A 124,318-nucleotide genomic window follows, 5' to 3' on the forward strand; every position below is an offset into this window, starting at 1 on the left:
AGGCAATTTAAAATGTTGAATTTAAGTGTCTAAATTTATGTGGATTTCAATAAGTTATAATGCATTCTTATATTATATTTTGTCAAAATTCATATAAATGCAAATCCAAGTCTTAAGATCTGAGTATCTGACGAACAAATATAGGGTTAGTTTTTTTCTACATACTCAAATTTATTCTAGTTCAAACTAGAGGTATGCTCTTATGCATTTAGTCCATTGTATTGGTGGCCATTAATAATCATATCTATAACTATTTGGCCATTTATCTTGTAACCTCGGTTTTCCTTCGCCATAAGTGAGAGCTATCAATAAATTTGGATTTTTCTTAAAAAATAAAAATAAAAAGAACATATTTTATCTAAACAAGATCACTTACTGCATGTTTGGATAGACTTTGGATTTAGATAAAAGATAATATAAAATTTTATTGAAATTTGTCTAAATTCACTCAAATCAAAATGTAAGATTCGAAATTCATGCTCCCAAATGCAATTGTAGATGTACTTGCGACCTCATGAACTATGATAACAAAGTCTCTATTTGATTAGTGATTCCTACTTTATTTGGATTTGTTAGAGAGCAATCTCATTGACATATCTAATAATAATAAATAAATAAAATAAAGCTTATAGGTGTTTCAAGTTTTAGTTTTTTATTTTCATTTTTGTATAATGAAGAAACATATTATAAAAATGCATTTGTTTACATTATCAATTTTCTGCTACTGTTGATAGTTTTTGGCTACTTATGAAAAAAATGAAAACTAGATTTTGTGATTTTCAATTATTTTGCAATCTGTTATCAAAATATTTTAATATCTAAAATTAACTATTTTAATTAATCATTATATTTTCCATTCTTTTGAATTGAAATCAAATATAAAATTTATATGAATTTAAAATATAATTAAAACAAAAAATAAATATTAAATAGTCATTTATAAAATATTTTTACTATAATTCAATTCTCATATACAATAAGATTTTTTTTAAAGTGAATAATAATTAATTGAAATAGTTATAATAATTTTATTTTTATTATTGTATTTTTAATTTATACTACTTGTATTATTTTAATCATATTTTGTAACTATTATTTAATTTAAGAATAAAAATGAGCATTTGTTTAATTAAGTTTTCAATTTGTTTTAGTTTTAAAAATATTGATCAGACATGTCGTTGGTTATTAGTTATTAGTTTTTGTTTTTAATTTTTAGTTCTTTTTTATTTTCAATTTCATAATTATTTAAAATTATACCAAATAGTCCCTAAGTTAGTAATGTGCATGTGATGTATTTTGGCATGTGTAATCATTTTTTGGGAAATATTAAGTTTCATTAAAACCAAACGGGAAATTTACAAATACAAAATCCAAGAAAATATAACATCACTAATTTACCATGTATCTTCTAGTCTCAACAATAACCTTATTAATCAATCCATTTAGAGTCTCCTAAAAGCAACATCATTCCTAAGTTTCCACACACAATAGACAATGGCTGCCCATATTTTGTTGACCTTCAGCCTCAAACATCCATGCAAGCCAACAATCCATTTTAGGATATCCTCCCACTTATGGCCACCAGTAGTAAAGATGACGCCTTCCAAAGAACTCTCCCAGATAATCCTCCTGACCTTAGATTCAAAGAATAGATGGTTTCTAGACTCCATGTGGTCTTTATATAAAACACAATTGACATTAGTTATGTTACCCCAAGGAAGGAAAATATCCTTAGTTGAGAGTCTGTTCAATGTTGCTAGCCAAAAATAAAAGAGTGCCTCGGCTAGACTAGACAAAATTACTCCAACCCACTATCTGATTCCTTAGCCTAACAGCTTCCCAAGCTAATCTGAAACAAAATTTGTCATTTGAAACCCCTTCCTAACTTAGTTTAACGGTAGCACTATTTAAGGGGTAACAACTAACCTTATAAATCAAGTTGCCGCAGCAGAGGCCCAATCTCCTTGGCCAGTTCCAAGAGGACCTAGCGATAAAATGTTATAGGGTAGTGTAACACTAGATCCCCAGTGCATATTGTAGTTGACTATCATAATGTTCAATTAACGGGCTACAAAAATGCCAATTATCAAATAGTCTGAATAGAGTTACATGCATTGTTAAGATTATTTTAATTTCAACCATGTTAATATTGAAAATTTAGAGGTTTATCAACAAGAACGCATAGCAAATATTGAATGAATATCTAAAAGTTTGCCATTCACTTTTAAAAAGACATGGAAAGTGATGAATATCAAAAATTTGCACATATTTGTAGTTAAAAACTTTTTCCCGTGCAATATATCTGCTTTAGCAAAATAATTTAAAATTTTTTAGGATTGGAAAAACACTCCATGTGCGATTGTCTATACCAATATTCGTAATTTTCTTTAATTAAACAATAATTCTTCTATTGGTTTATAAAGCAACAAGCTAAGTAATTAAGTTGCTTCATTCCTATATCACCATTCTTTTCATCTTTCTTTTATAGCCTAAATAGAGAGGAAGAAAACCATGAAAAATTTGGCTAGCTGTTTAAGTTTCATCTTCTTTCTTGTTATCTCATGCTTTCTTCCTCAAAGTCATAGTAAGAGGCAAGGCGAAGCACTTTACCATCTTCAAAAGCTTAAGTTGCCTGAGAATTCTAGTATCAATATTAGCGATTTTAAATCAATTAAACATATCACGGAGAATGTTAAAGATCCTATGCAATGTGGATTAAAGGCAAGTGATACAATTTTCCAATTGCCAGGGCAACCGTGTGTGAGTTTAACTCAATATGGCGGCCACGTTACAGTCAATGTAACAACTGAGAGCGCGCTGTTTTATTATTTTGTTGAAGCAGAGCCTTCTGAAAATTCTGCGCCTCTACTTTTGTGGCTCAATGGAGGTAAATATTTAATTTACTATGTGTTTGATTCTTTTTTATCCTAGATTTTTGTTCATATATGGTAGGACCCTATGAGCAACCAGAAAAATTAAGACACTAGAAATTTACATGGTTCGGTCAAGATCGACCTATGTCCACGGAGCATACCACAATTCACTTAAAAAACTGCTGAAAGGAAATACAATTCTCTCAGCTTCTCTTTTCCTCAGACCCTCTTCTTCCTCTCTTTTCTTCTCTGTGTTTTCATCTCTCCATAGCTCCTCTATTTATAGGTAGCTTGAAATCAATTACAATAAATTACATTAAATCAAAATTGAGAGGTTACATCCATCAAAATTAAATGGCCAGCGGATAACATCTCTAGCTTGCAAACTCGTCTCCAGCTCAGCTCACGCGTCTCTAGCTCCAGCACAACAATCTCCCACCTGAAGATGGAAACGTCTCCTCAACCAATATCAGTATATGAATAAATGATACGCTCAAAATATGTCTTTAGGCATGAAGACCAACTAAATTTGAACACAACTTCAGCTTCTCTGTAGTCACCACCTTAGTTAACATATCTGTTGGATTTCTGCTACCTTGGATTTTTTTCAAGTGTCAATATGCTGTCCTCTATCAGAGATCTGATGAAGTGATACTGCAATCCAATATGCTTAGTTCTGGAATGAAATGCAGAATTCTTTGCCAGATGTATCGCACTTTGACTGTCACTGTACAAAACATTCCTTTCCTGCTTTAACCCAAACTCCATTAACAAACTTTGAAGCCAAATCATCTCTTTACTAGCTTCCGTCATTGCTACATACTTAGCTTCTATAGTGGATAGAACAACAATTTTTTGTATCTGTGACATCCAACTAATAGTTGTTGTGCCAACAATGAATATATATCTGGTGGTACTTCTACGATGATCAATTTCACCTACAAAATCAGCATCTACAAATCCTTGAATTTTCAAATTGCTTTTGCCGAAACATATGCATTTATCAATAGTGCCACGTAGATATCTCAAAATCCACTTCATTGCTTCCCAGTGTGTCTTCCCTAGATTTGACATATATCTACTGACAGCTCCCACTGCTTGACCAATATTTGGTCTGGCACCAACCATAACATACATTAGACTTCCAACAGCTGAGGCATATGATACCTTAGCCATGAAGTCTTTTTCTTCATCTGTCTGAGTGACTGATCTTTAGAGAGACGGAAGTGACTTGCCAATGGTGTATTTACAACTTTGGCGCTACTCATGTTGAACCTTTGTAAAACACGGCTGATGTACTCTAACTGAGATAGCTGCAATGTACCTTGTTGCTTATCTTTAGAGATCCGCATCCCAAGAATCTGCTTTGCAAGACCCAAGTCTTTCATATCAAATTCCTCTGACAATTGCTGCTTCAATTTTCTGATCTCTTCTATATCTGATCCAGCAACTAGCATATCATGAACATATAATAATAGGATAATATAGCTAGTACGATGCCTTTTGAAGTAGCAACAGTGGTCGGCATTGCATTTTTGAAAATTGTTCCTCTGCATACAGCTGTCAAATTTCTTATACCACTGCCCAAGAGCTTGTTTGAGACCATACAAACACTTCTTCAATTTACATACAAGATTCTCTTTATCTTTAACTGAGAAACATTCTGACTGTTGCATAGAAATTTCCACATCAAGGTCACTGTGAAGAAATGTCGTCTTCACATCAAACTGTTCAAGATGTAAACCCTCCGAGGCAACAATACACAAAATAGATGTGATGGTTGTTAGCTTGACAACTTTTGCAAAAATATCAGTGTAGTCAATTCCTTCATTCTGTTTGAAATCTTTGACTACTAACCAAGTTTTATTCCTTTTGGATCCATCATACTCTTTTTTGATCCTGTACACCCATTTGTTGTGAAGAGCCTTCTTACCATTAGGCAACTTAGCTAGTTCCCTTATTTTGTTGGAGTTAAAAGATTTCATCTCGTCTTTCATTGCAAGCTCCCACTTGCTCAAATCTCCTTCCTGACATGCTTCAACATAGCATTCAGGTTCTCCTCCATTTGTAAGAAGTAAATGATTTACAAACCTCCTATTTGGTACGTGCTGCCAAGAATATCTCTTAAACTCTAGTGCTGTAGTAGGAGGTGGTGGTGCAACAATCTGCTCCACAAATTCCTCTGCCTAAGGATTCTCCGTATTTTGCTGAGGATTCTCAGTGTTCCGCTAACGTGTCCTTACACCTTCTAAAACATCATCTACATCTACAAAGGTTGTTTCAGACTCTGTAGATTCTGTTGTGTGTCTATCTTTGTACATTACCTTTTCATCAAAAATCACATCTCTGCTTCTGATCACCTTTTTTTTTTTCATCATCCCAAATGCGATACCCATATTCATCTCCACCATAACCGATGAAAGTGCATTTCTGAGATTTTGGATCTAGCTTATTCCTAACATGATCATTGATATGTACATATGCAACACAACCAAAAACTTTCAAATGTGAAAGTCTTACCTCTTTATTACTCTATACTTCTTCTAGTAGATTATAGTCCAATGGTACTGATGGATTCCTGTTAATCAAATAAACTGTTGTGTTGACTTCTTCTGCCCAAAACATCTTTGGTAAGCCTGACTGCATACGCATGCTTCTGACTTTTTCTGTCAACGTTCTATTCATCTACTCGTCTACGCCATTGTGTTAAGGCATATGTGGCACAGTTCTTTCCATTCTGATACCATGCTCATAGCAGAATTTCTTGAACTTGGTGTCAACATACTCACCACCGTTATCTGTTCTTAGCTTCTTGATTTTTAAACCAGTTTCGTTTTCTACCATTGCTTTCCAAATTTCAAAAGCATAAAAAACATCAGATTTATATTTTAGGAAGTAAACCTATACCTTCCGTGAATGATCATCGATAAATGTTACGAAGTAATGCTTCCCACCTATGGATGAAATGGTTGTTGGTCCCCATACATCTGAATGAACTAGCTCAAGTCTCTTCTTCTTTGGGGTACTGATGTTTGTCTAGAAATTGACCCCCTTCTGTTTCCCAAATATGCAATCCTCACATGTGTCAATCTTTGCTGACTGTAAATCACTCAACTTACCCTTTGAGTGCATCATCCTGAGTCCCTTCTCACTCGGATGTCCGAGTCGTTGATGCCATATGTTGCTATCATCATTTCCTGTAGCAACTGTAATTAACATGCATGCATTAGGAGTTACATAAAGAGCACCACTTTTCTTACCTCGTGCAATCGTCCGTGCACCCTTCAAAATCTTCCATTCATCACTAATGAAAGTTGTGTTATATCCTTCATCTGCCAGTTGACCGAATGAGATCAAATTCTTCCTCAGGTCTGGAATATATCTGACATCTCTCAAATTCTATACTAACTAATTCATATTGATCTTCACTGTCCCCTTGCTAGCAATGTCGCAAGATTAATCATTGCCAAGATATACTTTACCGAAATTACCTGATATATACTCCTCTAGGCAATCTATGCTACAAGTGGCATGGAATGAATTTGCAGAGTCTAACACCCAAGACTCCCTTTTGCTCTCCAAAGAGCAGATCAACATATCATCATTTTCTAAAGCAACAATTGCTTCTATCTTTGCCCTCGTCTCATATTCTTTCTTTATATTTTTACACTAGTTCTTATAATGATCAATTTTTTCAAAGTTCCAGCACTCAATAATTTTTGTGCCCTGGGAACCTGTGTCCTAAGAACCTCTAGGATTTTTGGATTTAGACCGCCTGGGCCTAAATCTGCCACGGTTGTTTGATCATCCATGTCTGTTTCCTCTGCCTCGACTTTCCATGTTCAAGGTTGAACTTGAAGTGGAGCCATGATTTGATTGCATTTTGATTTCTTCTGTTAAAATCATGTTGACGACCTCATTGTATACAAGCTTTGATTTCACTGCGGAGCTACTGATTGCAATAACAATATCATTCCAACTTTCAGGAAACTGATTGAGAATCAGTAGGCCACAAATCTCACTATCAAGTGTTATCTCGACTGAGGCGAGTTAATCCGACAACTCCTTGAAATTATTCAAATGCCTACTAAAACTTTTACCTACAGATATGGTCATAGGAAATAGTCTTTTCATAAGATGTACCTTGTTAGCGGTTGACAACTACTCATACATATTAGAAAGTGCACCCATCAGAGACTTGGTGGATGATATATGCTTGATATTGAATGCCACAGACTTTAACAACGTCATTCTGATGACTCCGAGAGCTTTTCAATCAAGTAACTCCCACTCGTCCTTGTTCATAGATGTTGGCTTACCCTTCAATAGTAAGTGCAGCTCCTTCCCAAACAAATAATCTTCAATCTGCATATTCCAGAAACCGAAATTGTTGTCGTTGAACATTTTGATTTTTGAGCTCTATTCATTTGACATTTCGATTCGCAGATCTAAAGATGGAATTAGCTTAAATGGATAGCATGGTTGGATTTGGAATGGTCGAAAACCTTAGAAATGGTTCAAGTTATTCGAAAAAACGGACCTAAAATGACTCCGAAAAACTCGGTCAAAGATTAGGTCAAACCTGGTCAATAATGCTGACGTGGCAGGTGCTGATGTGGCACTGTTGCTTATGGCCCATTTGATGACGTGGCAGTGCTGACGTGTTATTGTGGGGGCCCACCACTGATGTGGTAGTGCTGGCGTGACACTGGGGCCGGCCTACTGACGTGGCGCTAGCGTGGCAGATGACGTGGCGCCTGGCTCGGCGTTGACAGGACGCCACTGATGTGGTCGGGTCTGGAGCGGGCATCAGGTGCGGACCTGGTTTGGAGCGGGCTTTCGGTTCGGGTTGAGGATTTTCGGGTTTGGTTGAGGATTGCTGGGTAAGGTCGAGGAGGATGGGTTAGGAAGACGCGTGGCGCGCGTGCAGGGTGCGTGACCGGTCGCTCACCGGCGCATGACAGCGCGTAACAAGGCGTACTACTCCGGGGAAGCGCGTGTTGGCGCGTGTGCCTCCGTCTGAACTCCTTTCAAACTCCGGTTTGCACTGTTGGCTTCTTTTCGGCGAGGTGAACATGATGGTGGCCTCAAATTTTAATTTCGAGCCACTGACAGAGCTCTGATTTTGGTGAACAACTCTAATATGGCCTTTTTGCTTAAACCAGTCTTTGATACCACTTGTTAGGACCCTGTGAGCAACTAGAAAAATTGGGACACCAGAAATTTACTTGGTTTGGTCAAGATTGACCTACATCCATAGAGCGCACCACAATTTACTTAAAAAACTGCCGAAAAGAAATACAATGCTCTCAGCTTCTCTTTTCCTCACACCCTCTTCTTTCTCTCTTTTCTTCTCTGTGTTTTCATCTCTCCACAACTCCTTTATTTATAGGTAGCTTGGAATCAATTACAATAAATTACATTCAATCAAAATTGAGAGGTTACATCCATCAAAATTAAATGGCTTGCGGATAACATCTCTAGCTTGCAACGCGTCTCCAGCTCAGCTCACGCGTCTCCAGCTCCAGTACAACAATATTGTCAATGCGTATAAAGCGTAGGTTGATATAAATTCTTGTTTTTGGATTCTTAACAATAATCTTCTATTATATAGGGAATAATTACATATATACACATATTAGAATCACAAGATTAATGTTGTTTGATTGCACGATTCGTTATACTATGAGGGTTGATTTGGATCAAGAATTTTACTTAAGAAAAGAAAAATAAGAAGAAAACTCATTTTCCACATTATTTTCCTTCTATACGAAATAATACTAAAAATAAAAATTTGTTTTAATATAGTTAAAAAAATGCAAATGATGTTAAAATCATATTTTTATTTATTGATTTGGTTAGTTGATATATGTCTCTTTGAGTTAATGAAGTAATATCCCTTTGGAAGGAAAGAACTAAGAAGTGAGGCGAAGGAAAAAAAAATCTTGTAGGAAAAGAATAAAAGAAAAAAGAAAAAAAACTGAACTAGTTTTTTGCCTCATTTGCTTTAATTAATAATTGGGGATCGAGAAGCTTGAAAAAAAAGGGAAATAAATAGTTTATCATCATTTACAGTAATATTTCGTGCTTGAGAATTTTCTTGATGTGTTTTAATTTTCTCTATTCCTTATTTCTCTCTCAATTTATAAAGAAACTCAAACCTACTTCTTTCTCCATTTTTTTTTTTTTTTCTCATTTAGTTTCTCATGCTTTAGACAACCAAGCAAAAGAAATAGAGATAAATTTCTTGAGACATTTTCACTTGTGGAAAGTAATTATATATATATATATATATATATATATATATATATATATATATATAAAACATCACCTTGTTTTTCATTTTTCAAGCATGTGTAGAAAACCAAAAAAAAAAAATTCAATTGTTTCAATCTCTTTTATATAATCTCAAAAACATTGGAAAACTTGTGGCATTTTTATTATTTTTTGAAAATTATATTCTAAAGTGACTTTAAATATAAAATATATAAATTTATAATAATATAAATAAACTTTATTATTTAATACTATCAAAGAAGGAAGTTATTCTATCATGCATGCTTAAGTAAGGCCAAATAATGACAGACCCTATGTGACATTAAACATAATATATACAATAATATAATTTAACAATATTTGAAAATTATAACATAAAATATTATTTTGTTATTATATAATAATCTTTGCATTGTGTATATTAAAAGATATTAACATTCCCTTATGGGACTCCAAAACTAAAATATAATTTTCTCAATTTTTTAAATTTCTTAAATACTTTACTAATTTCTTATTGGTTTGTGTTTAAAATCTTAAAGTGCAATTGGCTCAAATAATTTCAAAATTTTCATTTTACTAAATTTATAACAAAAGTTTGATTAGTTGAAATTAATTGTCCTTAAATGTTATTTACTAATACATTTATGATGCATAAATTAGTTTCTCCAAGTACTACTTGCACTATTGCTCGATCGTTTCTCCAAGTAGCTATCTTCCTTGTTGGTCATGCCTTTTCCTCCTCTGCTCCCTCCACTCCCTTAGGCCTCAACTCTGCTTTCCCTATCACCAACCTTACCAGCTCCTTCAACAAGTAATGCCTTGCCAACACCACGATTAACACGCTTATTGTCCACATCATTGTCACCACATGGATCTTCAAACTCCCACCTTCGTCACTAGAGAAAAAGTGTCTGGTGCTGTCGTTGTTGTGACGCCCTGATTTTTTTTACCATTTTTTTTTAAATAAACAATGATAATCAAACCTCTGTCACATAAAAAAACTCTGATACCATATATCAAGACAACCCAACCCGAAGTGGGATAGCGGGTAATCCATCTATCACATACAAATATACCTAACAGCGGAAGTCAATATTTACATACCATCTTGAATACAAATACCAAAGGATTATCCATCCATATATACACAGGTCTATCCACATCTCCAAACTCAACAAAATACTCTAGGGTATTATACACACATCCCCAACACAAAACACTTACTCTGACTACCAGGGTACTAGCTCCCCTCTATCTCGGAAATCTCTCTACTTGACAGTCTTGATCATCTGAAATATTTAAATTTCTGAGTGAGACATCTCTCAGTAAGACGAAATAAATTATTCATAGCGTGTGGCAGTATGAGTTTATTTATATCATAATGCACTCATTTAAATGATTATATCATCTGAGAAAATATAAGATATGTACTCATAATCATATAGATATAAAACACAGTTTCATAAGCTTTAACATCATTTCTCATACTCGTAATCATAAGCTATCATTTCTCATAATTATATACATATACTTTCATTTCTCAAATCATATTCATATACTTTCATATCTCATATTTAAATTCATACTCTTTCATTTCTTATATTCATTTTCACATTCTAACTCATGGGTTTCCTCCAGTATATTGCACAACGTGTTTGTAACTCATGGCTACTCATTTCTCATTTTCATAATCTAGCTCATAAGTTTCCACTAATATAGAATCCACAACGTGTCTGTAACTCATGGATGTTCATTTTACTTTTCACTTTCATAACATTTTCTAGCTCATGAGCATCCACCAGTATATAATACACGTTGTGTCTGTAGCTCATGGCTGGCCTAAGGATATTCACATCGTTATGTATACCCCCATGACCGGGTTGTGCGGCCCAAAGGTTAGACCTAACCACGGTTAGCCTATTTGATTATATCAAAATAGGGAACGTGTTTGTAGTACGATTGACCTACCCAACCCTGGTCCGGACTCCAGGGGGCAACACCACCCTTCTCACTGGCCCAATTGACTGTCATGCCACACTCTCCATAAGACGCGTGGTTGCACTATCACCATGCTAGCAACGGTACCGTGCTTTGAGTACTATGATCTATCAGGGTTCTCATTTTCACATTTCCATGTTTACATTTCATCATATCTGTAATTTGCATAATTTATGTATCATTCTTATCATTTCTGTATAATTCTTATTTCATCATTTTTACAAAACACATATCATTATTCCAGGATAAAGCATATATGTATTTCTCATATCACCGTTTCAGTATAAAACATATCTTTATTTCACATTTCATAATTTCCCAGTAAAATACACCTCTGTATCACAATTCATCATTTCTAAGTAAAATACTCATCAATATATCACTTTTCATCATTACTTAGTAAAATACACGTCTATATATAACAATATTGGGTTCCTCATATTTCCACATCTGAGTAAAACAATTCCATACTTATAACACAATATCGTTTCTTATTACAAAATACATATCTCAATTTCAAACACATTTCCAGTATAAACTTGTTATTTCATATTCCTCATGCCGCACAATTTTTCATCTAATATTCATAATATAACAACCACAGGGAATATATCATATTTTTCATTTTCACATATTTACTCAACCAGTAATTCTCAAAAATATCTGTTATAATTTATTCCCCTTACCTGACTTACTGAGAGGCCTGCTAAAATCCCTAATCCCATGCTCGCGGCGTTCGAAACTCAAAACCCTCAAATTCACATTTTCCTCAATTCAGTCAACTCAATCCCAGAATTATTTATCATTTAGTATTTTCCTAGGCCCATATACTCCAAATAACCCATAAAATCAACATTTAACACCCTTACCTCAGTATTGGAGTGGTGTCCAGGAACCCCAAATCAACAATCTGCTCTGATTAACTAGTAAAGAATTATCCCTAGATCCTCGTGGTAGTTTCTGATCGTTGAATCGGGCTAAAATGGAGCCAAAATCGAAGAGAGAAGGGGATTGGGCCGTAACCTAGAGAGAGAAAGGTTGGCAGAGAAATTTTTCTCGCTGAAAATGACTTACAACCTATTTATAGGTTGGTTCTCGTCGACGAGTATAAAAGGTTTATCGACGAGTCAAAGAAAAACACTCGTCGACGAGAACAATGGGTTCGTCGATGAATCTTTTAAAACCTGAAATTCTTACTCTCAGGATCTCCTCGTCGACGAGCATAGGGCACTTGTCGACAAGTCCTTGTTGCTTTGCCCTGCAAATTTTCTTCCCTTTCTTTTCTTTTTCCTTTTTCCATGTTTTCTCATAAATTATATTTTTCGAGTCTCTACAGTTGTTGTCCGTTACGGTTTGAACGTTGTGGAATCCTACAATCAAGCAATTTTCTCAGGCTCCTTCTCTACTCCATCTTCCCCTCCAACTTTATGCCAGTAGTGGGTAACTTATCTCCAACTTCCCAATCTTATGGAAATTGTGGAGGATCTGAAGCTTTTTTTTTTTTTTTTCTTTTTTCATAAATTTGATCTTGCTTTATATATATATAATGCATAGATGCGTTGTTGAGTGATTTTAGGAGGTGGTGAGGTCACTAGTCATGAATAAGGGGGGAAGTAGAAGGGGTAAGTGTAGACTTAAAAATGACTTGGAATTAAATAGTGATTAAGGATTTAATAGTCCTAAATTTATTAGAGGGAACTATACATGATCATCAAAATTGGTAGAAATGGATTCGACCCACTTAATAGGACTTATAAGATTTCGTTTGTTGTTGTTGTATAGTCAAACTAAAACTAATTTATGAATTTGATTTGATATTAATATAGCAATATTTTCACTTTGATACTAAATGATGAAATGAATTCCATAAAAAATTGACTTCATAATGTCCATATATTACTATTAAATTTATTGAATGCTTGAATATGAAAGGAATGATAGATTTTTGTAGTTTATGCTTAATTAACATTATTGTTGAATTATGTGTTTCTTTGAAAGATCATGTTGCTTTCGAATTATATAATTAATGTCTATTCTTATGATTAAAAAATTATGGGTTATCCAAATTTTGATAGTCTATACTTAGTTGCATGACTTAAGTTTTGTAGTTCAATTATAAAAGTATTTTAAATAGTGTTATTCAACTTATGACAAAATTTTAAAATATTTGTTGGGGATGTGACTCATATTCTGAGTGGAACGCATGTACCGGGAGAAAGTACCGTGAAGTGAGGGACCAAGAGAGAGATGCAGAGAGCAACTATGGAGGGTAAACCGTCGACGATTTGAGGTGTAACCGTCGATAGTTTCAGGCAGTTTTGCACAAGGTGTTCTTCTTGGTTTCAAACCGTTGACGGTTTGGTCTAAACTATCTATGGTTTCACTCATGGACATTATGTATTTTCGAATCTGAGATCAATAGTTTGGGCTAATTAAAAGGGATTTCCTTTGAGGGGGGGATCGTTATAGAAGTGTTTTAGATCAACTATAGGTCTTCTGTATGCATTAGATTGTTATATAATGATTATTATGTAAACCTAGACGGGATTAAGCTTGGTGTAAGCTTCATTTTTCATAGTGAAAACAATCACTACTCCCGTGGACGAAAGCAAATTGCCAAACCACGTAAATTCTTGTGTTTTGATTGTTGCTTTCATTGATTCTCATTGTTAAGTGATTGCTAGGTTCGTATAGTTCATCATCGAATGCTTGCTTACTTGTTCCATTGATTGTTCTTGAGAGTAGATGTAAAATCTTCCATTGTGCACACTCGGCACCGACAATTGGTTTTAGAAGGCTAATTGTTGAGTACAACAATTGGTATCTGACCCGGGTGATTGTTTGTGGGTAATTTTGCACAACAATATTAATCACTATGTTTTTTATTTCATAAATTAATCCAATAACAATTAGTAGTCACAACAATTATTAATTTAATTATTATTGGGGATTAAAAATATTAGTTCTAGAACTATGTATGGTTACGAGTTTTAAATTTTAGGCTTATGAAGAGGTTTCAAAATACTAATCATTTTATTTATGAATAGTTTTCAACCACCAATGAAATCACTCGATGATGAAATATACTCAAGAAGAAAACAAATAATAATAAGAAGAATAAAAAACACAACTAGAACACATAAGACTTACGTGGTTCAATAATAGCCTACATCCACGGGAGCAATACTTCAGTTTTTCACTATGAACAATGTCAAAGCTTGTAATAGGATTTCAAATCAATGAATATATGTGAACCCTAAATGTACAGGAACCTTAGATCATATCTAAACAATCCCTGTAGCAATCCCTAGAGGAAATCCCTCCGATTAGCCCAATCTACAAGCCCCCGATTTAAAAATATGTAATTTGCACCGATTGAAACCATCGACAGTTTGGTGCTAAGAAAAATACCTTCTGCATTTTGCCTGAAACCATCAACGGTTGGGGCCCAATCCATCGACGGTTTGCCTTCCTCCTGTAGACTTCTCTCATGCCATTATCTCTCGTTTCACGTACCTTTCTCCGGTATATGTGATCCACTCTAAATATGAGTCACATCCTTAACAATCTCCACTTTTGTGAATATTGACTACTTAGGAAATCCGAAAGCATAATTGCTACTCACCAGGGCCTGTAGATTGGGTCGGTCTCCCCTTTAGCACTTTGAGGCATTGATCAAGTCTAAGTAATGCTTGAACTTGTCCATCGTGACCGGCTTCATCCGCATATCAGCCGCATTGTTAGACGCATGGACTTTATCAAGGAGAAGTTCCCTTGAAGTAATCAGTTCCCAGACCCTGTGATACCGCACATCAATGTGCTTCGTCCTCGTATGGTACACCTAATTCTTCGCCAAGTATTTGACACTCTAACTATCACACTATAGCTGAACTCCACTTTGTTGGACACCTAGCTCTCTGAACAACCCCATAAGCCACAATGCTTCCTTGACAACCTCAGCTACTACCATGTACTTTGACTCGATAGTAGACAACGCCACGAGCAACTGCACGATAGGCCTCTAACAAATAGGTTCTCCTGCAAGGGTAAATACGTACCCTATGGTAGACCCCCTGTCATCCAGGTCTCTTGCGTAATTAGCATCCACGTACCCCACCACCGATGAATCACTCTATTGTGCACTAAACATAATGTTATATCTAGTCGTACCCCTCAATTACTTGAGATTTAACACTACTAGCAGTGGTTCACAAAATAAAACAAGGATTCAAACAAGTACCAAATTTACCAAGAGATTCGTTTGGATAACTTGACGTTGTTACACACATATTTAGATCACACTGTAAATCCTTTGTATAAACTTTGAAACACCAAGACGAACACAGCTATAGAGTGTCCGGGAGGTGACCATGTGGGTGTATGTTGGTGGTGGTCATGTGGTGTTGATGGAGGTTGTGAGAGTGTTAGATAGAAGAGGGGATGATGGAGTCATTGGTGTCGCGACATCCCGGGAGTACGTGTGCCCCGGAGTGGCAAAATAAAACTTGTATTTTTTATTTTTGGGAAAAATAGGAATGGAGTCACCACTAACCTTTTAGTGTGGTTAGAACACATGATTTCTACCCAATTAAAGGTAGAATCGGCCTGCGTTACCAAAGTAGGGATCGGGATTTCGGTTACGTGAGGAGAAGGTATTAGCACCCCCTACACGCCCGTTCTTACGAACGGAACATAATTAATTAAAAATTATCCCATAAATTAAATTCAATAAGCCTTTGAAATTACTCCCTTTGTGAATTTACAAAATGCACTTGCAAACAAATAAATCACACAAATATTTACATAATATATACATATTTCCTCATAACTAAGGTATATGAAACCCGAAAGCTTATAACCCCTTTTGAAATCATACGGAAATAGACACGAAAAACATAATAATATAATACAAAAATACTTAAAGAAAATAGATGCAACAATTCATAATATAAAGTATAAACATATAGTACAATTAAATACTAAAGTACAAAACAGTACCGTAATGAGCTATACTATACTAAAATATTAAAAATACGTAATAGTAATAAATATCTTAATATATGTACATAATAATAACACATACCGTGATAATAATAGTAATGACACACAACTTTCTATATATATAATAATAAGATGTACCTTTTATACTTACCTTGATATACATATATATATATATATATATATATATAGTAATAACTCTTACTATAATAATAATAATTCACATATCATAATAATATACTATAATTAAAACAACAGTGTACTTACTATAATAATATAGCACATACATTAATAATACTCTACAATAATAATAGTAAGAATGATGATACTATACATGCATATTAATAATACCCTATCTACAAATACTATGATAAGTAACAAAATACCATAATACTATATATACTAAGATACTAAAAATATTATAATAAGTAATACCATATATAAACATAATGAAATACCATAATACCATAATACTAAATACATAATATAATAGCATAATACTAAAATACCAATAATATTAACTAAAATACTAAACTTACCATAATAAATAATACCGTGTATATAAACATACTAAAAGTATCATAATAATAATAATAATAAATATATAATATTATAATAACATAAATACCATAATAATATGACAATAACATAAAAAAAAATACATACCTCAACATAATAATAAACATAAACAATACAATATAAACATCATAATAACACAACAATAAATTAGAAATCATAATATTGATATCAACGTGATGATTAACATATACCAAAAAATATAATAAATCAAAACATGATATATAAATATCAATATAAATATAAACAAAAAATCATAATAACATAACAATGATCAACATCATAATAAACATAAACAATATAATATAAACATCATAATAACAAGACAAAAAATATAAAAGAAAACAAACAAAACACAATACACACCTAGGACACAGCACATACCTGATAAAAGACATGTGAACATAATACCTGCAAAAATTTCAGCTTCATCGGATGAGCAATCGCCATCCAATCATCTACATCACACGGACTACGCAGGCGTTGATGAACCTGCCGTTGTTGCGGTGAGTCAGCTGTCCAAAAAATAAAAATAAGGTTGTAAAGATAAAAAAATTAATCCAACCGGTAAAGGTTACGAAAAAGGGTTAGAAATAACTTGGTAAATTTTAGCTCGATCGGATAAGGATCCTTGTTCAATTGGCTTCATCAAGTCGACCGGATAGCACCAGCAAACCTGCTGCTGCTGTGGTAAGTTGGTTGTCCAAGAAATAAAAATAGAAGCTTAAAAGCTCTAAATAAAAATTAAAATTAGTGAGTCAAGAACAACATAGTAAAATTTTAATTCGATCGGATAAGGAATCATTGTTCAATTGGCTTCATCAAGTCGACCGCGCAGCACTGGCGAACCTGCTACTGCTGTGGTAAGTTGGATGTCCAAGAAATAAAAATTTAAGTTTCAAAACTCTAAATAAAAATCCAATCGGTGAAAATTAAAATTAGTGAGTCAGAAATAAACTGGTAAAATTTCAATTCGATTTGATAAGAAAGCACCATTCGATTGGCTTCATCAAACTAATTGCGCAGGCGCCGATGATGCTGTATTGCTGCTGCACCTCTTCTTCTTCTTCTTCTTCTTCCTCTTCCTCTTCCTATGGCCGTGTGTGAGAAAGAGAGATGAAGAAGAGATTGTCCGTCCCCTGTTTGCCTCCTCTTCCTTGTTTATAAAACCCTAGGGATGTGCATAGGCCTTTATTTGCAAGGGCCCATATATTTAATTTTAATGCCCAATAATGGAGAGACCCGGTAAAAAAAAATGAACTTAATCCTGAAAATAAAAGGACCCGAACTCAATTTAAAATAAAAGATTCGAAAATAAAAAGGACTCAATCTTCAGGAAAATTAAAAGACTCAGTTTAAAATTAAAAGACTCAATTTAAAATTAAAGGACTCGAATTCAAGATAATCGGGACTTAAAAAATAAATAAATAAATGGAACTCAAGTTTAAGAACTCAATTTTGAAATTAAAGAAGTCAACTTAAAATTAGAAGAACTCAGTTTTGAAAAGAAATTAAAATTAAAAGGACTTAATTTTTAAAATACCCGCGACTTAATTTAAAAGCATCGAGACTTCAATTTTAAAAATATCAGGACTCGGTTTTAAAAATATCTGGGACTCAATTTTGAAAATAACTAGCATTCAAGTTTGAACATACTAGGACTAATTTTAAAGAATAAAAGAAATCAATTTTGAAAAGGACTCAATTAAAAATAATCTAAACTAAAATTTTAAATAAAACGAGACTCAATTTTAAGAATAAACTAAGACTTAATCAAATCCTTCTAATTCCCGAAATGCAAAGTCGGCTTTTTATTGCACCGGGCCTCCTCAGAAGACGACCTGGTTAAAATTGGGGTGTCTCCAGCTGGATAGATTAGTGGACTCTCACCAGTTGATCTCCAGAGAGAACGTTGTAGCATCACACTACTCACTCACAAGGAGATGAACAAGCTTAACAATCTCAAGCAAATAAATGCATCTTCTATATTTAACTTAAACTTCCCTTTGTTCTTACAATGAGAAGGTATATATAGACAACTTGGGAGTGGGGGGGGGGGGGGGGGGAAGCATGGGAAACAAAGCATGGGGGGACAAAGCATTGGTGGAACACCAACTTGATACCACTTGTTAGGACTGGAGGAGCTCATGGGTGGGTTTGATACACATGGGTGAACACCAACTCAACCCAAAAGCTTAAGCAAATTGGGTCTTGGACATAACCATGTATATAAGCACCCATCATCCACTCTAATTTTTCAATGTGGGACAAGCTCACAAGTGAGATTCTCAACAAACAAGACTTTAAACATCTTATACTTCCCATACAAGCATGAGAGACAAAAATATAAAATACTAACACTAACCTCTAACAAGATAAATACTCCTACTTACTGTACACATGCAAACAAGTTTAATTGTCTTGCATTTTACAAATTAAATATAAAACATATGTCAAAGGGAGGCCAAATACGTGTGGGGCCCATGAATCCATGTGAGGCCCACAAGACCATATGGGGTCCACATAGGTCTTGGACTCGAACTTGCTTCAAAATATGAACTGAGGACTTCTCTTACCGAAAGTCTTTAAGTATTCTTCGAACAACTCCACGTGTACCTACAAAATAGTTATGAACAAAAATGGACATCTAGAGGTCGTCCACGTGTCATCATATCTACAAACAAAATGGGTAAGGCCGATTGTTCTCCATCATCTCTCTAGGGATCACCTCCTGCATATGGTGGGGAGTTGCGTTAGTGGAGCAACGATCGTGACAGAACAGCGTCTTGTGGTCTAGAAGATCGCTCTCTCTGTTCTTCTCATTTTTTTTTTAATTCGGACTAATCAGTGATATTAAAAAAAAAAAAAAGGGCGCGTTGTTGGTGTGCGATGTGAGGCCACAAACAAGATAAATGTAGCGACAATTGTTGTCATTGCCATTGTCGCTGCCACTGGTAGCAATAATGGCTACACCAGCGATATGCTAACCTTCTTCCTCTGCAGAACCGAAGTACTCCACTTCTTCTATATGAATTTTTTTTTTACTCCACCTTCTTCTGTTCAGAAGCCTTTATTTATAGGCTTGGATGCATTGATCATGGCATTTACATTCAACCATTCAACCATCCAACCACCTATTTATTGTTAATATCCCAACAACTAACCACTTTTTTATTGTTAATCTTCTAATAGCCCATTTAATTTTAATAGTCAACCACCTTTTTGTTTGTATTTATTTCTTGTTGTATTTCAATTTTCCTTGTATTTCATCATCATTTTTTTTCCCTGTTATATTTGTATAAACAACGTAATAATAAAATAAGCATTCTCTTTTGTTATATTTGACCCCTAGACAAAATGGGGTGTCTATAGGGTGGGCTAGGTCATCAACCTGAAGCAACATGCCATGTCAGTGCCTGGGTACTGTGTTTTAAATTTGCAAAGGTTCCCGCATCATTCTAGACATGGGTGGGTAAAGAAGTTAGTTCAAGAGATTAGGATTATATTAGCAACTTCGAATATAGAGCCACTTATGGGTAAATGCATGGAAATTGTGGACACAATTGTTGACACCCTATTTTTACCCATGCCCAATATATTTATTACTATTGTTATTATTATTATATTATTATTAGTAGTATTTTTATTATTTCATTTGTCCTTATTATTATTTTTATTATTAGTATTATTTTGTTATTATTATTTTTCATTAGTATTATTATTATTATTATTATTTATTTTTACTTCTATTATTATTATTATTTATTATTATTTTTAATTTTTATTATCATTATTATTAATGTTTTTTATTACTATTATTTTATTTGTTATTATTATTATTATTATTATTATTATTATTATTATTATTATGTTCATTGGTCTTATTATTATTACCTTTATTTTTATTTTTATTTATATTGTTTATTATTATTATTATTATTTATTATTTTCATTATTATTGACATTATTTTTAATTATTATTATTATTAATATTTTTACCTTCACTATTATTTTATTTATTTATCTTTGTAATTACTATTATTATTATTTTATTATTATTATTATTACCTTATTATTATTATTATTATTTTTATTTCCTTATAACCATAATGGTAGTATATCTTATTTCCAAAAAAGAGAAAAATACCAAAAGTTGAAAAAGGTAATGATGTTAGGGTTTTTTTTTAAAAAAATTTTTATAAGAGGGGAGCACACGGCGCACACAAAGGGGCAGCCAAAGAAACCAAAAGAAATTTTTTTACTTCTTCTTCTTCTTCCATAGCCGCCATCCTTCTCTCAGTCACCCAGAAATCCTTCTCTCAGTCGCCCACGAGTCTCCCCGCCGGCATTGCACCCTCACTCTCGCCGTCGTCATCACTGGCAGTGCCACCACAGCAGTCGTCTCCGGAAGCCACTGCAGCAGCCATCTCCGGCGGGCAGCAACAGAAACCCGCAGACAACTCCCCCCTCTCCATCTGTCTCTAGCACCCGGCAGGCAACCACTGCCGAGGCACCCAGCCTCCCAGCCATGTCTCTCATTCTCACGGCGCCAGCAGCAACCAGCCTCACAACCTGACTCCATCTTCCACCCGAGTTTGACCTTACCCTGCTTTACAGACCATCACTCTCCATCTCCTTCCTTTGACAACTCTCTTGGCTTCCGACTCCAGTTTCAGGCCTGGCTTCCAGCCAGCACACCAGACTCGAGCTACTGTAGCGGCCAACCACTCCAGACCCTCTGCTGCACAGCCGAGCCCTTCTCCACCACAACACCAGCACCACCGTCTGCAACCGGCCACCCTCACCAGTTCCAGCAGTCCCTAGGCGGTAAACTCCACGGCCTACACACACACACACCCGCAAACACTGGCATCACCCCCCTGCTGGGAGTTTCCTGCAACACACACAAACTCACGCACACACACACACACTGTTTGGGTTTTAAGTTTTAAATTGCACATGTATACTATATGATTAATGCTAGTTATTTTATATGGTCACTATATATTTATAATATGATTGTTGTGTTATTATTATTATTGAATTTTTATTGTAAGAATTTGTTCTAATATTTAAAGTTTAAATTTTTATCATATTTGTTGCATATATAATATTGTGGTGAGATCTTTAATGTTATAATAATTGTTCTAATAATTGATATTCATGTTTATATAGTTTCTTTTTGGTATTTATTATTAATAAATTTATTACCGTTATGAAATATTAATTGTCAGAGTTGATGTTTAAAGGTCATATATTTGTATTCGTCGTATATATTAAATATTTAATATTGTTGTACAATTGTTGTTGTATTATGTGTGTGTATATGTATATATATATATATTTAATAGGTATCGTATTATTTAGGGTCCAGTATTGATAAGGTTATATTTTGAGTCTTTTAATTATGTTTTATTATTTATATATTCGGTATGCTTGATTTATTGTTATTATTTAAAGTTTAACTTTTGTATTGGTGGTGAGTTAGTTATATTATTTCTTGTTTATATTTATCTAGGGTTTGAGATTATTATTTGTTGGGGTAGTTTCAAAGTCTTTTTATGATAATGTTTATATATACTCTAGGGTTGTTATTGTAAGATTTTAGGATTGTAATGTTTACTTTAATAATTAATATATATGCTTTGTTTATCTTGTTGTTAATATTCATGGTATAGGGTTTATAACGCGGTAATATTTGTTTAAATGTTGATGTTTATGTGTACATTTTTGTTGTGTTTATGGTTGAACGATTATTATTATTTTTGTAGAATTTTTTTTTGTCGTCTTAACATTCAATGTTTGAACTTTGTTGTTGATATGATGCTCATCTTGTAGGGTTAGATTTTTGTAATATCTATGGTATATATGATTAATGTTAGTGTGATAGAATTTTTATTGATATTATATATATTCATTATATTAATTAGCATTTTTATAATATTGTAAATTTATTATGGTGATAATGTGGCATTACATATTTAAGAGCTTGGTGTTTTATTGACATTATATGTAAATTAATAATTTTAGTTATATGTATATCGCATATTAGCATATTGGTAAATATTACATATTTAGCATTTTTGTATTTTCTTTCTAATATTATGTATTTAGTGATTTAGGGTTTAATGGATATTATATGTTTGGTAAATTAGCATTTTAATCACATGTTTAGCATCAATTATTTTATTTTATTTTATTTTTTTTTAGTATATTAATATAGTTATTATTAATTATTAGTACCCTAGTATTTTTAGTATCAGCTATTTTTAGTATATAAATATGTTTAGTATTAATCATTATTAGAACCTTACTATATTTAGCATTAAGTGTCTTTAATATATTAACATATATGGTATTTAGTTACTTATTTTAACATTCATAATATGTTAGTAGGTAGGTGAGGCTTATTATTCTATTACCATATATTAAAAACCTCCCATGTTAGTATTTTTCTATAAAAAATTTATAAATAATTTCAAAATTTTGGGAGTGTATTTTCTTAATTATTATCCCTATGATTTAATTGCAAGGGGTATTAGCCTTTGGGCATCACGTACCCTAAGTTCTGAGGGAATATATATGTATATATTATCTTTCTTTATTTGTTTTATTTATTTATTTATTTATTTTTCACGTGTAATTATAAAGTCATAAAAAGGAGTAATTTAAAGAATTATTAGATTAACTTAGGGATAATCTCAAATTAATTAGGTACCGTTCGTAAGAACGGGCGCGTAGGGGGTGCTCATACCTTCCCCTCGCGTAACCGAACTCCCGACCCCAACTCTGGTAATGTAGACCGATTCTACCCCTAACGGGGTAGTAATCACGTGTTCTAACTGCACTAAAGGTTAGTGGCGACTCCAACACATCCATGTTTTTCCTTAAAAATAAAAATGATTTTTAATTTCGCCGCCCGGGGCACACGCGCTCCCGGGGACGTCGCGACACAATGATTAAAAAAAATTATCTAATCTACCTTCAAGAAACTAAGTGGATGGGAGAGAAAACTAGAGAAATTGAAAGAATAGAATTTAAACTTTTGTATACTAGAAAAGAAAAGAATAAGAATGAGGTTGGAATTATTGTAGGAAAAAAAAACTTAAAAGATAACATTGTAGGTGTCAAAAGAGTAGAGAATAAAATTATAAAAATCAAGATGGTCTTAAATCGAGAGATAATAAATATCATCAATGTTTATATTATTCTAGTAGACTTAGTAGAAAATCTTAAGAGACAATTTTGAGAAGTTATGGATAGTATTATACAAGACATACCAAAGACTGAGAAAATATTCATAAGAGCAAATTTGACTGGACACGTTGGAATGGATGGTAAAAGTTATAAGACGTGTATGTGGATATGGAGACAATAATGAACTTGGCGTGATGAACTTAGACTTCTTCATATCATATGATTTTATTATAATGAATACTTTAAGAAGAGATAAGAATGCTAAATAACCTTCAAAAATGGACTAAATAAAAGTCTAATAGATTTTCTCTTAACTAAGAGGATAGGTCATTTATCATATAAGAATTGTAAAATATCTCAGACGAAATTTTAACCACATAACATAGAGTTTTAGTATTAGATAAATATATTAAAAAATGAAGAGAAAGGATAAAATAAACCAATGTAAGAAAACTAGGTGATGGAACCTAAAGAAAGACAATTTAAAAATTTAAAGATAAAATTATCAAAATAGCGATTAATTATAGTGGATGGTGTAGACACAAACACTCTTTGGAGGAGGATAGTTTGCTCTACTAAAAAGATAGCAAAAGAAATATTTGGTGAATTGATCTTAAATAGCAAAGAAAGTTGATGGTAGGATCAAGATGTCTAAAAAGTTGTAAACAAAAAATGAATTTGGTATAAAACATGACAAAATATAAAAACATGAAAAACTTTAAAAAGTATAAAAAGGTGAGAAAATATGCAAAAAAGGTCATTAGTGAAACTAAATATTTATTATTTAATAATTTGTGTCGCGACGTCCCTGACCCGGCCCAGAGAACCAATCTCTGGTTTAAAAATGGGTTCGGCTTGCGAACTGGAAAAAATGAATGTGTATTTTGAAAATGTGAATTTTCGTGAAAAACAATGTGTGCTGGAGTCGCCACTAACCTTTCGAAGTGTGGTTAGAACACTTGATTACTACCCCGTTAGGGGTAGAATCGGTCTACGTCACCAAAGTTAGGCTCGGGAGTATGGTTACGCAAGGGGAAGGTATTAGCACCCCCTACACGCCCGTTCTTACGAATGGTACCAGATTAATAAAGAGTTTTCCCGAAATAAATGTAATAAGCCTTTAAAGATCACTCCCTTTCAAAAGTCAAAAACAAAATGAAAATACTATATAAGTATTCCCTCAGAACCGGGGCAATCTAGTACTCCGAAGAGTCAATGTTCTCGTTGGCAATCATCGGGAAGGAAAATCGAAAATAGGATACAAAATATGCTCCCGAGGATTTTGAAATCTATAGGTTTTTTTTTTTTTAAGTATCAAAAATACTATTTCGGGAGGTTTTTGAGATTGGTTTGGGATTGGAATGAATTTTCTTGTGCCTAAAAAGATATTTTTGTGATTTTTCCTAAGTGTGAAAATGATTTTTGTGATTTTTCCCGAACTTTCAAAATAACACAAATGAAATCAATTGAAACCAAAATGTGAAAATACTTTTGGAATTTTTGAAAATTTCATGATTTTTGTGAATTTAATGGATACAACAATAATATACAAGCGAAATGGAGAAGATTGGGGTGAACCAGTTTGGGAATGGTGAGCTGGTCAAACGTTGACCAGTTTGGGGGGAAAAACCAGTTTAAGGTCTTGGTCGAGACCAATGATTTTTCGGAATTTTCCAATGTCCTTCCGAATACAACAGAATTTTAGACAACAATCACGAAAGTCATGGTTTTAAAGATATGCCTTTAGAATGTATTTTTAAAAATCTTGAATGTAGGGAAACAAATCTAACCTTTGCCAAACATGTTAGAAACTTTCTTGGATTTTCTTCAAAAATTTTCAAAGGTAAATAAGTTTCAAAGCTTTAAAAATTTTTGAATTTTCTTTGAAAATTTTTCTAAACTTTTGTATCTTTTATGAAAATTTTTTTTGTTTTTTTTTTTTGTTTTTTTATGAGTTAAAAGGAAGCTATTTAAAGTAAAGAAAAGTGAAATAAAGTCAAATAAACCAACAGAGGCCGATTAGGGAAAGGGGGACGGAAATGTAACATAGGAAGAGAAAGTTCATTGGTCTTACCTATCGTCTTTTTCTCCTTCGGTCTTCTTCTCCTATCTGTGAATCCGCAAGGTTAGTCTACAGCGCCTTCCCGAGGGTTGTTCTTGAGTTCCGACTCAAGGCACTAGGGAGTACCTTCTTCAAATGGAGTGACCCGGTACCGGTTGGAAAAGGGATCAATCGATCGCTTGATCTTCTTTCGTTTTCCTCTACTCCGGTCTTCTTTTCCTGTTGATGAGTCTACTAGGGCCGCTCCACAACGTCTTCCCGAGAGTTGTTCTTGAGCTCTGATTTGAGGCACTACGGGGTGCCTTCTTCAAATGGGGTGACTCAACACCGATAGGAAACGGGATTAGTCGACCTCTTGATTTTTACTCAAAAAAAAAAAAAAAACTAACTTCACAAACTCGTGATAGAAAACTTCAATATTTGAAATCTTCTCCTTACCACCACTAAGAGCTCTCCTTGTGCTTGGAATGAGAGGGCTATTTATAGGCTTAGCTTAGGGCAAGCATAGGAAAGAAGACATAGGGGAGTCATGATGGGGGGAACCAAGTATGGGGGGAAGAATGATGAAGGGAAATTAGCATGGGAAGAATGATAAAAGGAAGAAACATGACATGTGGTGAGTGATGATGGAGGGAACAAAGTATGAGATGAAGAATTATGAAGGGAATATATTATGGGAAGAATGATAAAGGGAAGAAACATGACATATGGTGAGTGATGATGGAGGGAACAAAGTATGGGATGAAGAATTTATGAATGGAATATAGTATGGGAAGAATGATAAAGGGAAGAAACATGACATATGGTGAGTGATGATGGAGGGAACAAAGTATGGGATGAAGAATTATGAAGGGAATATATTATGGGAAGAATGATAAAGGGAAGAAACATGACATATGGTGAGTGATGATGGAGGGAACAAAGTATGGGATGAAGAATTATGAATGGAATATAGTATGGGAAGAATGATAAAGGGAAGAAACATGACATATGGTGAGTGATGATGGAGGGAACAAAGTATGGGATGAAGAATTATGAAGGGAATATAGTATGGGAAGAATGATAAAGGGAAGAAACATGACATGTGGTGAGTGATGATGGAGGGAACAAAGTATGGGATGAAGAATTATGAATGGAATATAGTATGGGAAGAATGATAAAGGAGAAAAAAAAAAGAAAAAAAAAAAAAGCATGACATGTGGTGAATGATGATGGGGGGACAAAATATGCTTGCATTTGACAAATTAAAATAAATAATAATAATAATAATAATAATAATAATAATAATAATAATAATAATAATAATAATAATAAGGTTCTAGAAGTTGTGCGGAGCCCATAAAAAATATGTGGGGTCCACGCACCATGTGGGGTCCACAAGCCGTTTGACGGTTATAGGAACCCGAGCTAGCAAGGCATCGGATATGTGGATCCGAGCTAGCGAGGCATCGGATATGCGGATCCGAGCTAGCGTACCAAGAGAGGTGGGGCCCACCAAACATGTGGGGCCCAATGAAGATATGTGGGGCCCACGCACCATGTGGGGTCCACGAGCCATTTGAGGGTTATAGGAACCCGAGCTAGCAGGCGCAAGCATGCCAAAAGAGGTAACGTGCATCGGATGTAAGAATCCGAGCTAGCGTACCAGAGGGGGTAACGTGCATCGGATGTAAGAATCCGAGCTAGCGTACCAGAGGGTAACGTGCATCGGATGTAGGAATCCGAGCTAGCATACCAAGAGAGGTGGGGCCCACCAAACATGTGGGGCCCAATGAAGATATGTGGGGCCCACAAGCCACGTGGGGTCCACGAGCCATTTGAGGGTTATAGGAACCCGAGCTAGCAGGCGCAAGCATGCCAAAAGAGGTAACGTGCATCGGATGTAGGAATCTGAGCTAGCGTACCAGAGGGGGTAACGTGCATCGGATGTAGGAATCCGAGCTAGCGTACCAAGGGGTAACGTGCATCGAATGTAGGAATCCGAGCTAGCGTACCAAGGGGTAACGTGCATCGAATGTAGGAATCCGAGCTAGCGTACCAAGGGGTAATGTGCATCGAATGTAGGAATCCGAGCTAGCGTACCAAGAGAGGTGGGGCCCACCAAACATGTGGGGCCCAATGAAGATATGTGGGGCCCACAAGCCACGTGGGGTCCACGAGAATGTGTGGGGTCCACAAGCAGTGTGGGACCTACAAGAATGTTTGGGGTCCACAAGCAGTGTGGGACCTACAAGAATGTGTGGGGTCCACAACCAGCGTGGGACCTACAAGAATGTGTGGGGTCCACAGCCAGTGTGGAAAGGTTTTGACATGAGGTCTCCTCGGAAAGGCCTGGTTAAAATTGGGGTGTCGACAATTTGTATACTAGATTAGATATTAAAAAAAAAAAAAAAAACAAGATATGTCTAAACTTGCTATAGCTAGAGAAAGAAAGAGTAATGGAAAAAAAGAGAGCTATTTGATGAAACCCAAGTAAAATGTTTAAATTTATAATTGACAAATGAAAAAAAAGAGACTAAAAATATGCGTTTTATTTGTAAAATTATAGTTAACAAAGTTAAGTTTGTAGTAAAAAAGATAAAAAATGGTTATAGGACCGGATAACATTCCAATTAAAGTTCTGAAATGCTTAGGTGATAACGGAATTATACGGTTAGCTAATTTATTTAACACAATTATAAAAACTGAGAAAATGTCAAATGAATGAAGGAAAAGTGTTTTAGTACCTATATACAAATAAAGGAGATATACAAAATTGTAATAACTATTGTGGAATTAAACTTATGAGTCATACAATGAAACTGTATTAAACTTATGAGCCATACAATGAAACTGTGGGAAAGGATAGTCGAACAAAGATTAAAGTTAGAAAAGAACATCTTAGAAAATCAATTTGGCTTTATACCTAGGAAGTCTACTATAGAAGTTGTATATCTTTTAATAAGATTAATGAAAAAATTTAGGAAAAAGAAGAGGGACTTGCATATGACATTTATTGACTTGAAGAAAGTGTATGATAGGGTACTTAATGAAGTTTTGTGGTGGGTTTAAATAAAAAAAGCATATGTAGTGGGTATACTAATGACATTAATGATACGTATGATAGAGTAATGACTAGTGTTAGGACTACAGGTGAAGAGACTAGGGAATTTCCTATCACAATAGGTGTACATCAAGGATCAACTTTGAGTTCTTATCTTTTTTACTTTAGTGGTGAATAAACTGACTAGGAGTATCCAAACTGAGGTCCCATAATGCATATTGTTTGTAGATGATATTATCTTAATTGATGAAACTAGGGGTGGAGTAGAATCTAAGTTAGAATTATGGAGAGGAACTTTAGAATCTTGAGGCTTTAGGATAAGTGGAAATAAGACAAATTATATGAAATTAAATTTCAGTAACAGTAGGAGAAATATTGAAGACAAAGTTAAACTTGATGATGAAGAAATCAATAACACTAATAGATTTTGATATCTTAGATTTATTATGCAAGTTGAAGGAGAATTGGAAAAGATGTGATCTATAAAGTTAAACTAGGTAAAGTAAAATGGAGAAGTACTTCGAGTGTGCTTTGTAATCGTAAAACACACTTAAAAATAAAAGGAAAGTTTTATAGGATGATTGTAAGACCGGTGATGTTATATGGATTAGAATGTTGCGCAATTAAGAAACATCATATCCAAAAACAAGTTGTCGAGATGAGAATGCTTAGATGGATGAGTGGTATAATGTTAAAAAATTAATTAATAAATAAATATATTTGTGATAAGCTAGGTATACCTCTTGTAGAAAATAAGATAAGGGAGGAATAATTCAGATATTTTGGGCACTATTTTTTTTTTTAATTTTTTATTTTTCAAAGAAGGGCAGCACCTTCAATTATTTATTGACAACCCTCACTTTTGGAGAAGGAATACCGTGATTGCAAGACAATCAATAGGAGGAACAAAAGATAAAGCTATAAAGGCCTCCCCAAAAAACAACACCAACAACCCGCCAAAGCAGGATTACAAGTCCAAGCAAAATAAAACAAAACAAAGACCTACAAAACAAATCTCAAGTAACAAAACAAACAAAAGGTAAAGAACATAAAGCATAAACCAAAACCAATAGGAGATCAACTAAACATACCTCATATAAGTCGTACCCATCTTCTCCAGTTTAAACAACTCATTGATAACTCTAGGGAGTTGACTGCTATTTGTAAACAAACTATTCATCCCCATAGCACCTTGACGAGCCAAAGCATCAGCCACTTTGTTCCCTTCTCTATACCAATGCTTTATCGAAAAGTCTACTCCCTCTAATAAACCGATCAACTGCTCCCAAAAATTCCACAAATACCACAAGGAGCACCTACTGGATCTTATCCAATTTAAAACAATAATCAAATCACATTCAATATCAATACTAGTATGGTCCAAATGATTGCAAATCTTTATTCCCTCCAATACAACTCTCAATTCAGCTTCATTATTTGAACAAGAACCAAAATATTTTGAAAAACCAAAAATAAAAGAGCCTGTATGGTCTTTAAGGATGCCACCACCACCCGCCAGCTGCTCCCATCCAAATTTAGTTTCAACTTCCCTTACCCCGGTTTTAGCCATCTCACACATTGTATAGTTTTAATCCTTTTGTTTACAATTTGCACTTCTAAATTCTGCAATATCTGAAAATCTGTATCCTTTAACTGAATCATTCATGTCATATTCTTGCTCAAAACCCCCACTCAATACTTAATGGACAGCCACACATCTGTAGCACTTTCCAATTTCCCCTCTATTCGAGCCGCACATCTCCTTCTCCACAGCCTCCAAACTACTAAATAAGGAATCAAACCCATCAATGATCCCACTTGAGAAAATCTAGAAGCCCTATTAAACCACATTTGGACTCTTTCTTTCCAACTTTGTTGTCTAAGGAAAGGGACACCTACCTTCACCGAAACCTTCCTCCAAACCTCAGTAGCAAGGTCTCTCTTATTTAACACATGCTCTATATCTTCTGGCTGCCTCATCTCACAACAATTACACGTCGAAGCCAGCGACACCCCCATCCTTCTAACCTTTTCATCAACACTTAAGTACTCAAAAGTGGCTTTCCATATGCAGATAGCAATTTTCTTCAGTAACCATTTATTCCAAACCCACTTTGCCCAATCAAACTTTGGAGCTCTAACTCTGATAACATCACATGCGGACTTTGTATTAAAGCAACCATCCTTTTCCGAGAGCCATAGTAGAAGGTCCGAAGAATTTCTAAGATTTCCCACATTTTCCATCACTTCTTCCGCTTTATTATACCCTAGAATCCTTTGCAAATTTTCCACATCCCACACATTATTGATAACCAAATCTTTTAATCTGATATGTGAATGCGCACCATCTGGACACTCTGCAAACAAAGGTCCCGAATTTAGAAATTTATCATACCACAATTTTACATCTCCTTCTCTAACTTTCCACTTAGATTTACTTAATATATCAGACATACCCTGTAGAACTTTTCTCCAAAAGGAAAAATCTGAACTATGAGGTCTGCAAAGAGCAATATGAACTCCTTTCACATAGTTAGCTTTAAAAAATCTAGCCTATAAAGAAGTTTGAGTTAAAAAATGCCAACCAAACTTCATGAACAAAGACCGTTGAACTTCCGAAATGTCCCTTACTCCTATGCCTCCCTCCTCCACAGGAGCAAATAATTTCTTCCAAACCCTCCATTTTATTTTTTCTTTTCCATCCTTAAATCCCCAGAAAAAAAGAAGCAAACATACCTTGTATCTTTTTTATCACCAGTTTTGGGACATTTAGAACAGCTAACAGATGCAATGACATACTCGAAAGCAAATGTCTCAACAAAACTAGACGACCTCCTTGAGACAACAGTCTACTTTTCCATCCCTCAACTCTCTTACTTATTTTTTGAATTAAAGGGTCAAAATGACAGCCCTTCAATTTACCATCCACTATCGGCACACCCAAATACGTAAAAGGAAATTTACCTTCACTAAAACTAGTTTCTTGAAGAATTTCTCCCTTTCTCTGAACACCCAAATTCTTTGAGAAAAAAATTGCTGATTTATCTTTATTCACCCTTTGGCCAGTCCAGTTTTCATACTCCTTAATCACCTTCATTATTTGTCTAACAATTTTTTTTTTTCCAGCATTAGCAAATATAACAAGATCATCTACGTACATTAAATGCGATATAATAAGGGCACCACACGGATGTGCAAATGGTAAAATCCTCTTCTCAGACAGCTTTTTTTTAATTAATTTAGAAAGAACTTCTTCCATAATCATGAAAACATACAGTGACAATGGATCCCCTTGCCTCAAGCCCCTTTTTGACTTGAAGAAACTCCTATAAGTGTCATGCATCATGACGAAAACCAAGGAGTAGAAATACAATTTTGAATCAACTTACAAAACCAATCTGGAAAAGTAAGAGCATGGAAAATCTGATCTACCACCTGCCACTCCACTCGATCATACGCTTTGCTCATATCAAGCTTTAGCATTATATTACCCCATCTCACCCGCCTAAGTAATAATTTTATCATCTCTTGAGCAAGCGTTATATTTTCGAAAATACTCCTCCCTTTCACAAAAGCACCTTGTACTAAAGATATTAAATCACTCATCACCAACGAAAGCATACCAACAAGGATTTTGGAGAAAATTTTATAGATTACATTACAAAGGCTAATCGGCCGAAATTTATCAAAAGACTGCGGATCGTTTACTTTAGGAATGAGCACTATGTAAGAGGAACAAAAAAACCAATGCAACATATCAACCCTGAAGAATTCTCTTACCGCATCCATCATATCATTTTTAAAAATCTTCCAACAGGTAGTATAGAATGAAGACCCAAACTCATCCGGTCCTGGGCTACTATTCACATAAATAGAAGAAATAGCTTCAAAAACATCCTCCTCAGTTGGATCTTCCCTCAACCGACCTATAGACTCCTCAGAAACGACCGAATGGATAATACTGTCCAGATTTGACCTTTGCACTAAACTATTTTGCCTCAAGAATTACTCAAAGTAATTCACAGCCTCATCATGGACCATCTACGTATTTTCCAACACCGAGCCATCAGGAAGAACCATTGAATTTACACAAGAGTTATGCCTTTTTTACGTAATCACAACATGAAAAAACTTTGAATTCTGATCACCATCAATCAACCATTTCATCTTTGCTTGCTGCGCCAACCTAGCCTCTTCCCTTCTATACCAAACCTCTAATTCAGTTTTAGAAATAAGGAACTCTTCTTCAACTGATTCCGAGTACTCTGTCTGTAGTAACTTCTCAAATTTTTCCACTCTTTGCTCCAACTCTTGAATAAAACCATCAACATGACCAAAAGTCTATTTATTCCACACTCTAAGTCTTTTTTTTAGCCTTTTCAATTTACCCGCCAATTTACACAACCCTGAATCCGCCACAATGTGTTCTCTCCAAGAAGATTCAACCATGCGACGTCCACATGTTTTGAAACCTAAAAGGCGTTGGCCCATACCTCTCCATACTCGCACACAGCTGTAAAATGATAGGAGAATGATCTGAAGTATTTCTTTTCAATAAAGATGTCTTAGCTTCACCATATTTTATAGAAAAAACATTATTAATCAGCATTCTGTCCAGTTTTGCCCAACTTCTCATCAAACCTTGTTGGCCGTTATACCATGAAAATTGATTTCCTTCGAATTTTAGGTCCAATAATCCACATCTATTAATACAACCATTGAATTCAACCATAGAAGAACCCAAGCGAGGTCTACCTCCTACCCTTTCCTCATCTGACTGAATAACATTAAAACCCCCCATAACAACCCAAGCCACATCAAAACTCAACAGCCCCTGGAGTTGATCCCCTAAATCTCTTCTCTCAATATGATAATATTTAGCATATATAAACGTAAGAAGCAAAGAGCCTCTATCCTCTATTAATAAACTGTCACACATTGATTGGAGGCACCCACCCAATCCACTCGAACATAAACTTTCCAGAACAGCCAAACCTTCCCACCTTCCTTTACATTAGAGCAAAAGTTAGTAAATTGCAAATTCACCACCCACCTTCTTATCTTTTCTATAACTTGAAAAGGTTCCAAAACTATCAAAATCGAAACTTTCTGATCTTTCACAATTTGTTTCAATCTTCTCTTCGACGTGCCCAACCCTCTTGTATTCCAAAACATAATTTTGTCAATTATAAGTTCATCTTTTAAGGCACTGCCTTAGCCCTCCTAGATTTTCTCACTTAACCATCATCTTTATTTCTTCCTTCTGACACACCCACTGTCACATTACCTGGATCTGAGTGATAATCTTTTTGAGTATTAATGCAAACCTCCATATCTCCCTCAAATAACACATCATAATTATCCCTACACACTACACCCTCCACCTCCCCCTCTCTCTCATCCACCACCTCCACCAAAATCACCTCCCCATCCTTGTCTTGTTCAACTTTTTCCCTCCCCCCTTCATACACAACTTCGATTTCCTCGGCAAACCTAGAACAACCTCTCAGTTCTATCTGCACCCGAACCACCCCTGTCTTTTGGTCGTGACAACGATCGATTTTCTCTCCACTATTTTGCTTTACCAAATTAACTACATCCATTTTTTGAATACCCACATCATTAAACTCATTCATAATTTCTTTATTTTTCTCAATCCCATTCGATGGACCACTCACATTTCCATCCTTCTTCTCCTCCACCCTCTGATCCTGAATCTTCAAAACAGGACCTTCCTCTTCAACTATCGTATTCTCTTTTCTACCCACTTCTTTCCAAATAAACTCATCTCCCTCCTTCCTTATATCCACCTTCCTTTTATCCTTAGGCTTAACTCCAAACCGGCATACTACTTCAGTGTGACCTTGCCTACAACATTTATTACAATAGAAACCCCTCTTCTCGTATATTACCCTTTGCCAATTCTACTTTTGTCCTACCACCAATAGAAAACCCTCCACAGGATCATTCTGCAAGTCCAATTCAACACATAATCTCGCATCAGTGGCTCGTGTTCTATATAATGTGCCATTATCCGTCCCTAGGAATCTACCAAATCTAGTGGCCAAACTCTGCAAACAGTCCATTCTATATAAATGTAAAGGTAGACCCGATAAGAAAATCCACTGAGGTGCTTTCGATGGCTCCTTGTTTACGTCAAAATTCACAGACCAGTTAAAAATCCGAAATTGGAACCCTGCCACCCATCTTCCTTCTCGTGCCCATGCATGAATGTAATTTTTTTCGTTTACCAAATGCAACAAAACATGATAGTTGTCCATAAAACTTATCATTGGGACTTTAGAGAGACCCCAAGATTTGATAATATGCCTCCAAAGGACATCGATGGACGGCCTTGCAGAAAGAAATTTAAGGACCAACGCAAACTTCAGATCCTCAGCAGCCTTTTCCATCTCCACCTCCGAGAAAACAAAACCTAATTCTCCATTAATTAGTTCCGATTTCCTCAATGGAATTTTGAATTTTGAAGATGGAATTGGCCTCTTCAAGGCTTCCGCAAACTATTTTCCCCCAGCGAAACCTTCCCCCTTATCGACCTTATTATCCCCCAAACCACTCCCCGCAACCTGTAAACTAGTGTCGACACCTCCTATCGACCCTCTGGTAACAGCTACCGTAGACGGCTCGGTCATATCTATCAGCTAGCTTTTTTCCATATTGAACACCAAAAAGAAAAATGAAAATAATCAATAAAAAACCAAACCTGCGGTAGACCTACGTTTATGTCGCCGACGCAGGTTCGCCGTCACCACTTCGTCATTGTCGCCGTCTCAGATTCTCGCAGTCTAGCGTCTTTCGTGCCGACACAGATTTGCCATCACCACTTTGTCATTATCACCACCTCAGATTCTCGCAGCCCACTTCATCGTTGTCCCCGTCATTGTCGCTGCTGTTGCTCTCCGATGAGAACAGCTGCCACTGCAATGCCCTGCGTAATGGTGGGTACGCGGTGGAGATGGCGGTGCTATCCTTTCCCACAAGAGTCAGTCCCAACACCACTGGTCTCCAACAGCACCAATGAAGGCGCGTTGCCAAAGCCCAAAGACAGAGCTGCAGAAGAGAGTCTGAGGACCCCCAAACGCCGTTTGGGACACAGAACACCAGGGCACTCCAACGCGTCATAGTCGTCGTCTTCCTCGTCGCGACGGCGGCTTTCATAGATCCACTCCATTGTCGTCTTCTCGTCTCGACAGCGGCTAGGTTCACAGATCCTCGCAAGCCTCAGGAGGACCCCCAAACTACAGAACACCAGGGCACTCCAACGCATGCAAGAGACAGGGAACTCGCGGTGACTAGGCTTTCACAGTCGTCATCTTCCTCGTCGCGACGACGACTTTCATAGGAGATGCTCCACTCCGTCGTCGTCTTCTCGTCGACGGTGGCTAGGGTTCCTTCTCAAGCATTGCTCTCATACATAATCGTAGATGTTTTGGGCACTTGCAATGTAGACCAAGTAGTGCATTAGTGAGGAAGAGTGAATTAGTTATTGTAAGAAGCACTACAAGAGGTATGGATAAGGGTAAACCTAAAATAACTTAAAATGAGATAGTGAGTAAGGATTTAATAACCCTAAATTTGTTGAAGGAAGTTGTTTATGATCATATAAATTGGAAGAAAATGATTCGTGTAACCGACCCTACCTAGTGGGACTTTAAGAAACAACATGTTCAAAAAGTAAAAGTTGTTGAGATGAGAATGCTTAGATAGATTAATGGTATAACATTAAAACATAAATTAAGGAATGAACATATTCATAATAAATTAGGCGTACCTCTTGTGGAAGATAAGATAAGGGAGGGACGACTTAGATGTTTTGGGCACTTGCAATATAGGCCACATAGTACGCTAGTGAGGGAAAGTGAATTAGATATTGTGAGTGGTAGTAGAAGGGGTAGGGCTCAAAGGAAACCAAAAATAACTTAAAATGATATAGTGACTAAGGATTTAATAGCCCTAAATTTTTTAAACGAAATTGACCTTGATCGCATAAATTGGTAGAAAATAATGTAGATGACCCACCTAATGGGACTTAAGGCTTGGTTTGTTGTTGTTTATTGCATTAAACTCCTTCCTGTGCATAGTGTGAATCTCTGTTAGTTATATATTTTATTATAATATATGTATGCATATGAATATACTTATGTGAATATTCATGCATGTGTATATGGTTTTTTGTGTGTATGTATGCAATGAATTTATTATACAAATGTATATGGATATTGCATGTCTTGTATATCTGTATATGTACATGCATACATGATGGGTGTTTGTCTTTTGTATAGGTGCATATGTGTTTGTGCATCCTTTCGAATGTTGTCGAAATTCAAAAGTTTTCTTATTAAATCGAGTTAAAGCAAAAAGGAAATCTTTGAAGAAATAAGTTAGCCAGTTCCAAATCAATTTTTAAAAGTGGTCCATATGCCAAAACCGAGATAAATTTATCCTTTTTTTTAATGTCTTTATATCACCATATGGGAGAGATGTGGGGATGTAAAAAATGGGATCCTATCAACTTGTTCCAATTTAGGATAATAAACTCATGAGCTTGTTTTCATTTCATCATCAAGAGACGATAGAAGATTTCCATCTCCAAGTTTAAATCAAATGCAACTTGTTTCATTTTGGATGTGAAAGAGTATCAAATTAAAATACCGAACAAGCATTTACTCTCCTTAAGAAGAATATGTCCAGCTACAACTTCTAGCACGACTTCCTTGATACAGCTTCACTCTAGTCACTAGCCCTACCTTCAACATCCCCCTCCTTGCTATTGTTCTAACGACTTCAAGGAGCTAACAGATTCTTGCTATTAAGGTTGCATTTTGTGTAGGAGGAGAGAATAGAGGGACTTTACAAAAAAAAAAAAAAAAGAGTCATTTTTAGGCTAAGATATTAAGTGTACTTTCATAACTGATGCTTATGGATTACAACAAGTTAAGTAGCTGCAAGATGCATTCATGCTTAACCCCCTTGGATTTATTGAGAAGGCAATGTTTCAAAAAAATAGACTACAAAAAATCAGGGTATTAGTGAATGACCAAATCTGTCACTAATACTTATATATTCGTCACTAATAGGATTAGTGACGAATTTATAAGTATTAGTGATGATTTTAAATTAGTTGCTATATATATCGTTACTGCTAACTTTTAGTGACGAATTTAACTCTAATACCGTCTCTATAAATTCTATATCGGCTCAACTCAAATTTGTCACTAATAGTAGAGTATTAATAGTATAGTATTAGCGAATGATTCAAATTCTTCACTAATAGTAGGATATTAGTGACGAATTATAAATTTGTCATTCATAGTACAATATTAGTGAATGATTCAAATTCGTAGTGACGAATTTGTAAATCGTCACTAATACCCTACTATTAGTGACGAATTTGAATCCTTCACTAATAATTAAGAAATTAAATTTTTTTTAATACTAATTTTTTGAATCATCAATTCCTATAAAAATCTGTAATTACATTTTCGCATACATAACCTGAAATCATAATTATTACAAAATTTATAATTTATTCAAAATTTTGAATTCAAATAAAAATTCAATTAAAATAAAAAAAAATAACATATGTTCAAATAAGAAAAAAAATTTCAAAAAATTCAAAATTCAAATACAAATAGATTATACAAATTCAAATTCAAATATAAAAATTTTGTTTGTTCAAATAACAATAGAAATTACAAATAAATAATCAAAAGTTGCATTTGACGACTATAATGCATGCATGGCATCGTGCTAATGTTAGGACAGCCGCAAACCCTACAAATTAAGAATCATAAAAAAAAAAATTTAATGTACAAATGGATAACAAAATGGCGAGCTGGCGCTCAGTGTAATTAGGAAGAAAAATATAGAGTGCGTCGTACAATAATTTTCAACCCTAAACGAATAGCTGAAATGAATGTGAATGACGTACGTATGAATATATACAGTTGCATGCATCAAACCACGCATGTAAATACTTTAACTCGTTCTCAAAACAGAGTATCTCTGGTGGTGGACAAATGATAATGCTTATCCATAGTTAAAAGCAAATGATATGTCATATACATTAATAGATGCAAATTTAGGACTTAATGAAATGACTTTTCGTTTAACTTTCACCCATCCTTTCAAAAATATTTTAACATTCATTTTATCATAATTATCTTTGTACGTAGTTTTTTTTTTGAAAAATTTTAACGGAATTTCGATAGCATGTTGTCTGTAAATTAGACATTTTCCTATAAAACTTATATCTAAAACATGATTATTTTTACAAAATAAAACATTTCAAGCATGCAAGAACCTAAATACACTACCAACATGCAATTTACAATGTATTGCATCAACCATGCAGTTGGTGTTTAACACAAGCATGTATTCTAGTAGTTTAATATATAATTCATATAACATAATACCATTCATGAAGAAAATATTACCAAGAAACCGTTAAAACACAATTCAACTAAGATTTTCTAGTTTTGTCCAAAAGGTTGCTTCTCAAGCATTCTTGATGCAGCTTGAGTTGTGCATGAAGTTGTTACTTAGATTGTGAGAAGGCTTGTGATAGATTGAGTTGGGGTTTCTTGGATTCAGTTATGAACATAAAAAGCTTTGGTTATAGATTGAGGAAATGGATTATGGTTTGTTTTTCTTCTATTCAGTGATAGTGGTGGAATCCTGGTTTAGAAGGTTTTAAGATTGTCTTTGCTTTGTTGGAGATTTTTGAGCTTGTCTTTGGTCCTTAGGATTTAATTTGCTAACTTGATTTTAACTATAAAAGTTTTCAATATATAGGAGGTTTCGAGTTGTGATTCTTTAATGGGTTTTAATGTTCATAAGTGGCTTTCACTTACTTATATGGCATTTAGTTCTTGACCTTTCACTATATTCTATACATTGTTGTCCTTAACCAAGTGTTTTAGATTTTGAATGATAAGCCTAAGATCACCTCTTTTCTTACGAATATCAACATGTGAGAGGCGCGAGTAAGAATGACTTTAAGTTTTTACTGATTATGCATACGTTTCTTTGTACATGGTTTTATTCTGGAAAAAATTTATTGAAATTTCGGCAGCATGCCGTTTGTAAATTAGACATTTTTCAAAAAAAAATTTGTACTAAAACTTGGTAGATTCAAGCAAACAAATCACAATAATACACATCATGCAGATACCAGTGAGTTTGAGCATGCAAGAATCTAAATCCACTACTAGCACGCAATTCACAATATACTGCATCAGTCATGCAGTTAACGTTCAACACAAGCATGTATTCCAATAGTTCAATATATAATTCATATAACATAATACCATCCATCAAGAAAATATTAGCAGGAAATCGTTAAAACACAATTCAACTAAGGTTTTCTAGTTTTGTCCAGAAGGTTGCTTCTCAAGCATTCTTGATGCAGTTTTGATTGTGCATGAAGTTGTTACTTAGATTGTGAGAAGGCTTGAGATATATTGAGTTGGGGTTTCTTGAATTCAGTTATGGACATAAAAAGTTTTGGTTATAGATTGAGGAAATGGATTATGATTTGTTTTTCTTCTATTCAGTGATAGTGGTGGAACCCTGGTTTAGAAGGTTTTAAGATTGGCTTTACTTTGTTGGAAATTTTTGAGCTTGTCTTTGGTCTTTTACCCTTAGAGGTGAAATTTGATTTTGAAGAATTTAAATCACACATGGAGTGGAATGTTGTTGAGCATATAAGGCATTACTTGTGAGCTGTGAAATTTTCCACATGAAGTGGGATTGGGGAGTAAATGGGCTCTAGAGAGACGTGGATTGTCTTTATGGATGTGGGTTTCATTGGGCTTGGTTCCAAATTTTTTTTTTAAAAAAAGGCCTCATTAGGCCCGATTCTAAAATTTAGGGTCAATTTGGGCCTCAATTTGAAAATAGGGGAGAACATATCCAAATTGGGCCTCAATTTTGTAAACATGCCATCGGGCATTAATTTTGATGACATGGCCCAACTAGGCACTATTTTGAGATTCATAGCCCATTTGGGCCTCAATTTCAACATTATGTATAACAGGGCATCAATTTTGAAACATGATCTATGGAGCTTTATATAATAACACTTAGCTATGTGTTTGTGCCTTATACATGTGAAGATAGACAAAAGATAAAATTGTACCAAAGCTAGATATGTGTCTAAGTTGTGCTTTTGTTTTTTCCTCGCTATTTTGAATGTTTGCATGCTTTTTTCTGGAAGTGGTAAGGTGGAGGATGCAATGTGCATGCATAGAGTGAGGTAAAAACAAGAACATAATGGAACCCCTTCCTATTTTGTTTTGTTGTAGGGTGGGAGGGTGAAAGGAAAGCGAATTGAAAGCAAGAGGAAATACACCCTCTAGAAAATCCCTACTAAAGACCACCTTGTGTGGTGCTTGAGAGCCTAGTATGATAGGAGGATGAGGGACACGAGAGCCCCAAAAAGAGCACGCACATAAGCTCTCTCACCATGTGCTAGGAGAAGACCTTAAATGGAAAACCTCATTAAGTAGCCCGAAAAAGAAAATTTTGCCAACCCCTAGTACATTATTTTGAAGATTTTTTTAAAAAAATCTTAAGACATCTTTAAGTTGGTTTGATTTCGGAAAAACTTGAAAACTAAAATGGGTGGCCAAGAACATCGTTCTTGCTATATGATAAGCCCAATCTATTGTAATTACCATATCTTCCTCTATAGGAACAAAATGGTACACACTTTTCTATGAAAGCAAATTCATTATATCTATGTTAATTGATGAGTGCCTCTATATGCCATTTATCACTATTATATTTTTATAAGAAAAAGTCAAATTTAAGTATTATTGGATATCTAGAATTATATAATGTAATTGTTATTTACCAGCAGCATTATTTCTTTGATTTTACAGGCCCCGGTTGTTCTTCTTTAGGCTATGGAGCTATGCAAGAGCTTGGACCATTTCGAGTTCAAAGTAATGGCGAACTTAGTTTAAATGAATTTGCTTGGAATAAAGGTTAGCACTTCTTGCCAAAATTATCATGAATCTTGTAATTTAACAAATATATATTTTTTAAAACTTTCGCAAGCCTATTTTTTTTTAATACATTCTTTGTATTCTCAGTGGCTAATGTCTTGTTTTTGGAGACTCCGGTTGGAGTGGGGTTTTCATATTCTAACAAATCATCTGAGTTTGAGATGGGTGGAGATAGAAAAACAGTAGAAGAAAATTACAATTTTTTGACAAATTGGTTTGAGAGGTTTCCTGAATACAAGACTAGAGATTTTTATATCTCTGGTGAGAGTTATGCTGGTTATTACGCGCCACAATTAGCACAAAAAATTATCTACCAAAACAAGATTAGAGAGGCCAATAAAACCATTATTAACCTTAGAGGAATCGTTGTAAGTAGAGACTCTCTCTCTCTCTCTCTCTCTCTCTCTCTCTCTCTCTCTTATATATACTATTTTTGGAATTTTAAGATTACATGATAACAAGCATAATTCAACTTTGTCATCATCCTTTTCAAAATATAGAATATTTGAACTTAGGCTCAAGTATAAAACATAGTTCCATTTGTTTTTTTGAAAAAAAAAAAAAAACTATATAAGATCACTAATATTAGACCTAGAAGGTCAATTAAGCTTTTAAAGTTTTTGCGATTTAATGCTATTGTACATAGTCCACACTCAAATAATTCGTCAAATGAGATATTTATGGAAAATGATATATAATTTTTTTTGAATATTCTCATTCAAACCCTAAATTTCTTGATAATGAAACAACTATGTAGATTGATATGTAAATGTGGATAAATAGTTTTCATAATTTGATGACACTTGTCCGCTAGAATTATTTTCCTTTTCCATTTAAATTTGTCATTTAGTTCTACTTTGCCATTATCATTTATAACCAACCACTCAGTTTTAGTTGACAATTATCCGCTTATGTATGTAAAAAAAAAATTTATCGTCTTTCTCAATAATGTAATTTGAGATTGGAATGTTTAATTTTATTTTGTTGTCTCATGTCCCCTATCATTTTATGTTCCATGACTATTTTTTGTATATGTATGTTGTATAACACATGATAATTAGAAAGCTTTAAAAGTAGAATATTAGTTATTATTATTATTCTTATTATTATTATTTTTTGTTAGCTCATGATTTTTCAATTTTACCTTACTTCTAGTAGGATATCATTATTCTAATGATAATAGTGTAAGTGTGTTAAACACATACAATTTGTTATATGCATGGAATTAATTGTATATATATATATTTTACATGATGATATGGTGCAGATTGGAAATGCGGCAATCAATTATGAAACTGACGATAGAGGACTATATGAAAATTTAGCATCTCATGGCATCATTTCTGATGAAATTAATGATGAAATTCAAACACAATGTGACTTCTCTCCAGATGCGACCTCTCAGTCTTATAGGTGCAATGCTGCAGTGGTTGAATCGTATAAGGATTCGGTTGACATTGATATTTACAATATTTATGGACCGTTATGTTCCTCTTCCAATAATGGCACTACCAAACCCGGTAGCAATACTGATTGTGTAAGTGCATACACATAGAATTATAAAAATTAATTGTCTCTAAATTTACAAAATAAATTTAAGCAACTTTAAGCCCCATCTGATACTACTTATAAATAAGTATTTATATATTTTAATTTAAAATACTTGTATTAAATAAGCTGAGTTTGGCCTGTTATAGTAAAAGTATTTTGACTCAGTACTAATCAAAGACATCATAAATAAGATATTTTATGATAACCCATAAAACCCCAATGCAGACACGTGTCTGTCATTAGTGAATATATATATATATATATATATATATAACAATGTCTTAGTATAATAATACAACATGTTTCATTAAATTATTTATAAAATAATACAATAATGTCTTAACATATATTATAATATTATCACCATACTATGGGTTGTTAGGTGATTGACCAATATTTGTTTTTCTTTTTTTTCTTTTTGGTTATTTTTATATATAACAATGTCTTAGTATAATAATACAATATGTTTCATTAAATTATTTATAAAATAATACAATAATGTCTTAACATATATTATAATATTATCACCATACTATGGGTTGTTAGGTGATTGACCAATATTTGTTTTTCTTTTTTTTCTTCTTGGTTATTTTTTTTTTCCCGAAGAATGTAATAAGAATATAGGACAAAAAACCTAAAATAACAATAAATCAAATAAAAACAAACCTCTTAAAAGAAATAAAAGAATAAAATCTAGCCTTGATATAAAAAACAATCTTTAATAACAAATTAAGGCATTTCTAGTTCTCTAGTGTGGTATATAGAAGTTTAATGCATATTCTTGATATCAAACGCAATCTTCAATAATCAATTTTCTAGAGAAGAAGCCTAATTAGTGTAGTTCATCCTCCTAAACAAAAGGAGATCTAGGAAAGCCAAAGATCTCGCTAGCAGCCTTTCATATATTGTACCTCAGAGAAATTATACCGAAATAACATGTAATTTCTACATTTAGGGGCTTCCACACAAATGGGGCAAAGGTTAAACTCTATCATCTTCCCAAGATTAAGTCTTATGATCAAGAGTCAAGAGTCTATGCAAATCTCGAACGAGATAACTATCATAACCAATCTAGTATGGTACTATCTAGCCCGGTCCAACCTTATAAATCATAGTCATCAAAACAAACGTACTTTGAAGCCCCTTTCTTGGCTTGTTCTGTTTCATACATGCATCGCACCAAAGATGGGTTAAGGACTCTCAATCGAACCTAAAATAGCTATCTGAGCCACTAAAACAAACATATCCTGAATTTTTGTTTTTGGAAAAAAAAAAAAAGTTTATAATACGTGAAGTCATTTTTAAAATGTGTAATCTTTTTGAAACTATAAATGACTAATTACCATGGGATACTGCTATATATGATATGATATAAATATATAAGGAGGCAAGAAATTCAAAAAATCTAGCAAACATATGAATTGGCCAATCTATCAGCCATTATAAATGTTAAATTTACATGATACTATATATAAAAAATTCTCAAAAAAAAAATGTGTCTTCTTCTTTTCTTTTTAATTTTTTTTAAAAATCTCAATATATGACTTACTGCATTTAAAAAATCTATAATTAAGTTTTTAAACATGTGTACATGTACACATTATCGTGTAATTTAATTTTGTAACATGTATATATGTGTGCTTTATTATTTGAATTTTTTCAATATGTTTGCATGGATAATATGAAATTTTATTTTTTTTCTTTAAAAAAGATTATATTAATAGTATTAATATTTTCATCTCATGTGTGTGTGAGTCATGCTTCTAGTTTATGATATTGTTACTTTTATTTTTCTTGAACTTCATAAACATTTTTTAAAAATTCAAACCTTAATTTATCGAAAATAAATTTCTAAATACAATTACACCTACCTTTGGGTTGAATTAAGTTAAAAAAGAAAACACTGTCTTGCTTTCTAAATATAAGGGTGCTTCTCCACAAAAATATTGATTTATACTATTTGTGTTTTTGTAAAATATATATATATATATATTTAACTAAATGAATTTTTATATTTATAATTTTGCTTAATTTTAATTGAATTGAATTTATTTTAAATTGTTTTATCTTACTTTTAAAAGACAAAGATATTTTCATGTATAAGTAATTTTACATAAAAGAGTAATAAGTAATAATGATTTTAAGCTTTCCGTTCATTGTTTTTCTAAAATGGTCCTAACTCAGATTTGGGCATATTATTATTATTATTATTATTATTATTATTATTATTATTGAAACACTACTAGTACTACATGCATTGAACTAATTAATTTGTGACATTATGTTGCACATAGGTGCAATTTGATCCATGCAGCGATAATTATGTGTATGCATATCTAAATAGGCGTGACGTTCAGGAAGCATTCCATGCTAATATTACCAATATAAAAAACAACTGGCAAATTTGCAAGTATATATACTCTCTCCATTAGTTTTTTTTCTTTTAATTGTATAGTTTAAATTTTTAACTAACTGATTTTTCAAAATCAAACATTGCAGCTATGTCATCATGGAAAAATGGCCTGATGGCGCATCAACAAGTCTTCCCATTATAAAAGAGTTAATAGAAAATAAACTTCGAGTGTGGATATATAGGTAATTATAGTACGGTCTTGCATATCTGGAGTCTTTTAATAGTTACACTGATCTTACATTTGGAAGCAAAGAGTTTAGACATTTACTTTCTTAATATTTCAAAGAATGAACTTAATTACCATGGTTTAATGTTAGATTCTATAATTTTTGTAATGACAATATTGAAAATTGCTAAGTCAAACATACAAATTATACAATTCTAATTCCTGCATTAAAAACTCAGCCCAACAACACTGCTAGAATATAATATGTAGACACCGAAAATGTAATTTTTTTTATTTCATATATGCATTATATATATATATATATATATATATATATGTAGGTTCAGATAGAACATATTCACGTAGTTAGATAGAAAGATAAGAGTATTTTATTAAGGAGAAAATACAGAGATGAAATCCACAAGAAAAAACATTTGCAACCTTTAACTTCTTTGTTGATTGCAATGTGATGGATTTGAGGGAAATTTTGTTTACAGGGTTGTTGAGAGACCCATCAATCTTCCCAAATTTTGGTGTTAGAGGGCACACAAGATACCAAAGAGCTTTAGCCACATACCATTTTTATCAAATTCGAATCATCAAAATTATTTTCCCATAAGGGCCAAATCTATTATGAACTATCTTTAGGGAAACTGAAGCCAAAGAACAAGTTTTGCTGCACAACCATTCCTAGCATTAACCTCAGAGCTTCAACTATTAATGTGAATAAGAATGGGGAAAAGGGGTCCTCCTAATGTAGGCCTCTCATTCTAGGGAAGAAATCCAGTTCACCATTTATCATGATAGAAAAAAAATGTCAAGATGAAAGGCCAAATCCACTTTCTTCATTTGATTCTAGAGCTCATATATTTCATAATTGCATAATATTGTTCTAATTTATTAAACGATTTCTCTACATCAATCTTGCATATAAATCATTTTTCTTCCCTCCTCAATAAAGCATCTATGCATTCATTTGCTACTAAAGCAGCAACCAAAATTTTTCCTTTTCAATTGAGGACATCAAAAAAAAAATTTCCCTTTGATTCTCAGAGATGATTGAGGACAAGACAATACTTAGCCCATACTTAACTCGGATAGCTCATACACAAATTGTAAACATAAAAATAAATAAATAAATAAATAAATAAATGTACGATTCATTGAATGATCGGGGAGGACAAATTCTATGCAATTTCATCTTCATACTTTAAGAGACTATATCTGTGATTTGAATTTATCACCTTCAATGTAGGACACAACCACCTAACTTGATTTAATTTGGAGTTGTCAATGTAAGACATTAATTGCCTCAAATGAAATTATAATCATATTTATTGAGGTAATATGAAAGATCTTTAAATAAAATATTATTATCATAATTGTAATTATATTTTCTGATTAATGATCTCAGAATTTTGTAAAACAATAATGATATCTCGGAATATGAGAAATCTATAATTATGATACATTATTAATCATTTGATGGAAGTGATTATAAAAGATAGGTTAGGGGCTGGTCCTATCTCAATCTATAATGTTTATGCTAAATATATCCATCAAATTAAGTCGAAGCATAAGGAAGAGTAAGGTTGTGAGATATAAACATAGTCTGAAATAAATATATTTGGAGGCTATGGATCAAGGTCTGTTTTATTTTAACATTAATAATTGTAAAATTATGAGTTTCGAAGTTCTTAAAATTACGATGTATGAATAATGTTTATCATGTTTAAACTTACAATCAATAGAAATCAAGTATGTTGGATATGATGTATGTTGGAAATGTGATATTATGTCTTGCACATAAGATTAGAGAAGATTGTAGAACTTAGTCTAGTTAAGGCCTTTTAACAGTCAAAATTATTAGGGTTATGTTTGGTTTGTAAAATGTTTATTTATAGAGGGGAATAAGGTGAGAATGGAATAAAAATTGTATAAGGATATAATATTTTGAAAAAAAAAAGAGTCAATTCTTGTAAAAAATTGTGTTATTCCATCCAATTTCTAAAATACTATATGAAAAAATAGTATTATATATATATATATATATATATATATATATATATATATGAGCATCCTAGTTGTTAAAGTTACATATTTATATATAGGATGTATTGGGATTAAACTCTATATGTAAGAGGTAGGAAGGACTAAGGGATGGCATGGGTTACCTCCTATTGTGTGACCTCTGCTAAATCTATGATAGGAGTGGACATGTACTAATGAAATTTGAGAATATTTATTTTTTATTTATTTCATGTCATAACTATATGATAAAAAATCATTCATAATTATTTTCTTTCCAATGACTACACATCCTTTTTCACAAACAATTAATTTCTTATATTATCAACATTTTGTTTCTAAGAACAAACATTTAATATGAAATATTTTGACGGTAGGCCCCTTTTTTGTCATACACGAAGTGATAAAAAAGGATAGAAAAAAAAAAAGCAAATAAAAATTGAGAGTGGAGGGCATTGATTGTCAAATTGGTACAAGATTACTAGCATAATATTTTCAATTATTGTTAAATGAAACTTTAAAATCTTTTGTGGATTTGAAAGAATGTGTTTGATGAAATGCAGTGGCGATGTAGATGGAAGGGTACCAGTTATTTCAACTAAAAATTCTATTAAAAAAATGAATCTAACAGTGGAGAATGCATGGCGCCCTTGGTATTACAATAAAGAAGTAAATTCTCTACTATCTTATATTTCTTGTTTATATTATTTTTTTCTTACATCTTATAGTTGGCTATTATTTATTTATATTTTTGGTGTAGCGTATTGACCAAACACCAATTCTACTTGATGTATTTATAAGTACCCATTTCCTTTACCCCAAAAGATAAAAAGATCAATAATTTATTAAATTTATTGTCTTACAGATTGCTGGGTATGTTGTAGAATACAAAGGGCTAACATTTGCCACAGTGAGAGAGGCCGGGCATCAAGTACCTTCCTACCAACCTGGCAGATCTCTTTCCCTAATCACACACTTCCTTGAGGGCACACCCCTCTCCAATAATTCGAAATATGACTAATTTACTCAAATCACTAATCCTATCTACTCTTATCATGTTATAAGTTTCTTTGAATAACAGTCAATTGCAAGAGTTTGATTCCAAGTTGATTAATCTAATTAATTGTTATTTAATGTCTAATAATTATACAAGACCTCTCCTTATTGTTTAAATATCAGTATAAAGAAATTACATACTTCTTGGGCAAATAAGACTGACACATTACTAAAATCCCATAGACTTTAGGCGTAAGCCCATAACCAAAATATAGCTATCGCTTGCCATAAAACCATTAGTTTTATACTCTTAAAATTTTCAACATTCATTTAATTTAAATTTTTATAAAATCAATTGTAAAAGCCCACGAAAATTCATACCTCATATACAAATATAGGTAAATATAGGTACATGAGTTTATATATATTGGGTAAAAGACATTAACTTTTTTTTTTTTTTAATTTGACAAAAGATGCAGATATTTTTCAAAGATTTCAAAAAAGTCACAATTTTCTCCTATGATTTAACAAAATGACAAAGACCTCCCTAAACATTTGATTTTGGGACGCAAATCTCTAAAGGCTGGTAAGAAAAATTGAAAAATCAAATCAAAATGTAAAATCAAATAAAGCCTAGCTTAAAAATCAATTAACCATTTGGTTCAGTTTCGATTTTGATATGCCCATAATAAATCACACTAATGAGGGCAGGTCAACGCCTAGTGGATTTGACCTCGGGGCACGAGCTCCTCAACTTCATGGATGCTTACTCAGGGTACAACCAAATCCCCATGAGTCGAGCTGACGAGGAAAAAACTTCTTTTGTCACCGAAAGGGGCATGTATTGTTACCGGGTGATGCCCTTCGGTTTAAAAAATGCAGGGGCCACATATCAGAGGTTGGTGAACAAGATTTTTAAAGACCAGCTCGGAAAAACAATGGAAGCGTACGTGGACGATATGTTGGTGAAAAGCATGGAAGCAGGGCAACATTGTAAAGATTTGAGGGAAACGTTCGAGCTCCTTCGCCGGTACCACACGAAGTTGAACTCATCGAAGTGTGTATTTGGCGTTTCTGCAAGAAAATTTCTGGGCTTTATGGTGACTCATAGAGGTATAGAAGCAAACCCGGATAAAATACAAGCGCTACTGGAAATGGAAGCTCCAAGGACCAAAAAGGAGATCCAAGTTCTAACTGGGAGGATAGCCTCCCTCAGCAGGTTTATCTCCTGCTCAGGAGACAAAAGCTTACCTTTCTTTAGAGCACTATGGAAGAAGGGAGGATTCGAATGGGGGGAGGCACAGGCCAAAGCCTTCGAATAGCTTAAGCAATATCTCAGATCTCCTCCTCTTTTAACAAAAGCAAAGAATGGGGAAGACCTCTATCTATATATAGCTTCCACGGAGAATGCCGTCAGCTCGGTCCTGGTCCGGGAAGAAGGCAGGAAGCATCAGCCCGTATATTACACAAGTAAGGTATTAAATGGTGCCGAGAAGAACTATTGCACGGTGGAGAAAGCCGCCTTCTCCATCATCTGTGTAGCACGGAAGTTAAGGCCTTATTTTCAAGCCCACAGGGTTGTCGTGTTAACAAACCTACCAATGAGACAAATTTTACAGCGGCTGGAGAGTTCGGGAAGGATGACGAAGTGGTCAATCGAATTAAGTGAGTTCGACATACAGTATCAAACAAGGCCCGCAGTCAAGGCTCAGGTACTCGCTGATTTTACAGCAGAAAGGCTCCCCGGGTCATCCACTAAGTCGGATGTATGGACACTGCATGTTGATGGGTCCTCTAATGCTGCTGGAGGGGGAGCTGGATTCATCCTTTTCGCCCCAGACAACAATGAAACTCTCTTCGCACTAAAGCTGGAGTTCATAGCAACCAACAACGAGGCGGAGTACGAAGCTTTGCTAGCAGGCCTGCGGCTGGCAGAAGCATTAGGGGTGGCACAGATCAAAGTATTGAGTGATTCCCAGCTGGTGGTAGAGCAGCTTAAAGGAGAATTTGAGGCTAGGGATCCAAGAATGAAGAAATATCTCTTTAAGGCCAGAGAATACACAAAGGCATTCGTTCACTTCGACATAGAACACGTACCAAGGGCAGAAAACAAAAAGGCGGACGCACTCGCGAAATTGGCCTCGGCAAATAGTTCGGAATGGAAAGACACTATCTATCTTGAACGCATAGGGAAACCCTCATATGAGGGGTACAGAATTAACTCAGTAGAGTCCAAAGTTAGCAAGGACGACTGGAGAGCGTCTCTATTCCTATACCTCCAGGGCGGATCCTTATCAGAAGACAATAAGGAAGCCCTAAAGGTGAGGAGGAGAGCTGCAAGATATACGTTGATGGGCCGGGAGCTCTACAGGCGATCCCTAACCCTGCCCTACCTTCGATGTCTAAGCAACGAAGAAGGGGAGTACATACTACGGGAAATCCACGAAGGAGTGTGTGGAAACCACCTTGCCAGTAGGGCCCTAGCCCACAAAGCCATATGGCAGGGGTTTTACTGGCCTACAATGAAGAAAGACGTGGTTGAGCTCGTCAAGAAATGCGACAGATGTCAACGATGTGCAGCTGTACCACACGTACCCTCTAGCTTACTCTCCCCTTTAACCAGTCCCTGCCCCTTCGCATAGTAGGGAATGGACATCCTTGGACCTCTATCGCAGGCGACAGGTCAAAGAAAGTTTTATTGGTAGCAATAGATTATTTCACTAAGTGGGTAGAGGCTGAACCTCTAGCCACCATAACAGAGCGGAACATTACACGCTTCGTGTGGGCATCAGTGGTTTGCCGCTATGGCATCCCCTAGGCGATAGTTACGGACCACGGGAAGTAGTTCGACAACGTACGCTTCAAAAAGTTCTGTTCGGACCTATCTATTAAGCTCCTCTTCGCGTCAGTGGCGCACCCCCAGAGCAATGGACAAGTAGAGAACATGAATCGGACGATACTGCATGGATTGAGGACGCGACTTGAATCCATGCAAGGTAGGTGGGCAGAGGAACTCCCTTCCCTTATATGGGCGTACCACACCACCAAGAGAGCAGCAATAGGGGAAACCCCTTTCATGCTTGTCTTTGGCGCAGAGGCAGTCATCCCAGCAGAGGTTGGGATACCCTCTTGGAGAAGGCAGTACTTCAACGAGCATACCAACAATGAGGAACTCAAATTAGAAATAGACCTGCTGGAAGAGAGACAGGATCAGGCGAGTTTAAAAGTTACAGCATACCAGCAGAGGGTAGCAAAGTACTACAACAATCGCGTCAAAGTACGGAATTTCTAGGCAGGAGATTTAGTCCTAAGGAAGATGTGAAACAACTCGTCCGAGTCAGGGTCGCACAAGTTAAAGCATAACTGGGAGGGCCCATACAGGGTCACAACAGAGATAAAACCAGGGACATACAAGTTAGAAGATGTAGGGGGGAAAGAAATTAAGAACACATAAAACTCTGAAATATTAAAGAAATACAATTCTTAACAACCGCTTCTTGCAGTGCTGTAATAAAAGTATCCATTACAATAGTTGCACTACATCAATAAAGTTTGAAAAATTCAAAATACAAGTTTGGTTCCTACAAACTAGTTCGCTTTACTCCCCTCCCCAACTTCCTCCTCCCCTTCTTCATCCTCCTCTAGATCTTCCACAGACTCAGGGCTCTCGTCGCCGTAACCATAAGAGCTTACACCATCAAGAGGAAGCTCCGGATGTTTGGTCCTTACTTGATCCCGGCACCTCCTGAATCCCACTTGATAAGCTTTGGAGGTATCGATAACGAACTGGTTGGAGTCTTTATACTCCTTTACTGCAGTTCGGGAAGCAGTAGCAGCAGCAGCTTCTCTGGCAGGTAGTTCCTCCCTACGAAGGCGATTGACCTCTGCTTGCAGAGCCTGCTCGCGGACCTCGGCCTCGTGCAGTTCGTTCTGAGCAAGAACATACTTCTCCCGGGCATTGAGTGTCTGTCGATACTTCTCCGCAACCTTCTCCTCCTGGGCTAGAGCCAACGTCGCCAACTGTGGAAGAATACAAAGTATGGAACAGTTAGCAAGACTATGTACAAGTCCAGAAGAATAAGGCTAGTTAAGTAGATACCTGGTACGAGGTATGGCGGATCTTCACTGAGAGAGCGTCAGGTAGGGTGCAGTGGGCCTCCACAAAATCCTCAGCATGCACAGCCCGGCGGAGAGCAAAGGCAGAACGGGTCAGCTCGTGAAAAATCGCTTCAATTTGAGCCTGCGGGGTAGGAGGAGGAGCAGCATGAACCTCGTCAGTAAGGGTGCCGGAATCACCTGCACGTGCATCCCTTTGAGAGGATTCTCCTTCGATCTCCCTCCTATTCTTCCTACTCCTACTCACCCTTTGCTTCCTAGCTTCTCCCATCAGAGATTCATACCTGGTGAAGTCCATATCTGCAAGGATAAAATAGAAAAGGAGTAAGAACACCAATAGTAGAGACAATATATGAACACACACATAGACATAATCAGGGGGAGGAATGACTTGAGGAAACGGGGCTGATCCCCCACTGCATGAGGACACGCTCTTGGAGCAGCTCCTCATGAGGGATAATACCCTGTTCACCGAGGACACGAAGTTCTTTTAGGATGGCCTGCTCTTCGGGGGAAAGTCTAGGGAGGAGATGGTGCACCCGAACTACAAAGGAAAAAGGGGTGAAAGGAGAAAAGATGAGTTAGACGGATAACCTACTAGTAAGCCCTGCAAAAGAGGGTGGAAAAAAGATAGACAACGTTACCATCAAGAGGAGAAGACTAGACACAAGAGCCCGTGTAATTCAACTCTCCCGAGGCAAAGAAGTAACGAATCTTCTAGTTATGGATGGAAGAACTGCCTGGTGAGAAAAGTTTATAGCCTAGTAGAGAGTTGAAATAATATAGCTCCTTCTCTGCAGAATGAGATCGCATTTGGAAACAACTTTTGAAAAGAGGAATTATAGGCTGATGGCCCAAGCGGAGCAGAAGCATGGCAAAATAGGTGAGCGAAAGATAAGAGTGCGGGACGAGTTGAGAAGGTGCTATGCGGTAAAAATGTAAGACGTTAAAGACAAAAGAGGGAAAAAGAAGCCTAAGACCCAGATCTAGATAGTCGGTATAGAGGCAGAGCTCCTCAGAGTTTTGGTCAAGAGCTGACTCGAAAGCGGATGGCAACCTAATAGTAATATTCGATGGTACAGCAAAAAAATAACGAACATTCTGCAGGTTGGACGAGGTGAGGTCACAACGAGCGCTCCGAACTATAGTAGGAACCTTTAAAGGCTATGAGGAAGACTCCATAGGGAAAATAAAGCCTGAACGAAACAATACCTATACCTAAGGATCAAACGACCAAGCACCAGCAAAAACAAAGAGGGAAAGATGCCAAGATAGATCAAGACAGTAAAATTTCACACACAAACAGCTAGGCCATCTTACAAGAAAAGATCAAACATACAAAGCTAACGCAAGAACAACGAAGAACATGAAGAACAACAAAACAAAAATGCTATAAAGAAGGAAAGCGTACCTAGCACCAAATGGGGGACTTGTGGAATAAAGGAGAGAAGAGAAAGAAGGAGTCCTCTCAGAATGAAGACGAGTGCGGAATGAAAGAATCCACTGGCCTTTATAAAGAGAGGAGGGCACGAATCCCTGTGGCGGGAATCTCAAGGATCTCCATTTACAAAAAGGATTGCGTCTCGAGGGAGGAAAAGGGCACAGAAAATCTCTGACAAATGCACGGATGCGGCTTCCCAAGGACAAATGCTACCTCGGAAAGACCACGTCGCCTCGGACACAACGTTAGACGGATGACCATAAATGAGAAGATTCCTCCAACGCACTTCCCAAGGTAGAACGCATTTAAAACCTGCTTTTATGTATCTCTTGCAGGACAGAAGCGTGCAACGATGCCTCGGAAAGGTGAAACAACCGAAAGATGAGCACGACTCATCAGGCGGATGGGCTGAATTGACGAGCATGACTCATGAGGTCAGAACAACCCAACAGATGAGCACGACTCATCAGGTGGATGGCCCAAACTGACAAGCACGACTGGTGAGGCCAAAACAACCCAACAGATGAGCACGACTCATCAGGTGGATGGCCTAAACTGACGAGCACGACTCGTGAGGCCAGAACAACCCAACAGATGAGCACGACTCATCAGGTGGATGGCCCAAACTGACGAGCAGGACTCATGAGGCCAAAACAACCCAACAAATGAGCACGACTCATCAAGTAGATGGCCCAGACTGACGAGCACGACTCGTGAGGCCAGAACAACCCAACAGATAAGCACGACTCATTAGGTGGATGGCCCAGACTGACGAGCATGACTCGTGAGGCCAGAACAACCCAATAGATGAGCACGACTCATCAGGTGGACGGCCCAGATTGACGAGCACGACTCGTGAGGCCAGAACAACCCAATAGATGAGCACGACTCATCAGGTGGATGGCCCAGACTGACGAGCACGACTCGTGAGGCCAGAACAACCTAACAGATGAGCACGACTCAATAGACGCAAAGGCCCAAAATAATGAGCATGACTAATTCCCTTTATGGAGTCGGGCAACTCAGCCAATTTCCCTCCGTGGGACAAGTCGGACTAATTCCCTTCATAAAGTCAGAGGGCTCAGCCAATTTCCCTTTAGGGGGCAGATTGACAAATCCCCTTCGTAAAACAGGACGAACAGGTCGGTATATCTACTCTCAAATGAGCAGTTCAGACAACTCGGCCAAGTTCCCTTCATGGTACAGGTCGGAAAAATTCCTTCCAAGGGACAGGTCGTCCAAACTTCACTCCAGGGAAAAGGTTGGACAGCTCGGTCAAATTCACTCCTTGCAACAGGTCAGCAAAACAGCTCGGCCCGAGCAACTCCTCAAAGAGCTTGGCAAAACAGCTCAGCCTGAGCAATTCTTCAAAGAGCTTAGACGAAACAGCTCGGCCTGAGCAACTCTTCAAAGAGCTCGGCAAAACAACTCAGCCCGAGCGACTCCTCAAAGAGCTCGGAAGAAACAGCTCGGCCCAAGCAACTCTTCAAAGAGCTCGGCAAAACAGCTCAGCCCGAGCAATACTTCAAAGAGCTCGAACTAAACAGCTCGGCACAACCAGCTCGGCCATATAGCTCGGCCCAAGTCATTCTTCAAGGAGCTCGGACGAAACAGCTCGGCACAACTAGCTCGGCCAAATAGCTCGGCCCAAGCCATTCTTCAAGGAGTTCGGACGAAACAGCTCGGCAAAATAGCTCGGCCCAAGCACATCTTCAAAGAGCTCGGATAAAACTGCTCGGCACAAAAAAATCGACGAAACTGGTTGGCACAAACAGCTTGGCACGAGGAACGCAGAAAAACAGCTCGGCACTAGTAGCTTGGCACGAGCAGCTCGGCAAAACAGCTCGGTACGAGCTGCTCAACTCTTCTACAAAAAAAAGAAAAAGAAAAAGGGAAAGATGCAGACAAAGCCATTATTCAAAATTCTATCCAGATATTCGAAACCGAGGGGGGGACAACTGATATGCCCATAATAAATCACACTAATGAGGGCATGTCAATGCCTATCTCGCACTTTCTCCGGGTCTGATATTTTGATAAGTGATTTGCTCCAACCCAATAAAGAGGAGGAGAGATCCACGCCAATGGCTTTAATAGCCGAGTAATAGGTGCACACACTTATGGCTGGGGAGCGATTCACGCCCCCGTGCAATAAATTCGAGCCAACCTACGGTCAACTCGAGCCCCTATAAGAAGGGATTTGGAGAGAAGGCCAGGGTAAGTCATTCAAACCAATTATACTGTTGCATTCAGCCTCTTTAAGAGTATTCCTCTTACTTAGGCATCGGAGTGACCCCCCGGAGTACACCCCGGGTCCTCCATGCCTTTATTTTCTTCCTCTTTCAGGTCAACGGGAGTCAAAAGAGCATCTCAGCTATTTTTACCCCGCAACAGATTTAAAATATTTAAATTTTTTTATTATCGATTAAGCTTCAATTCGGTCCATTTAATAAAAACTCTTTTTGCACAAAGAGTCAAATAATCCTTTAGGGGTGAGTTTGTCTCCCTTTACATGATCTAACTTCTCCTTTTTCAAATGTAAAAATTGAGTGTAACACATTTGGTGAATAACTTTTTCTACTTTTAGTATTTTTAGGAAATTTTTAAAAGTTATGAGTTTAAAGTTTTTAGAAGTTAAACCAAGTTTTTTCTTCAACAAGTTATTCTATTTCATTATTGTCATTAATTTTATTTATATATTACAAAATTATTAATACATTAATTATATTTTTTTAAAAATAATATTCATTTTAGTTATTTTAAATATTTTTAGTTATGCTACAATATTTTTTTACCAAATATTTAAAATCAAAATTTTATTTTTAACAGCTTCTTTTTATAAGAAGATCAAATAATTTTTAAATCAATATCAATAATTTAATTTTCATTTGTTACTTTTTTAAAAAGATGCTTTCAAAAAGCTATGGGAGCCAAACGAAGACAAGGCCCAAGGGTGAATGTGTCTACTCGAATCCCCACTCTCCTAACATTAATTGCCTATTCCTCCCCGTCTCTCCCAACATTTTTCATCTCAAAGTTTTCTTTTAAAGATAAACAAAATTTTTCAGCTTTTAAAAAGTCTAAAAACTTTTAAATGAATTTAAATTTTCTCCAACAAATTGTTATATTTTATTATTTTAGTTTCTTTTTCCAAATATTACTATATTATCAATACATTAATTACATTTTCTATATATGTATGTATGTATGTGTGTGTATATGTATATATATATAATCATTTAAAATTTGCTTTTTCTTTCTAATATTTCTTTTAACAAGGGAACTGCTGTTTATGGTGTGACACTTATACTTGAAGTTTTATAAACAAAGGAAGGAAGAAAAGCATAAGGGACTCGTCGACAAGGAGATAGCGAGAGGCACAAAAGTTCAAAGTTTTTGAGATACCGAGAGCAAAAAAATGGGCTCGTCGACGAGTGACCAAACTAGTCGAAGAGTGGCCTTCTCTGATTCGTTGACGAATGCCCTAATCTCGTCAACGAGTGAGCTTGAGCTACAAAAAAATATTTGAATTTTGAATTGGAACGTTGGGGTGCTTGGGAATTCGGAGGGAAACTTCCGAGGGTGTCTTATTTATGTTCTTTTGGGCGTGTATTGATAAAAGAGAGAGATCATTGTGAAGTGTATTGTATACTTTGACATTTCTTAATGAAATTATTGTGTCGATTGCTTTCGTAGATGTAGGCTTTGCCGATTCACGTTGATTCTCGTGTTGACTCTTGTTGTTTCTCAATTTTCTAATTGTGTTTCATTTACTTATTGTGTTTTCTTTATTTTGCTGTGCATCCTTTATCCGATCATTATTATAACAACAGCCAATTTTTTTTTCTTTTATGACAATCTTTAATTAACTCCTCATCAGTTCCTTTTGAAAAGCCACTCGGGAACTAAATCTAATTTTATAAAAAGGTGGAGTCCCTCTCCTCTCTTGTATGTAACATCATAGATAAGAGAAGGAAAAAAGTTATTTGTTGGAATTCCTTTTATATGGAGGATGACCCACATATATACGGAGTATATGGTTGCTTTTGGATGTCTTGATTTATGTTCAAGTGGAATCCATAGTCAAATCAAAGGCAATATCAAATTATTAGTAGTTCACTTGGATGTTTGGTTTATGCATGATACAGAGACAATTAAGAAGAGTGTGAAAGAGAATAAACAAAATTTGTTGAAAATTTTACTTCAAGGTTCATGCAAAATTAGGTTGATTTGACAATACAATTTTGACAATCTTTATTACTCATGATGATTTATAAAATTTGATTTTTAATTTTTTTATTTCAACAACTCCAAATTGATAATAGAATTTTCAAAATGATTAATTATATATTTTTATTTAGTTTCCATTGTGATTTTTTTATAGTTATTATTTAATTATTAATTTGGTATTGGCCCTATTCCTTCGACGACAATAACAACAATTAATTGTAATAATAATAACAATAACAATAGTTAATAAAATTAACTTAATCAATATATTATAAATCCATAAATTTATACTATGTATTTAAAATATATATTATATATAATAAATATGTTATGCAGATAACTGAATATAAATAAAATAAAATTGATTTGTCACAAGTTGTACCATGAACCAGGAATTCGATCCGACTAATAAAATTGAAAAATAACGGATTAGAAAACAAAATAACACAAGCTCTCGTTTTCCACTTCGCCGCCCACGTGAGCCTGCGGAAATACTCCTCGGAGGAGATTCGACGATGCGTTCCGCAACCGCCGGCGACGGGTCGCCGAGCACAAGGAGGAGGTACGATGAGAGAAGAGCGAGCAGAATCCAGGTCCGCGACCACGACATCCTCTGCGTGGTCTTTGCACTCCTCGGCCTCTTCGAACTCGTACGCTGCTCGGCCGTCTGCAAATCCTGGTACTTGCCCTCTGGGATTATTTTTTATTTTTGTTATTTGTTCATTTTTAAGAACGGGGGAAAAAATCTAATGAACAGCAATAGAAGGCCTTTTTTCATGATAAAAATTTTCCTGCATTTTCTCGCCGCCAATCGAAGTCAAAATGATAGGGCATCTTAGCATGTTTCAAGCTATTTTTTTTTTACTTTCTTACTTATTTTAAGTGTGGATTGAAATTAGGGTTGGAAACTGAAGAGTTAAAAAATTAGGTTTACATTCCAAACCACTCGGGTGAATGCTTAATAATACCCACAGGTCCTAAATATAAACAGACCCTTATTGTTGGGACGTTTCCTTTTTTCTTTCGAAAAATTAGGACTTTAGGATTTCTTTCTAAGCACACAATGGCCAATATTTAAAAATACCCACCAACCCTATTAAATATGGCAAGTGATTTGAACCTTAAAATGGGCCATTATCTCTAACTTATTAAATTTATATTTATTTATATGAAAATTTTCATTGAAGAAAATGGGAAAAAAATTTAAAAACAAGACATCCTCCATCGAAATGTCCTTTGGAAGTCATTCAACTAAATGTCCCAAAAATACCCAAAGAATGTTCCCAAAAAGGAGCGATGCTATCTCATAATAAGTGAGAAGATGTTGTTTTGGCATTGAAAAATGTCATTTTTTGCTCAAGCCATGAAGTCCAAAGAATATCATGCACGACACAAGTCCATAAAGTCATTCCTCTTTAACTCCCCTGACCCCGTTTATCATTGAAATTATATAATAAGAACTTTATTAGCGTCAGTCATCACTTCTAGGTAATTAGTATTGTTAGAATACCACTTTACCTAAAATTTTAAGTTTTTAGATTGTCAGCCAACAATGGATATCAAACTTTAACACTACCCCGGATGAGCAACCCGACAGTGCGTGAAGAGATAAACATGCGATAGATAGCAACCATTATAGGGAATACAATAGTTTTTTAAAACACCACATAATAAACTCAGGAAACGAGACTAGATTCGAGGACTTCCTGGTATCTAGCTCTAATACAATGTTAGAATACAGCCTTACCTAAAAGTTTAAGCTATTAAGTTGTGCACCAACAACGTATATTAAGCTTTAACAAGAATCATGTAGTTGAAACCCTAGTCATGGGCCACTACCTCTAACAATCATACACTAAGGTGACAAGAATTCTATTTAACTAGATGCAATTGTCTTACTATTATCATTATTATGATAATAAGTAGAGAGAGTGTGTAATTTACATTTTCGTCCTGTGCATAACTTGGGATATTGCTTGTTAATTTAAAAATTGAGAAAGTCAATTAACTTCGAAAAAATCAGCACTTCAATTTCCCATTTGATCTTCTTTATGGAAAATTGGTCTTTTTAATTCCTTGAAAATAAATAATAAATTATCTAAAACAATTTAGGCAGTGAGCAATTTATTCAATCAAACCAGCGGCCTTTTGCTTTTGAAATTAGTTGGAATTATTTTCCACCTCGATATTCCTGAAAAGAAAGTAGTAATATCTTGGAGGACCTAGGATGTACTAAGAGATATCTCTATGATGCTTAAATTAGGGACTGAAGAAGGAATAATAAATAGAAACAATGTCAAGATGTGTGTGTGTGTTTTCCTTTGCCTCCTTTTATAGGCGAGGCATCCTTCTTGGCATTCAATGTTAGGGGCCTTTAATTTGTAGGAGTTCTAAGTCCATGAAGGGTCATGCCCCTTCATTTTTCCTTTGTTTCGAAGTTATGATCTTTTCAATTCCCAGATTTAATTACGTTAAGTTACTCCCTTTATGCCAAGGTACCCCTTCACCATCCTGGTTGTAGGTATTATTTTGTCCTGCCCCTCACTCCCAAGCCTCAGAAGACACCTTCAAGTTCGGGAGTATTTATTTTTGCACATTATATTTTGCTCTGTTGTTGATTATGAGTAGCTATCTATCAATTATGACCCGAGCTTATTTGTATATGAGCACATCTATCAATTATAAGTAAAGCTCATCTATCATTTATAAGCTCTGTTTTTATCATTTACAAGCAGGGCTCATCTATGATTGCCTAACTCAACTGTTCCTTAAATAGTTATATGAGCAAAATTCATATGTTGATGATGAGCAGAGTTCTTTGTTAATTATGAGCAATGCTTGTATGTCAATTTATGAACAATGCTCATTTGTCAATTTATGAGGAATGCTTTGTTATCATTTATGAGCAGTACTCATGTGTCAATTATGAGCAGGAGTCATGTTTCGATTATGAGCAGAGCTCATCTCTCGATTATGAGCAAAACTCATCTGTAAATTATAAGCAAAGCTCATATGCTAATTTATGAGTTGGGCTCATCTTCCATTGAGCAGTTCTCATTTTTCATATGAGCATGGATCATCAAATCAATTGTATCTCCTTTGGATACTAAAATGAAGAGAAAAGAGCATAGTGATTTTACATTGTTGAGTAATATACCTTTTCTTCATGAAAACTCAACAAACTCTTTCTAAATAAATTTTTTAATATTTAATGCGCTACCAGTGAAGTAGTCTTACATACTTCAATTGAATAACTTCATAAATTTTGATACTATTTAAATAATTCAACACATGAATAAATAAACAAATGATCAAATGTAATTTATCTGTGCAAATGAAAATTGACCTTAGTCATTTTGATTAATTTTTTCTAACTAGTTAATTTCGATTGGAATAAAAAGATACATGTAATAAATAATGAATCTTGCCCATTGTTGGGTTATATTTAATTAGATATAAGTTTAGTATAATAAGTAATTAAATATAGTTTGGTCAATGTGGGGGAAAATTTTCAAATGAAGAGAACCTTAGCTTTTTGAAAGAAGAGTCCCAATTGTTTGTTGGATTGAAAATAACCCTGCAATTAAAACAAAAGAATATATATATATATATATATATATATTGTCCATTTATTTGCTAGAATTTTCATCCTCTAAAAAATGTCTTAAATTGATGTGATATGGCCAAATGAACCAAGCATTAGTCTCGTCATTCATATTTTTGATTTGTCAAATTGAGAACTTAATTGGACTATCAATCTCATGGTTTGTTTTATAAAATTTCATATATACAGCTGGGAAATTCAAATGAATAAAGGTGTACCTTTCCTTGATGGTTAGAAGTCTAGAGAGAGCAAGATACTGGTATGGTCCGTCCTAGTGAGGTAATGAAACCCTCCTAATCTTGGCCCCATTGTGGTCATAATTGGTTTCCTAACAATTTATCACGTGCGAGAGTTTGGTACCTTGGTGATCACTGTTGTTGGTGGATTTCTTGTGTTTTTTGTTCTTTTTAAAGTCTTATCAGGCCTTAGAGCCAAGGAATCCCTTGGGGGCCAATTGAGGTGGCCCCCACTTCCTTTTTTCTTCCCCTTCTCCCCCCCCCCCCCCACAATCTAGTTACAAGGATCATCAGGAGGGAAGCAAACTTCTCCTTTGTGGCATGCCAATAAATTGTGGGGGCAACGAATTATGTCCTTGTGTTAGCAATCTATTGTTGGGCAACCAATTATGTCCTTAGCGCCAAGGCATTTCTTAAGACCTTGATGCCAATAATCAACAAACAACCTTTGAGCAACTAGAACTTAAAATTAATCGAGGTTGCCATGTGCTTGTGTTAGCAATACTTCTTTTGGTCTGACGGTGGGCACCAAACTGTTGCCATTGAAATTAGTTTTTTTAAATAGAAAGTAGAAAAAGTTGGAATGACCCATGATGTACTCTGTGGATCTCCCTAATGCTTAAGTTAGGGACCGAAGAAGTAAAAATGAATATAATGACATTATGTGTTTTCTTTCCCTTACCTTCCCTAGGAATCCCTTTTATATGTGAGGCATTCTTCTTGCATCAATACTAGGGGCCTTTTATTTGTAGGAGTTATAAGTCGCTAGATTTTGGATGAAATGTCAAGTTGCCTACTTAATAGGGAATCAAACACAAAGTCGTTGGTCTCAATGAAAAGAAAGCCAACACTCTCATCATCACACAAAGCAATCACATTCTCATCGTTCTCATCAGGCTGAACACATAAGAATTAAAGAAAATCCTATTTATCTTGCTATTCATTTAAAAACTAAATGTATCACTAAAACACTAACATTAGTTGATTGATGATGGTGGGTTGGTACCAGCAAGTAATATTCCTGCCTGCGTATATACTCGATAAGGAATTGGGTATAAAATCCATGGTTATTCATACAGAATCATGGGGATCATGAATCCAAACTAACATTTAAAGTTTCAAACATTCAAGCGTCCATAAAATTAATTGACAAGACTCTACGGAATGCTGCTATAAATTGGCAGAAAAGGATTCATAGTGCAGTGTTTGATAGTTTGTGGACCATACTGGTCAAAAAGAACCTTCAATGATTGCACAACCTCTCTGGTTTCGTTATGGGATAAAGCGGTCTTTTTGGCCTTTCTATCGATCTATTCTTTTGGGTTCTGTAGGGGCTTGCTGCCGCCCAATCTTGTTAGGCATTAGCAGGCTATGCCTATGTGATTATTTTTGGCTGTGTTTCATTTTTTTCCTTGGGAGGACATCTTGTTCGCCCCTCTTCTTGTTAATATAATTCTTTTCTCATGTCAGAAAAAAAATAAAAAATAAAAAAAATGAAGACAAAACTAAATTTAGGTCTTAATACCCAATATTTCAATCTACATCTTATAGGTACTCATCAATCCTCTACATAGGCTTCTCCTAATACTTGATAAGGAAAAATAATTTGGGAAATAATTGCAAATCGCTGATAAATGAAACATAATTGCAATTTTCAAATCTTTTAAGTACTGAAATTTACATTATTAATCCTGTTATCTTAAATTATACCTATATGTATGATGAATGCAAAGATCTTTGATTGCCAAATCTTGCCCATACCTTGATATTCCCCATCATTCTTCCCTAGCCGGGGAAAAAAAAGACCTTGAATTAGAAACATTTGAACGATGGCAAGCCAATGAATCACACAAAATTGGAAATGAACGTTATATCCACATCTTTAAAAAATAAGTGCGAATGCAAGTGGGCAAAGTCACCAAAGGCAAATCTATTGGGAATGATGAATTCCACATATGTATTCTCTCTCATGTCTTCAGCCTTGAACTTAACGGACTTACCCTCAATGGATGGCTTAACTTTTGCAATTTCCACCACCTCAAGTTCCTTTGTGGATTTTTTGGGCTTATATGTCAATTTTGTAGCATCCTTCGTGCCGTCAATTTTGTAACATCCTTCATTCCCACTATATCATTTATGAGGCAACTACTTTTTGTTTGAATTTACAAAATCTTTTTGAAGGTTTATTGACTTCTATAAAGATTTCATCTGATTGATAATTTTGATTTTCCAGTTAAATCTGAATTGATACACTTAATAGTGTAAATACTTGGATATTTTCTTTTGTTGTATCGGATAATCAAATGTATTGTTTTGCCACCTACAACTATTTAGATCCTGAGGCTGTTGTTGGATGTGAGGATGGGACAGCTCGTGTGTTTGACATGTACAGCCGGAAATGTTCTTGAATCATAAGGTGTGTACTGCAAGATTTTGTAGTTATTATATTATTATTGTAGAAAAATACTTAAAAGATAATGTAGTAGATGTTAAAATAATTGGGGATAGGATCATTAAAATCAAGATAGCTCTAAGCCAGGAAATAGTGAACCTAATTAGTGCATATGCTTGCTCCCCAAATAGGCTTAGCAGAACTTCAAAGACAATTTTGGAAAGATACGGTTAGTAATTTACAAGGGATACGAACGCCTGAAAAGACATTCACAGGAGCTAATTTCAATGGGCACATTGGAGAGGATAATATAGGCTATGAGAGGATACATGGAGGCCATGGATATGGAGATAAAAATGAGGATACAATTTTAGATTTTTCCATGTCTTATAATTTGGTTATATTGAATACTTGCTTCATAAAAAGAGAAGAACACTTAACAACTTTCAAGAGTGGGCATAATAAAAGCTAAAGAGGTTTCTTCTTAACTAGGGATGGGGATTGTCTATCTTGTAAGGATTATAAAGTTATCCCCAGGTGAAAGTTTGGCTATACAACATAAAATCCTAGTATTAGGTATGCATATTAAAAAATGAAGAAAAAGAGTAACATAAATCAACACAAAAGGATTTGATGTCGGAGCTTGAAAGGAGATAATATAGTAAAATTCAAAGATAAAATGATTAAAGAGTGTGATTGGATTGTAGGGAATGTTGACCTTATAGGTCACGCCTTGGTTTTGATAATGACAAATACTCTTGTATTTAATAAATATTTAGTTCATGTGCAGGTTCATATTAGTATATCATCAATGGCACGTGAAAACTCAAAGCTTGAAGACAAACTCATGCTCTTAATTGTAATAATCTTAGTGAAATTTGTCTGTAATAGTAATTAGGGTATTCAGTTTGTAATAAGCACACACATCACATGCATGATTTATTTTGTAAGTTCAAATCAGATACAAACCAAATATAACCATAGAAAGACCTTAGGGTTTTCCTTTGGTCGACCGATGCCGGACTTTTTCGGTGTCTTCAAATTGGACCCCAAGTGCCCCTAGGACACTTACACTTTCACATATATTTGTTAAGCACTTAAATAGGACTTGATTGTGTCAAGACGAGACTGAAATGCACACTTGGTACACTTTCGGTCGACCGGCCAAATTAGTTCATTTTTGGCCTGATTGACCGAACCATACCTGAGTCAACCGTTGACCAAGGTCCCGGTCGACCAAGACCCTGTAATTCATTTGACCCCGATCAACCGAACCACCTGGGAGTCAACATTTTGACCTCCCGGTCGACCGACCACTTTTGCACTCCAATTACCTGGTCGACCGGAGGGTCCTCGAGAGAATTCCCAGCGGTCTGGTCGACCGAACCATGCAATTCAAAAAGGCCCGGTCTACCGAACCTCGGAAATTTGGGAAATTTCCCTCCCCGGTCGACCGAGCCTTTCAGTTCAAAAGTCCCCTGGTCGACCGAGTCATTTGAGTCCTGGTCGACCGAACCATTTCTGGTCGACCGGACCTCTCGGGTTGCTCATATTTTTTTACTGCGGTTAATAATTTTAAACAGGGTTAATTTGTTTTAAATGTCATTAAACTTTTTCAATAATCTCTAATAGGTCCCCAACGGTCAAAATTTTCAGTATGTCTATATATACTCTTTCATTTGATGGATTAAGCATCGATTAGCAAAAAGATTAAGAAAATCTCTCTCAAGCAAAAATACTTTCTTTTTGATTCTCATTTGCTCACACTCTTCCAAATACACTCTAGCTTACATTCAATACTAGTAAAATCATTTGTAAGTATTCTTGAGTGCTTAGATAGGAAGGTTCACTCTCTCTTGGTTGTGAGATTGATATAATTTTATTGAGAGTTGAACCAAAAGGATTCTTAGGGTACTTAGCTGATAAGTTCATCCTAAGAAGACTTTACTGGGTCTTCTGAGATTGCATATTTGTTGCATTATCTTAAGAAGCTCATTTTTGCTTTTGGTTGCGAAATATTTTCAAAATCATTTACAAATATCTATTGCTCTTTATTTTGAAAAACCATTTGAGGAGATATTTGTGTTTGAGGTGAAACATCTTTGTTGCAATATTTATTCACTCAAATATTCTTGCTGAAAACAAAGATCCTATATATTTTGCAATCCAAGCATATACATACTTCCATGATTGAGATATTCTATTGATTGATATTCTTGAGGCTTATCTAATACTCTGTGTGAACACATTTGATTGAAATACCTTGAGATACACAGATTGCTTGTTAGATACTCTCACGTACTTACTACACTGATAGAAAATATAGTTGAGAGTTGAAATATTTAGACCACACAGAACTTACATTTTAAATCATCTGTGGTGTTTGTGTTTGTGCGCATTTGTGGTACAAATCTGTTTTACGTGAAAGTACCAATATATTGTACCGTTTGATTGTATATCTGAGAGATTCCAGGCGTGGCCTGAGGGGGCGGTAATCCAGCCTGGTAAGGATTGGTAAAGATTGAGGTCAGCCCTATGGTAATTTGACCTGGTTTGTATAGGTGCCGCTCCACCCGTTTAAGTGAGCAAGTTATTGTGATAATCCTTGTGCTGGTTAGCCAAGGTGGGGACGTAGGCAGTTGGCCGAACCTTGATAACATATCTGCGTGTCCTCCTTTCTTTATTGCTTTCTGGTGCTTGTGTGATTGTTTAAACTGCTTTATTTAATTTCTGGTATATTTACATTATTTGCACTAGATTGACCATGGGCTTGTGAACATACTGCTGTTAGGAGGAATACCTAGGAGATAAATTTTAAAAATACCAATTCACCCCCCCTCTTGGGATCACGGTAAAGCTAACAGGGAATAAGGTAGATACAAATACTGTTTGAAATAAAATCACTAATTCTATCGTAGGGATAACAAAAGATATTTTAGGTGAGTCCAAAGGAAGATACTTGGGTTGTAAAGAAAGCTAGTGGTGGGATCAAGAAGTCCAAAAAGCCATTAAGACAAAAAGAATTTGGTATAAAAAATGGCAAAATTGTAGAAATATAGAAAATCATGAAAAATATATAGAGGTGAGAAAAAAATACAAAAAAAAAAAAAAAAAGGACGAGCTGGAGAAAGAAAATGCAAAATGTTAGATGATGTAAAATGTATAAAGTACGAGAATGAAAATGTCTTAACTAGAGAAGAAGACATGAAAGAGAGGTGGCAAAGATACTTTGACAAGTCGTTTAATGAAAACCAAAATGAAAATTGAACTTGGAAGTGACAAACGAAAAATAAAAATAAGTGATTTATTTGTAAAATTAGAGTTCTTGAAGTTAAGATGATATTAGAAAAGATGAAAAATAGGAAATGTATAGGACCAAATAAAATACCAATTTAAGTTTGGAAATGTTTAGGGGATAAAGGAAATATTTGGTTAACTAATATGTTCAACATTATTATAAAAATCAAGAAAATGTTAGAAGAATGGAGGAAAAACACGTTAGTACTTTTATACAAAAACAAAGGCGATATTCAAAAACTGTAATAATTATTGTGGAATTAAGATTATGAGTCATATGATGAAATTATGGGAAAGGGTAATTGAACATAAAATAAGACTAGAAACAAGAATTTTAGAAAATCAATTTGGTCTTATGCTTGGGAGATCAACAAGAGAAGCTATTTATTTTTTAAGAAGTTTAATGGAAAAGTTTATGGAAAAGAAAAGGGAGTTGCATATGGTTTTTATTGACCTAGAGAAAGCTTATGATAGATTAACTAGGGAAGTTCTTTGGTGGGTCTTAAAAAAAGAAGGGGGTTTGTAGTAGATATGCTAAGGTCATTAAGAATTTGTATGATAGAGTAGTAACCAACTTTAGGACTATAAAAGGGGAATCTAGAGATTTTTCAATCACAGTAGATGTACAACATGGTTGTACTTTGAGTCTTTATCTTTTTATTATGATTAATGAACTTACTAGGAATATTCAAAATGAGATCCCTTGGTGTATGTTGTTTACAGATGATATCACGTTGATTGATGATAGCAGGGGTGGAGTGGAATCTAAGCTAGAACTTTGGAGAGTCATATTAGAGTCTGAAGGGTTTAAGATAAGTAGGAATAAGACAAAATATATGAAATGTAATTTTATTAATGTAAAGGGTAGTAGTGGAGAGAAGATTAAACTTGATAATCAAGAGATTAATAACACTAATAGATTTATATATCTTGAGTTCTATTATGCAAGCGGAAGGAGAAATTGAAGAAGATGTAGTACATAGAATTAAAAACAAGTTTGGTAAAATGGAGGAGTGCATTTGGTGTGTTGTGTGGTTGTAGAATACTCTTAAAATTAAAAGAAAAGTTCTATTAGATGGCTATAAGGCCGACGATGCTTTTATGGTTTAGAATGTTGAGCAAAAGTAAAAGTTAGTGAAATGCGAATGTTAAGGTGGATGAGTGGTATAACATTAAAAGATAAAGTAAAAATGAGCATATACGCAATAATTTAGGCATAGTTCCGATCGAAGACAAGATAAGGGAGGGGCTACCTATGGATGGTTTGAGCATTTGAAACGCAAGCCTAGTAGAGCACCTGTGAGAAGGAGTGAGTTATTGTTTCTGGCATGAAAAGAGGTTAGGGTACGCCTAAAATAACTTGGAATGAGGTAGCAAGGAGGATTTAATAGCTCTTAATCTAATATAGGAAAATGCTCTCGATTGGGTGAATTGGCAGAAAAGGATTCATGTAACTGACCCCACCTAGTGGGACTAAAGGCTGCTTCTTGTTATTGTTGTATATTATTTCCCAATGTGGTTGGATTAACACTGAATTGAGTTGAGTAGTTTTGTTGTTTTAACCTGCCAATGTTGTATTGAAATATCATAGTGAGTAAAGACTATTACCAAAGAATCCAATTGTAGAGGCACATAAGATAGTTTTATGTTTTTGTTTTGATGTACATGCAAGCATTCGCTGACAAAAATTAGTATTGGTAAAATCTTCAAGGGAAGGCAAGCATATGAAAGCATATTTTGCAATGATCATAATTATGGATACATCTAAAATAAGTTGAAGAAATTTATGTTTTACTGTTTGCAGCTTGCTTAAATGGATTTGATGTTCTTTAGATGTATGATTGGGCCTACATTTGTGAGTGAAACATTTTTTTGATTGAAAGAGGATAATGATATTAATAAAGAGAGAATGTATAAGGCTGTAGAATAAGAAATCGGTTTAAATAAACAAAAGAACAAATTTTAAAATAAACACACATGCACACACATATGCACAATGAGACTAAAGCATAGAATTTTTAGATCAGATTTTGTTTATGCTTGATGGGTGGGGGTTTTTACTTTTTATTTTCATAAATTTCAATTTTAATTAGAAGAACGGGAGCAATGAAGTTTGAGCTCGTGACCTTTTTTCTGATACCATTTCAGAGAAACAATTAACCTAAAATTTTTATTGGAGTTCTTTCTTTATTCCTGTTTTGGGAATGTGAAGGTCTGGAATTTGGATGCTTTTGGTGTTTTCTCTTGTAATTCTCTATCCTTATATGACCCTTTTTTTCATGCTTTTTCTCTTGTTAATTGTTTGTATTGATCTAAGATGCCCTTAAAGTAAAGGCTTTTGTGTGGATTTCCATCCTTCATAAAATTAACACCAACAATTAGAAGACCTTGCAAGGCTGTGTCTCTGGATGGTGCCGCATGTTGGCGTGAATGAGACATTGTGTATGCTAGTGCTAAGGCTCACACTCATCTTTTTCTTCCTTCTTTTGCGGCTTGGACTTTGTGGAACAAGATTTTGGTTTATTTGGAGAATGTTGAGTGTGCCATAGTTTTTTCAAGGCTTTTCTGCTGTTGAATATGCAAGGGGGTGGGAGGATGTGAAGCCATACGATGGTGTGTATTATTTGTCGTCTTTCAGATGCTTTTTCTTGAGAGAATTGTCTTTTTTCTTGAGATTGCACTTTGTCTATATATTTTCTTTTTTTTTTTCTTCATTGTGGCTTTTTCCAGCAGTTGCTTGGCCAGTGTTGTTTCACTGATATAGCCTAGCTATGTTTTCTTTTCCTTGTTATTCTGTTCTGTTTAGGAGGATTTCTTATCCTCGCTGCAGATTCCTCTTAATAATGTTTCCTTTCCTTTAAATTTTTTTTTCATAAATGTAAAGTATTATAGCCATTGCTTATGGAAAAAGTGAAGGTTACACACACACACACGGGGGTGGGGAGCAAGAGAGAGAGAGAGAGATTAATATGCATTGTTTTAAACCAGTTTAAAATAACAATAGAGAGAGAACTATCTTATGCTCCAAATTAATAATTTTTATATAGTAAGACGGACGTAGTTAGATCACATGATTAACTAAAAGGATCTATTTAGATTTTTGGTAATGTCAAATGCTTCCCTATCATCAAAGCGTCATGAAGATTGGTGACCTTTTTGTAGGGCATGTGAAACCACAAAAAAAAATAATAATAAAAAAGTATAAATAAAAAGTAATAAAATCTCAACTGTTGGACTGAAGTTCGTCTCATGAGTCATGCTGAGCTAATTGACCACATTGGCCAAAGTCCATTAATTATATAGGATCCAAATTCAATCAGAAACTTTTGAATAAGATTGAAATATTAGTCATGATCTAAATTATTTTTGGTAATCTCATATATGGGTCCTACAGGGTAGAAAAAAGGTCTCGCTACAGTGCTACACCATTTAGGTGGTAGTGGAGCATGGTATTTATCGTCAAATTTTGATGTGGGTGGGGACACGGATGTCAAGCTGGAAACAGATCATTCAATGGATATATCCTCCTTGGAGGCTAATTCCAGAAAACAGGCTCACAGATTTGTTGGCTCCTGAACACATGTTTAATTAATTTGCTAGGCTTATGTCCATGTGGTCATGAATTTTTAAATATGTGTGTTAGTGGAACATTTGTTTCATGGGCTAGGCTTGGTTAATTGCTCTCAGCCCACTGAGATAAAGAATAGGGCAGGCTAAGAGGAGTGCCTTAGCCATTTTATGTGGTATAGGGCTGCTCCCCACCCTCCCCCAAATATATATATATATATATATATATATATATATATATATATAACTCAAGAAAAAAAGAAAGAGCAAAATGACATGGGTGACCTTCGCCTACCCCCTGCACCAATGAACGTAACATCACCTGCTCCTGCACACGACGGTGATTAGCTTGCTTCTCCAGCTATTTAATTTGGGGATTGCGAGGTAGATTTTGGCTGTGAGAAGCCAAACTGCGTGCACGTGCTGTCACAAGCAGAGCCCAATGAGTTTCCATTATGTAAATACTAGTGTAGATTTATTTTCTAATAGTAGTTTCTTTGTATTCTAAATACAGTAGTATGACTCCTTGATCATTTTGATGTTTTCTAGTATTAGGATGAAATTTGCATATAAAACTCTTTAGGGAAGGGTGAGTGTTCATCAATCATGTAAAACTGACTAGCTATTGTTAACGTGTTTAGCCTACTTGCCTCCTTCGCCAAACACACAATCTTAACGAAGGTGTTGTTAATGAATTACGTTGCTTCAATGTTTACTCCTTGATTGCCATTGCTTTCATAATTGCTCATTGCTTCCGTTGATATTTGATTGAATGATAATGAAAATGTTTCTTGGATGAATTGTGGTAAACGATAGGCTGACTAGTTTAGTAAGAGTGTTTTAATTAGCACCACATGGTCCTTTCACAAAGGTGTGAAAGTGGTCGGCTTGTGACACCTAATATCAGGGCTTGGTGAATTGTTACGTGAATTCAGTTACCTTCTCAAGCGTTTGAAACCATGGGCAAGAAAAGAACTTCATAGGACAAGAGTTCAAGACTTGTCCACTACACAAGCTACCGCAGAACTCTTGACTGACTACGCTGGTGATAATACCGCTTCGTCCAAAGAGTTTGGCGGAGGGGGAAATAGTGAAAAGTCTTTCAAGAAGAGCATGCCCAAAAGTGGGGAAGCCAACTATAAGGAATCAACCTCAAAGGAAGCTTCATCGTCTCGAGGGTTCAACACACCCAATGAAAAGGGTAAAATTTCATGCTACTTGTGTCGAGACCCTCATAAAGTTTTTGAATGCCCTCACAAAGCAACACTTAATGCCTTACAGGCTTCCATTGCGGAGTAGGTAATGGAAAGCGATGGGGAAGAGGATGATACCTTGAGGATGGGTGCAATGTGGCAAGTGAACGCATTAGAAAAGTAGGCAAAAGAACTAAAAGTTACACGAGCAAAATGACTGATGTTTGTGGACTTTTGAATCAATTGGAAGAGTACCCGCGCTATGGTGGATACCAGTGTTACTCATAATTTTGTTTCGCAGCCAAAAGCATGGAGACTCAACTTATCCTTGGAGAAGGAAATAGGACGCATGAAAGGAGTTAATTCTATAGCCCAACATACTCTGGGAGTAACCAAGCAAGTGACTATAAATCTTGTACAATGGGAAGGTCATGCGAATTTCATAGCGGTGCCATTGGATGAATTTCTAGTCATTTTGGGAATGAAATTCCTAAGGGGGACGAAGGCAGTGCTGATGCCTTCTGCTGGTTCCCTGTGTTTGATGGGAGATCACCCTTGCATGGTGCAAGTCGTTGCAATGAAAGGAGAGGATGGTAAGTTCCTTTCAGCCATGCAAGTCAAGAAGGGATTAAGAAAGGGTGAGCAGAAATATCTAGCCACGATAGTGGTAGATGAAGTAGGCCAAGAGTTGGCTCCTACGACCATCCAAGCGATGTTGGATGAGTTCAAGGAGGTGATGCTGGATAAGCTGCCTCACAGATTGCCTCCACGACGGGGTGTGGAACATAAGATCGAGTTGTTGCCAGGAGTAAAACCACCTACTAAGGGACCATATCGGATGTCGCCTCTAGAGCTAGTAGAGTTGAGGAAACAACTTGATGAATTGTTGGAAGCAGAATATGTTTGCCCTTCCAAAGCACCGTTTGGAGCACCGGTGTTGTTTCAGAAGAAGCATGGTGGGAGCATGCGGATGTGTGTAGACTATCGCGCGCTCAATAAGGTGAGAGTGCACAACAAGTATCCTATTCTGTTAATTGCTGATTTGTTGGATCACTTGAGTCATGCCAAGTACTTTACTAAACTCGACTTGAGGTCCAGCAACTATCAGGTAAGGATTGCTGATGGGGATGAGCTGAAGACTACTTGTGTGACGCGGTATGGGGCGTATGAATTCTTGGTTATGCCATTCAGGTTGACGAATGCGCCTGTAACATTATGTACCTTGATGAACTAGGTATTTCGTGGTGTAACTCAACAAGTTTGTGCCTGCGACATTTTGAAGAATATTCCATGCTAGATATTGATTTTGATTTTGGTGAAAGCAAAGTAGGATGACGATGACAATAAATTCTTAATCTTTTAACTTTATTACAGCCTCATTTTTTTCCTGCATTCCATTATAAGGTTCAACATATATAAAATTATGCCTCAATTATTAGTGCCCACATTATTCGTGTGTTTATGTAACCATTTGATTTTCATTATGTGCTATTGTACCTGTGTCTGTACACTTACTTCCAATCAAATAGCATATCCTTAGGTTCTTCTATTCTTGAGCTTGTTGGAACTCAGTGTCGATAGTTGTTCCTTGGGTTAATGATCAGTATTCAGTGTTCTGAGATTATTGATAGCTGTTCCTTAGGGTGAAATTATTGGTGGATGTGGATTTAATTTAACATGTCGAAAAAATGATTGATCTTTCTAGAAATTCAGGCCAAACTGTTTATATCGGTACAAACAGTTTATATTTGCTAGACCAGGCATTTTCATTTTGGACATCCCTGGTTCTATTTAAAGATTTTCCTGTGTATTGTAGTCTGGCCGTGCTCGTTTTTACCCTTGATTGTTATAGGGTTAATGCTCAGGCAGATTTCTTCTTTTTTAAAAGTTGTCACTCTGCAATGTTAGAATTGGTAGAATAGCTGGAGCAGTGGGATAATAGTACAATTTTCAAGAGTTAGGATTATTATTAAAGATTTATGCCTATTATGTTTTCTTTTTTCTTTTTGAAAATTATAGGTCCATTAATGGCGTATCAGCTGTAAAATGAAATTTATGTCTGCATATTTGCATTCTGGGAACCCACATAATAATTATTTTTGCACCAGAGTAACCTAGTTGTAGTAACTATTTTTGCAGAAGTTGGATCATAGACTTTGGGTCTTTTATACATCTAATCTTGGATTGATAATGCTACTGTACATGTTTATTGAAAGATGTTCAGTTGCTACTCAAAATGGGTAAGAATTTTGATAATGTTTGGCATGATATCATACCCAACAACATTGGCCATCTGTGCCTTAGTTATCTTAAGTTTGACATTTTGAATGCCACTCAGGGTCATATATCTTTCACTATAATGGGAACAAAACTACATTCAAGAGAAAGAATCTGCAATATTGATCATGTCAAAGTTCTCAATTTGAAGATTGTATAAGCAAGCATGTCTGATATATATTATAGGGAGACTTATAAGAAGAACTTGGGCTCCAACTAAATGAAGCGCCTTTTATAAGATAAATTTGTGAGGCTAGTGGGCCAAAACGAACAATATCTCGTAAGAGTTGGGGCCGAGACCATTACACAAAGTGCATATGTCATGATTTTAAATAAAGGCCGCGACCGTTACGTAATGCTGTTACGTAACGTCGTTTTTTGGGTTACCGATACCGTTACACATTTCGAAATCGGTGGGAAGAAAAATCATGGCCGTAGTGATCATTACGGACCGCGACCATTACGTTAAGGCCGCTACGGCTGTTACGTAACAACTATAGGACTGTTACACCAAACAATTATTTTATTTTTTACTTTTTCTTCTCACTTTGTCCCTGTCTTTTATATATCATTATCAATATACCAAGTGGCAAGAAGGGGAAAAGATTACAAAGAGGATGACAATGATACAAAATTTACTAATTCTTTAAATACTCACAATAGATGTATTAACTGACAATTTGAAAATACTAACTTGTTAGGAAAATATTTTATTTTGATAATATTAGTTATGTGATCTTTATGTTCTCTATTTTTCAACTTCAATCTTCTTTCTTTTCTAGCTATTTTATATTTATGTTATTCAAATGTTTTGTGTGTCTAATAGATTAATGAAGTGTATAATGTATTTTGTTTTATTAATTAAGTTAACACATAAGAATTTATCACAAATAAGAACAATGAGAAGTATAAATACGCGCACACATCCATCAGTGGTGGTTTAAAACAAATGTAAACTTGTTACCCTCACTAAATAACTTAGTTTCTCAAATTAAATCATCCAAAATACATTAGAACTCTTTCTAATAAGGGCTAAAAGTTTAAAACATACAAGTACGCAAATATGCACAAGGTTGTGTGTTTCAAAAAAATTCACGGTCGTTACACCCGCTTCTCGTTATGTAACATCTGCTACTCTCGCTTCCCATTACTGTTATGTTACGTTAAGCTGTCTGCTACTGCGATTTAAAACCATGACATATGCACTAAGACACCCATAGTGTCGAGAATATTCTTATTGTTAATTTTGTGATTCCTATTGTTTCTTTTTCTTTCCTATTTTATTTTTCGTTTGGTTTGTTCTATATTTTCTTAAGGAGATGTCTTATTCTCCTTTCATATATTTTCTAATCTATTGAAGAAATTTCTTCTTTTGTTATAAAAAAGATGGACCCTTATTGGAGGCTGATTTAAAAGAATTTAATGAAGGAATTGTTGGAGTATGATCCATAAGACTTGTTTTTGTAATTAGGATTATATTTTATGTACAAGTTTGTTTTAATTAATGTGTCTTTGGCGTTTTTAATTGATCATTAAGAAATTTGCAAAAATGTCACCTTATTTTTTATTTTTCTAACTTTTGTATAGATAGCAAAAGTGAAAAGAAAAAAAAAAAAACAAAAGAACAATTTTTATTGTTTCAATCTTTTTCATACAATCTCAAAAATTTAAGAAACACGTATATGAATTTTTGGAAAAGGAAAACATAAAATAATATTTTTTATGAGTGTTATGATTATAGAGAATGAGGGAAGTTTGTAAAATTAATTAACATGAATTTTTTTTAGAAAAAAATATCTGTTATTAATAAGAATTGGAATAAGCTTTCAATCAACCTTTTCTTCCTTATTTTTTAAAAGTCGTGATATTTCAAATTTTCATAATTCAAAATTGATAAATTATCAATCAACCTTTTTTATTTACCCAATGTATAGGTTGAAGACTAGCCTCCTGGACCTCAATACTTTGTTGTTTATTTTTTCCAATTAGTTCCTAAATAAAAAAAAATAAAAGTCTAGCAGTCTAAAAATAGTTCCAAGTGAGATTATTTGGAATGCTAAATAAGATATAAAATTATTTTGCTAAAATCAATTGGCTGAGCACATGAGCACAATTTTTCAACAATAAGCATGTGCAAAGTTATTTTTTTATTTTAGATATTTCCTAGTTTCCATGTTTTCCTTTTAATTGAATGCAACTTTGGTATTCTATAAGCTGTGTGATTGTGCTTTGAGAGAAACAAACAAGGAATAGCAAGTAGATAATGAATGCCTCTACAAAAGTTGAACTCTAGACCTCCTAGCAACCATTGCTCTAGTTCCATGTTAAATTTCAGCAGGACCTTAAGGTTTAAGCTCGTAGGTTGTGTGATTTAGAATAAGCTTAGGAGAAGGTCATCCAATGGTGATGGTATTGATCCAATTTTTTTTTTTTAAAAAAAAGAAAAATAAATTTTGATAGTGTTTGGGAGTATGAATTTCAAACCTTAAATTTAAATTTAGGTGAATTTGAACAAATTTTGATGGACTGTACAAGCAGACGTTAGATTGGGCCGAAACTCTACAATGTATAACTTGCGTAGATTGGTCAGGAGGGACAAAAGAGAGATTTTCTATTAGTCAAAAGCAGATACCGCCCCCCCTTGCTCCCATGGTCCGCTTATCAAGGAATAAAGAGGATCTGTTATTGTTTCTTTTTATTTATGCATTTACTCAATATAGACGAAATCAGCATTGAAGACTTGTCCCGTAGACCTCAATACCTAGTTTATTTTTTCCAATTAGTTCCTAAATTGAACATGTACGCATAATAAATAATAACTAAAATAAATAAAAGTCTAGCAGTCTAAAAACACTTCTCAAGTGAGACTGAGCGTGCAGTGCGCCTTAAATCAGACTATTTGGAATGCTAAATTTAGGTATTTGAAGTTTATGAGTTGGAAAAATAAGATATAAAATTATTTTGCTAAAATCAATAGGTTTAGCACATGAGCACAATTTTTCAACAATAAGCATGTGTAAAGCAATTGTTTTCTTTTAAATTGAATGCAAGTTTGATTTTCTATAGTGTTGTGCTTTTTTAGGTAATTAAGCTTTTAAATCTTTATAATGTTATATGTCGAACAAATGGGACCTTGTAGCCAACTATTTGGCTTTGGTCAAATTCTGAACAAGACATTTAGGCAATGTTTGATAACATCAAATTTAAACTTTGGATTTGAATTTGTGTGAATTCAAATAAATTTTAACACAATATTATATTAATTGTTTTCAAATACATATTAATTTCAAACTAGATTTTGTAGTTTTCAATTGTTTTCGCAACATATTAAGAAAATATTTTAATATCCAAAATTAACTTTTTTTATTAAATCATTCATTTTTTTTTTCATACTTTTTAATTGAAATTAAATATAACATTTTTTTCATACTCCATGTGCAATTGTTTGTTCTTAATGTTCCTTTTATTAAACAATAATTCTTCTACCCATTTATAAAGCAAATAGCTGAGTGCTTGAGTTGCTTCATTCTCATATCATCATCCTTCTCCTCTTTTTGCCACGACCTAAATAGAAAGGAAGAAAACCATGAAAAACTTAGCTACTTGTTTTAGTTTTATCTTTTTTCTTTTTGTCTCATGCTCTCTGCTTCAAAGCTATAGCATGAGGCAAGGCGAAGTACTTGGCTATCTTCATAAGGTCAAGTTGCTTAAGAATTCTAGTATCAATACTGGTGATTTTAAGCCAATTAAGCATATCATAAAGAATGTTGAAGATCCTATGCAATTTGAATTAAAGACAAGTGATAGAATTTTACACTTGCCCGGACAACCCTCGGTGAATTTTTCACAATATGGTGGTTATGTTACAGTTAATGCAATGGACGAGAGCGCGCTTTTTTATTATTTTGTTGAAGCAGAGTATTCTAAGAACTCTTCGCCTCTACTTTTGTGGCTCAATGGAGGTAGTTAATTTACTATGAGTTTGATTTTTTTCGATCTTAGTTTTTTGTGCATGAAGTATATGTATGTAGAATATAGATTGACGTGAACTTGAATGATTTTGAATTTTTAACAGTTTTCTTATATTATATGGGGAATATATATATATATACACACACACTAAAATCACAAAATTAATGTTGTTTGATCACATGATTCCTTGTACTATCAACCTCTCTGTGATTACTCAGTTACTTGATATATGCCTCTTTGAATTGGGATGAAGTAATATGTCTTTCAAAAGAAAGAGCTAAGAAGTCGAGGGGAAGAAAAAAAAATCTCATAGAAAAGAAAGAAAAAGGAAAAAATAAAAATTAATAAAACGAATTAGTTTTTTTCCTTATATACTAATATTTGCATGATATATATTATATCCATACTACAATATTAGAAGATATTAACATTCCCTTACAGGACTCCAAAATTAAAATATAATTTTTTTTTTTAAATTTCTTAAATACTTTACTACTTTCTAATTGGTTAGTGTTTAAAATTGTTGTGATATGGATCGAGTAATGAAGATGTAAAGCGGAATAAACAACAACAAGTAAATAACACACAACCAGAACAAAAACAACACAAAGATTTACGTGATTCGGCAAAACCTACATCCACGGAAGTAATGATACACAAATTTTATTATGGAAATCACAATGTACACGATACACTTCTCAAAATGATCACTCTTTCTTCAATATATGCCCAGAATAACATATATAGAAGTAGCCTAGAATAACTTTGATAACCTACTAAACTGATATAATCATGACCACCTAGACCCATGGGTACCGAAAATATACCTAACATACACCTCTGATACCTAAGCAACAAAAAACATAGATCATATACATGTCATACAATATCAGACACAATACTAGAGTTCTATTGAATCTTTCATATAAATATTTACATACATCTACAAAAGAACCCAAAAGTATCCTAGGGTCACAATCCAAAAGCTCATCTGACCCTAACTCAACTACTTACCCTTCTGATAGGGTAGCTCGGTCTACTTCTACTTTTACGGAGCTCTATCTACCCTCCTACCTAGATTTCCTAAAATGTTGTAACGCTGGGGTGAGGCACCTCTTAGTAAGGGAGATAAACTAACATTAGAGTGTGACAATATGAGTATTCTCGTGTTAAACATAAACAGTACATAAATTATATTTGGTAAAAACTGTCTGTATGGTTTCTAAATAAAACATAATTATTCATAATATAACATATCATACTATATTTCTGTAACATGTAAATCATCTTATATAACTGTACAATACTGAAATAATACCCAGGATGGATAGTTAGCTGATGTCAGGTCTTACCCCCACTTGACTGGGTTGTGCGGTCCATAACCGGGACCTAGTAATGGTTGAACGACCATGTTAAGTCAAACATAAATCTGTAAGTACGATGGGCTTGCCCCACCTGGTCCGGACTGCCAGGGGGATACCTGCACTACCATGAAATCACATCGACTGTCATCTGTCACACTCTATCTGAGATGTGTGATAGCACTAATATAAACATAATCTTGAACGTATAGCTACGGTACTGTACTCTAAAAACTAAACTAAACCATCCAGGTTTTGATATCATATAGTACGTTTCGTAAATTGATACATAGTTGTTTCATGTTTCATAGTAATATCCGACATGATAATATTTTCATGAATTCTGACATAACATACATAATTACAACATTTGCGCCAGCATATTATAACATAATAATTACGGCATTTGTGTCGGTCATATCATAACATATAAATCACGGAATCTGCGGCGACCATATCATAACATATCTTACTGAACGTAAAATTTCTGCACTATTAACGTAATATTTTAAAACCAAAGTTCTTGAATTGTTTTTATGATATTTCTGAAAAGTGTGGCTACATGCTTATTCTGGGAAAACATAATATTCTGGTATAACATAACTTTCAAGGAAAATCATATTCATGCCACACAAATAGGAATAATATTTTAAACATAAAATATGATCTGAAATCATATTTCTAATAATACATATTAAATCTATTTTCTTATTCAACAGCAGTATTCCCAAACACTATACTATATAATATATGTAAATTCTGAAAATAAATGTTGTATAATATTAAATAATTTTCATGAAAAATGCTGACTTAATTTATCCCCTTATCTGGCTTATTAAGAAGCCCACGAATTTAACCAAACTTACTCTTGTGGTGTTCCCAATTCAACACCTCGAAATTTACATTTTCTCCAAAAAACTCTAGTATTATCACACCTAATACATTTCACTCAGTCCACAAATATCAAATACCTTACAAAATTTAAAATAATCAACTTACTCAGATTTTGGGATGGTACCCAAGTTGGCCTAACCAACAAACTGCTCCAGCGGACTTGTAAAGAATCTTCCCAGGAGTAGCATGGCGACTTCTGATAGTCGAATCGGTAAGAATCGAAGCCAAAAATCTAGAGAGAATGAGAGATAGACAATTTTATAGAGAGAGAGAGAGAGAGAGAGAGAGAGAGAGAGAGAGAGAGAGAGAGAAAGGGTTTGCATGCAATATTCTCACTGAAAATCCCGACTGAGCTTATTTATAAAGTACTACCTCATCTATGAGCCACATCATCTCGTCGACGAGCCACATCACCTCGTTGATGAGTTCAAGAAGGAGGTTCGTCGACGAGCATATAACCTCGTCGATGAGCATATAACCTCGTCGATGAATTTCAGGCTCTGAAATTAGCACTCTCGGTAAATTCTCGTCGATAAGAAATGTGTCCATGTCGACAATACCAAGACAGCTGTTCGTCGACAAACACTTCGCGCTCGTTGACGAAACCCTTTTGAAATTTCTTTTTCTCTCCCTCCTTTTATTATTTAATTACTATAATTCTCCAAGTTTCTACATTGGGTTTGTCTCTCTTTTATCACTTGGAGACATGGAGTAATTCCAAGTAATGCTTGAACTTTTCAGAAGTAACTGATTTCATCAAAATATCCGCTTCATTTTCAAAAGTGTGAACCTTCTTTAACACAAGTTCACCTAAAGCGATCAATTCCCGAACCCTATGAAACCTCACATCAATGTGCTTGGTTCTAGCATGGTATATCTGATTTTTTTCCAAGTAAATGACACTTTGACTATCATAATGTTGCACCACACCATCTTGCTGTAACCCCAGCTCTCTGACTAAACCAATAAGCCATAAGGCTTCCTTTGTAGTTTCGGCAACAGTCATATATTCCGCCTCAGTCGTTGATAATGCAACTAGAGACTATACGATGGATTTCCAACACATCGATCCTCTTACAAGGGTAAGCACATATCCCGTTGTTGACCTTCTATCATCCATATGACTTTCTATCATCCATATCTCCAGCATAATCAGCATCAACAAACCCCATAACTGAAGGATAACCTTGTTGCTTGCCGAATATGATGCCATATCCCGATGTACCCCGTAAGTATCTAAGTATCCATTTAACGACTTCCTAATGTTGCCTTCCTGGATTAGAAAGAAACTTACTTACCACGCTCACCACATGAGCCAAATTTGGCCTCGTATACACCATGACATACATCAAACTCCCCACAGCATTAGCATAGGAGACCTTTGACATGTCTCGGATTTCCTCATCTAAACTTAGGCAATTTGCAGTAGGCAACTTAAAATGATTCGCTAGAGGTGTACTCACCGGTCTTGCATCAGCCATACCAAACCTTTACAACACCTTATGCACATAACCACCCTAAGATAGCTATAATCTCCCTATGGTCCTATCTCGGCAAATCTCCATCCTAAGTATTTTCTTGGCTGAACCAAGATCTTTCATGTCAAATTTCTTATATAATAGGTCCTTTAACTGATTCACCTTAGTTAAATCTCCTAAAGCTATTAACATATCATTGACATACAATAACAAGAAAATAAGTGAGTCATCATCAAGTTTATTCACATATATGCAACAGTCATATTCACATCGTTTGTAGCCAATTTTTATCATATAGGAATTAAACCGTTTATACCATTGCCGTGGAGACTGTTTTAGCTCATAAAGAAATTTCTTCAACATGCAAACAAAAATTTATTTTCCCGATTCAATGAATCCCTCCGACTAAACCATGTAGATTTGTTCCTCCAAGTCACAGTGAAGAAACGCCGTCTTCACATCCATTTGTTCCAAATGAAGATCATAATGAGCTACTAACCCCAACACAATTCTAATAGAAGTATGTCAGGACCATTGGAGAAAAGATCTCATTATAATCATTCCCTTTTTTTTTTAGTATCATTTTGCTACCAACCATGCCTTGAATTTTTCACCTTTCTTTTCTAATATTGCCTCCTTCTTCCTATAAACCCTTTTGTAACCTCTCAGTATTTTCCCATCTGGAAGCTCCACCAACTCCCAAGTTTGATTTTTATGTAGTGATTTCATTTCCTCAATCATTGCTCCCATCCATCTATCTTTTTCCTGGTCGTGCACTGCCTCTTGAAATATAGTTGGATTGTTGCAACTAATAAGAAAAGCATCAGAGACTAATTCTTCAAATTCATACATTGGCGGAGGCCGAATAGTGCGTCCGGATCTTCTTAACGGAATATCGTCGTCTTGCTGGCTTTCAAGTTAGAGCTCTCTACAACCATGGGACCATGATAATTTTCGTTGTCCCAAGCTTCCAACTCCACCTGCATGATATGTTCATCACTGCCCCAGCTTTCTAGCTCTTGTTTTTGTTCATCACATTCTTGAGTATGCTTCACCATATCCTTCTCATCAGAGACTATATCCCTACTGATCACCATCTTGTTTGTCACTGGGTCCCATTGCTTGTACCCCTTTACACCTATTGGATACCCCAAAAAGATGCAACGACGAAACTTCTGCTCAAGCTTAGACCTCTCCTCACTAGACATGTGGATATAGGCTGGACACCCGAATACTTTCAATTCGAAATAGTCTACTGCATTTCTTGTCCATACCTCTTCCGCCACTTTACCCTCTAGTGATGCTCTTTATGATCTGTTTACTAGAAAACAAGTCATACTAACTACCTCGGTCCAGAAGTTCTTTGGTATCCCTACATTCAATTTGAGACACCGAGCCTTATCAATAAGAGTCCGGTTCATCCGTTCTACTACACTTTTTTGTTGAGGTGTCCGACGAACTGTAAAATGTCTCTTGATGCTTTGTTCTGCACAAAACTCCAAAAATTGAGAATCAACGTACTCGATCCCATTATTTGACCTTATATTTAAACTTTGGATTTGAATTTGTGTGAATTTCAAATAAATTTCAACACAATATTATATTAATTGTTTCCAAATACTTAATTTTATTGTCCAAAATAGAGGTATGCTATTATATGTGTTGCATCAACTATACTAATGGCTAATAACAATAATGAAGAAACATATTTAGAAAATGTGTTTGTTTATGTTCCAATTTTTTGTTCCTATTAATAGTCTTCACTTGTTTGCAAAATAAATGAAAACTAGATTTTGTAGTTTTTAATTGTTTTCGCAACATATTAAGAAAATATTTTAATATTATGGCCTTGTGCCGAACATTTCATAAATACGATCTCATGCCGAACATTTCATAATTACGGCCTCGTGCCCAACATTTCATACATATCATTCTGAAAATAAATCAATTATCATGTATTTCAAAATCATCATATACTGCATTATTACGTAATTCCTAAAAACATACTTATTTGTAAAATTGTCGTAACATAATACATTTCATGAAAATAATATTTATGCCACACAAAACTTAGTAAATCTGTACGTTTCATTCTAAAATCACATTCCTGTATAGCAGCAATATTTTCCCAATAACATATATTTTTTCCATAATATTCAAATATAATACATATTTCCTGAAAATTTCATTGCTGATAATAATAATAATATGTGTGGAAAAATTTAACTGCTTTAGTTTATTCCCTTACTTGGCTACTGAGAAAGCCCCTAAAATATCCCGGTCTAACACTTGTAGGGTTTTCTGATCAATGCCCTAAAAACGACAACCCCCAGAATTAAACCTCAGTATTTTCACGTGTATATCATTTCTTATAACTGCCATAAGACCAAATTTGGCTTAAAAAACCTTACCTCAACTCAGGGATAATTTTCAATGAAGCTCCACCGACGATCCGCTCCGGTTGATTTGGAGAGAACTTCCCTAGGAGCATTGTGGTGGCTTCAAATCCTCGAACCGGCAAAAACCCGGCTCGAAATCGAAGGGAGAGGAGAGAGAAACCGTAAGGAGAGAGAGAGAGAGAGAGGGAGAGAGTGAAAGGTTACTTAATTGTGAAGTTAAAATCTGGATCTTTGATATTTATAGGATTGGATTCATTGACGAGCCACGTCATTTCGTCGACGAGTCCTTCAATAATTTCGTTGACGAAAGCCACTCCTCGTCGACAAAATTCAGACTGCTCAAAACCTCTCTCGGTATTTCCTCGTCGACGAATCTTGCCTTCATCGACAAGGTCCTATTATACCCTTGTCGACAAATCCCCTGTGTTCGTCGATAAGGCTCTGAAAATTTTCTTCGGTTATTCCTTCCAAAATACAATGTCGTCGACTTCCTCCTATTACTGTTTCCATTTCCCTTCTTCTTTATTATTTAAATCTCATTATTATTTGGGTTGTCACAAAACTGGAGGATAACCAATCCATCCCCAGTATGACATCAAATCGGAACATATCGTAAACTACCAGATTCACTGGTAGTGGTCTACCATGAATTACCACTGGGTAGTTTCCTAACATCTTCCTACAAATCACCACACTACCAGACGGTGTAGCCACAAACAACCCCTCATCCATCACTTGGGTTTTAATCCCACACAGTTTTACAAAGTTTGTAGATATAAAGGAGTGGGTTGCTCCTGAGTAAAATAAAATAACAATTTTATTTGAAAGCAGTAACATGATACCTGTCACCACATTACTAGCGTGCTCTGCATCTGCTGGAGTAAGTGAGTACACCCTCGCTTGAGTTGTGTTTCCCTAAAAGTTTTCCCGGGGCACTTGATTCTTTCCCTGGTTCTGACTCGGTGTATGCATATCAGTAATTTGCATATGACAGTTTTGTGCTATGTGACCTGATTTTTCACAATTGTAACAGTTATCTACAAACGGTTGGCGTTCACCATCATGCCATTTGCGACACCTGGTACAATGCGGCTGAGATAGGTTCCCCTGTGAACCTCGTAGATCTGAATGCTGGCGATTTCCCAAACCGTAGTTCCTCTTCTTCCATTGCCCCTGATGAGAACTAGTCTAAGAATCAGAAGGTACTGACCTCTTCTTCTGTTCCTCTTCCACCTCATCCTCTTGAAGACCAGCCTCGATCACAACGACTTTATCCACCACAACATGGAACTCCCAAATCTACAACATTCCCACCAGCCTACAGATATCCTTCCTCAGACCCTTCTCGAACCTCTGAGTCTTTTCATACTCGTTCAAGATTAGATACGACGCAAAGCGAGACAACAGAATATGTCTGGCAGCATAACTCTACACCGTGAGGGTCCCTTGAGTTAGACTCGAGAACTTATCTGCCTTCGCATCATGGGTGGAAGCGGGGAAGTATCTCTCGAAAAATACCTCCTTGAAGCGGCTCCACATCATCCCTAATGGATTGGCCCTCTGCTCCTACAGCAGACTTATAACCATCCACCATCTCTCAGCTTCTCTTGCTAGCTAGAACGTAGCGTAGAAAACCTTCTGCTTATCGGTGCAGTGCAGAACATTCAATATCTTTATGTCTTCTACACCCAGTTCTCTACCACAATCGAGTCAGATCCTCCAGTGAAGGTCGGAGGATGCATGCGGATGAACTTCTCAATGGTGCAACCCGCAGCAATAGGCGAATGCTCCCATCCCCTAACACTCCACCTGATCTCTCGCATAATGTGCCTGATCAAACCCCGAGGCACAGAAGGAGACCCATCACTCGAAGTCCCTTCTGAACAACTACCCCAATTGCTATCCTTGGGTTCCATTTCAAAAATAGGATATGAATAAATTAGCATTCCTATATCATAACACAATTAACACATTCATTGCAGAATAATCATGTTAACATCTATACTCTCAGGTCCAAGTCTGCCTCACGGCACTGACACAAAACCATCAATGGTTTGTCATAGTTTTACTGAAATCGTCATTTCGGGAAAAACACATAACAACATCAATGAATCTCTGTCTAGCTACAAGACAACCGCCGACCTACTATACTAATTCCCTACATTTATATACTCTGGTATGTACACATAATCACTCCTAACCATGTCTACAAGGCCTAACAATTTGGTTAGCTCTGATACTAAGTTGTCACACCCCGAACTCGAAAATAGGCCCCAAGGTATGATTTAGTAACCAAACTTGTCTCTGTATCATATAAACATTCATGACACTACACAAAATGAGGGTTCGACCCCATAGGGTTCACGTATACCCTATACACAATTACATACACAACATACGCAGCAAAATTATACAACCTATTACATTCATTCCATACCATCATACCATCAAACCATACCAGAGTCTATACAATATCATATTCTAAATCCCAAAATACATAACATACCTTGGGTGTCTACATAACCCAAAATGACGCACCATCTACAGTTCGATACTTACATAGGTACTTCTACAAAGCTAACCAACAACCACACTCTTGAAACACTAGCGTGCTAGTGTTGGCTACTCGAGGGACCTAAAACACATTTGTATGATAGGGGTGAGACACTTCTCAGTAAGGGAGAATCAAGTTATATCAGTGTGTGGGCATATGAGTGTTATTTCAACAGTAAAACATAATACTTCACAATTCCAGTACTTTCACAACACAGTTCCAGTATATCTCACAAAATACTACAATCTATCCACAGTGTCGTCACACTCTTCATCCTAAGTCGGTCGCATTACACGGCGCCCCTCGGTACCCTAGCATAGCATAAGCTCTCACGGCGTTGTACTGACGCTAATACGGTGAACTCGCACCCTTCGACGATCAACCAGTATAGAAAGTGATATTTCACACTCTCAGCCTACGGTATTATCCCGAAATGCCTCCACATCTCAACCTTCGGGGATAAGTCGGCGTACTTCAATTATTCTCAATGTTCAGCCTGATTTCAACTCGACATTTTCACAAAACCTGGAACACTTTAGAACTCACATTTCTATATCTCATTTCAACATACCACAACTCAAATCATTTCAATATAACAGCTCATTCCAAACTTATTTGGGTAAACAAATAATCTTATAACAGATAATTCGAAAATACAGTTTAACATAACCAAAGATATGGTTATCTCTATATCACCATTTAATCAAATATACGATATTCCAATAGAAATGGAGATGATACCCAAAACCCTCCCAATTTTACCAAAAATGTAAACTTGAAAATCTCGTAATTTCACCCGATAGATTTTCCCAAATAAGTGACTAAAACATCTGTATAATCGTAAACCATAGTTTTACCGATTCAGATTTTACAAATAACTTATATAAATAGAAACTCTTTTCTTTTTTCCAGATCCTGAAATATGAACTAAACGGCTCCAAAACAGCGAACCAAGTTCCCAAAACCTAAAAATCACAGAACAATAATTCTTTACAATCCCGTTTACTACAGATCTACCGAATCAAAAATAGATTTAGACCCTTACCTCGATTTTTGGGTAAAACTCGAAAATCCTCAAAACGAAGATCCAATCCACTATAAACGTAGATATTCCCCTCCTGGTCCACGCAGTAACTTCCAATCGTCGAAATAGATGACGAACGACGAAGGATTGTAGAGAGAGAAAGAGAACTCGCCGGTTCTAGAGAGAGAGAGAGAGAGAGAGAGAGAGAGAGAGAGAGAGAGAGAGAGAGAGAGAGAGAGAGAGAGAGAGAGAGAGAGAGAGAGAGAGGATTTTTGGTTTCTTAGCAACTAAGCAAGTGAAATTGATATTTATAGACCCCTTGACCTAGTCAGCCTCATCGACGAAGTGGAGCACTTGTCGATGAGTAGAAGAAGGGAGTTCGTCAACGATGGAGTTGCCTCATCAATGAGCCTGATATTTCAGAATTCCCAAAAATCTCTCGGTATCGATTCGTCGACGAGCCTCTGATTTTTGTCACCGAACCACCGAAGAGACTTCGTCAACGAGAGAAGGAGCCTCGTCGACGAGCCCTCTTGTTTCCTCTTTAATTTCTCTTCCCTTTTCCTTATTTAATCCAAAATTCTCAGGTCGGGTTCTTACACTAATGTCATTAAGGATATGTATAATAGAGTAATGACTAATGTTAGGACTTGTTGGAATTGGTGCGATCCCAAGAGAGGGGGTGAATTGGGTTTTTAAAACTTTTCGTCAAATTTAAATGTTTCGCCGATTCACCACATATCATATCTCATTTTCACATGTGTAAGTAAATTAATAAATCAATAAAAGCAGACATACACGTGAAACATAGCTCATTTAAAATAGAGGTGAGCATACAAATAATAATGATAAATGAAAGCATACACATGCTGTAATTAAAGTGCAGTAATTTAAATGAGATAGAGAGAGTGACATCGGATATGCTATCGAGGTTCGGCCAAACCAGCCTACATCCCCGCCTTGGGCATACCTCTTAAGGATTCCAGTTCAATTTCGGGTTAAACCGAACCGGTCTCACTTACGGGGCTGAGACTCCCCAATTCAATTCATGGGTTGAACCCAATCGTTACAGTAAAACATTTTTGTACATATGAAAAAGCTTCTAAATACAAGCATGAATGTACACATTAAGCTCATAAAATATATGCACTCTCTTATGGTATGATTTATTCTCAGTAGAGTAAAGGGTGTGTTTCTAAATAATTAGTGCACAAATATATGTATGAAAATATGAGTATTATGTTCTCAAACAAAGATTTATGCAACTTAAAAATACTTGGAGAATCTAGGAGTTAAGCTCAAGAAAACATTTGTGCAATAAATAATTTTTCTCCCAAAAATATTTACCAAAGAAATAACTAGGGAGAAACCCTAAGCAATACTCTCAAAAATATATTTCAAAGATGAAAGGTATGTGAGAATAAAAGCAATTAGAATACCCTAAATAAATTACTCTCCTCAATAAAATGATTTTGAAATAAATGCATGAAAGAGAGTTGGAGAGACTTGTATAAAATATTTTGCCCCAAAAGAGTGATTTAAAACAATAAAAATATTTTGGGGGAACTTTGATTAATAATGGATTAGAAAGAAAATTTGAGTTAATCAAAGTTACTAATCTAAGTCATGGAGGGGGTATTTATAGACTTTCAACAAATTTGACCGTTGAGGGAGATGCTCGGTATTTTTAAAAAGTTTAATTAAGTTTTAATGACGTTTTAAACATTTAAAAAATATTCCAACCCGAGAGCACCGGTCAACCAGGACAAGTTCGGTCGACTGAAGTTCTTGAGGTTCGGTCAACCGGGCCAAAAATGAAATGCCCATTCGGTCGACTGGACATGTATGTCCGAGGTGATTTTTCCAAATTTTTGAGGTTCGGTCGACTAGGCTGATTTGAACTAAACTGGTCGGTCAACCAGACCGTTGAGACAACTCCCGAGGACCCTCGGTCAACTAGAGTGTTGGAGTACATTTTTCTCTCGGTCGACCAAGAAGTCAAAATGTTGACTTCAGTAGAGTTTGATCGACCGGGGCATTTGAACTACAATAGTTCGGTCGACCGGGACATGGTCAACCGTTGACTTGGACCTAGGTTCAGTCAACTGGGCCGCTACAAATGAACTATGAGGGTCGGTTGACCGAAGGTGCACATTTTTTGCATTTCGATCCCGTTTCAGCCAACAATCACCCTATTTAAATGACTAACACATATAAGTGCAAGAGTGAGTGTCCTAGGGTCATTCTAAGTCTTTTTGAGGAAGGAAGCCCTAAGGTCATTTGGCCCCTAAGGTCATTCTACAGTCATCTGAGTATTTTAAACATACTATGCAGATGCATGCACTATTACAGACAAAAGATAAAAAATAAATGCATATACAAATTAAATACAAATGTCTTCTTTATCTTCTTTGCTTTTGAATTTTCATGAAAAACGCCGGATATGAGCTTTGAGTCGAGTCATGGCTTCCATGTCCTCTCTATCTTATGTGTGACTTGAATTATACATGTTCACGTACTTAAACGCACACATAAGATATTAGTGCTTTGTCAGCATCAAGACAGAGATCAGACTCAAAAAGTCAACAGGACTACAGGTGAAAAGACTAGAGAATTTCTTATCACAATATGCGTACATCAATGATGGACTTTGAGTTCTTATCTTTTTACTTTAGTGATGGATGAACTGACTAGGAGTATCTAAAATGAGGTCTCATGATTCATGTTATTTGTAGATGATATTGTCTTCATTGATGAAACTAGGGGTGAAATAAATCTAAGTTATAATTATGGAGAGAGACTTTAGAATCTTGAGGCTTTAAGATAAGTAGAAATAAAATAAAATATATGAAATTAAATTTCAGTAGTAGTAGTAGTAGGAGAAATATTTAAAATAAAGTTAACTTGATGATGAAGAAATCAATAACACTAGAAGATTTCAATTCCTTAAATTTATTGTGTCACGACCTCACATCGGGAATGTACTAGAAGATCTTCATTGTATAAAGATGGTTTGGGGTTCAATCTTGTGACACGCCTTTAATGATGCAAATTGTAAGGCTAGTGGACTAAAGCAAATAATAACTTACTAGAGTTAGGCCAAGATTGTTACACTTTGCTCCATTGTTAGTACCTCTCTAATACTTCAACTTCTTTGTTGACTGCTATGTTATGAAAGTGACGGTAGATTTTTAGGGTATTTCTATCCAAGGGTCAGTTTGAGACTCATCTGTCATCCTAGAATTTTTAATGTTTGACTATTTGAGCATCAAATATATCCTAATTATTGTCTTTTCATTTTAAGGGAGACACACTCACACGCATATGCAAAAGGAAAGAAAGCAAGCAAAAGTACTTCAAACACTTGAAAAGAGGTCCTACAGAGTTTAGTACTTTTTCTAAAGAATTTCTAATATTTTCTAAAGTTCTTTGAGTTATCAAATTTTGTTGATTTTTTTGGATTTTCTACAATTTCCTAAATTTATGATGTGCATTTTCAAGGATAGTAAAGATCTTTTCAAAATTTAAAAAAGGGAATTTTTTATTTTCTAAATTTTTATTGTATTTTAATTCATCTTTTTTAAAAAAAATTAAAACAAAAAGGGTAAGGATACCTAAAAGTGATCAATGAAATTGATGTTAAGCAATTTGATCGGTCTCTTCTAACCCTTACTCTCCCTCACCTTTCTCTTCCATATATTCACAAAATTTCCTTTACGCACACAATGTCATTGCACGCAATGCCAAACTATATTGACCACAACCATTGGGTCAACCCACACAATCACTATCTTTAGCTCCCCCAAGCACCAAGTCGACTCAACATATGCCACCACTTGCAACTTATGACCTAGTTCCAAGTTCTTTGTGTCGTACAAGCAAGGTTATGGGGTTTTCATTATTACTTTAAGTACTACTCCTAAATCTCTCCCTCCAAGTTCTTTGTGTCGTACAATCAAGTCTCTCTCTCTCTCTCTCTCTCTCTCTCTCTCTCTCTCTCTCTTAAGAGTTTCAATGCCCAACAAAGGAGTTCAACTTGGGTGAGAATGTGTAAAACAATTTGAATAACAAGTAAAACCAAGTTTAAATGGCTAAATTTGTTTTCCAATTAGGTCCATAAATAGGGTCAAATTGTGGGTCAATGGATCCTAGGTCTAGCCTGCTATTTGGGCGAACCTATCCTCAAATAGTTCTCTTATTCAAGTGGGGTCGATCTTGGCCAAATTTTGCTTAGGATCAACTCAAATGATAAAGAAACACTAAAAACAAGCCAAGCTATTTGAAACTTAAATCCATGATGTTGGCCCTAAAGTCGAGTCTAGAGGTGGGAGTGAATACACTCTTTTGCGTATTTGTGCTTTTCTCTACAAAATAAAATCTTGGCAAGATAGAAATGATTATATCATAATATATATATATATATATATATATATATATATATATATATATATGGTAAACAATGCACAAGATGTAAATGAAAGAGTATAGGGAAGAAAAACTTAACAAACAATATTAACGTGGTTTAGCCCCTTGCCTTCATCCGCGCCTTAAGACACACTCATGGATTCTCAATCCACTATCACAATCACCTTCAAGGACGGAGAAGACTTTACACCACAATGGAACAAATCCATTCCCGCTCACAAAGAGCCTTTCCAAGGGAACAAATTCCTTAAAAATCACAAAGAGTGTAATGCCCCAGCCTTCTAGGTGGCCCATGAGTGCTACTGTACATATATAACAAACATTCTCTCCAATACCATACATATACAACCCGCCCAAACAAGAGAAAAATGGGTGTTCCATGCTAAACTGTATAAACATACATAGAGGAATACATACATCATCTAGTACTTACAAGAGTTTCCAACTGTTTCCCATAGACATCCATACATAATTAAAACAAATCTACTACTACAATCCCCAAAATATAGACGCTGACTAATATCTCACCGGCTTCGACAAGGACTATCTGCAATTTATCTCAGCCCAGAAGAACGCTAGGCTCGATCCCTCAGAGGACCTGAAATATATTTGTATACTACGGTGAGACACCTCTCAATAAGATGGATTACATTATTATCAGTGTATGGCTAACATGAGATTTTGTGTTTACATAATACTGCTAGCATTAATTATTTAACTGGCATTTAAAACTGTACTCAAATGTATATATAAAAATACATGCTTTCATAATAACATACTGCTAGCTTAATATAGCCATTTCTCTAGTAAATGTGCTCATATACGCCTAGAAGATATAGCCTGGTCTATAAGACTAGCGTCGTCACGCCATCACATACACGTGCGACATGCTTCCCCCCGTGACGGGTTGTGTGGCCGAAAAGCTGGACCTAGCAATTAGTCGGTTGACTAATGTTAAGTCAAACATAAAGTAGTATGATGGTGCCCACTCAATCTGTACCCGAAGGCCACTCGAAGGCTGAGTCATCCGGAATTACTACATCGGATGGAGCCTTTGAAAACCTTTGGAGAGTACTTTACCTAGGTCACCAATTGCCTTTCCCATCCATACTCTTGGTGTGTGGATTGCACCTCTACATATATTTAGCTACGGTACCAAGTTTCAACATGAGAACATAAAAATAGGGCTCTAGTATCATATATAGTAATTTACATCATATAAAACTGTAATTATAATTCATTTTATAAAACTGTACATATCTATGCTACATATCTGCTGGATAATGACTCGGTAAAAACTGGCATATCATAGCATATCATATCTCATATCTCAAATCTCATATCTCGTATCTCGACATATAGCCGTTACATTTCAGTATGTCACAAAACCTGCTCATTTATTGCCAATTAAAAACTATACTCATTCCACACAAGAGTTTCTAACTGTTTCCCATAGACATCCATACATAATTAAAACAAATCTACTACTACAATCCCCAAAAAATAGACGCTGACTAATATCTCACCGGCTCCGACAAGGACTATCTGCTATCTATCTCAGCCCAGAAGAATGCTAGGCTCGATCTCTCGGAAGACCTGAAATACATTTATATACTAGGGTGAGACACCTCTCAGTAAGATGGATTACATTATTATCAGTGTATGGCTAACATGAGATTTTGTGTTTACATAATACGGCTAACATTAATTATTTAATTAGCATTTAAAATTGTACTCAAATGTATATCTAAAAATATATGCTTCCATAATAACATACTACTAGCTCAATATAGCCCTTTCTATAGTAAATGTGCTCATATACGCCTAGAAGATATAGCTAGGTCTATAAGACTAGCATCGTCACGCCATCACATACACGTGCGACATGCTTCCCCCCATGACGGGTTGTGTGGCTAGCATGAGACTTCTTGTGTACATATACTGCTACCATAAAACATTTAACTGGCATTTTAAAACTGTAGTGAAATGTATATTTGAAAATACATGCTTTTATAATAAAATACTGCTGGCACAACATGGCCCTTTCTATAATAAATGTGCCCATATATGCCTAGAAGATACAACCTGGTCTATAGGACTAGCGTCGTCACGCTATCATATACATTACTGACATGCTTCTCCCCATGACGAGTTGTACAACCCGAAGGCTGGACCTAGCAAATAGTTGGCCGACTAATGCTAAGTCAAATATATAAAGTAGTACGATGGTGCCTACCCAGTGCCTGAAGGTTGAGTCATCCGGAATTACTACATCGTATGGAGCCCCAGAAAACCTTTGGGGAGTACTTTACCCAGGTCACCAATTGCCTTTCTCATCCACAACCTCGGTATATGGATTGTACTCTTGCCTAACATATAGCAACGGTATCGTGTTCATAACATAAAATCATCATAACAGGGCTCTACTATCATATATGGTATTTTACATCATATAAATTGTAATAACATAATTTATACACATCTTTGTAAAATATATGCTGGATACTATCTCGGTAAAAACTAGTGTATTATATTTGTCATAAACTACAAGATACTAGCTCGGTAAAAACCGACGTATCATATTTGTCATAAACTGCTGGATACTAGTTCAGTAAAAATTGGTGTATCATATCTCATCTCTTGGCATAAAGCCATCATACGTATCACGGCGTATAGTCGTTATAGTTTAGTATTACACAACACCTACTCATTTAATGCCAATTACAATATATTCATGCTACACAAATTTTCATCTGGTAACTCATACATACATTATTTGCTTGAGAACATAATTGCTGCTGCTAAGACGAGGGTATAAATATCTCGAGGTTGTTATTTTTATTAAATATAGATATATAACTAAATACGTGAAAATGGAGATAATTAGCCCTACCATCTTTGGCTAATTTTAAAATAAGCTTATGGTTTAAAATAACCATTTTCCAATAGGTGAAAACGCTTATAAAATCTAATACTATATTTTAAAAATATCATATTTAAACTTTAACGGTTGGTTTCAAAAATAAAGTCGATTAACCAAACCTAGGCCCAGAAACCCTAGAAAAGTCGTAACTGTTTATCTAAAAACCCTTTTAACAATCCATTCTGTTAGAAATCGTAAACATAATTGACATAATATAATCCCCTTACCTTTTTCCTGAAAACAACCTAAAACGCTCGAAAACCAAACCCTAGCTTTTCCTCGAGATCAATAATTTACTCCACTAGACTTGTAGATATTCGCTCCCTAATCCTCATGGTAACTTCTGATCATTGAAATGGCCAACGAACGACGAATAATCGAAGAGAGAGAGAGAGAGAGAGAGAGCATGCTGGTTCTAAAGAGAGAAAGGGGGAGATTTGATTTATTAACAATGAAGCAACCTAAAATTCTATTTATAGGCCTTTTGACCTGGTCAAATTCGTCGACGAATTGGTGCCTTCATCAATGAACCACAGAAGGCTCTTCATTAACGAACCTTTTCCTTTGTCAACGAACCTTGGCCTAATATTTTTCTATCGTTCGGGATCTCTTCGTTGACGAGGCTCTGAATTTCAGCGACGAAGCACTAATGGGCCTTCATCAATGAGAACATTGGTTTCGTCGATGAAGTCTGCTGAAATTTCCTTTTTACCATTTTCTTATTTATTTCCTTATTTTATGGGTTCAGGTTTCTACAATCTCCCCTCCTTATAAAAATTTGCTAACTGATCTCTATAGCATCATCTGAATTATCTCTGCTCTGATTCTAGAAAGAGCCAGCAACCACCCACATAGCAGCTCGGTCCCAAATAGATTACCTGCCCTCACTTGTGGCGGAGGAATACCGTGGTTACAACATAATGTCTTGGAGGATTACAATAACAATACAAAACTCTCCCCGAGACCATACATACTCTAAATATGAACCGCACATACATACAAACCACTTACTTAGCATTCTACTTACTTGTCTAGCTTTGAGCGTCTCTGAATAACCGAGGATACTTCTGACGTTTCTTAGACTCTAACTCCCATGAGGCCTCCTCTACTGCATAATTACGCCACAGCACCTTTACTAGAGGAATCCTTTTCGTACGTAGCTCCTATTCTTTATGATCAAGGATTTGAACTAGTATCTCCTCATATACTAACGTATCCCCGAGCTTCAATGACTCGTAACTGATCACATGCAAAGGATTTGATACATACCTCCTAAGCATGGATAGGTTGAACACGTTGTGAATCCTAGATAATGCAAGAGGTAATGCTATCCTATATGCCACTTAACCGACTCTCTCCAGAATCTCAAAAGACCTGATGTACCTAGGGCTCAACTTGCCCCTTCTACCAAACCTCATCATCCCTTTCATTAGAGTGATCTTCAGAGCATCACCTACCTCGAACTCTAGCTCTCTTCGGCGTGTATCTTTATAACTCTTCTGGAAACTTTGAGCTGCTCTAATCTTCTCCCTAATCAGCTCGACCTTTGTAGAGGTCCACTGAATCAGTTCTGGTCCCAATATCTACCACTCACCTACCTCATCCAAGTACAACGGAGATCGACATCGACAACCATACAAAGCCTCATAGGGTGTCATCTCTATGCTGGCATAGTAACTGTTATTGTAGGCAAACTTAACCAATGGCAGATATTTGATCCAACTACCACCAAAATCCAGTACGCACGCCCATAACATATCCTCTAATATCTAAATGGTCCTCTCTGACTGACCATCTATCTGCGGGTGGAATGTAGTGCTGAATGCGAGCTGTGATCCCAAGGCATCCTACAAGCTCTTCTAGAATCGAGAGGTAAATCATGGGCCTCGATATGAAATGATAGAAATCGGAATGCCGTAGAGTCCTCTATCAGTTTATCCATGGAATAACTGACCTTCACCGGAATGATATGGGCTATCTTTGTTAATCTGTCAACCACAACCCAAATTGCATTCTGCCCATGAAGTGCTGACGGCAACCTCGTGACAAAATCAATGGAGATGTGCTCCCACTTCTATTTAGGAATGAGAAGTGATTGCAATGGTCCCACTGGCCTCTAGTGCTCGACCTTCACTTGCTGGCATGTCCGGCACTACTCTACAAAATGGGCGATCTCTTTTTTCACGTTAGACCTCCAGAAAGATTCTCACAGATCTCTGTACATCTTCGTACTCCTTGGATGTGCAGTGTAGAGCAAACAATGTGCCTCCTTTAGAATGACCCATTTAATGTCAGTGTCATTCGATACGTAAATCCTGGTATGGAATCTCAACACCCCATCATCTGAGATGTTGAAATCTGGTTTCAACCCTTCTTGGACTCCCTCTGTAACCTCTACAAGCTCTGTGTCTTCCTTTTGAGTAGCCTTGATTCTCTCCTGCAAGGTTGGCTAAACAACTAAACTGTAAATGAACGCCTGTGGATCCTTGTCCACCAACTCCACTCCCAACCTCTCCAGATCTATAATAATCTAATGCTGCACTACAACTGCTAAAATCGATGCACCCACTGACTTTCGACTCAATGCATCAACTACCACATTAGCTTTTCCTGTGTGGTAACTAATGGTGCAGTTGTAGTCTTTAATCAGCTCAAGTCATCCGCATTACCCTATGTTCAACTCTCTTTAGGTGAAGAAGTATTTGAGACTTCTATGATTTGTAAAGATTTCGCATCTTTAACCGTAAAGGTAGTGCCACCAGATCTTTAATACAAAAACAACTGCTGCTAGCTCTAAGTCATGTGTAGGGTAGTTCGTCTCATATTCCTTGAGTTGATGAGAAGCATAAGCGATAACCTTACCCTGTTGCATCAATGCACACCCAAATCTCTTCTAGGATGTGTCACTATAAATCATATAACCACTATCCCCTGACAGAATGGTTAACACTGGAGCAATAACCAGTCACTGCTTTGGATACTCTACTTGCACTCATCAGTCCAATTATACTTCACACTTTTTCTCGTGAGTCGTGTCATTGGACCTGATAGTATAAAGAACCCTTCTACGAACCGTTGGTAGTATCCTATAAGACCTAGAAAACTCCTGACCTCCTAAACATTCCTCAGTCTCGTCCAGTTCACTACCACTTTTATCTTACTTGGGTCCATTGATACCCCTGCTCAAGACACAACATAACCCAGAAATGCCACTTGCTCTAACCAAAACTTGCATTTCTTGAAGTTAGAAAATAGCTTCTTCTCCCTGAGTACCTGTAGTACCACCTCAGATGAACTTCATGCTCTACAGGACTCCTTGAATACACTAGGATGTCATCTATCAACACTACGACTAACTGGTCTAAATATTCATGAAACACCCTGTTCATCAGGTCTATAAATGCTGCAGATGCATTCGTAAAACCAAATGGCATAACCAAATATTCATAGTGGTCATACCTAATCTAGAATGTAGTCTTCAGTACATCCTCTGATTTCACCTTCAGCTAATGATACCTGGATCGAAAATCAATCTTAGAGAAGATTTGTGTGCCCTGTAGCTGGTCAAACAGATCATCAATCCTAGGTAACGGGTTGTCTATTCTTTACTGTCACCTTGTTAATCTCTCTGTAGTCGATGCATGTCCTTATCGACCCATCATTCTTCTTCGCAAACAGTACCAGTGCTCCCCAAGGTGAAACGCTCAATCGAATGTAACCCTTATCCAATAGCTCCAATAGCTGCTCCTTCAATTCCTTCAGTTCTACTGGAGCCATACGATACGGAGCCTTCGATATCGGTGTCGTACCTAGAGTCAACTCTATGATGAACTCCACCTCACGATCAGAAGGCAATCCTGGCAAGTCCTCTGGAAACACATTTGGGAACTCACTTACTATGAGAATCTCCTCCAGTTTACGCTCTTCTCTTGCTATTTCTTTCACAAATGCCAGGTACCCCTGACATCCCTTCAGAAGTAACCTCCTAGCCTGAATAGATGAGAAGATCCATGGTGCAAAATACACACGCGACCTAACATACTTGAATTCCTACTCCTCTGGGAACTTGAATACTACCTCTCTCCTATGGCAATCGATGTTGGCATAACTAGTAACTAGCTAGCCCATCCCCAGAATGATATCGAAGTCATGCATATCAAACGGTGTAGTCACTGTTAGTTCAGCGTCTAAAAGTTGTGTCTCTAACCCACATAGTTTGACGAATCCCCGGGAAATAAAGGAATGCATCCCTCTTGAATCAAATAGTACTATAGCTCTATTTGAAAGCATATAAATATTACCTATCACCACATCTCGGTGTTCTCTGCATCGCCTGGAGTTAGGGAATACGCCCTTGCCTGGGCTGTTCCCCTTTGAAATCCACCACATGGTGCCTGAGCTCCTCCTCTATATGGTTGTTGTAGGGGTGCGTTGCTCCCCGATGTGCCACAATCTCGCATCAAATGCCTTGACTTACCACACTGGTAGCAAACACCTGAACTCATCATGCACTTCCCTACATGCCACCTGCCATAAATAGGACAAACTGAGGGGGATGTGGTACCTTGAGTTGTACCACCACCAGTCTCTCGTCTTTGGCTTCCACCACCACTATATCTCTTCCAAGTGCCCTGTCTCGTACTTGAATAGGAATTGGAAGGCATCGACCTTTTCTTCGGGTTTTGGACCTCTGTGTCCTCTGGCATGCTCTCCTCCACCATAGTGGCTTTATCCACTAGAGTAGTGAAATTCTGTAACTACAATATTTCCATTTACTTTCGAATTTCCTTCTTTAAACCCATCTCAAACTTCCAAAATTTCCTCGCCTCATATGGTACCATAAATGGAGCAAAGCATGCTAACTCTTGAAATCAGGTAGCGTATTGTTGGACTGTTAGCTGCCCCTGAGTCAGGATCATAAACTCCTCTATCTTCGTATTCCTGACAGTGGCTAGAAAGTACCGCTCAAAGAACACCTCTCTAAAACAGCCCCATGTCATCGCCACTAGTACTGGTCGATGCTCCTCCAGCATCTCAACCGATTCCCACCATCTCTTTGCCTCGCCTGTCAACTTGAATGTCATAAATGCTACCTTATGTTTTTCCGTACAGTGCAGAACATCCAAGATCTTCTTGATTTCCCAAATCCAATTCTCTACTTGGATCGGGTTTGTACTCCCTGCGAAGGTAGGAGGCTTCAGTCGAGTAAACTAATCAATAGAACCTCCTAACTCAGACGTAGGATGGTACTGTCCCCTAGATGTTCGCACCACTTCAGCCATAAGTTGCTACGTGAAATCCCGCAATACAACCGTGGAGTCACTGCCAATCTCATGGCCTACCCCCTTGTTGCTACTGCCCCCAACGTTGGCAGTATTCTCCCTTGATTCCATCCTGAAGAAACAACCAAGAAAATTATTTAGAATCCTGGTTCCTACATACCTGCCACAATTACAATACTATAAAACTCATTTCAATGATTTAACATCCCTAATGACAACATACTCTACTAACTCGATACTCTCATTCTAACTCAAGTTCCGCCCCTTCACTTGGAAACAAAACCGTCAATGGATTGTCGTGACTTTCTAAACCTGTCAACTAATCTAGAAAAACACAAAAATTCGCCGATGGATTTCTATCTCCAGGCTTACAAAGCAAACCCGAAAGTCCTATCATACCCATTCTTATTCTTATCCTGCTCTGACTCCTAAACTCTGGTAAGACTCTCTGACTTAGTCTGCAGTAGAAAACCTAGTGCTCTGAACATTACCACGCCCAAGCGAGGTGAATCTCATCACATTTATGGTTGGGTAATGGCTCTGATACCATATGTAACGCCCCGGCTCACTAGGTGGCCCATAAGTGCTACTGTACATACATAACAAACATTCTCTCCAATACCATACATATACAACCCACCCAAACAAGGAAAAAACGGGTATTCCATGTTAAACTTTATAAACATACATAGCTTAATACATACATCATCTACTACTTACTAGAGTTTCTAACTATTTCCCATAAACATCCATACATAATTAAAACAAATCTGCTACTACAATCCCCAAAAAACAGATGCTAACTATTATCTCACCGGCTCCAACAAGGACTATCTACTATCTATCTCAGCCCAGAAGAGCGTTAGGCTCGATCTCTCGAAGGACCTAAAATACATTTGTATGCTAGGGTGAGACACCTCTCAGTAAGACGTATTATATTATTATTTGTATATGGCTAGCATGAGACTTCTTGTGTACAAATACTGCTATCATAAAGCATTTAACTGGCATTTTAAAATTGTACTGAAATGTATATCTTAAAATACATGCTTTCATAATAAAATATTGTTGGCTCAGCATAGCCCTTTCTATAGTAAATGTGCCCATATATGCCTAGAAGATGCAACTTGGTTTGTAAGACTAGCGTCGTCACGCTATCACATACACTATTGACATGCTTACCCCCATGACGGGTTGTGCGGCCCGAAAGCTGGACCTAGCAAATAGCCGGCCAACCAATGCTAAGTCAAATATATAAAATAGTACGATGGTGCCTACCTACTGCCCAAAGGCTGAGTCATCCGGAATTACTGCATTAGATGGAGCCCCAAAAAATCTTTGGGGAATACTTTACCCAGGTCACCAATTTCCTTTCTCATCCACAACCTCGGTTTATGGATTGAACTCTCGCCTAACATATAGCAACGTTACTGTGCTCATAACATAAAATCATCATAATAGGGCTCTACTATCATATATGGCAATTTACATCGTATAAAACTATAATAACATAATTTATACACATGTCTGTAAAATATCCGTTGGATACTATCTCAGTAAAAATCGGCATATCATATCTGTCATAAACTACTAGATACTAGCTCGGTAAAAACCGATGTATTATATATGTCATAAACTGCTGGATACTAGTTCGGTAAAAATCAGCGTATCATATCTGTCATAAACTGCTGGATACTAACTCGATAAAAATTGGCGTATCATATCTCATCTTTTGGCATAAAGCCATCATATGTATCTGGGCATATAGCCGTTACAGTTCAGTATTACACAACACCTGCTCATTTAATGCCAATTACAATATACTCATGCTACACAAGTTTACATCTGGTAACTCATACATACATTATCTTCTTGAGAACATAACTGTTGCTGCTAAAACGGGGGTATAAATATCTCCAGGTTGTTATTTTTATTAAATATAGATATATAGCTAAATACATGAAAATGGGGATAATTAGCCCTACTGTCTTTGGCTGATTTTAAAATAAGCTTATGGTTTAAAATAATCATTTTCCAATCGGTGAAAACGTTTATAAAATCTAATACTATATTTTAAAAATATCATAATTTAACTTTAGCAATTGGTTTCGAAAATAAAGTCGGTTAACTGAACCTAGGCCCAGAAACCCTAGAAAAGTCGTAACTGTTTATCTAAAAACCCTTTTAACAATTCATTCCGTTAGAACTTGTAAACATGACTGACATAATATAATTCTCTTACCCTTTTCCTGAAAAACAACCCAAAACGCTCGAAAACCAAACCCTAGCTTTTCCTCAAGATCACTAATTTACTCCGCTAAACTTATAGATATTCACTCCCTGATCCTCGTGGTAACTTCCGATCATTGAAATGGCCAATGAACGGAGGACGATCGAAGAGAGAGAGAGAGAGAGAGAGAGAGAGAGAGAGAGAGAGAGAGAGAGAGAGAGCACACTGGTTCTAAAGAAAGAAAGGGGGAGATTTGATTTCTTAACAATGAAGCAACCCAAAATCCTATTTATAAGCATTTTGACCCAGTCAAATTCACGGACGAATTGGCGCCTTCGTTGATGAACCACAGAAGGCTTTTTGTCGATGAACCTTTTCCTTCTTTGACAAACCCTGGCCTGATATTTTTCTGTCATTCGGGATCTCTTCGTCTACGAGACTCTGAATTTCGGCAACGAAGCACTGAAGGGCCTTCATCGACGATAACATTGGCTTCATCGATGAAGCCTGTTGAAATTCCCTTTTTACCCTTTTCTTATTTATTGCCTTATTTTACGATTTTGGGTCTCTACAAAGAGCTTATTTGCTCACAAAGAGACTTTGCAAGGGAACAAATCCCTTATCACTTGGTTCACAAAGAACCCTTACAAGTTGAAGATGATTTACACAATGTAGCAATAGAAAATGCTAACTCTGCCTATGATGCACTTATGTCCTAATTTTTTCACACACAGCTAGTCCCAAGCCCAGGTAAAGGAGGAGTGTTGCGTTAGGTAGCTGATAGCCAGCGTAAAATTTGTCAGATTACTATGATATGAATCCTTACCAAATATTTGTTGGGTCGTCCCTTACGAGCGACGTGTTGCACTTGAACCATCCGGGTGTAGCAAAAAGTGGGCGAGGGTGGGCTAGGTTGTCGCCCAGAAGCGACACGCTGTGTCGGTGCCTAGGTACGGTGTCAAATATGCGAGGGTTCTTGCATCATTCTAGACATGGGAAGGTAAAAACGTTAGTTCAGGAAATTAGGATTAGATTAGAAACTTGGAATATAGGGACACGTATAGGTAAAAGCATGGAAATTGTGGATACAATGATTAAAAGAAGAATTAAATTTCATTTTCCTTCAAGAAATTAAGTGGGTGGGGTAGAAAGTTAGAGAAATTGATAAATCAGGATTTAAACTTTGGTACACTGGAAAAGAAAAGCATAAGAATGGAGTAGACATTATTATAGACAAAAACTTAAAAGATATCGTTGTGGATGTAACTAGAATAGGGGATAGAATTATAAAAATCAAGATGGTATTAGGACAAGAGATAATAAATATCATTAGTGGTTATACTCCTCAAATCGGTTTAGTAGAAAATCTTAAAAGACAATTTTGGGAAGATATTGATAGTATTATACAAGGCATACTAGGGACTGAGAAAATATTTATAGGAGGAGATATGAATGGACACGTTGGAGGAGATAATAAAAATTATGAGAGAATACATAGATGATATGGATATGGAGACAAAAAAGAGCCTAGGGAGATGATCTTAGACTTCACTATGTTATATGATTTTAGTATAATGAATACTTGCTTTAAGAAGAGAAAAGAACACTTAATAACCTTTAAAAGTGGACAAAATAGAAGTCAAATGGATTTTTTTTTTTAACTAGGAGGGCAGATCGTTTATCATGCAAGGATTGTAAAGTTATTCCAAGTGAAAGTCTAACCACACAACATAGAGTCTTAGTATTAGATATATGTATTGAAAAATGGAAGAAAAGGGATAAAATAAACTAGTGTAAGAGAACTAGATGGTGGAACCAAAAAGGAAAAAATATAATAAAATTTTAAAGAAAAAATGATCAAAGATGGGGATTGGACCATAGAGGATGGGATAGATACAAACACTCTTTGGAATAGATTAGCTAGCTCTATTAAAAAGATGGTAAAAGAGATTTTAGGTGAATCAATGGGAAGATTCTCGAATAACAAAAAGAGTTAGTGGTGGGATAAAGATGCACCAAAAATCATAAAGACAAAAAAAATTGGTATGAAACGTGGCAAAAATGTAGAAACAGAGATAACTTTGAAAAATATAAGGAGGCAATAAAAGATGCAAAAAAAACCGTTAGTGAAGTTAAATATTGATCATTTAATAGTTTGTATGATATATTAGGTACAAAAAAAGGGGAAAGAGATATATTTAAACTTGCTTAAGCTAGAGAAAGGAAGAGTAAGGACTTAGGAAATGTAAAATGTATAAAAAGTGAGGATGATATTATCTTGGTTAAGGACGAAAACATTAAAGAAAGATGACGAAGTTACTTTAATAAGTTGTTTAATGAAAACCAAATAGAAAGCTTAAACTTGGAATTGTCAAATGAGGAAAAGACTAAAAATATGAGATTTATTCGCAAAATTAGAGTTAAACGAAGTTAAGTTTGCACTAAAAAAGAAAAATGGGAAAGTTATGGGACTAGATAACATCCCAATTGAAGTTTGGAAATGCTTAGGTGATAACGGAATTATATGGTTAACTAATTTATTTAATACAATTGTAAAAACTAAGAAAATGCCAGATGAATGGAGGAAAATCACTTTAATGCCTATATACAAAAATAAAGGAAATATTCAAAATTGTAATAACTATCGTGGAATTAAACTTATGAGTCATGCAATGAAACTATGGGAAAGGGTAGTTGAACAAAGATTAAGGTTAGAAACGAAGGTTTTAGAAAATCCATTTGGTTTTATGCCTGGGAGATATACCATAGAAGCTATTTATCTTTTAAGAAGATTAATGGAAAAGTTTAGGGAAAAGAAGAGAGACTTGCATATGATATTTATTGGCCTTGAGAAAGCATATGATATATAGGTTACCTAGGGAAGTTCTATGGTGGGTTTTAGAAAAGAAGGGTGTATGTAGTAGGTATACTGATGTCATTAAGGGTATGTACGATGGAGTAATGACTAGTGTAAGGACTATAGATGGAGAAACTAGAGAATTTCCAATCACCATAGGTGTGCATGAAGGATCTGTTTTGACTCCTTATCTTTTTGCTTTAGTGATGGACCAACTAACTAAGAGTATTCAAAGTGAGGCTTCATGGTGTATGTTGTTTGCAGATGATATTGTATTAATTGATGAAACTAAGGATGCAATAGAGGCTGAGTTAGAGTTATGGAGAGAAGCCTTGGAATCTAGAGGCTTTAGGATAAGTAGAAATAAGATAGAATATATGAAATGTAATTTTAGTAATGATAGGAGAAATATTGGAGACAAAGTTAAACTTGATAATGAAGAAATAAATAGCACTTGTTGATTTCAATACCTTGGATCTATTATGCAAGCTGAAGCAGAAATTGAAGATTATGTAATGCATAGAGTTAAAGCAGGTTGGGTAAAATGGAGAAGTACTTCAAGTGTGCTCTATGATTGTAGAATACCCTTAAAATTGAAAGGGAAGTTTTATAGGGCAGCTATAAGACTAGCTATGCTATATGGATCAGAATGTTGGGCGACGAAAAAATATAATATCCAAAAAGTAAAAGTTGCTGAGATAAGAACGCTTAGATGGATGAGTGATATAGCATTGAAAGATAAATTAAGGAATGAACATATTTGTGGTAAATTAGGTGTAACTTCTATAGAAGATAAAATAAGAGAGGGACAACTCAAGTGGAATAGATACTTGCAACGTAGGCCACATAATGCACCTGTGACGAAAAGTGACTTAGTTACTGTGGGGGGCAGTAGAAGGGGTAAGGGTAGACCTAAAATAACTTGAGAGGAGATAGTGAATAAAGATTTATTATCCTAAAATTTATCAAAAGAAATGGTCCATGATAGCATAAATTGGCGGAAAATGATTCATATAGCCGACCACACCTAGTGGGACTAAGGCTTTGTTTTGTTTGTTTGTTTAGTAGTAGACAATGCTCCTCAAATGAGTTGATGTCAATTATAATAAAAATCTCATATTAATCTCTCAAGGTAATAAATCACAACAAAGATTAGAGAGCAAGAGTAAAAATGAGTACTTAAGATGATGAACTAAAATACAAAGTGCTTGTAAATAACATTCACTAGATGTAAATACTCAAAATCATGCTAGAACAAGTTAGAAGCCTTGTATTTATAAGCCACCTTGAGTTCTAGCCATTTTATGGCCATTGAATAAGTTTAACAATTTAATATTTTGAAAACTAGTTGTTTTATATTCGTTGGGTTTTGAATCTCGACGCAAACTGTCGACGATTTCCCCCAAACTGTGGATCATTTGCTTTTGGCTATTTTCCCAATTTTGCTTCTGCCTGAAACCATCGATGCACCGACGTCAAATCGACGACGGTTTGCCCTCTTACTTCAAAAACCTAATTTTCTTATATCTTTAGATGCACAAGAATGGTTTTAACCCAACTAAGAGCAATTATACTAAGATGTATAATATTTAAACCATTTAACTTTTGTCCCATATTAAACAAAGTTGAGTACAAGATATTTTCATAAAACTCATTGTTTTTTATTTAAAAAGTCTTGAGTACAAAACTTATTTTTCATTTGAACAATTAAGTGATATCCTACATACTCTATGAACTAATATGTGTATGCATTTCCTCAACTCTTACTCAACAAACTTGCGTGAATTAATACTGCAAGAGTTACAGCTGTCCTACTTCAAACACTCCCTATTACATATGGTTTTACATTTGCTTCATCAGATGTGTTTGATATCTCCCGAGTGTCCACTTTGATATTTGCCTATTGAGTGTCCACTCAATTTTTGCATTTAAACCTGAATCTATATGATTTCGCCACTCGTGCCTGTCATAGCTTGGTATGCAAAGATTAGTTTAACTTAAACCACTTATGAGTTATTGTCATCAAAATACGATAATTAGGATCAAATTGCCACTAAGGCTGTAACGCCCCGAACCCTTAATCCCGAGTCCGGTGCATTATACCTAATAAAATTCCTGATAATTCATAATCCATAATATACGCAGCGGAAAACATAACCATAATCTCCATATAACATAATACCAGAGTTTACTAATTCTAATTACGAGCCATAATAAATTAATCATCCACCAGTATTCAAATATATATATGTCTTCAAAACATTATCAACTAATACCGGTATATTTCACAACCATCCATATCTTATAAAACTTAAAACATAAATTATAAAACATAAAATATACATATCAAAATTAACATATAAAATATACCATTTTTCTTATATCTTCCAAAAATGCTATAAAATCTCGAGCTCTCTAAGCTCGATCTCGAGAAACTCCTAAAAAAGATAATTTCATATTCGGGTGAGACACATCTCAGTAAGGGAAGAAACAATATATTAAACTCAGCGTGTGGCCATCATGAGATTATACATATCATTTTATAATATTTGCAAATCATTAATATAATACTTGAAGTCATTTTCTAATCCTAAACAAACACATGCAAATGTTTAACCCATGAGCTTACCCGAGAATAGGGGTGATTATCCGCCCATACAAGTAGCACCCCTCTTCTCTGATACATTTAGCAACCCGAAGGTCACGGTTTAAGCATACCAGAACATTCACCTTACTCAGTAAGCCCTCAAGTATTAAATTAATCCCGTACTCACGCATTCAACAATAGTTTACCGGTAAAGGCCCTAAGGATGGGGAATTCTACCCGCCCATATAAGTAGATTCCCTCTGCCCTAGTGCGTTATGCAGCTACTATCACATCTGAAACTACTAGTGCACTCGCCTAACTCAGCAAGCCCTTAGGCGAAGAGTATGCATCGCCCAATCATAACATGTTCTACGTACATACATACTTCTATTATCATAATACATCATTATGTTCTGCCATTATACATTCATGCACATTCATTCCTGTTCATAACTTAACTTTGCATTTCGTTTCACTTTAAGTGACTCTTTCCCATTTACATCATTTACCTTTGTCATTTCATTTCATTGCCTTTTCATCGTCATTTCATTGCATAACATTTCATTTCAATACTTCGTACTACAGTTGGTCTTTAGCCATCATCAATTAGTCTACGTAGAAAAGTGCTAGATCTACTAACACAACTCCTTTTAGCTGTTATCAGTTAGTCTACACATAAGTATGCTAGATCTAATAACATGGCTATCTTACATTTACATGGTTGCATTTGACATACACAGACAACATTGTCCATTTCATATTTTATTTTTATTGTTTTACTTACTTAGCCTGCATCTCATACATTTAACATATAATTTGCATAGATTCTCATACCACATAATTTAACAGTAAAATTCATACATATTCCTGTAAAATAGGTCAACCCACATTTAACATTTAATAACTGAAAATACAATTTCCATTTCTTACATAATTATCTAGAAAATTCCTTCCACTTTATTCAGTTCATTTCCACAAATACATAACCAAATAAAAGGTCTTAGGCTTAGAAATCATAGTTTTGCATAGTTGACATTTTAATAATTCACACCAAAACATATATATAATATAACATAAATTATTACCTTTAATTTCATAAAATCTGATTTAATATATAATTTCTCCTTACCTGATTTCTTGAACTATGCCAACAGGGATCCCGAAAAATACCTGTGGTGCTCACCTGGACCCTGAATCAAAAATTCCTAACTCTAATAAATTATTCCTGAATAAAATATTATTTAAATATTTCATAGGGCCATAATTCTTGAATAAATAAATATACCCTTAAATTTAACCAAATTACCAAATTTCTCAAATCTCACTCTCGCTTTGGAGTAGGGTCTAGAAAATCTCAATTGAAAATTTATCCACGTCAAAATGACGGCAACGACGACTAGGACCCCGTGATGGTGCCTGATTGTCGATTTAACAATATATTTAACCAGAAATTGAGAAATTAGGGAAAATATACCTTTCCCCAGGAGTGGTGCCTACGCCGCTCCCACAACAAATCCGCTTCAGTAGAAATGTCGGTGGCGGAGCTAGGAACCCAACGGCACCTTCCGTTTCCCGATCGATTGAGTATTCGTCGAGAAATAAGGGGAGAGAGAGAAGTGGAGACAGAGAGTGACGGAGACTACTGAAGAAATATGCAGAGAGAGAAGGAGATGGCAGAGACTAAACTTCAGGTTAGCTTCTTTAATTTCTTTTATCTTTTTTTTTTCTTTCTTTAACTTAACTTATATATATATATCTTTATTCTAATTTTTTTTTACTATTCTTTTATTTATTTAATTAATTCATTAATTAATTAATAATTACTCTTTTTTTATACTATTTATTTTTATTTGTTTATTTAATACATTAATTTAATAGTGTTTAACCACTTAATTAATTAATAATTTTAATTAATTTTTTTTAATTTTCTTTTTTCCAGGTTATTAGAAAGGCTAACACATGATTTTTGGCTCAGTTAACAAACTCCCCCTTGCTCATAGATATTCAATTCCTACAGCCAAAAAACAAAACATGCAAGATCTTAGCTAGACATAGGCATATAACCAAATTTCCATCACTCACTTATGCAAGTACTATTTTAGCTAATCATGCATTTCAATATTTTAAAATCCATTCTTCTTTGTCAATACCCAACAAAATAAATACAAGCCATTGTAATAATTTCAAGACTATAACTATGCCTTAGCTTGACACTGAACACCACATTCTAACCGCACACTTTCTTAGCTCTTTAGGAACAAGAAATTCGTAAACAACTCACTTTCTACCGAACCTATCACTTTTAGATCCCATTTTACCTATCACTTGCAACTTTTAAAATGACAAGTTGCATGTGTGTATATGCATAGAGAATTTGCATTTAGTGTATCAACTACATTTTCATATCACAAAGGTTGAAACACTCAGATTACTTGATTAAACCATGTAAAAGACCAACTTAGCCAAAAACTTCACTTGTTTCACACCATGTATCGTAAGTCCTAAGAAAAAATTGATTAATGCAACTATATAAGGAAAAAAATAATTTTCTATAGAATTCATGAGCAAGCTAGGAGTGACCCCAAAAGTATTAGTGATGAAAGCAAGAGTTTCCCATGTTAAAGTTAATCTAGCTGCAATAATCAAGAACCCCAAGATCTCTAAGTAGTCTTAACAATGTGATAAGTAGTCCTCACTTTCTCCCATTGGGCGAAGGAATGAGTAGGCTAGGAGTGACCCTAAAAGTATCCGTGATGAGAGCAATAGTTTCTCGTCTTAAAGTTAACCTGGATGCAATAAGTGAGAGCCCAAAAGATCTCTAAGTAACCTTAACACTCAAATGACTAGTCCTCATTTACTCCCGTTGGGCAGAGGATTAATGAGGAGAATTGATGATAGCTAAGGGTCTCCCTTTCTCTTAAAAATAAAAGCTCTCTTTCAAAAATCCTCTCTTAGGTGGTTGTCTCTGCTCTGTATAAGGGCTTGCCTCCTTTTCTAGGGAAACCTCCTCAAGTCGTTAAAGAATTTGCATTTATCTTCTTTTTCCATTATTGTTATGCTACCAAGTGTCTAGAGAGATGTTATAGGTAATATGCCTACCCTTGCAGGTGAAATTGGATTTGGAAAAATATAAACCACACATGGAGTGGAATATTGTTGAGCAAACGACGCAATAGGTATGAGCTATGAAATTTTGCACGTGAAGTGGGATTAGAGATTAAATGGGCTCTGGAGAGACATGGTTGTTTTTATGGATGAGGGCCTCATTGGGCTTAGTTTAAAAAAAAAAAAAAAAAAAAAAAACCCTCATTATGATCAATTTGGGCCTCAATTTGAAAACAAGGGCAAATTAGCCAAATTGGGCATCAATTTTTAGAACATATCCAAATTGGGCCTCAATTTTGCAAACATGGCCCAATCGCACATTAATTTTGAAAACATGGCCCAATTGGGCCTCAATTTGAAAATTGTGCACAATGGGGTATCAATTTTGAAACTTGCTCCGTGGAGCTTTAAATCTTAACACTTATCTATGTGTTTGTATACATGTGAAGATGGAAAAAGGATGAAATTGCACCAAAGCTAGATATGTGTCTAAGTTGTGCTTTTGTTATTTCCTTGCTATTTTGAATGTTTTGGAGGTGGTAAGGTGCATGCATAGAGTGAGGTAAAAATAAGAACATAATGGGACACCTTTCTATTTTGTGGTGCTTGAGAGCCTAGTATGATTGGAGGACCCACACAAGGTCTCTTACCATGCACTAGGAGAAGACCTTAGATGGAAGGCCTAAAAAAGAAAACTTTGCCAACCCCTAGTACACTATTTTGAAGATTTCTTGCTATATGATATGCCCTGTTTATTGTAATTACCATGTCTACCTCTATAGGAACAAAATGGCGCACACTTTTCCTATGAAAGCAAATTCATTTACATCTATGTTAATTGATGAGTGCCTATATATGCCATTTATAACTATTATATTTTTATAAGAAAAAGTCAAATTGGAGTATTGTTAGACATCTAGAATTATATAATGTAATTGTTATTTCCCAGTGACATTATTTCTTTACGTTATTACAGGCCCCGGTTGTTCTTCCCTAGGCAATGGAGCTATGATGGAGCTTGGACCATTTCGAGTTCAAAGCAATGGCAATCTTAAATTAAATAAATTTTCTTGGAATAAAGGTTCACACTTTTTTTTTTTGAAGTAATCAAGAATCCTATCCTTTAACAAATATGTATTTTTTTAACTATCACAAACCTATTTTTTTAATATATTCTTTGTATTCTTAGCTGCTAATGTCTTGTTTTTGGAGACTCCTGTTGGAGTGGGATTTTCATACTCCAACAAATCATTTGAGTTTGAGGTGAGTGGAGACAGAAAAGCAGCAGAAGAAAATTACAATTTTTTGATAAATTGGCTTGAGAGGTTTCCTGAATACAAGGGTAGAGATTTCTATATCTCTGGTGAGAGTTATGCTGGTCATTTCGTGCCACAATTAGCACAAACAATTATCTACCAAAACAAGATTAGAGAGGCCAATAAAACTATTATTAACCTCAAAGGAATCATTGTAAGTAGAGACTCTCTCTCTCTCTCTCTCTCTCTCTCTCTCTCTCTCTCTCTCTCTCATATATATATATATATATATACTATTTTGGAATTTTAAGATTGCATGATAATAAGCATAATCCACCTTTGTTTAATCTCCCATATTTGAACTTAGGCTCAAGTATAAAACATAGTTCCATTTGTTTTTTTTTATATAAAATCACTAATAGACCTCGAAGGTCAATTAAGCTTTTTAAGTTTTTTGAGATTTAATGCTGTTATATACAATCCACACTCATACAATTAGTCAAATGAGATATTTATGAAAAATGATATATAAACTTTTATTTCTCATTCGAAACCCAAAATGTCTTGATAATTAAACAACTATGTAAACTGATATATAAATGTGGATAAATATTCTTCATGATTTGATGACACTTGTCTACTAGAACTATTTTCGTTTTCCATTTAAATTTGTCATTTAGTTCTACTTTGCCATTATCATATCTAACCAACCACTTAGGCCTTTATAGTTTTATCTACTTACGTATGTAAAAAATCGTCTATCTCAATAATGTAATTTGAAATTAGAATCTTTAATTTTATTTTATTGTCTCATGACCCTTTTATTTTATATTCCATGACTATTTTTTTTTTATATGAATGTTGTTGAAACACATGATAATTAGAAAGCTTTAAAAGTAGAATATTAGTTATTATTATTCTTATTATTTATTTTGTTAGCTCATGATATTTCAATTTTACCTTACTTCTAGTAGGACAACATTAATCTAATGATAATAGTGTATGCCTGTTAGACACATACAATTTATTATTTGCACGGAATTAATGGTATAAATTCTACGTGATGATATGAGTGTAGATGGGAAATGCAGCAATTGATGATGAAACTGACCAAAGAGGATTATTTGAATTTTTAGCAACTCATGCTATCATTTCTGATGAAAACAATGATGAAATCCAAACACAATGTGACTTCTCTCCAAATGAGACCTCTCCGTCTCGTAGGTGCAAGGCTGCACTGATTGAATTTTATAAGAATTTGGCTGACGTTGATATCTACAATATTTATGCCCCGATATGTTCCTCTTCCCATAATGACACTACCAAACCTCGTAGTATTGATTGCGTAAGTATATACACATAGAATTATAAAAAGTAAATAATTGTCTCTAAATTTACAAAATAAATTTAAGCAACTTTAAGCCCCATCTAATACTACTTTTAAATAAGTATTTATATACTTTAATTTAAAATACTTGTATTAAATTAGCAGTGTTTGGCTCGTTATAGTAAAAGTATTTTAACTCAATACTAATTAAAGAAATCATAAATAATGGATTTTATGATAACCTATGAAACCCCAATGCAGACACGTGCCTATCATTAGAATATTTATATATATATATATATATATATATATAGCAAAGCCTTAGTATAATAATACAATAATGTCTTGACATATATTATAATATTATCACCTTACTATGGGTTGTTGGGTGATGGACCAATATTTCTTTCTTTTTTTTATTTTTGATTTTTTTTAAGAATGTAAAAAGGATATAGGACAGAAAGCCTAAAACAACAATAAATCAAGTGAAAAAAAAAAAAGCCTACTAAAAGAAATAAAAAAAAATGAAATCTAGCCTTGATATAAAAAACAATCTTCAATAATAAATTAAGACATTTCTAGCTCTTCATTGTGGTATATAGACATTTTTCTTGAACTTCGTAAACATTTTTTAAAAATTCAAACCTTAATTTATCTAAAATATATTTCTAAATACAATTACATCTACCTTTGGGTTGAATTTAGTTTTTTATTAATAAAAAAAAAAAAAAAAACAACAACAACAACAACAATTCTTGCTTTCTAAATATAAGGGTGCTTCTCCACAAAAATATTAATTTATACTATTTGTGTTTTTGTAAAAAAAATATATTATTTTTTAAACTAAATGAACTTTATATTTATAATTTTGCTTAATTTGAATTGAATTTATTTTTTTTAAATGCTTTATCTTATTGATAAAGATATTTTCGTGTATAAATAATCCTACACATAAAAGTAATAAGTAATAATGTTTTTAAGCTTTCCGTTCTTTGGTTTTCTAAAATGGTCCTAACTCAAATTTGGGCATATTATTATTATTATTATTATTATTTTACAAACCAAGATTCAAACACTACTAGTACTACATGCATTGAGCTAATTAATTTGTGACATTATGTTGTACATAGGTGCAATTTGACCCATGCAGCGAAAATTATGTGTATGCATATCTGAATAGGCGTGACGTTCAGAAAGCATTCCATGCTAATATTACCAATATGAAATACAACTGGCAAAGTTGCAAGTAAGTATAGCCTCTCCATTAGTTTGTTTTCTTTTAATTGTATAGTTTAAAATTTTAACTAATTGATTCTTCAAAATCAAACATTGCAGCAGTGTCATCAGAAAAAATTGGACGGATAGCCCATCAACAATTCTTCCCATTATAAAAGAGTTAATAGAAAATACACTTCCAGTGTGGATATATAGGTAATTATAGTACGATCTTGTACTGATTTTGCACTTGGAAGCATGGAGTCCAGACATTTACTTTCTTAATATTTCAAAAAATTAACTCAATTACTATGGTTTAATGTTAGATTCTATAATCTTTGTAATGACAAGATTGAAAAGGTTTTAGTACTCTTCATATATAATAATACTACCAAATTTGATAAGTCAAACAAAATCTAGTCCAAGGTAGAGATATACAATTCTAATTCCCATATTAAAAACTCAACCCAACAATACTGCTAGAATATAATATGTAGAAAATATGGGAATGCACAAGAAAAAACCTTTGCAACCTTTAGCATCCTTGTTGATTGCAATGTGGTGGATATGAGGGAAATTTTGTTTAAAGGGTTGTTGAGAGACTCATCAATCATCCCAAATTTTGGTGTTAGTGTATCTATTGATTCTAATCCTAGCGACTTCCTAGAAAGCTTCCAGCACACATTGAATGTCTTTCAATAATGCTTTACCATGAGGGAGTGTTGGGTACACAAGATACCAATGTGATTTAGCCACATACCATTTTTATCAATTTTGAATCACCATAATTATTTTCCCAAAAGGGCCAAATCCATTAAGAACTACCTCTAGAGAAATTGAAGCCAAAGAACAAGTTTTGTTGCACAACCCTTTCAAGCATTAAGCCCAGAGCTTCAACTATTAATGTGAATAAGAATGGGGAAAAGGGATCCTCCTAACGTAGGCCTCTTATTCTATGGAAGAAACCCAATTCACCATTTATCATGATAGAAAAAAAAATGTCTAGATGAAAGACCAAATCCACTTTCTCCATTTGATTCAAGAGCTCATATCTTTCATAATTGCATAATATTGTTCTAGTTTACATGGTCAAACAACTTCTCTACATCAATCTTGCATATAAAGCCTTTTTCAATCCTCCTCAATAAAGCATCTATGCATTCATTTGCTATTATGGCAACAACCAAAATTTGTCCTTTTTGATTGAGGACATAAAAAAAAATTTCCCTTTGGTTCTCATAAATGATCGAGGACAAAACAATACTTAACCCATTCTTAACTCAGATGGCTCATACACCAACTGTAAACATAAAAAAAATAAAAAATAAAAATGTACGATTTATTAAAGGATTGGGGAGGACAAATTCTATACAATCTCATCTTCATTAAGGTTATGTTTGGTTTGTAAAGTGTTTATTTATAGAGGGGAATGGTAGAAATGGAATAAAAATTGTATACGGATATAATATTTTGGACAAAAAGAAGTCAATTCTTATAAAATTTGTGTTATGCCATCCAATTTTTGGAATACTATAGGAATAAATAGTATTATATATATAAGCATCCCACTTGTTAAAGCTCTAGATTTATATATAGGATGTATTGGGATCAAACTCTATAAGTGGTGGGAAGGACTCAGGGTTACCTCCTATTTTGTGACCTTTGCTAAATCTATGACAGGAGTGGACATGCACTCATAAAATTTAAGAATAGTTATTTCTCATCTATTTCATGTCATAACTATATGATAAAAAATCATTATTGATTATTTGCTCTACAATGACTACATATCCTTTTTCACAAACTATCAATTTCTTATATTATCAACATTTTGTTTCTAAGAACAAACATTTAATATGAAATATTTTGACGTTAGGCCCCTCTTTTTTTCATACACAAAGTGATAAAAAATAATAGAAAAAAAAAAAAAAGGCAAATAAATTGAGAGTGGAGGGCATTGATTGTCAAATTGGTACAAGATTACTAGCATAATATTTTCAAGTATTGTTAAATGAAACTTTAAAATCTTTTGTAAATTTGAGAGAATGTGTTTGATGAAATGCAGCGGCGATGTAGATGGAAGGGTACCGGTTACTTCAACTAAAAATGCTATTAAAAAAATGAATCTGACTGTGGAGAATGCATGGAGCCCTTGGTATTACAATAAAGAAGTAAATTCTCTACTATCTTATATTTCTTGTTTATATTATTTTTTCTTACATCTTATAGTTGGCTATTATTTATTTATATTTTTGGTGTAGCATATTGACCGGACATTTATTCCACTTGATATATTTATAAGTACCCGTTTCATTTACGCCAAAAGATAAAAAGATCAATAATACATTAACTTTATTGTCTTACAGGTTGCTGGGTATACGGTAAAATACGTTGGGCTAACATTTGTCACAGTGAGAGAGGCCGGACATCTAGTGCCTTCCTACCAGCCTGGCAGATCTCTTTCCCTAATCACACACTTCCTTGAGGGCACGCCCCTCTCCAATAGTTCGAAATATGACTAATTTACTCATATTACTAATCCTATCTACTCTTATCATGTTATAAGTTTTCATGTACTTCGCAACTTCACAATGAATAATAATTATCAAGTTTCTTTGAATAACAATTAATTGCAAGAGTTTGATTCCAAGTTAATTAATTTTTATTTAATATTTAATAATGATACAATACCTCTTTTTATTGTTTAAATATCTGTATAAAGAAATTACATGCTTCTTGGGCAATAAGATGGACACATTACTAAAATCCTACAGACGGGTGCTTTACGCCTAAGCCCATAGTCAAAATATAGTAATCGCTTGTCATAAACCCATTAATTTTCTACTCTTAAAATTTTCAACATTCATTTAATCTAAATTTTTATAAAATCAATTGTAAAAGCCCACAAAAATTCATACATCATATACAAATTTAGGTAAATAAGTTTTTATATATGTGTGTGTGTGTGTAAAAACTAAATGTGGCACTAAAACACTAACATTAGTTGATTGATGATGGTGGGGTGGTACAAGCAAGTAATATTCCTGCCTGCAAATATACTTGATAAGGAATTGGGTATCAAATCCATGGTTATTCATACGGAATCATGAGGATCATGAATCCAAACTAACATTTAAAGTTTCAAACATTCACGCATCCATAAAATTAATTGACAAAACTCTATGGATTGCTACTATAAATTGACAGAAAAGGATTCATAGTGCAGTATTTGATAGTTTGCGGACCATATTGGTCGAAAAGAATGCAAGAACCTTCAATGATTGCATAACCTCCCTGGTTTTGTTATGGGATAGAGCAGTCCTTTTGGCCTTTCTATGGGTCTATCCTTTTGGGTTCTTTAGGGGCTTGCTGCCGCCCGATCTTGTTAGGCATTGGCAGGCCATGCTTATATGATTATTTTTGGGTGTATTTCATTTTTTTCCCTTGGGAGGACATCTTGTTTGCCCCTCTTGTTGTTAATATAATTCTTTTCTCATGTCAGAAAAAAATTAAAAATAAAGAAAATGATGACAAAACTAAATTTAGGTCTTGATACCCAATATTCCAATCTACATCTCATAGGCACCCATCAATCCTCTACATAGGCTTCTCCTAATACTTGATAAGGAAAAATAATTTGGGAAATAATTGCAAATTGATGATAAACAAAAGATAATTGCAATTTTCAAATCTTTAAATACTGAAATTTACATCATTAATCCAGTTATCTTAAATTATACCTATATGTATGATGAAGGCAAAGATCTCTGATTGCCCTAATCTTGCCCATACCTTGATATTCCCCATCATTCTCCCCTGGCTGGGAAAAAAATGACCTTGAATTAGAAACATTTGAAGGATGGCAAGCCAGTGAATCACACAAAATTGGAAATGAATGTTATATCCACATATTTAAAAAATAAGTACAAATGCAAGTGGGCAAAGTCACCAAAGACAAATCTATTGGGAATGATAAATTCCACATATGTAGTCTCTCTCATGTCTTCAGCCTTGAACTTAACGGACTTACCCTCAATGGATGGCTTAACTTTTGCAATTTCCACTACCTCAAGTTCCTTTGTGGATTCTTTGGGCTTATATGTCAATTTTAGAACATCCTTCATGCCTTCAATTTTGTAACATCCTTATTCCCACTATATCATTTATGAGGCAACTACTTTTTGTTTGAATTTACAAAATCTTTTTGAAGGTTTATTGACTTCTATAAAGATTTCATCTCATTGATAATTTTGATTTTCCAGTTAAATCTGAATTTATACATTTACTAGTGTAAATACTTGGATATTTTCTTTTGTTGTATCGGATAATCAAACGTATTGTTTTTCCACCTACAACTATTTAGATCCTGAGGCTGTTGTTGGATGTGAGGATGGGACAGCTTGTGTGTTTGACATGTACAGCCGGAAATGTTCTTGAATCATAAGGTGTGTACTGCAAGATTTTGTAGTTAATATATTATTATTGTAGGCAAATACTTTAAATATAATGTAGTAGATGTTAAAATAATAGAGGATAGGATCATTAAAATCAAGATAGCTCGAAGCCTGGAAATAGTGAACCTAATTAGTGCATATGCTTGCTCCCCAAATAGACTTAGCAGAAAATCTTCAAAGACAATTTTCGAAAGATACGGTTAGTAATTTACAAGGGATACCAACGCCGAAAAAGGCATTCATAGGAGTTGATTTGAATGGGCACATTGGAGAGGATAATATAGACTATGAGAGGATACATGGAGGCCATGGATATGGAGATAAAAATGAGGCTGGTGATACAACTTTAGATTTTTCCATGTCTTATAATTTGGTTATATTGAATACTTGCTTTATAAAAAGAGAAGAACACTTAATAACTTTCAAGAGTAGGCATAATAAAAGCTAAAGAGGTTTCTTCTTAACTAGGGACGGGGATTGTCTATCTTGTAAGGATTATAAAGTTATCCCTAGGTGAAAGTATTGCTATACAACATAGAATCCTAGTATTAGGTATGCATATTAAAAAATGAAGAAAAAGAGTAACATAAATCAACACAAAAGGATTTGATGTCGGAGCTTGAAAGGAGATAATATAGTAAAATTCAAAGATAAAATGATTAAAGAGTGTGATTGGACTGTAGGGGATAAGGTAGGTACAAATAATGTTTGAAATAAAATTACTAATTCTATCGTAGGGATAACAAAAGATATTTTAGGTGAGTCCAAAAGAAGATACTCGAGTTTTAAAGAAAGTTAGTGGTGGGATCAAGAAGTCCAAAAGGCCATTAATACAAAAAGAATTTGGTATAAAAAATGACAAAATTGTAGAAATATAGAAAATCATGAAAAAAATATACAGGTGAAAAAAAATGCAAAAAAAAAAAGCTTCTACCGAAGGTAAACATAGAGCTTATGATACTTTATATACTAGACTAGACACAAAAGAAGGAGAAAAAGACATTTATAGACTTGTAAGAGTTAGAGAAAGAAAATGCAAAAAGTTAGATGATGTAAAATGTATAATGGACGGGAATGATAATGTCTGAACTAGAGAAGACATGAAAGAGAGGTGGCAAAGATGCTTTGACAAGTCGTTTAATGAAAACCAAAATGAAAGTTGAACTTGGAAGTGACAAATGAGAAGACTAAAAATAGGCGATTTATTTGCAAAATTAGAGTTCTTGAAGTTAAGTTGACATTAGAAAAGATGAAAAATAGGAAATGTATAGGACCAAATAAAATGCCAATTTAAGTTTGGAAATGTTTAGGGGATAAAGGAAATAATTGGTTAACTAATATGTTCAATATTATTATAAAAATCAAGAAAATGCTAGAAGAATGGAGGAAAAATGTGTTAGTACCTTTATACGAAAACAAAGGTGATATTCAAAAACTGTAATAATTATTGTGGAATTAAGATTATGAGTCATACAATGAAATTATTGGAAAGGTTAATTGAACAAAAAATAAGACTAGAAACAAGAATTTCAGAAAATCAATTTGGTTTTATGCTTGGGAGATCAACTAGAGAAGCTATTTATTTTTTAAGAAGCTTAATGGAAAAGTTTATGGAAAAGAAAAGGGAGTTGCATATGGTTTTTATTGACCTAGAGAAAGCTTACAATAGATTAACTAGGGAAGTTCTTTGGTGGGTCTTAAAAAAAGAAGGGGGTTTGCAGTAGATATACTGAGGTCATTAAGAATATGTATGATAGAGTAGTAACCAACTTTTGGACTATAAGAGGGGAATCTAGAGATTTTCCATTCACAGTAGATGTACATCAAGGTTGTATTTTGAGTCCTTATCTTTTTATTATGATTAATGAACTTACTAGGAATATTCAAAATGAGATCCCTTGGTGTATGTTGTTTACATATGATATCACGTTGATTGATGATAGTAGGGGTGGAGTGGAACTAAGCTAGAACTTTGGAGAGTCATATTAGAGTCTGAAGGGTTTAAGATAAGTAGGAATACGACAAAATATATGAAATGTAATTTTATTAATGTAAAGGATAGTAGTGGAGAGAAGATTAAACTTGATAATCAAGAAATTATCAATGAAGAACGGGAGCAATGAAGTTTGAGCTCGTGACCTTTTTTCTGATACCATTTCAAAGAAACAATTAACCTAAAATTTTTATTGGAGTTGTTCTTTATTCCTGTTTTGGGAATGTGAAGGTCTAGAATTTGGATGCTTTTGGTGTTTTCTCTTGTAATTCTCTATCCTCATATGACCCTTTTTTTCATGCTTTTTCTGATACTTCATTCTAAAGGTCAATAACAGAAGAACATTGCAGAAATGCTTATAAATAACGCGCTTATAATTTTGATAAAACAATCATAGTATTTGAGCGGCTATGGATCATGATAATAATTTCTGAACAAATAATATAAGTATTTCTTGGATGAATTGTGGTAAACGATAAGCTGACTAGTTAAGTAAGAGTGTTTTAGTTAGCGCCGCACGGTCCTTTCACAAATGTGTGAAAATAGTTGGCTTGTGACACTTGGTATCGGGGCTCGGTGAATTGCTACGTGAATTCAGTTACCTTCGTTGTGAGATTGGGAAGCTTTGGTAAATGACTATGGCACCAAGCAATGTTGAGAGAATCAGTGTGCTGGAAGCAAAGACTGAGGCAACGGCCAACAATGTTGCCACGAAGATGGCCCAACTGAGGGACTTGTTGATGAAGTGATGGAATCACAAAAGCATCAACCAAGTTTGATAGGTGAGATGTTAGAGGACTTTCACCATACTGTGGAAACTTTGCAGCCTCGAATAGCTGATCTAGATGCAAAGATGAATCTGATTGTTCTTGCTATGGAAAACTCTAAAGCTCTGAGGTTTAGCAAGACCAAGGTACCAGAACCTAGGACGTATGGGGGTGCCTATGATGCCAAGGAGTTGGAGAACTTCTTGTTTGATATGGAGCACTACTTTCGCACTATGAGGACGGTCTTAGAATAAGTGGAAGTGGATAAAAGTGGATACTGTGACCATGTACATGGTTGGGGACGCCAAATTGTGGTGTTATTGTTGGATATCAAGGACATGTCGGAAAAAGGATAAGCTATTTTATTTTCTTGAGGGGTTCAAACTGTGGGCAAGAAAAGAACTTTGTAGGCAAAGAGTTCAAGACTTGTCCACAACACAAGCCACCGTTGAACACTTGACTAACTACGCTGGTGATAATACCGCTTTGTCCAAAGAGTTTGGCGGAGGGGGAAACAATGGAAAGTCTTTCAAGAAGAGAAAACCCAAAAGTGGGGGAGCCGACTATAAGGAATCAACATCAAAGGAAGCTTCATTGTCTCGAGGGTTCAACACACCCAATGAAAAGGGTAAAATTTCATGCTACTTGTGTCAA

At 35.2% G+C, this 124,318-nt stretch overlaps 1 protein-coding gene and 1 long non-coding RNA gene across 2 annotated transcripts; both read left to right on the top strand.

Moving 5' to 3' along the window:
* Positions 1-2,511: 2,511 nt before the first annotated feature.
* LOC131163586 (uncharacterized) lies at positions 2,512-119,079 on the top strand. Its single transcript, XM_058120176.1, is given in 26 exon segments — positions 2,512-2,887; positions 41,929-42,033; positions 42,142-42,422; positions 43,322-43,591; positions 45,900-46,015; positions 46,105-46,200; positions 48,776-48,881; positions 49,078-49,225; positions 49,920-50,106; positions 50,320-50,427; positions 50,548-51,154; positions 51,257-51,773; positions 52,205-52,485; positions 52,854-53,062; positions 54,125-54,254; positions 55,101-55,199; positions 55,972-56,062; positions 59,429-59,674; positions 79,431-79,523; positions 113,629-113,733; positions 113,842-114,122; positions 114,987-115,242; positions 116,334-116,481; positions 116,571-116,666; positions 118,516-118,621; positions 118,817-119,079. Coding segments are annotated over 26 exon segments (5,214 nt in total). The 3' UTR covers positions 118,973-119,079.
* LOC131164873 (uncharacterized) lies at positions 65,197-66,269 on the top strand. The gene is made up of 2 exons (XR_009139362.1): positions 65,197-65,251; positions 66,018-66,269. It is a non-coding gene; the product is annotated as an uncharacterized LOC131164873 (long non-coding RNA).
* Positions 119,080-124,318: the final 5,239 nt, after the last annotated feature.

This window comes from Malania oleifera, chromosome 9 (assembly GCF_029873635.1).
Source record: "Malania oleifera isolate guangnan ecotype guangnan chromosome 9, ASM2987363v1, whole genome shotgun sequence".
Taxonomy (NCBI): Eukaryota; Viridiplantae; Streptophyta; class Magnoliopsida; order Santalales; family Ximeniaceae; genus Malania; species Malania oleifera.